Below are 144,179 nucleotides of genomic sequence, written 5' to 3' on the forward strand. Positions count from 1 at the left end.
TCTCAGGTGGGTCTGATTGTTCCCTAACTGATACAGGTGACTCACCATGCCTTAACTGTTTGTATAAACAATGTAGTTTAGGTTGAATACCTGCTTTCCTTCTGGGAGTCTGGAATTTTGGGTAGTGCTAGGCAGAGGGTGTCTACACGACCAGCCCCCAATAAAAACCTGGGACACAAGTCACTAATGGGCTTCACTGGGCAGAAACATGGCACACATATTGCTGCATGTTCATTGCTGGTGAAGCATGGGCTCTGTGTGACCGTTCGTGGGAGGGAGAGAGCAGAAGGAAGCCTGCGCAGGGATTGTTCCAGACTCTGTCTCTGTCTTTTCCTCTAACGACTCCGCTGTGTCTCCTTACTACATTGCTGCAATGTTTCTAGCCATGCGTACAACTAAATGCTGAGTGTCATGAGTCCTCCTAGCAAATCTCTGAACGTGGGGGGAACTTGGGGACCCCTGACCCAATTTCTAACAATGTATTGTTTAGTTTTGATGTACTGGAGCATTTATAAAAATGGTAGGATACCACACATAGCTTTGTGCAACTCATTATTCACTCACTGTTATGTTTCTAAGATTAATCTATGGCGATCATTTCTATTACTGCAATATTCCTTTGGGTGACAAAACCACAATGGATCTGTCCATTCTCCTGCTGATTACACATGGGCTATTTTCAGTTTTTACTACCACAAATATTGTATATGTGAACATTTTGATATATGACTCCTGGGGCACAAATGCAAGAGTTTCTCTAGGGAATTGATTCTCAACCTTGAATGGAATCATCTGGGGATATTTAATAACACTGAGGCCAGGGTGCCACCCTCAGAAATTCTGATTTAATTGGTCTGAGGTATGACTTGGGCAAAATTTTTAAAAAATTTTCCTGGAAGTGAATTTGCTGGGTCACCAGGTAATTTGTATTCAACTCCAAAACTGGCTGTGTCCATGTATCCTCACCAGCATTGGCTAACATTTCCTATTCCACCACATCCCTGCCATCACTTTTATCAATCTAGCCAGCTTATTCACCACTTACTGTGAAATGCATATTCATGTTTATTTTTTTCATTTTTCTGCTGGATTAATTGTCTCTTAATATGTAAGATTCCATGTGCATTTAGAGTATCTATTACATATTATGCACTGGTCAGTACATAAAATATGATATTGCAGTTATATTTGTCCTTAGAATATATTGCACGAAGGTTTACTGTCTTCGAAAGTTACATAAATTCTTTTTTTTGGCCTAATTACTAAATGGATACATCACTGCCTCATGTCTCATGCTTCTGATTTATGGACCCTTTTTGCTAGCCAATCTGAACTTTTTTTGCATCAACACAAGTGTGCCCTCCTCTCACAAGTCTAGGTCAGTTACTATTTACTCATTTATTCACACATCCATTCATTGTTCTTGGAATTACCACTACCTAACCCTGTGACTGGTACTGAGTAGGTTCTCTGAATGAATAAATGAAAACGATTTTAAAAGTGTGGCGTAGGAGATAACACATACCTGAAGAATGGACCAATACAAGGAACAAGGAACTGCAATCCAAGAGCAGTCCGTCCCCCCGCCCCCGGCAGCACGTGCGTAAATAAATACTAGTACTACGAGGCAAACATGTGCCTTCCTCTTGCCCTTCCTAAGTCTGGGAACCAGATTTAACGAATCAAGACTTTGTAGAATGAATCGGAGCAAAACCAAAGCAAAATAAAGGGCAAACAACCAACTTCCTCTAAAGAACTGAAAAGGTAATCAAGGCTCCCGCCAAGTCCCAAATCTAACCGGCTCAGCGCTAGCTCAATGGATGACCAGGTGTTCCCGGAAGCCCCGCCCTCAAGGAGGCGGGGCGTGCGCGGACGGGGCGGGGCCTGTCCTCCTCGACCACGCCCCCTACGGGCGGGGTGTGAGCAGGCGGGCTGCGCAGGAGCTTACGCACCCTCGCCGTCTCCTAGGAGATGAAACACACAAGACGCCGGAGCTTCACCCGGGAGCGAAGGAGGTAAGCGGCCGGCCCGGGCAGGTAATTCCGAGCGGGCTGCGGGGCCGCCACCCTGTGTCCACCCCAGCCCGAGCCTTTCCTACGAGGCCAGCCCGGCATGTCCACTCGGCGCCCTGTCCTACCAGGGCCAACCTCCGCCGAGAGAAGGGGCCTGGACACTGGTAGGGGGAGGAACGGGAGGGAGGAGATCCGAGGAGGGGCGGAGTGGGCGAGCGGGGGTCGGTGCTGCTGTGGTCGGTGCTCTCCGATCGCTCCTCGAGCACTTTCCTGCGTCCTACACGGTGGGGTCGGTCCCCGGAGGGAGGGGCATCCATCAATCTGAGGAACTCCGCCCCCCCCCCCGCCCCTCTCTCCATAGGGTCCTGAATCCTCCAACTCCTCCTCTGCTTCTTGGGCTGGAGCGGAAATTACTTTTAGGGGTGAGGGGCGGGATCAGGTCTCGGGAAGGCAGCGGAACTGAGTTCAGAACTGCTACAAAATAAAAAAAGAGGGAGGAGAAAGAGAAATTGAGTCCAAATCCAGTCCTCGTTAGTGCACCCCAAATGACTCCCAGGTAAAAACGGAATTCCGGCACAGGGTGGCCCTGGGGGGCGGCCCCCCGTGTCCCCGCCGAGCCGGCCGCGGGGAGCCGGGGGATCACCCGCCCGCGGTGGCCGGACACGCAGGGACCTGGGGACGACCCCTTCGAGCAAACCCGCCCCGGGACATCGGCCCCGGCAGTCTTTTAAGAGCCCTTGATTGAGGAAAAGGATCAGAGCGTCCGTGTAACGAAAACTATTTCTTTACCTCATATAAGACTTTTAATTTGCGGACGGGGTTGGAGGGTCGGGAAGCAACAAAACCAGTTTTTAGTGGTTTGTAATCTCAGTTCTAAACAGAAAGAGATGTATGTAATTGTGTTTAGATAATCTTTTTGAGCATTTTTCTAATGATAACGGAACTCTCATAGAGTCAAAGTTATCCGACTCATTTTAATCAGAAAACAACCCACTGAGTCAAAATAGTGGTGGAGGCAAAAGTTACTTTCCAGCCTCTGGTCTTCCTTTACCTCCCCCATCCTCTCGTTCGCCGCAGCGTGACGAGAAGGGAGAAAGTTCTCCTAAAGGCGGCTGCCTCCTGCCTCCAGGCTGCCAAAGCTGGCCTTGGTCAAGGAAGTTTGATCTCTTCGTTGGCGAGATTTTTTTGTTTAGTTTGGTTTTAAAATACCTAATTTGTGAATAAAGCGTAAAGCACTATGCCTTTATTTTTTTGCACAGAATCTTTGTTTTCCTATTGCAAAAGCTCGCCTTTTAATTTCTGTAAACATATTGGTTATTTTGAAATCTTTTTTCTGTTTTGCTTTTTAATCAACTTAGTGATTTTTAAGACGTTAATTCCTCTTTTTTTTTTTAACAAACCTTAATGCCATCCTTGGAGTGATATCCTTACAGTAGGTTCTACAAAGATGAAGTAAAGACGTCCGGAGTCATCTGTCCCGTGATTGGCAGACACCAGTTTTACCCTCCATTTGCCCTCTCTGTTAATCTTCCTTAATCCTCTCTAAATCCCTTATTAGCCAGCAGAAGCTGTGGAGAATAAAGCTCAAGTTTACAGTAATTGTGCACTTAAGCAGTAATTGTGCACTTAGATAAAAGTAAGAAAACTAGAATAGGAGAGAAATTATAAAAGTATTTATTTAATATAGGTCCATAATTGAGCCTCTAAATAAATGTCTTTTTCTTTAAATCAGAGTGTAAGGTTTGTTTAATGCATAAGAAAGTCAGTAAATATTGTAGCTTGATTGCAGAAAATTCCAAGTTCCTAATCATTCTTTTAAATTAATTGAGAATCATAGTTATATTACATTTACTTGTGTTTTACCTTGTTGGGCATACACACACACACACATATGGAAATATTCATGTACATAAGAAATCATGTTAATACATCCCTATTTGCAGAATTGGCTTTCCATAGGTCAACAGAGAAGAATATATGTAACTTGGAGAGAAATATTGTGTGTGAGCTGAGGACCTACAGGCAGTCTATGTTTCTTAAGCTGCATACACTACTTTTTGACTAGTAATCAGTTTGGTCCTTGCTCTGCTGCACTGGTAGAAGCAGTTGCTCATGTGCTATCAGTGAGTAAGTATGTGGGAACAATGATTAAACAAACCCTTTACCTTTCTATCTGCGCCTCTTTCCGTTAGGCTGTTGTCCTTGTATTTTCACGGGGATGTGGGAACAGCCGAAATGGTCAGCTTCTCACCCTGGAGAGCTATTTATTTTGTAATTAATATGACTCGAAAGAGGCTTTTCCCAAGTTTTTGTTTGGGAGCATAGTATGTAAACTTGTTTTATTGAAGCTTAGGTAGGGCTTACATTGGACAGATTCTCTCAGAGCCACAAATCTGACTTTTTAAAATCTATGTCGTATCCCTAATCTTTACCACTCCATCTCTCAAACGAAAGAAGCTGGGAAATGGCCCTGTCCCTTATTTATTCTTCCTTGAATATAAGTACACCCTATGTGATAGTCATTGTCACTTGAAACAAACTTTGTGTTTCCAGCGTTTATTTGGAAGTTGGTTGATTAGGCTTGGAATGAAATTTATACAATAGCCACTCCAAAAATGGTTGGGCTTCCAGGCCAGATGCAGAGAGTCATCAATGACCAAACAATCTTTTGCACTTGTAGTACTGGTGATAGTGATGGTTGACAGTCTGAAGAGTGGAAGAGAAAGAGGTGATTAATTCTTCTTTTGCAGGCTAAGTCACTGCAACGTAAAAGTTTGACTATTGTTTCTGACACCCTCTGACCTCTGAACTTCTGTTCCCTCCTGGACAGCTCCTTCTTTTGTTCCCTTCTCAAGCAATATGTCCTTTTCCAGACTTGCCTACCTTACTTTCTACCTCTCAGGCTCTCAATGCTTGTCCTCAGTTAAGTATTAACATGAAAATGATTTGTTGCATATGCAACAAACTTGCAAAGAAAAGATGATGCTATTATCCTATTAAATTTCTTAAATAATTTTCAGGATGGGGTAAAAAATCATAATAATTTTCCTGAGGGGAGCTCCAGGGAAACTCCCTTCTCCCTTGCTGACGCTCTCTTTCCCTTCACTGTTTCTGGCCTGTTATTGTCACACTGCCCTTCCAGGTATAGGATGAGCCAGATGTTGCCCTGGGGTTTAGTCAGACTAGGGAGCACCATGTGCATATTACAGTTTGTCAGTAGCATCCTAGCATCCTGGTGTTTTAAGGTGAAGAGTTGAGTTGGGAGACAGCTTTCATTGTGAGATAGATTCTGCTTGGTTTGGGAGCAAAGAAGGGTGGTTCCTTTAACTATATCAGTGATTATAACAGCTAGTAAGAATGGGTTGTTTAGAAGTTGAGGACTACACTAGAAAAACCAAACAGCTTCAAGCTAATGCAAGTATTAGACTGACTCCATCATTGATTCTCTGATTGATCACTGATAGGTCATTTAATCCTTCTGTGTATTTATTTATTTATTTATTTATTGTTTTTTGCTGAGGAAGATTTGCTTTGTTGCCAGTCTTCCTCTTTTTGTATGTGATCCACCACCACAGCATGGCCACTGGCAGACTAGTGGTGTGGTTCCAGACCTGGACACTGAACCCAGGCTGCCAAAACCAAGTGTGCCAAACTTAAACAGTAGGCCACTGGGGCTGGCCCTGTGTTTTTATTTTACAATTTTACTGATATGATGAACATCATGGCCTTTTGGACAAATATATTCTCTATATTGTTACTTAACCAGAAAGAGTCTGTAAACCTACGGGGAGCACATTTCCTTAAAAGAGACAGGTCTCTGTCACCTTAAATAGGGTAGCTAGGAAGGAATTCAAAGAATTTAACATGTTAATAATAAATTGCAAATACCGATTTAATAAAATTCTAAATGATCAGAAGAAATATACCTCAGCCCATGGTTTGTTTAATCATTGCATATAGTACAAAACAAACAACCCAAAAGATCTTTCAAAATTACATTTCTTTATACAGATAAAGGAAAAATTAAGCAAAGCAAATACATGTTTTGATCAGGAACCATGCAGAGGGATCCCCTTCTCTACATTAATGCCTTAATATTTAGAATCCGTGTCTTTGTATAATATAAAGATCACTTACAAAAACAACTTCATTTAAGGCAAATGGGGAACCATTTGTTAAGACCATTTACTCAGACTTAAGCTGAGAAAAATGAAGGAAGCCCTAAATAGAACTGGAGTCCACTATCGTGATCTCTTTTTCAAGATATTGGCCACAGAGGGAGTTAGGACAGCCTAAATTATTTTACATGTGCCTTGAAGGGGTTATTATCTGTATAAAGTAAAATATAATGATAAATTAATACACACTCTCTGATACTGAAAAGCCCCACAGGGTTCTTCCAAAGTTTCCTGTGGACAAATCCATTCCTGTTGGAAACATCACAGTTTTACCATCCTTCTCTGCAGGTTTGTTTCTTTCTCCAGAAAGCCTGATTTTGGAAGTCTTAGGTACTTTGACAGCTACAACATATGCTTGTCGGTCCTAAATTTCTGCATGTAATAGGCAGGCATCCCACATATAAAGCAGAGGAAGATGGGCATGGATGTTAGCTCAGGGCCAGTCTTCCTCAGCAAAAAGAAGAGGATTGGCAGAGTTAGCTCGGGGCTGATCTTCCTCAAAGAAAACAAAACATAGAGAAGCAATTTTTATGATTGTATTTTATTTTGTGGAAATGAAACAGTGCTACAGTGAAAGAAAAATAATCTTTGAATGAATCACCAAATTATAAAAGGCATTTTAAAACAAAGTATTTATTTTAATAGTGCCATTTTATTACCATCTGCAACTAAGCATAAAGACTTGTGACAACGATAGAGATCTTTAACAGCAAAGTGAGAATGGTAAATAGGTATGAATTGAGAAATAGTTCTTTCAAATGTGGAACTAAGACAGAACACTGGGAGGAAAGTATTGAATGTTGTAATGAGGTAGACAATAAGGCTAGTGCTTTGTTTTTCTTTAATCTTAGTAATAAAATCAGAACCTTTTGAAACCTGTATTGTTCTAAGATATACAGATCCACAGTCCCTTATCTGTAGTTTCAAAATTCACAAAGCTCTGAAAGATGAAGTTTTTAAAATAAATTTGTGCAAACTCATTTGCAACAAAACGTGACCTGAATGGCATGAGGCCATTTGTAGTCTTCATTTTTTTTACTTAGTATATTGTTCCTACATTTTTGTGCAGGTACATTAAGATAGTGCTTGGGAGGTGTCACATAACATATAGTATATGCACTATATTACTTTTCAAAAATATGAAAATTCCTGGGCTCCAAACATATCTAGCCCAGGAGTTTCACTTAAGGGATCATGGGCCAAATTTAATATGATGCAAAAATTGACTCAAAGAATGGATATAATATAGATGTCTGATTTTCCAAGGTCTGATTTAGAATAATATAAATTATATTCAATAAAAAGGGAATCAAACAGAGCCAGCCCTGATGGCCTAGTGGTTAAATTTCAGCGTGCTCTGCTTTGGTGGCCCAGGTTTGGTACCTGGGCACGGAGCCACACCACTTGTCTGTCAGTAGCCATGATGTGGTGGCAGCTCATATAGAAGAACCAGAAGAACTTACAACCATACACAACTATGTTTTTGGGGGGAAGAAAGAAGAAAAAAGGAGGAAGATTGACAACAGATGTTAGCTTAGGGTGACTCTTCCCCTGCAAAAAAAAAAAAAAAAGGAATCATACAAATCATTAAGCCAATATTTATTGAATATTCATGGAGTGAATAGCACAGTAGTATGTAAATGAAGCATTTACCAGATGAGTATTATCAGTCTATTATATGTGAACTTCATTCCATATAGCACAAATGATTTACTGACAAATTTTTAACACATCGGTACTTATATTTAATATAATTTTTCCCTGTGCTGTAGGTTACTAGTAAATTTTTTGAAGAGATTCTTTAATGAGGATTCCTTTTATTCTTGTTTCGTTTTTTTTATAGGGTGTTCATAAGAATGGAGGCACTGTTTCCTTGCCAGATTGCTTATTGCTGTATCTCATGAGCCTACGTAATCTTGGGGAAGAGCCTGTGATTAATGATGACAAACCTGTCACCAGTATAGCAACAACTGTCTGACGGCAAAAACAAATACCAATAAAGAAGCATTTAAACTTATATTCATCAAAGAAGTCATTTCAGCCAACAACTTCAGCTGCATTTTTTTTCCAAGATGAACCGATACACAACCATGAGACAGTTGGGGGACGGCACCTATGGGAGTGTGCTGATGGGCAAGAGTAACGAATCTGGGGAGCTGGTGGCCATCAAAAGGTACCGTGGGCAACCCTGCGACGCTGACCTTTGACACTCTGACCTTTCTTTTCCTTTGCTTGCTTGAGAATATATACAAGCACAGAGAGAGGTCTGGTTCAGACCTCATGCTTACATTCCTCCTGTAATGAGGAATGTCATTCTGGAAAAACATTGCCAAAAAAGAATTCTGCTGATCCCCACTTATATTACTTTAATTTTTTGATTTGTCTAGTTACATTGAGAAATCAAAAAATATACCTGCTTTCCTTTTTATGCATAATACATGTGAACTGAAACTCAAGGTAACGTTTGGAATATCTTTAGAATTTAAAGTTGAGTGCATAGTGGAGCTTATTATTTCTTTAAAACAATAGGCCTCAAAATCAGATGGTATTCATAATATCAAGTTGAGCTCTGAATGGCCTATGGTATTTTCCTAACCTTACCAATTAAATAGAATTAATTATTATTGATTTAATTATTTCTTTTTAATCTATTATATGTCAAAGATTACCCCAAAGCTTAGTGATTTAGAATAAGAACAAACATCTATTAATTCACACAGTTTCTCTGGCTGGGGAATCTGGCAGCAGCTCAGCTGGGTGGTCCTGGCTCCAGGTCTCTCAGGAGGTGGCAGTCAGCTATCAGCCAAGTTCGTGGTCGTCTGAAGCCTGGGCTGGGGCTGGAGGGTCCACTTCTAAGGTGCCTCTGTGTGGTCTGCTAGGGCTGCTATAATGAACTGTTGCAGACTGAGGGCCTTAACCAACAGATTGACTTCCTCACAGTTCTGGAGGCTGGAGTCTGAGATCAAGCTGAGGGTAGGGTTGGTTTCTTCAGAGGCCTCTCCCCTGGGCTTGTACATGACTGTCCTCTGTGTTTTCACATGATCTTCACTGTGTGTGTCTGTGTCCTAATCCCCTCTTCTTATGAGGACACCAGTAAGACCGGATTAGGACTCACCCTAAAAACCTCATTTAACCTTAATTACCTCATTAAGGTCTATGTCCAAATACAGTCACACTCTGAGGTCCTAGGGGTTGGGACTTCAATGCATGGACTTGGGGGGAGGAGAGGGGACACGATTTGGTCTGTAACAGGCTGCTATAACAGTCGGTCGCTTAAACAACTGAGACTTACTGAGTTTCAGTTCCGGAGGCGAGAAGGAATCAGTGTGTGAGCAGGGTTGGCTCCTCCCGAGGCTGAGGAAAGGCTCTGTGCTAGGCCTCGCTCCTTGGCTCGTAGACGGCATTCTCTCCCTATGTTTCTTCCACATTGTCTTCCCTCTCTGCGTGTCTCTGTGTCCAAATTTCCACGTTTTATAAGGACACCAGTCACATTGGATTAGGGCCATCCCATTGACTTCATTTTAACTTGATTACCTCTGTAAAGGCCCTATCTCCAAATAAGGTCACATCCTGAGGTACTGGGGGGTTAGGACTTCAACATATGAATTTTTTGGGGGGAGACACAATTCAGCCTGTAACACTCACTCACATGGTTGGCAAAAGGCCTCAGTTCCTCTTCACACGGGCCTCTGCAGAGAGCTGCTTGCGTGTCCTCGTGACATGGCAGTTGGCTTCCGCCAGAATGAGTCTTGGAAACTGAGGACCACATCAACCAAGTGATGACAAACTAAAATGTAAATGCTTTGACAAATGTTTATCAAATGTTAAAAACTTTAAAATGTCATGATCTAAAACATTACACGTACAGGGAAATAATTTTATGAAATATTGTCAATAGCCCTTATTATCAAATAAATGTACAATGTACAATAACTGAAATAAAAAATTTACTGAATGGGCTTAATAACATTAAATACCTATTTATGACTGGAAAAAAACCCCAACTCTTAACAAATAGGAATAAAAAGAAACTTCCCTGACCTGATAAGACTTATGTAATTCGTCATCTTTGGTGAAATATTAGAACTGCCAGTAAAGTTGGTTTTAAGACCAGAGCGCCTGCCACATCCGCCACTGATCAGGATTGCAATGGAGATCCTCACTAACGCAATGAGAGAAAGGAAAAGGAAGTGAGGTCTGAGTGTTAGCCAAAACGAGATTAAATCATCCTTATTTATAGATTAAATGATTGTATGAATTCACATAAATAAATACTTAATTATATAAATTTATATATAAAAATAATTTTAAAGGACTGGAAAGGCACACAGACAATTCGTGAGAGCTGTGGCTTCTGGGGACGGGGGAAGAAAATGAGAATAAGTTGGGTCTGGTGGTATTACAGAAGCTTATTACCACTGTTCTGTTTTATATAACAAAACATTCATTTTTTCTTATAGGTGGCAAAATCATGTGTTTGTTTTATTCTTCAGTTTCATGAAATGGGGGATGGGGCCTCACCTGCGGAGACCTAGGTAAAGCCTTGAGAGAACTGGGGCGTCAAACACTGTAAGCAGTTAAGTGGCTCGAGGGCTGAGAAAAGGCCTTAAGTGTATGAGTTAGGCATGCTTTGCTGTATGAAATCAAAAACCTATCCCAAGTAACTTAAATCAGGCTCTCTCTTCCTCACATAATAAAAAGTCTTGAGGTAGGCGGCCCAAGGCTAGCACTTTGTCTCAATGCTGTTATCACAGACCCAGTTTCTTCTGTCTTCAAAAAATAGCTGCTGCAGCTTCAGGCCTTGAGTATGAGTTCTGAGCAAGAGGAAATGGGGAAGAGCGGAGGCAGTCAGTTACTGCACTTTTTTTAAATTAGGGAAGCAAAAGCTTTCCCACACCCCTATCCAGAAGACTTCTAGTTACTTCTCATTGGCCCTAAGTGTGTCACATGGCACATTTAGCTATAAGGGAGGGTGGGAAACTGAGTAATTAGCTGGGCATTTTGTATCCCTCTGTAAAAGCTGAGCTATGTTAGTAAAGAGGAAGAAAAGAGAGGTTTTTGGATAGTCAACTCACAGTGTCTGTCACATTTAGTATCCACTATGTGCCAGAAAGTTTTCCTAACTTAAATATGGAAAGAGCAAAAATGAAAGAGAAGAAGAGTCACATGAAAGGCTTGAGGAAAATTTAAATATTCACATCCTACTACACTTGGTGCTCAGGACAAAATGGGAATGAGATAGATGAGTTACAATGTAGAGAGGAAGACCTACAAATGAAACAAGTTGCAACATGAAATATATAAGTCCTACGATGGGGGAATATCGGGTCCTATGGGACCAGAGAGAAGTGATGCTGGGGAAGTATCTTCCCACAGAAGGTTTCCCATAGAAAATGAGATCTCAACCACGAGAAAAAATTACCAAGAAAAAGAGGAGGGGGAAGAATGCTCCAAGCAGTAAGCATAATACGTACGAAGGCCTGCAGGAGAGTGAGTGTGAAGGCTTGACTGGGGCTGAGGAACTGAAAGAAATGTGGGTGGCTGGAGTGTAGAAGGTCGATGAAGGATTTTTAAGCAGGAGAGTTGAGGTGATCAAATATTGTTTTAGAACAGTCCCTTTAGGGGAGACTTGATCAAAGAGGTCAAGACTGGACACAAGGGGACCAGTCAGGAGATAGGTGCAGTCATCTTGGTTATAGGTGGTGGTGGCCTGACCTGGGAAAATAGCATTGGGTGGGGACATAAGTGGAAGCATTCAAGGGACATTTAGGAGACAGGCTCTGTAGGAACTCGTGACTGGGCATGGAGGGAAGGCATAAAGAATGGAGAAGAGTCCAGGCTAACTCTTGGGGTTCTGGCCTAAATGAGTAGTGGTGGTGCCATTCGCCATGACCGGGAGGGGGAAATCACAGGCTTAGGGGTAAAGCTGAGGTCAGTTTTAGACATAATGACTTTAAGATGCCAACGGGCAATTGAATATTTGGATTTAAAGCTCAAAATGGAGGTCTGAGCTGACGATTTGGGAATTGATAGCCTACAGATGGTAACTGAAGGTATACAGAGGGAGAAGAAAAGAGGTCTTCACATAGATCACTGAGGAACCTCAGCATATGAAGGATGGGCCCTGGAATAGGGTCTCACAGAGAAGACTGAGAAAGAGTCAGCAGAGAAGCAGGGAGAAAACCAGGAGAGGGTAGAAAATATATGGACCCACAAAAAAGATCTAAATAAGAAGTGCTCAACTGGAAGATGAGTAATAACTAATGAGTGAAAAGCATCTGGGTTAGTTGGGAATGCTTCTTGCTGCAAGTAACAAATCCATAAATTAATATCAAGTCACAGAACCAATGGCTTAAGTAAGTAGTTTATTTTTCTTACGAATCAAGAAATCTGGAGTTTGATGATTCCAGGGCTCTTTGAAGGGCTCAGCTGTGCACTGAATCCAGGCCTCTTCTATCTTCTTCTTCATACTGAGCTGATAGCATCAGTTTGTCTTCACTTAATGGCCACATTATGACTACTTTACTTCTAGGCGTTACATCTGTGTTCAAGGTGGGAAGAAAGGAGAATAATACCAGCAAACCCTTCTCTCAAATTTTAGCAGGAAGTAAAATTTATTTCCCAGAAGCCCCCAAGTGACTTCCTCTTACATCTTAATGGCTAGAACTGGATCACATAGTCCCCCTTATGTCCAAGAGAGGCTGTGAAGTGAGTATCTACTCTTCCAGTCTCTATACCAGGAGGCAAAAGGTAGGAGGCTAGGAACGGCCTTCTGGTATCCAAATAATATTTCTGCCATGGTGTTCCTTGGATTTAGGGAATATGACATAGTTAGTGACTGTGGTGAGAGTTGTTCCAGTGGATAGAGGAGAAGATAAGCCAGATTGCAGTAGGGCAAAGAGTAGTAAGAAGTAGGGTAGTAGAGGCCTTGAGCTTTGAATAGTCATGGAGCATGTGTTACTCAGTTGCTAAGAAAGTCGTAGAAGGATTGCCAAGTATCAGTAAGAGTGCACCTGAGAGGGGCTTGCCCCGTGGCCGAGTGGTTAAGTTCGCGCGCTCCGCTGCTGGTGGCCCAGTGTTTCGTTAGTTCGAATCCTGGGCGCGGACATGGCACTGCTCGTCAAACCACGCTGAGGCAGCGTCCCACATGCCACAACTAGAAGAACCCACAACGAAGAATACACAACTATGTACCGGGGGGCTTTGGGGAGAAAAAGGAAAAAATAAAAAAAATCTTTAAAAAAAAAAAAAAGAGTGCACCTGAGATTACGTGAGACGAATACTAAAATGGAGCTACTGGGGGCATTTACATGACTTTTTTTTCTACCTTCACCAATCTGTACAGAGAGCAGAGACTGGAGGATGGCAAGGCAGGAGTGATGGGATGTTGGGAGAGGGAGACATTCAGAATATGTGTGTGCTCTTGAGGGGATAGTGGTGGAAGGGCTGATCGTGGGATCCAAGGTGGATGAGGAGGCGAGTAAAGCCAAGCATTGAACAAGTGGATGTATACGGCAATTCCAATGACAATGGCGGTAAAAGGATAGGAGGTTATGGGCAGAGTCTGCAGTTTTAAAGGTTGAGACAGAGAGTAGAACCATTCCTCATGATACCAAGGTGTTTCTGAGTGACTATGGTAGCATGGAGGTGAAAATCTTTGGAGTTAAGGAACTGTGAAGCCGGAATTTCAATATGAATGTTTACTCTGGCCATTACTCCTTAAGGTTCTTGTCAAGACAGAATCCTAGGATAGGTTTTTATCTTATGTCACCTACAAGAGTCATACAGAAGGCTATGCCATTTCTCTTAAGCCTGATGCAAAGAAATAAGCTTTACCTGAAAGTTACAGATATTAGACACATTATTCTCCCTTCTCAAATTATCCCTATTTGTTACCCAAACAACTCAGAGTCCATAATATCTTGTCAGAACCATCGTCTTGTGCTTTGTGGTATAAAATTTTGGGCACTGCAAATTTAGGCCACAAATATTCTAGGTGTAACACTTTAAATCCATGCATGTTGGATTAAAAATTAAAAATAAATTCCACGTCAAATGCATTTTGTGTAGCACATGAAGAGCTGCCTATCTGTAATCTTCAAAGTGAGTAATGAACATGTCGCCTTGAAGGGAAATTGATTTCGTTCTGAAAGCCTTTTAAGCAGAAGAACCGGGGGTCAGGTGTTGGGGAGTGACTATTAGAACTAGATGCTCAGCTAAAAATGATGTTAAGGAGTGAAGTGGAGGAGAGGCTGGGCACCAGCACAGTATGGAGACGGCTGTGAAAAATGAGGGTGTGGCATGGCGCCTGGCAGATGATAGCCAGGGTGGTATAATCTGAGAATGTGAACAAGTGGAAGAAAGTTTGTACTTAACTCAGTAAGCCGTGGGGAAGGCTTTTGAGCAGTCTAGAAATGCAGTGAAAACTGGCTAGGATGAGTAATTAGAAATTAGGAGAACACTGTAAAGAACAAGATGAAAGGTACTTTTTTGAAAATTTCCTTTGGGAAATTTTAATTTAGATCAGTGTTAAGAAACTTTGTGTTATCTGGTGCCATTTTATAAAAGCTATAACAGTTCATTCTAGGGGATGGTAGTCAGATCCCCTTACCTCATTAAGTTAAATGTTTGTTAAGCTCTCTGCCCTTTAAGGACTTGCAAGGCACTTCCACTTCTGAGGGTCTCCTGTTTGCAGGACAGCTCCTCATGGGCCCATCTGTGGGGATAGAAATTCACCCAGTCATTTAGTAAATAGTTATTGAGCACTTGCAATGTGCCAGAAACTGACCTAGGCACGTAGGGGTGTCCTCCAGGAGCTTACACTTGAGGAGAAGGGAGGAGTAAACGTAATAAATCAGTATACTCTGCGGTGTGTTAGAAGGTACTGAGTGCTGTGGAGAAAGAGCAGAGCAGGAAAGGTGACCTAGTAATGGTAGTGTCATTTTCTTTTTTCTTTTTTTTGATTCTTCTCCCCAAAGCTCCCAGTACATAGTTGTAGATTCTAGTTGTGAGTGCCTCTGGTTGTGCTGTCATTTTCTTAAGATGGCCAGCAGGAATAGCCATGACAATGTCATGGCTCAGGGCATTAAAGAAATAAGAATCAGCCTGAAATGGGCTTTCATTTCCATTAACCAACTGGGTCTTTCTAGCTGTTTCTGTCTGGCTGAAACTTCTTTTTTTCAGTCTTCACATGCTGGCACCTTCCATCTTTCAGGTTTAGCTGAAATACTGCCTTATCAAAAAGGGCTGGCAATGAAATTTTTAAAAAATTTATCTTATCTCATGGTCCTTATAACTAATCTGAACATCTGTTTGTGTTAACTGGTCTAAAGTCTATTTCCTGTTGGATGGGAGGCACAATGGTAAGCATCTCTGATTCGTTCATTGCCCTGGCACGTAGTAGGTGTTGGATGAAGGAATAAATGAAAGAGAAGATGGCAGGGAATCTAAAAGGAATTGCCTTTGCTTACCTATTCTAACAAATTGGTTTAATTTCTTAAAATTAAATTAATTTCTTTAAATTGGTCTAAGATATTAGGATAATTGTTTTGTAAGGAAACTTCTGTAATTGTTGCATATAGATACATGCATTGCCTTAGGACTGTATTGATAAATAGTAATTGCTGGAAAGAAAGTACCATATTAATATATGTGGTACAGCTGGTACAGATTTTCAAGTAGAAGTTTTAATTTGTACTAAATTATGAAGAGGAACTTGAATATATTATATAGCTTCTAAAAATTGGATTTAAAAAAAATTCTGTCATTACTTTTTAGGAATCATGGCAGATTATATGTACCACTTTGGATGGGTTTGATCATTGTATTAAACTACTTTTCTTTTATAGCCATATTTAAATTGACTTTTCTTTTAAATTGATCATTGTGCTAGATTTACCTTTTTCATTTTAGTGAGGCATTTATAAATCGATAGCACTGAAAAGTGTCTTTTGGTAAATCAGTAAGCCCTCAATTTCTTCAAGCTCCCTCATAAATTTCTAGTACCTGAATGAGTATCAGTGAAATTCAGATTCACTGAGGATATTGTAGAAATAGTAGCAGTGATGCCCTTCATGTCTTCCTGTAGCTGATCACAGATATTGGTAAAAGAAGAACATCTAGGATTTATTAAGTGCTGACCTACGCAGTTTACAATAAGCTCTTCTTACGCGGTAGTTTCTACTTACAGCTATGGAATTTGAGGCACAGAGAGGTCATTAGATAATTTGTCCGAGGTCATACAACCAGTGAGCCACTGAGCAAGAATTTGGATCCAGGCACTGCAGTTCCACAATCCACATTCTTTTTTTTTTTTTTAATTGAAGCATAGTTGACATACAATGTTGTATTAATTTCTGGTGTACAACATAGTGATTCGACATTTATATACATTATGAAGTGATCACTCTGATAAGACTAGTTACCATCTGTCACCATACAAAGTTATTGAAATATTACTGACCATATTCCTTATGCTGTACATTACATCCTGATGATTTATTATTTTATAACTGGAAGTTTGTACCTCTTTATCCCCTCACCTATTTCTCCCTTCCCTCCCAACCCTCTCCCCTCTGGCAACCACCAGTTTGTTCTCTGTATCCATTCTATTTCTGTTTCGTTTGTTCATTTGTTTTATTTTTTTTAGATTCCACATATAAGTGAAATTATACAGTATTCTTTCTCTGACTTATTTCACTTAGCATAATACCCTGTAGGTCCATCCACGTTGTCACAAATGTCAGGATTTCATTCTTTTTATGCCTGAGTAATATTCCATTGTATTTATACATATGCCATGTCTTCTTTATCCATTTATCCATTGATGGACACCTATGTTCCTTCCATATCTTGCCTGTTGTGCTATGATGAACGTAAGACTGCATATATATTTTCAAATTAGTGTTTTCATTTTCTTTGGGTAAATACCCAGAAGTGGAATTGCTGGATCATATGGTAGTTCTATTTTTAATTTTTTGAGGAAACTCCATACTGTTTTCCTTAGTGGTTGCACCAACTGACATTCCAACTAACAGTGCATGAGGTTCCCTTTTCTCCACATCCTCGCCAACACTTGTTATTTATTGTCTTTTTGATAATAGCCATTCTGGCAGGTGTGAGGTTTTGATATTCATTTCCCTGATGATTAGTGATGTTGAGCATCTTTTCATGTATCTGTTGGCCGTCTGTGTCTTCTTTGAAAAAATATCTATTCAGGTCTTCTGCCCATTTTTTAATCAGATTGGTTTTTTGGATGTTGAGTTATGAGTTTTTCATATATTTTGGATATTAACCCCTTATGGGATATATCATTTCCAAATATATTCTCCTCTTCAGTAGGCTGCCTTTTTGTTTTGTTGATGGTTTCCATCACTGTGCAAAACCTTTTTAGTTTGATGTAGTTCCATTTGTTTGTTTTTGCTTTTGTCGCCCTTGCCTGTGGAGATATCCAAAAAAATATTGCTAAGACCAATGTCAAAGAGTTTACTACTTCTGTTTTCTTCTAAGAGTTTTATGGTTTCAGATCTTACATTTAAATCTTTAATCCACTTTGAGTTTATTTTTGTATATAGTGTAAGAAAGTGGTCCAGTTTCATTCTCTGCATGTATCTGCCCAGTTTTCCCAACACCATTTATTGAAGAGAGTGTCTTTTCTCCATTGTATATTCTCCTTTGTCATAAAGTAATTGATCTTGTAAGTGTGGGTTTATTTCAGGGCTCTCTATTCAGTTCCATTAATCTATGTGTCTGTTTTTATGCCAACACCATACTGTTTTGATTACTACAGCTTTGTAAAATAGTTTGAAATCATGGAGCGTGATATCTCCAGCTTTGTTCTTCTTTCTCAAGATTGCTTTGGCCATTCAGTGTCTTTTGTGGTTCCATACAAATTTCAAAATTATTTGTCCTAGTTCTGTGGAAAATGCCATTGGTATTTTAATAGAGGTTGCATTGAATCTGTAGATTGCTTTGGGTAGTATGGACATTTTAACAATATTAATTCTTCAATCCATGAGCATGGTATATCTTTCCATTTATTTGTGTCATCTTCAATTTCTTTCACCAGTGTCTTATAATTTTGATTATACAGGTCTTTCACCTTCATGGTTAAGTTTGTCCCTAGGTATTTTATTCTGTTTGATGTAATTGTAAATGGGATTGTTTTCTTAATTTCTCTTTCTGATAGTTCCTTGTTACTGTATAGAAATGAAACTGATTTCTGTATATTTATTTTGTATCCTGCAACTTTACTGAATTCATTTATTGGTTCTAATAGTTTTTTGGTGGAATCTTTAGAGTTTTCTATATATAGTATCTTGTCATCTGCAAATAGTGACAGTTTTACTTCTTCCTTTCCAATTTGGATGGCTTTTACTTCTTTTTCTTCTCTGATTGCTGAAGCTATGACTTCCAACACTATGTTGAATAAATGTGGCAAGAGAGTGGGTATCCTTCTCTTGTTCCTGATCTTAGAGGAAAAGCTTTCAGCTTTTCACCATTGAGTATGATGTTAGTTGTTGGTTTGTTATATATGGCCTTTATTATGTTGATGTATGTTCCCTCTATACCCATTTTTTGAGAGTTTTTATAAAAAATGTGTGCTAAATCTTATCAAATGCTGTCTCTGCGTCTATTGAGATGATCATATGATTTTTATCCTTCGTTTTGTTAATGTGGTATATCATGTTGTTTGATTTGCATGTATGGAACCATCCTTGTATCTCTGGAATAAATACCACTTGATCATGGTGTATGATACTTTTAATGTGTTGTTGAATTCCATTTGCTAATATTTTGTTGAGGATTTTTGCATCTAGGTTCATTAGGAATATTGTCCTCTAATTCATTTTTTGTTATGTCTTTGTCTAGTTTTCATATCAGGGTGTGCTAACCTTATAGAATGAGTTTGGGAGTAATCTTTCCTCTTCAATTTTTGGACTAGTTTGAGAAGGATAGGTATTAACTCTTCTTTAAATGTTTGGTAGAATTCAACTGTGAAGCCAGCTGGTCCTGGACTTTTTTGTTTGTTAGAAGTTTTTTGATTATTGATTAAATTTCATTACTAGTAATGGTCTGTTCAGATTTTCTATTTCTTCCTGATTCAGTCTTGGAAGATTGTATGTTTCTGGGAGTTTATCCGTTTCTTCTAGGTTGTCGAATTTGTTGACATATAATTGTTCATAGTAATCTCTTATGATCCTCTGTATTTCGGTGGTGTTGGTTGTAACTTCTCTTTCATTTCTGATTTTATTTATTTGAGCCTTCTCTCTTTTTTCTTGATGAGTCTGGCTAAAGGTTTATCAATTTTATTTTTCTTTTTAAAGAACCAGCTCTTAGTTTCATTGATCTTTTCTTTTTCTTTCTCTCTCTTTTTTTTGTCTCTATTTCATTTGTCTCCACTCTGTTCTTTATCATTTTCTTCCTCCTACTAACTTTGGCTTTAATTGTTCTTCTTTTTGTAGTTCCTTTAGGTGTAAAAGTTAGATTGTTTATTTGAGATTTTTCTTGTTTCTTGAGATAGGCCTTTATCACTATAAACTTCCCTCTTAGAACTGATTTTGCTGTGTCCCATAGATTTTGGACCCTTGTGTTTCCATTTTCATTTGTCTCAAGGTATTTTTTTATTTCCCCTTTGACTTCTTCACTGAACCATTGGTTGTTTAATAGCATGTTGTTTAGCCTCCTTGTGTTTGTATTTTTTCCAGTTTTCTTCTTGTAATTGATTTCTAGTTTCATACCATTGTGGTCAGAAAAGATGCTTGATGTGATTTCAGTCTTCTTAAATTTACTGAGATTTGTTTTATGGTCTAACGTGATCTCAAATGTTCTATGTGCATTTGAAAAGAATATGTATTCTGCTGTTTCTGGATGGAATGTTCTGTATATATCTATTAAGTCCATCTCCTCTAATGTATTGTTTAAGGCCAGTGTTTCCTTATTGATTTTCTGTCTGAATGATCTACCCATTGATCTAAGTGGGATGTTAAAGTCCCCTACTGTTATTTTATTACTGTCAGTTTCTCCTTTTATGTTGGTTAATATTTGCTTTACGTATTTAGGTGCTCCTATGCTGGGTGCATAGATATTTGTAAGTGTCATATCCTCTTCCTGGATTGTTCCCTTTATCATTATGTAATGCTCTTCTCTGCTCTTGTGACAGTTTTTAAGTCTATTTTGTCTGCCCAGCTTTTTTTTGTTTCCATTTGCATGAAATATCTTTTTCCATCCCTTCACTTTCAGTCTGTGAGTGTCTTTACATCTGAAGTGTCTCTTGTAGGCAGCATATATATGGGTCTTGTTTTTTTACCCATTCAGCCACCCTGTGTCTTGAGATAGGAACATTTAGTCCATTTAAATTTAAAGTAATTATTGATAAGTATGTACTTATTGCCATTTTGTTAATTTTTTTTGATTTTTTGGTAGTTTTTCTTCTTCTGTTGCTCTCTTCCCTTGTGACTTGATGACTTTCTTTAGTGTTATTTTTGGACTCCTTTTTATTTTTCGTGTATCTATTATAGGTTTTTGGTTTGTGGTTACCATGAGGTTCATATATAACAACCTATGTATATAGCAGTCTATTTTAAGCTGATGTTCTCCTAAGTTTGAGTGCATTCTAAAAGCCCTAAATTTTTATTCCCTCCTCCCACATTTTATGTTTTTGACGTCATATTTTACCTTTTTTAATTTTGAGTATCCCTTAACTTCTTGTTGCAGATGTAGATGATTTTACTGCTTTTGTCTCTTAACCTTCATACTAGCTTTAAGTAGTTGATCCATTACCTTTATTATATATTTGCCTTCACCAGTGAAATTTTTCTTCCATAATTTTCTTATTTCTATTTGTGGCCTCTTCTTTTCTACTTAAATAAGTCCCTTTAGCATTTCTTATAAGGCTGGTTTGGTGGTGATGAACTCTTAGTTTTTCCTTGTCTACAAAACTCGTTATCTCACCTTCCATTTTGAATGATAACTTCACTGGGTAGAGTATTCTTGGTTATAGGTTTTTTTCCTTCCAGCACGTTGAGTATGTTGTGCTACTCCCTTCTAGCCTGCAAAGTTTCTGCTGAAAGTCAGCTGGTAGTCTTATGGGACGTCCCTTATACATAACGTGTCACTTTTCTCTTGCTACATATAAGAGTCTCTCTTTATCTTTAATTCTTGGCATTTGAATTATAACATGTCTTGGTACAGATCTCTTTGGGTTCGTCTTGTTTGGTACACTGTGTGCTTCCTGGACCTGGATGTCTGTTTCCTTCCTCAGGTTAAGGAAGTTTTTAGCTATTATTTCTTCAGATAAGTTCTCTGCCCCTTTCTCTCTCTCTTCCCTTTCTAAGACCCATATAATGCAAATGTTAGATAGCTTGATGTCATCCCAGAAGTTCCTTAAACTATCCTCATTTTCCTTTTTCCTTATTTTTGTTCAGTTTGGGGAAGTCCTCTGCTCTGTCATCCAGATTGCTAATCCATTCTTCTGCATCATCTAATCTGCTGTTGATTCCCTCTAGTGAATTTTTCATTTCAGTTATATTCTTCAGTTCCTATTGGTTCTTTTTTATATTTTCTAACTCTCTGTTAAAGTTTTCACTGTGTTCATCCATTCTTCTTCCAAGTTCGGTGAGCATCCTTATGACCATTACTTTGAACTCTTTATCAGGTAGACTGCTTATCTCTGTTTTGTTTAGTTCTTTTTCTGAATATTTGTCTTGTTCTTTAATTTGAAACACATTCCTTTGTCTCCTCATTTTGCCCAACTCTCTGTGCTTTTTTCTACATATTAGTTAGATCAGCTACATCTCCCGATCTTGGAGAAGTGGCCTTATGTAGAGAGAGATGCTCCAGGGATGTCCCCTGTGTGGGCTGTGTGTGTCCTTCTGTTGTGGCAGGGCCATGAGTGCTATGGGTATACTGGTAGGTGGGGTTGGCCCATGGGCCAGCTGGCTACTAGGCCCCACAGCATGTGGCCACTGTGGGTGCATTGGGGGGATGGGGCAGACACCCAGTGCAGTTGGCTGTGAGGCCCAGTGACATACAACTGCTAGGGGTGTAGCAAGGGGTGTGCAAGGCCCTGCAGTATGCAACTGTTGCAGGCGTGCTTGTGGGCAAGACAGACCCCTGGTGTGGCTGGTTATGAGACCCAGTGCTGCAAAGACTGTTGTGAGTGCACTGGTGGGTGAGGCGGATGCCCAGTGTGGCTGTTTACGAGACCTGGCTGTGGACAACTGTAGCTGGTGTGCTGGTTGTGGGGGAGGGGGGATAGGCCCCATGCTAACAAGCTCCAGGAAAGATTCCAAAATACTGACAGCTAGTGCTGTTATCAGCATGTCTGAATGAGGTGACAAATATGGCTGCTGCCAGTGTCTGGGTCCTTGGGAGGCGTCCCAGCTGCCTCCTGCCTCTCCAGGAGGCACTCCAAGCTTAGTAAGTGGGTTTCCTGGATGGTCTACTTTTCTATCTGATATTTTTGCACTGGTTTCCTTGTCAAGTGAGTCTGTGTGGCGGCCTTATAAGAATGGTTTTCCTTTCCCTGTAGTTCTGTAGTTTTCCTGGATGTAGTCCCTGTTGATTTTCAAAGACAGTTGTTTTGGGCACTCATCTCTTCTGGTTTGGATCTAAGGCCAGGGTGCCTAATGTGGAGCTCAATTCCCGCGCTCCTCCAGGACAACCTCCGCACCTTTGATATTGTTCCCGATTGTGAGTGCTGTGGCTAGGGTATGGTTTTCTCCCTCAGTGCACTGCATCTCTGCCTCTTCCAGCCCTCTTGGTGTTGTCCCTTGTTGTAGAGGCTCTGTTCGTCCAGTTTCCAGATCTCCCTCAGAGGAAATTGTTCCACCTGTAGTTGTAGATTTTTTGTGTCTGTGGAAGGAGGCAAGCTCAAGATCCTCCTGTGCTGCCATCTTCCAAACTCCCTCTCCTACAGTCCACATTCTTGACTACCATGGTGTGCTGTCATTCCTTCACTCATGTCTTTACCTCTGTGTGTTACACTCTTATAGAGGAATTAATTTATAAAGATAACTTTAAGCTTCCTGAGATCTTCTAGAACATCTCAATAGATTACAATACTAAGTGAAAGCAGTTGGGCATATAGGGTTTTTATTTTTCATAATCCAGCCTTGTAATTCCTATACTTGAAAAAACATTTTTTAGAACATGTTTTTTCTTGTTTCTCATTTTGTGTGGTGGCCAAAAATCCATTCATCTAAAAACACAACCTCTATCTATGATGTATGTAATGGAATTACTTTATTACCCTAAATTCACTTTTGGTATATTTATCTCTAATGGTAGCCATCATTGGGATGAAAGAGGGGAAGTAAAGAACAAAATTCAAGAAAGCTATTTGTAAAGTTTGGTTGCTTCTGAATTTTTGCTAACTTAAATCACTTAACTTTGTGGACCTCTTGTTTAGAGCTGAGGTGATGACATGGAAGTTGTCAGATCAAATCAGTTCACTGAAATAATTTCATTTGCTACCAAAATTTGTGATTTCTTTCCCCACTCCATCTAAATATAGTATTTCATATTTATCTCTTAAGTTGTAGAAAGAGAGGAAATTTGGAAGGGGCTCTTTTAGAAAAGCACAATAAAACTGATTAAAGAAATGTAAGAACTCACCCAGAAAGGAAGCTTAATGGTGATTCTTTCACCTTTGTGTTAAAGCAGAATTTCAGATATGACACAGTTATGAACCTGTACCAAGTAGCCTTGAGATCTACAGAAGGGAGGAGATGTCTTTTTAAGGAGGGAAGAGAGAGAGCATAGCTTGCCCCAAGTGAACTAATGGTGGAGTAAGAAAGCCAATGGTGAAATTTGTGTTCTCAACTCCTCAGTCCCTGTACACCAAACTTTTCTTTTTTCTTCAGGATGAAGAGAAAGTTCTATTCCTGGGATGAATGTATGAACTTGAGAGAAGTTAAGGTAAAATCCTAGAGATGAAGAGAACCCGGGAAGGCCTTAACTACCTCACTTAACTACCTCTATCTCATTCCTGAGGACTGGGGCCAAGGAGATGATTCTTTCTCTGTGGGAAGCAGTCCAAAGATAATTGTATTCTCATGTTTTTCCTTTAGCTTCCTAAAATAAATTAATTTCTCATTTTTCTTAGAATGTCAGTGGAGAACAGAAAATAACTATACCCTCAGATTTGAAAGTACTCTGACTTTTAAAAGAGCATTTTGGGGCTGGCCCGGTGGCCGAGTTGTTAAGCTCGCATGCTTTGGTGGCCTAGGGGTTCGTTGGTTCAGATCCTGGGTGCAGACCTGGCACCACTCATCAGGCCCTGCTAAGGTGGCATCCCACATGCCACAACCAGAAGGACCCACAACTAAAATATATGACTATGTACTGGGGGGCTTTGGGGAGGAAAAGGAAAAAAAGAAGAAGATTGACAACAGGTGTTAGCTCAAGTGCCAATCTTAAAAAAAAAGAGAAAACTTCTTAATGAGAGCATTTTAATTCATATTATCAATGGAACGACAACTTTTTAAATTACTATGTACCATTTCTTTATATTTTATGCTGCATGACTAGGATAAATTTTTGGAGACTTTTGCATTGAACTTCACATGGTAAAGTCAGAAAAAAGTTAGACCCATTTAACAGACTGAGGGAAAAAAGGAGACATTGAAACGTTTGGTAGCTATCGTGGACTTGGTTTATTTTTGTACTTACATTCATTTCTTGAAACAATTCCTGCTTACTTTAACTAAGTATTCGAAGATGTTTTTAGACATGTAAAATATTACAGATATTAAAACTGAATTCATTGATGAATTCATAGGAAATGGGAAATGACTTACCTAGCATTGACGATATTTTGCAACCTTCTCTAACTTTGCTATAAGAATTTTAATGCTGCTTTGCTTTGTTGCAGTCTCTGAAGAAACTTAATCATGCCAATGTGATTAAACTGAAAGAAGTTATCAGAGAAAATGACCATCTTTATTTTATATTTGAATATATGAAAGAAAACCTCTATCAATTAATGAAAGACAGGTATATCTTTATTTTATGAAACGGTAATTTTTTCCCTTACCATCTCCTCCATGAGTTCCTTGGATCCCCTCAGATTGTCACCCTTTACAATATACAGATTTATAACTCCAAGCAGTGGATTTAAATTGATTAGTTCTTTTTATCAAAGGATAACATGTAACAGTGAAGAACAACCAGCTATGACACATACACTGTTTTTCTGTCGTAATCTCTTAAAAGTCAAGATAAATATTTCATATAAACACATACTATCTATCTATACTTTTTGAAACAAAATCTATCTGTAAACACATACTATCTATCTATACTTTTTGAAACAAAATCTATCTGTAGTTTAATATTCAGTAATAAAGCTGGCCTTGGGCAAAATTGAGAAAATGATCTTTGTTGCTCTCCCAAGCATCTTATAAAAGGTTAATGAAAGAATGGAGGAAGAAGTGAAGTAGCTTTCAAGAAAGGATCTAATAAGCTCATTCATTAGGATGCTTAAGTGAATGATAAAATTTAATGTGTTATAAACCCCGGGGAAATTCTCATGTTGATTTTTAAACCTATGAACAGAATCTCTAATGAGGGAGAGCTTCAGGCATCTGCTGTGAGCTTGGATATGATAATATTTTGGTGGTAACTTCTGTTCACATCTGGGAGATTAATGTCCATTTTGCCTGTTTTTAAAGCCAATATTTTTTAACAAAAGATCCTAAAATACTTGGGAAGTAAATTTCTCAGTGGAATGATGTTGATTTCTCTCTCTGAATTTCTTTTATAGACACACACATATTCAACGTCTAAGGATGTTGAGTGAATTTTTCCTTAATTGTATTTTTCCTTCTTTCAAAAAATACTTATTGACTACCTGTGTTCCAGGCTGATATCATTATAACATTAATAACAGTTAAAATAAAAGTGAAGAAAATTTCTACCCCTCAGAGTGGTGTTTATTTTTCTAGAGTTCTTTCTAGCCCGTGTATACAGGCATGCATGCTTTTTACATAGTTGTAATTTTAGTGGTGATAATTTTTTTTATTTCATTCATTCACTTACAAGCATTTTTTTATGCTAATGCATAATCTTCATAGTTACCATAGTTAGTATGTTCTGTTAAATAATGATACCAAGCTTCACTTATTTATTTGAACTATTTAAAAGAAATAACTATCAATGGGAGAATAGGTTGGTAATTATAGTGTGTAATATTGATGGAGTTATTTTGTAGCCATTAAAAATAATAATTATATTGGGGCCAGCCCTGTGGCTGAGTGATTAAGTTCACACACTCTGCTTCGGTGGCCCAGGGTTTTGCTGGTTCGGATCCTGGGCTTGGACCTAGCACACTCATGAAGCCATGCTGAGGCAGCATCCCACATAGCATGACCAGAAGGACCTACAACTAGAATACACAACTATGCACTAGGGGGGCTTTGGGGAGAAGAAGAAAATGAAGAAGAAAAAAAAAGATTGGCAACAGATGTTAGCTCAGGTGCCAAACTTAAAATAATAATAGTAATTGTACAGATTATGAAAATGCTTACAAGTGCTTATAAAAAAACAGAAACCAAAATTGTATTTATGTAACATTGATATCTAATATAAAAGTTTTACATGCAAATGGATTAGAACTGGGTTAGAATACTGAAAAATCAAGATATAGGCATACCTCAGAGATACGGTGAGTTTGGTTCTAGACCACTGCAATAAAGTGAATATCAAAATAAAACAAGTCACATGGCTGTTTTGGTTTCCCAGTGCATATAAAAGTTATGTTTACACTATACTGTAGTTTATTAAGTGTTCAATAGCATTATGTGTAAAAAAAAAACTATGTACCTTAATTAAAAAATACTTTATTGCTAAAAAATGCTAACCATCATCTGAGCCTTCAGTGAGTTGTGATCTCTTTGCTGGTGGAGCATCTTGTAAAAAAAACACAGTATCTGCAAAGCACGATAAAGCGAAGTGCAATAAAACTAGGTATGCCTGTAATTTCTTAATCAAGTGGTAAGATTATGGATAATCTTAACTTTTTGGCTTCTAATACTAATTTATGCTCTTTAAATTGCATGAAATGATAAACATATGCATGGTATATTGAGATACAGTTATGAAGAAAAAGAAATTAAGTACAATTATGCGTCCTTAACGATAGGAATACGTTCTAAGAAATGCGTTGCTAGGCAATTTTGTCATTGCGCAAACACCATAGAATGTAATTACACATATTTAAATGGTGTAGCCTACTACACACCAGGGCCATATGGTACTTATGGAACCACCATCATATATACGGTCCGCTGTTGACTGAAATGTCATTATGTGGCACATGACTATATGTATAAATAGATAAAATATTATACTTTCAGTTGACTTTGACAACAATATATATAAACCTGTCGTTGTAAGTGGTTAATGCAATAGCAAATGAACACTAAAGAGTCAACTTTGGAATTTCATGATTCATTTTTGGATTACTAAATTAAATGGAAGGAAAGTTATATTGTTAAGAATATTATCAATGTGAAAGGTATAAATTTAACTGTTAACAATTGTATATGGTAAAAGGCTGTTTGAGGTTAAGTGATATTTTTACGCTTTGTTTTTGGTAGCTTAACTTCCTGAAACATTGTTTTGAGGCTCAAGATTAATGTAAAGGCCTTTTTTGTTCAAGTACAGTCATGCGCCACATAGTGATGTATATAATGCTGGTCCCGTAAGATTAGTACCATACAGCCTAGGTGTGTAGTAGGCTATACCATCCAGGTGTGTGTGAGTGCACTCTATGATGTATGCACGGTGACGAAATTGCCTAATGACGCATTTCTCAGAACGTATTCTCATCATTAAGCAATGCATGTAAACTTCTTTTCCATTTCAATTGAAGACCAATATACATAATCCTTTGTTCTGATACCATAACCGTACCTTCAGCATATAGCATTCTTTTTACAAATTTAAATTGTTGGCAAGGCTAAAAATATTGTTTCTTTTAAAATTTATTTTATAGTTTACAAAAGTTAGTTTTAAAAATATTTCAATAACATATGATCAGTACTATTTTCAAATTTGATATAAGACCAGTGTTTATCTTTCCCTGTCTGTTGTGTGTTTCTAGCCCATTTGGTGGGACATTTTAGAACATTACATAAGCATATAATATAATTAATAATGTTGAAAAATAGTCCATTTTCCATATGTTGAGAACATTTTGAATGAACACTCTAATTAATCATGCTGAAATAAAAATGTTAGAAAATGTTGAAATTATGATAAAGTTTAAAAGCTTAAAATGATTACTTCCAAAACATGGATGTCTTCAGTGTCAAAGAGGAATTAATTCAGGGTCAAAGAATTACTGTGTTGATCGTATTAATTTGTGGCATTAATATTTTTCAGCCTTAATTTAGACCTTACTAGGATCTTACTTTAGGTTTTATGTAAATACCATATAAAACTGCACTGTACAATATGGTAGCTACTAGTCACACGTGCCTATTGAATTCTTGAAATGCAGCTAGTCTGGATTGAGCAGTGCTGTTGTAAATGTAAAATAAATTACACACCAGATTTTGAAGACTTGGTGCAAAAAAAAAAGTAAATTCATTAATAATTTTCTATATTGATTACACATTGAAATAACATTTGCTATATATTGGGTTAAATAAAATATACTGCTAAAAATTAATTTCACCTGTTTCATTTGCTTTTTTAATGTGGTTACAAAAAAAATTTTAAATACATAAGTGGTTCTTATTTGTGGCTCTTATTATATTTCTATTGGACAGTACCAATATACAGTACAGAACTGAAGCAGTTATGCCCATAAAACTCTTAAAGCCTACATACTACAGATTTGCACACTTGGCTTATCTGACAGTTATTAGTTTTCCAATTTACTTTGCTCCTCTTGGGACACTTTAGAATTTAGCTATTGAATATTTGTGCAATACATTCAGTATTGGGTTTGAGTTTTCGCCAAACATCAAAAAAATTCTAATTTTCACATTTTAAATATATGACCTTTAACACTATAAAGCTATAAACCATACCTTTAGCCAGTATCCTGGAGGCCAGCGGGCTGCAAGGGAGAAGGAACATCCACCTTCTTGTTTGTTTTGCTCGGTTGGTTAACAGAATTACGTGACTGTTTATTTGTTCATTTCTTTACAGAAACAAGTTGTTCCCTGAGTCAGTCATCAGAAATATTATGTATCAAATATTGCAAGGGCTGGCATTTATCCATAAACATGGTAGGTTTCTTTTAAGTTTCATTTCCCTGCCTCTTTAGATTAGCCTCAGGGTCATGCACAGGAATTGTATATAAACTTAAATAATGTTATATTGGATAAGTACAAGTTTGGAGTATGTGCCTATATACACTGACATTTTTATTTTAAAAATTTAGAATTTCTATAATTCTATATAAAATAGAATTTCTATAATCTATAACTATCTTCCTCTGTGCCAGAATTTTTTAACAATATCATCGTCAGCCTTTAGTCTCAGACATCATAAACCCATCCTGCAAGCTCATCCCCCTAATTTTACCATGGAAATGAAAAAATATATATGATAAGGCCCCTCTTTTGGAAAAGATTGGAATGCTTTGATCTACCATAACCAATTATTAACATTTAAATAGTTTAAAGCAGCCATGCTATGGTATTTTATAGTTTCCTTTTGTATTTACATTTAGTTGTTTCTATTCCTTGAGTGAAATTAAAGCAAGTGCTTGTCCTTATTTTTATGAATTTCTTATTTATGTAATCCTAATTCATATAGTTTTTTGCATATAAAATAAAAATAATTAGTCCAAAAAGTTAATATGATTATTATGAAAATGTTCAGTAACCATTTGTGTAGAATCGCTAGATGTTTAGGTACGAAATTGGAAAAGTCAGTGCCGTACCATTGCAGCATTCTGAACATGGGCATTCAAAAATCACCGTCATTAATCTCCTTTCGTGTTTCATCCGATATTTTATGTTTTCTTTTCTCATTTCTCTGCTATAGAAAATAATTTATTTTCTAAAAATGCTATGCAGAATTCCACATAGGCACTGTAAGAACATTCCTGAATCCCCAGTTTTTTGTTTTATATAAACTATTAAGGTCTTTAAAAGTCTAAAACCCATGATAATATGTTACAATCCATTGGTAAAAGTCATTTATTGTTAATTCCGTGGAAGTAATACGTGCTATTTTACTTGTTCATAATGGCTTCCTGATCTTCAGCCCATTTTTAAAGTCTAGGCAGCATGGTAGCTCTTGATATTCACCTGCGTTAATTTATGCTAATGAAGCAAGAGTGACGTGGGAAATCAAGTGCCTCAGGAATTCTTTGATTTTTGGAAAGAGCTTTGTGTTTCACTGATATTTTTTTAGGCTAGTAATAAAATTGGTTTAGATTCCTGGGATGTATATCAACTATCAGCAACTTCAGCGCATAAGGGATTAAGGAGGAAGTTAGCTTGGAATTTAAAAATTGTTGCTGAAAGTAAATAACATATGAATAATATAGGATTGGCTTTATAATTGACTATGTAGTGATTTGGGAAACCAGACCCCAAGAACAATAGACATTTTTATAAAAACTAAATTTTCTTTGCTATAGTTGATAAGCATCTCAGACGCAATACTTTGAGAAAATAGAGATTTTTAAAATAGTGGCTGTCAAAATATGAGACTAATATTTTACTTAAAATAGGGCCAAGTTACCAATATATTTATATTAGTGAGGATGGGGAAGACCTCCACTGTACAAATATGTAATTGGCTTAATTCTCTAAGATTTTATGGATTAAGTCACTTTACCATCACGTGTTCCCACTCTCTTTTCATATTATAAAAGTGTAATGTATTTCCCTCAGAAGTTAGTGAGTCGGATCTTAACAGCTATTTTGAGTAAGAAATACCAGGTAAACTGAGTACAAAACAGTTGTAGGTGACATAAGTGTAGAGCCCACGCTGGCTTTGAAGGGTTTAAGAAAGTTTAGACTTAGGAAGTCTTCGTAACCCAAAGCTACATGAAATCCGTCTCATGAGCATCACCCGTACCCCTTACCAGGCCTGTTCTTTGCAAGATCATTGGACCTCAAGCCATCTGTGTGCAAATGAGTGTCCTTCAGATCTCCCGTAGGAATCCGCAAGGAAGCTTTCACGTATTTCTTCTTCCTGGCTTTTCTGCCCATTTTGTCTGGGCTGCCCTTTAGCTTCTGTAACTAACCATTTATTTTATATATTGAATTGGTAATATAAGCATTATAATTATTGGGGTTTTCAAGAAGGCAGCAGCCAGGGCGAACTGAGCTGTTAAGTAAAATAATTTTAACTGAAAAGATTAGTTAAAATATGTGGAGTTCCATTTTTGCTTAGTGGACTTTTCAAACAAGCGATTATACTCGAGGAATCCCCGGTAAACCACAATGGGAGGGAGCAGCAGTAAGACCAGCGGCATTGACGTGAGCCGGATTATGAAGTCCTCCTCAGGTTTAATTCAGCCCTTCTCTCTGGCCTCCACCTCCTCATCTCTTACACAACAGTGATCATAATATCTCCCTAAGGTTGTTGTGCCAGTTACTGGAGATAATCATAATATGGCAGTATTTAGCCCAGCGCCTGAACTTACTGGATTCACAGATCAAAATACATGTTAAGTGGACAGTTATTTTTAATGATCTTATATACTGAGTGAACTTTCTTGTCAAATTATTTTAAAAGCAGGGTCCCCAGATCCCATCACTTTTTAGACAATAGATATGGTTTATTTTCTTCCTCAACTTCCCATTTCTAATCACAAGAGACAGGCTCAGCTATATTTTGTTTATAAATCAAATATGTTTAAACATGGTGATTTATTATTGTTTTTCCTCTCTGTATTATCAAGGTTTTTTTCATAGGGATATGAAACCAGAAAACTTGCTTTGCATGGGTCCAGAACTTGTGAAAATTGCTGATTTTGGACTTGCGAGAGAATTAAGGTCACAGCCACCATACACCGATTATGTATCTACCAGATGGTGAGTAGTTTCGTGCAGCTCTCCAGAGGTATATATCTGTGTTGAAGTCTTCCCATGATGGACTGTTACATATCCTTCTGGAGGTTCCGTATCCAGCATTTAAAACAAAGTATGGAATTGAATTTTGTATTCTTTGGAGAAAGAGAATGATTGGTCATAACTATACTGATTAATGATATAAGAGAAGGAAAAAGGATTTCATTCATTCATTCAACAAATATTTATTGAACACCTACTTTGTGCTGGATCCTATCTTAGGCTCTAGGGATGAACTAAACAGAAAAAAAATTCTCTGCTTCATGCTGCTTACATGACAACCAATACACAATAAACAAGTTAAAAATATCATGTCACTGGGGCTGGCCCCATGGCCGAGTGGTTAAGTTTGCGCGCTCCGCTGCAGGCGGCCCAGTGTTTCGTTAGTTCGAATCCTGGGCGCGGACATGGCACTGCTTGTCAGACCACGCTGAGGCAGCGTCCCACATGCCACAACTAGAAGAACCCACAACGAAGAATACACAACTATGTACCGGGGGGCTTTGGGGATAAAAAGGAAAAAATAAAATCTTAAAAAAAAAAAAAAAAATCATGTCACCAACAGAAAGACATACACATGTTCATCAAAAGACAAGTAATAGTCCCAAACTGCAGACTACCCAAATGTCCATCCCCAGTGGCATCATATATTCACCCAGTGGAATGCTTTACAGAAATGGAATGAAAGGTCTACAACTACCTGCACAATCTGGATGAATCTCACATATGTTCAGAGCAAGAGACCAAGCAGAAAAAGAGCACAAATTGTATGATTCTAGTTATATAAAGTGCAGAAATAACTAATGTATGCTGGTAAGTCAGGATGGATGGCGGTTACATGGTGGGGGGTGGGTGCAGGGTAGGTGGGGACTGGAAGAGTGCAGGAGAGGACCTTCTGGAATTCTGATTACACACAGTTTCTTGATCTGGGTCCATGGGTGTGTTCTGTTTGTGAAAATTCATCAAGCTGTACTCTTATGATAGGTACATTTTTCTGTATGTACATTATACTCCAATAAAAACAAGTTAAGAATATGTATATCAGATGGTGACACATTATTATTGAGAAAAATAGAATATGGAAAGGGACAGGGAGTTGGGGGAGAGAGAGGAAGGTTTATGGGATGGCCAGATTTCATAGGTCATTGTGAGGGCTGTGGTGGCTTTTTAACCTGAGTGAACTGGGGAGCGCCTGGAGGGTTTTGAGAAGAGCTGTGATGTCACCTGACATGTTTTAAAAGTATCACTCCGGCTGCTGTATTGAAAATAGCTTTAGGGGCCGGCTCCGTGGCCTAGTGGTTAAGTTCGCGTGCTCCGCTGCGGCGGCCCAGGATTCGGATCCTGGGTGCGGACATGGCACCGCTCGTCAGGCCACGTTGAGGTGGCGTCCCACATCCCACAACTAGAAGGACCTGCAACTAAGATGTACAACTATGTACCGGGGGGTTTGGGAAATAAAGCAGAAAAAAAAAGAAAATAGCTTTAGAGGAGCAAGGGCAGGGCAGGGAGACCAGCTGGCAGGCTGTTACAATAATTCGGGCAGGAAGTGGTGGTGACTGGAATCTGTTGGCCGTGGAGGTGGTGAGAGGTGTAGGATGCTCGGTATGTTTTTAAAGTAGAGCGAACTTGATTTCCTGATGAATCAGATGTGGGGTATAAGATAAAGGAGCCAGACTCTAAGGTTTTTCCTGAGCAACCAGAAGGATGGAGCTGGCACTAATTGAGCTGGGGCTGCTGTGGAGCTCTGGGAGGAAGGCACAGTTCCGTTTGAGGGTGAGATAACCAAGGGGATTCGTTCAAGTCAGTGGCTGTGTCTGTGATCTGGAGTGCAGGGGAAAGGGCTGAGCTGAAGGCATACATTTAAGGAGACCTCAGTGTCAAAAATCACAAGATTGGATGAGGTCCTTAAGGGAGCGAGTGTAGTTGGAAAAGAGAAGAGGTCTGAGGACTGAGCCTAGACAGAGGGACCATATGTCCTACTTTGCCCAGGACAGCCTCAGCTGATGCCTGTTATCAACAGTTTCATTAAAATGAGCCCGGATGGGTCTGATAGACCAACACTTTGTGCCTCCTGCTTCCTCCGAGGTCTTATCTGGTAATGTGAGAGACGCATGAACAGTGAACCAAGTTTGCACTTTAAAACGTGGCTAATTCGGAGATTTCCCATCTCTTTATCTGACCCTTTCCTGGAGCGATGTAACAAAATGCACTTAGGCAGGAGTGGTTGTCAGCTAACTCGTTTGTCCTGGGTGCTGATGGAGTAGTATTTGATACGGCTTCCCCTGCCAGGCACATACATCCCAGCCACTTGTACAACATCCTTTGCCATAACCTTTGAGATGCCATTGGTGGGGTCATGGGAAACAGAAAGTTACAGGTTAGGTGTACAGGAAATATGTGTGGGAGACAAACACTCAGGAGTGTACCTGTGGGGCATATAGAAAGTAGTGATCTGAGTGTTCTTTTTTACAGTGATTATTACATAGTGTAAAATCTACAACTATTTTGCTGTTTGGTGGTATGGTTTGAATTGTGTCCCTAAAAAGATACATTGAAGTCCTAGCCCTTGGGGCCTGTGAATGTGACCTTTTTTGGAAATAGAATCTTTGCAGATGTAGTCAAATTAGGATGAGGTCTTTAGGGTGGGCCCTAATCCATTATGACTAGCGTCCTTATAAGAAAAGAGACACACAAGGGGTAGTCATGTGAAGAGACAGAGAGAAAGACATGTGATGATGGAAACAGAGATTGGAATGATGCATCTATAAGCCAAAGAATGCCAAGGATTTCTGGCAACACCAGAAGCTAAGACAAAAATGCACAGAACAGATTTTTCCCCTAGAGCCTTCAGAGAGAGCGTGGCCCTACTGACCCCTTGCTCTCAGACCTCCAGCCTCCAAAACTGTGAGAGATTGCGTTTCTGTTGGGTTAAACCATCCAGTTTATGGGACTTTGTTACAGCAGCCCTTGGAAACTCATACATTTGGTAATGCTTTTTTAAAAAATTATTTTGCAATGAACTCTTTTATCAGCAATGACCTCCAAAAAACAGAAGTGCATATTTAGAGAAAAATTCAGTATTTTTCTGTTTCTCAAGAGAAGTTGCTGATGAATTTACATAAAATGTTCATTGGTATTGGCCGTCCACCACAGGGGCCATAGTCACAGACCTGGTGAAAACCAGAACACACTCATCTGCCGAAGCAGCAGCAGCATCTGTTTCAAAAGTTGACAGCTATCTTAAGAAGTCTATGCCAAAGGCAGCTGTTAGCAAGTGCAGCTTCACAAGATGAGTTTACACATTACCATGTGAGGCACTGCTTTTCATTTAGATGAGATGAATATTCTAACTTAATTTCACTCTTTTTTAATTCCAAGTTTTCTTAAGCAAGTATGAAAAGTTAAAGCAATTGGCTGTGAATTTATAGGCTTCTTTAGCAGAGAAAGAACTTCACAATTAAATGATGCCACTTTTAAATGAGAGTCATCAAACTCTTCAAAGAGAAAAATCATTTACCTTATTTCTAATCATGGTTTGATTTTTTTCATCACAATTCATAGAAACAAAGTAAAGCTTTTGAAAGTTCCTTCTGTGTAGGTGAAATGTCTAACATTGCCACAAATGCTACTGTAATTCCAGTTAAAAAGTTCAACATTTAAGATAAAATTATTGTTTTTGCGGTGATAATACAAATGCAGATTTCAGTGGGGCACAGCATCATAAATCACCGTTTTTTGATGCTTTCCTGACTAAATTAAGAAAACTAGAAAGCAGAAATGTATTTGGATTGGTTAAGATGTATATCTATTTTGTAACTGCATCAAAATAAGCAGTTAATTTGTATTCTTATCAATCAAAATACAAGTTGTAGTTGTCAGACTTTACAAATTACACATATAGACATACAGAAAGCAACTGGAATACAACATTTTTATGATGACAAAAATCGATGATATCAGTTTGATGACATCATCAAAAATTGATGCTGTTGACTGCAAAAAATACTTCGGTGTGGCAGTGTGTGGTTCTCTCTTTGCTGTCTGTCATTGGAATTTTAGAATGGTTTGAGCCTCTGAAGAACTACTTTGTAAATCAATTTAAGTGATTTACAGTGGTATCTAGCTTCTTTGTAAAAAAGTCCTTTATATTGTGGCTGCATTTTGATCCGAATCACTTGGAAATCTTCAATCAGGATTTTCAATAAATGCAGTGGCCAAAAAGCCAAAGCTTTCAAAGCTCATAGCTAATTGTAATTATTGAAAACAAAGTTTGCAAACAGGAAGACAATGATATTTATCCCCACAAAAGCAGGAACCGCACAAATTACACGATAAGAGCTGAAACAGTGTACTAATTTTACTTTTTAAAGGTATAATTAGATTTGGAAAGTCTCCTCTTGCAGGAAGAATCTTTTGAGGGAGCTTCTGTTTTCAATTGGGTAAATTTAGATTTGACGCTGAAATTGAGAAGACTTGTTTTCAGCATCTAAATTTGGCAAAACATTCAAAACAACCTTGTCTCATAAAAATATTTGTCAAAACAGATAACAAGTGTTGACAAGGATGTGGAGAAACTGGAACCCTCATACATTGCTAGTGGGCATGTAAAATGGTCCAAAATAATCTGGCAGTTCCTTGATGGTTAAACATATAGTTACCCTGTGATCCAGCAATTCCACACCTACGTATATATCCATGGGATATTAAAACACGTGTCTACACAAAAACTTGTACATGAATATTCATAACAGCATTATTTACAATAGCCAAAAAGTGGAAACGACCCAAATGTCCATCAAGTGACGAATGGATAAACAGAATGTGTAGATCCATACAATGGAATATTATTCAGCAATAAAAAGAATAAATACTGATACATACTACAGCATGGATGAACCTTAAAGACATGCTAAGTGAAAGAAGCCAGTCACAAAGGACCAGATAGTATATGGTTCCCTTGATATGAAATGTCCAAACAGGCAAATCTATAGAGACAGAAAGTCGATTAGTGCTGGGGGCATAGGGATGTTGGAGAGGTGTGGGTTTCTTTTTGGGGTAATGAAAATGTTCTAAAATTGTGATGATGGGTGCCAACTCTGTGAATATACTTAAAGCCATTGAATCATACTTTTAAATGGATGAACTGTATATGATGTGCATTATATCTCAATAAAGCTGTCGAAGAAAGGTACTATGAATGGAAGCAAAAAGATAATACCTTGAAACTTTTGAGCTGAAATATTTACACATTTCAATGTGAAAAAAAGAGAATTGAGAATATCCTCTACCAGGTACCTTTGCTCTTCTAAAGAGAGTACTTTTCTCAATTAAAAATACTGTCTATTGAGGGAATCAGCACTTTCAAACTGATAAGCAAAAAGAAGGGAAAAAATATATACTATTCAGGAATAATCTCTGTTAATCTTTTGTTTTCTGTTGTAAATATGGATATAATCTGTAAATATGGATATAACGCTTTGTAACATTATACAGCGGTTCCCATTCAGAATAAATCTGCTTCCATTCAGAGTCCCCTCCTTTTTCTTAATACATCATATAGCATTTATTTGCATATCTGTTCATTTGAGTTCCTATCTTAGGCTACTTGGACATTTCATTTATACAGTCATGTGTCACTTAATGATGGGGATATGTTCTGAGAAATGCTTCCTTATGTGATTTTCTCGTTGTGCAAACATCATAGAATATACTGAAGGGGACCAAAATTTGCCACCCCACAATGTGCCTCTTTAACATGAGGATTATTTTAGGCTGATTATTTTTAAGGAACAAAAGACTCAGAAAATTTTTCTTGTTACCTCCCCCTTAACTGCCTAAAAGAATTCAGATTAAAAAACCTGTCTCAGGAAGTGAGCGATCATCTTAGCATCACGTGAATTAATGGTAGACAGGAAGGAACCTAGAAAAGCCTGTTTGTTGGGCTCCCCTCTGTTCTTCTGTTTCTGTGTGGCCAAACACTTGTTTTCCACAACGTTTGCTCCTTTCCACCTACCCGTGAATTGCCTTCCTTCTCTTTGAAGTCCTTGACTCTTCCCAGCCCCTACATTTTCTTTTGTTTTTAGCTGAGGATGGTATTTAAGGTGAGGGCTTCGGCCATTTTGGTGAGTTTTCATGGGTTTCTCTCATGTGTACAAGTTATTAAACTTTTGTCCTATTAATCTATCTCATGTCAATTGAATTCTTAGGCCAGCCAGAAGAACCTAGAAGGGGAGAGGAAAATTTCTTCCTCCCCTACAGTACTTACACAAACCTAGATGGTATAGTCTACTACACACCTAGGCTATATGGTACTAATCTTATGGGACCACCATCTTATATGCAGTTTGTCATTGACCAAAATATGGTTATGCAGCACATGACTTTGTTTCCAGCCCCACTAATTGTTTGTGGTCCGGGAAGATGTCTTATGTCCAGTTTAAACCCAGAACATTGTGCAAAATGCCTGATGCACAGAAGGCACTTAATACCTGTTCTTTGACTGAAATTCATGACCAAACAGAATAGAATTCTACTGCCACTCTATCTTGGAAACTACAATCAAAATTGCCTGTTTTGGTTTTCATTTTCATAGGTACCGTGCTCCTGAAGTTTTATTAAGATCTTCAGTTTATAGCTCTCCCATTGATGTGTGGGCTGTTGGGAGTATAATGGCTGAACTGTATACATTAAGACCACTTTTCCCAGGGACAAGTGAGGTTGATGAAATCTTTAAGATTTGCCAAGTTTTAGGGACTCCCAAAAAAGTAAGTACTCTTGTCTTACGTTGTTATAACTTTTGATTATTTATGACTTTTGCCTAGCTATCTGATATTTTCATTTTCAAGTAGGCGTATGATTTAATGGTTAATTTTCTTATATTCCTTCATTTTTTTAATTGGGGTGGGATGAGGATTACAAGAAGTCAGAATCCCACCAGATGGAAGGAAAAAGGTGCTTGCCTTTCTTTAAGAAGCTAAGGAAAAATACTGTATTTTTATATCGTATATCGTATTTACGTTTGGGTTGATGACCAGCTGCTGACTGCATAGACATCCTTGCTTAGACTTTTCCTGCTTGCCCTGTGAATGTCCTTTGGCATTAACTCATTAACCGCAGGTGTCCTGGACCTTATTTTCTCTTAACCTTTTCTTGTTTCCTTTTATATACCTTTGCCATGGATATACGACTTCTTGAACTGAGTACTTTTCAATTAACTATTGCATTCAGCTAGACCTCACTTTCTGAGGTATACTTGATAATTTAACTATATATAATTATATCCTAATTAAATTAGTATGTGCCTTATAGTTAACATTAGACAAGTAAACATAACTATTAAAGCTTTAACATAATAGTCATTTCCAAGCTACGTGTGGTTTTTAAATTGCATGCAATGTATAACATATAATGGGGATCTTTGTAATAATCAGCCTCTTTCTAAGATGCTTGTCCTTATTTGTTCAGAGTCACCTGGGTATCATCATCAACATCAAGATCCAAATACTAGACAAGACTTTAATATTTCTAACTTTATAAAAATGCTTTCTCGTTTTTCCCTAACCCTCAGTTCAATGTTTTCTATACTGTTTGTAGCGCTGAATTGTATACGTGGTCTGGTATTTCATTCTCACATTTATTTATATGAATCAACATTAAAATTCTCACACAAGTGGTTTTTATATTATTACTATGTTTTTCAATTGATTACTAAAAACAATTTTCATTTTGCTCTCCACCCTACCCCTCAACTTACATCTCCCTCAAACAGAGTGACTGGCCAGAAGGCTACCAGCTTGCATCCTCGATGAACTTCCGCTTTCCCCAGTGTGTTCCTATAAACTTAAAAACTCTTATTCCCAATGCCAGTAGTGAAGCTATTCAGCTTATGACTGAAATGTTGAATTGGGACCCAAAGAAACGCCCAACAGCAAGCCAGGTAAAATGAATCTCCTCAGTATACTTTTTTTAAATTTTGAGATTTTACAGTATCAGGGATATTTTCATTTACAATGACAAGTATATTCTCAACCAGGTTTTACCACGAGAATTAAGCTCTAAAGCCCTAAGGCATCCAGTGTATGTAATGAATTAATTCTAGGCATGTAAGATCCTTGGGAGAATTGCAAAAATAGCAATCCAGTGATTTTCTATGTTTTGTGTTTCAAATGAGCAACCCTATGAAGGTGAAGCTGAAAGGAATACATCTCTAATGATAAAAATTCAGGCAATGTGACAGGCTAGTTAGGAACAAACTTGTCCTGGGTGGTAAAAATGCATCTCTTCAATTATACAATATGGTAGACCTTCTGAAGCTTTCCTTATGGTTTGGGATGATTCTTGTTCACTCTCGGGCTCCCGCAAGAGGGCAGCATGTGGTACCCATGCTTGGCTCCTTTGTGACCACACCTTACAATGTGTCTCGAGTCTCATGGTCTTTAAAACACAAGGGTTTTAAATTAAAACCATGGGCTTAAATTAAAAAGGGCTTAATTGAAAAAGTCATAATAAGCTTTAGTGTATTGTTATTATTTAAATATAAATTCAGTGTTAAAATTACCAAAAAATTATTTGACTTTTTAAAAATTTACCTTGAGAGGGGCTGGCCCGGTGGCATAGTGGTTAAGGTAAGAAACAGATGAGTATAAAAGTAATAGAAGAAACCACACAGGAAAATTCAGAAGATTTGATCAAATAAAAATTAATTTTTTTCCTGTATGAAAATCTTAAAATTGAGAAACAAACAGTGGGAATTATTTTTAACAAATGTGACAGCTATTTTCTAATGTTTCTAAACAATTATTACGTTTGTAATAAAAATATAACACAAGTCTTTAAAATTTACCTAAAAAAGAAAAGTGGTCATGAGACATGAAAAAAGAAATCACATAAAAATTACTAAAAATGTTTTTTAAATGTTCAACCCTGTTCACTATCATAAAATGCAAGTAAAAATAGTTTAAAGGCTACTTCTCTAACTAATGGAAGGCAATTTTGCAATGTATATAAAGAAGCTTAAAAGCAATCAGAAAGTTGGATAAACATATATGCCCAGGGGCCAGCGTGGTGGCTTAGTGGTTAGTTTCTCGCACTCTGCTTTGGCGGCCTGGGGTTCACAGGTTCTGATCCCAGGCATGGACCTACACACCACTGTGACAGCATCCCACATACAAAATAGAGGAAGATTGGCACAGGTGTTAGCTCAGCAACAATCTTCCTCAAGAAAAAAAAAGGATACATGCCCAAAGATATTCAAAGCTAATTAAAAACTGTGCTTTGGAAGTATAAACCTAAATGATTCCAAGGAGACATTTAAGTATACATCCTTAATATGGACTGTTTTGCTGCCATTCAAAATGTAATTTTTAAAAATAAACCATTTCAGAGATTTCTCAAGCTCAAATGCTAAATTTAAAAATAGGCTATAACATTATACCTATACCATGATTTTACTAAAAATATATACACATGTTATAGGACTAGAAAGAAATACTGAAAAGGAAAACATCAAAATGTGCGCAGTTGGTGTAGGCATTAGAGATAATTTAATTTCTTCCTGAGAACTTTCTATACCTTCTTTATCCTCTGCAGTGATCAAATATTCCCTTAATAAACAGGAAAAAAGTTATTTTTTAAGATTCTCCTTGAAGGATGGTGGCTGGTATCTTAAAGGGGAAAAGTTGTTGCAGATGAAGCTTTGAAATTACAAAACACATTCAAAAATCTGCTAGCTCCAAAATATGCATTATTAGGATTATTGACATACTGACTAATCAACGTGACAATTCAGAATTTAACTGCCTTCTTTGCATCAGGTACTGATGTATTTAAATCATCTATACTGTTCAAGTTCCTCTTAGCAATATTTATGTAATTAGCACATACTTCAGTTGTGGTAGAGGACTTTTTAGAGTAAAAACTCTTTCCACCTCTGCCAAAATTTAGCTTGCTGCCCTTACCCTCTTTTTTTCCCCACTTTTTAGTGGAAGCGGGAGACCCTAGTTAGGGGGAGGTTAAGCTGAAGGATACAGGGACAATGTACAGAGCTTCCTCTGTCCCTCTAGAAACTGCCCTGACACAGCTGAGAAGAAGTTAACTGGCTCAGGGCTCTGCTCACATGGGTGGCCATTGGTTCAGAGCAGGTGGTGCAGGGGAACAGGGCTTGGCTGTCTTAAGGAGCCTCCCTTCTCCACCTCCCTGCAAAAAACAGCAGAACTGGGAACTTCCCTCCTCCATCCAGGCATACGATCCTGAGAAGGGGGTCAGTATCCACAGCTGAGCTGCACAGAGGGCTTCAGACATTCTCTAGACCAGGTTTCATTAACCTCGGCACTATTGATATTTTTGACCAGATAATTCTTTGTTGTGGGGGGCTGTCTTGTGCATTGCAAGAAGTTTAGCAGTATTTCTAGCAGCATGCCTAGATGCCAGTAGCACCCCCCATCCCCCAAGTTGTCATAATAAATAATGTCTCCAGACATTGTTAAATGTCTCCCGAGGGGCAAAATCACCCCCAGTTGAGAACCACTGCTCCAGACTATGTCACCCAGACAATCATCAGGGGCCCCTCCCATGCAACAGCAGCCATTGGATGACCAATCTAGTTACAACTCAAACAGTGATCATTTTTATAAGTATTTTTATATTGTCTTCCCATAAGTATCATCTTCTCTTTGCTGGTATACTGATCCAATAAGCTTTAACACATGTGTTTGCAAGCTCCTTTCTTAGAATTGTTTATGCTAGTAGGTATGTAGTGATACTACGCTGAGAGTAGCCCTGAATTTCACATAATGTTGTAGTTAATTATTTTAAATAGACTACGTAGAAGGGTTTCCTAATTCATTTCTTAATGCCTTTCATGGACTCTAAACCATTATCAGTATCTAGCATTTCAGTTTGAATTAATCACATCAAATTTAGCCAATGTTTATAAACTAGATTTTGTTTTCATATAAAATCTTTAAATAAACAGAGCAGTTGCTTTGCCTGGATGTTAAAATTACAGGCAAGTTTTACATTCTTCCTACTAACTTGTACTTTCTGATTTTTTTGAATTAAATTTATTTCTCAAATCATTTTTTGGGGGGCCGGCCCCATGGCTGAGTGGTTAAGTCCGTGCACTCTGCTTCGGCGGCCCAGGGTTTGGATCCTGGGCACAGACATGGCACCGCTTATTAGGCCATGTTGAGGCAGCGTCCCACATGCCACAACTAGAAGGACCCACAAATAAAATATACAACTATGTACTGGGGGGATTTGGGAAGAAAAAAAAAGCAGGGGAAAAAAAAGAGAAGATTGCCAACAGTTGTTAGCTCAGGTGTCAATCTTTAAAAAAAAACATTTTTTTCTGGTTATGTTTTCAGAGTCACACATAGGGGGAAAACTGCATGCTTTCTAAATCTTTGCAGCTTATCTAGGCTAGTGATATAGGCCCTGCCCAGTGCCTGACTGTAGTCCATGTACAATAAATTTAGGTGAAATCATTTTCCATTTGTTATTTCCATGCTTTCATAGGCATTGAAACACCCATATTTTCAAGTTGGTCAGGTATTAGGCCCTTCCTCGCATCATCTGGAATCGAAACAGGCTTTAAATAAGCAGGTGCAACCACTAGAGTCGAAGCCATCCTTAGCTGATCTGGAACCTAAGCCTCTGCCAGACATAAGTGACCAGACTGTCGGACAATCCCAGCCGAAAAACAGCCACCAGCCGCTGCAGCCCATCCAGCCGCCACAGAACGTGAGCGTCCCGCAGGCGCCAAAGCCACAGAGTCAGCAGAAACAGCCACAAACACTGTTTCCAAGTATCATCAAAAACCCGCCAGCCGTAAGTAGCCACAGTCACCCGTCAGAGCAAATAGTTCAATTGTTCAACTAGGATTTCATTTCTAGGCATGTCTAAAGGTGTTGGGAAGATATGGAAGATTATTCTTTGCTAAAGCCCCTGCTTCCTCTGGCAGGAGCTTGGCATGAGATAAATTACAATTCTAATACCATTTATAAATAGAAAAACTTTTACAATGCGAGTAATAAACTTTGCGTGCCACAGACTTTCTTTAACAGTTTCTTAGATGCAAAGGAATTCAAAGAAAGAATTGAAAAGAATCCAGTACTTAGAAGAAAACTGATCCTAAATCTTAAGGATTTTAACAGTGATTTTACACTGGTTTTAAATGCTAACAAACAGGAACAGAATGGGTTTTTTAAGTGTCACGAATAGTATAAAACTTCCTCTTCCCACTTTCTTTGTTCAGTTCAGGGACCTCGTCAAGCGCCGTATTATTTTAGCGTCTCCTCAAGATGTGTCCTCCCAAATGTATGTGCACTATGGGCATTTTAGGACTGAAAGAAACCTTAAAGGACACTGTGTCTAGTTCCTTAACCAATCCTGCCGCCTTGATATCAGTTAGCCCTGCCCGCAGTGGCACTAATCACATTCAAACATATATTAATTCGTTGTTTCTTATGTGTATTGTTTATCATCTGGTTCTTCCTACTGGAATGTAAGCTCCATGAGGTCAGGAATATTTGTCTGTTTTGTTTATCAATGCAAACCCAGAACCCAGAACAGTGTCTGGAACATAGTAAATTCTCAATAAATATCTGTTGAATGAATGAAAAATGGTGCCCTATATGATCTCCCACTTTTTTTCCCTTAGTTCTCAAAAGCTTTCCCTTTAATAAGTGGTTTTAGAATATTTTCTCTCATCTTATACCAAACATATTAATGTGGAGCTTGCAAAAATCCACTTTTTATTTTATAAAAATTATTTATATTTGCCTCTTTCCAGTCTCCTCGGACATACAAGACTGCTTGATATTACTGACATCGTTCAGCGGCATACACCATCAGCGCCCTAAATACAATTCAACTGAAATAAAAGTCCTGAACTCAGCTCAGTATATAATGTTTGATTAACTTGTCTCATCTAAAACTTTAGATCTTTTTTTCTCCTTAGTCTGGAGCTCATTCTCCCTGACCAAGAAAGCAACAGTATAATAGAAGTTGGCAATTACCACTTTTTGTCATCATCCATCACTATGATGCCATCAGCTGCTAGCAATAGCATACCCATTCTTTAAGCATCTTCTTGCTCCAAACATAGCTGTATTTGCTAGCCTTGCTTCCAGTTTTCCCTAATTTTTCAAGTGCCTTTTGGATTTTTCGGTTTACATGCCCAGAAACCACCCCACGTAAACTTGTATAAAACCATCTCATTGTCTGCCCCAAGCCAGGTCTTCCTTATTCTTTATTTCTGTTGATAGAGCCACCATTCTGAGACAATCAGGCTCAAACTTTTAAAGTCATCCCTGCCGTTCTTTCTCCGTGTCTGTTAGGATTACATTCAGTGACTTATCACAGAAACCTGACCACTGTGGCTTAAATAATAGGGATTGTTTTTCTCACCTAACAAGAAGTCAGATGGTGGGCAAGCCAGGGCTGGTGCAGCTTGTAAAAGGAACCAGATTGCCTGTCTTCCTGTCCCACCACCCTTAGCAGGCAGGTTTCATTCCTATGGCCACAAGATGGCAGCTGTTCCTTTGGGGTTGCACCTGCATTCTAGAAGGGGCAAGACGGACAGACAACTGGCACATACCAGCAGAGTCTAAAAATAGCTCTCCTGGAAGCCCCTCCCAATAGACTTACACTGACAGCTCCCTGGTTAGACTGGGTCACATGGCTACAAAGAGCTGCAAGGGAGGCTGGGATTTCAGGTACTTTAACTGGGCATATTGCTGCACGGAACAAAATCTGTTAGTAAGGAAGAAGGGGAGAGGCTACTGAGTGGGCACCTAGCAATGTCTGCCACGCTCTCTTTTGACATCTCTTCAGATAGACACAAAGTCCAGGCCTTTTATTCCTTGTTAACAGCAAATGTATTCTTTCCTGAGCATTCCAACCACTATGAATCTGTTGCCCTTGTCACTGCCCGAGACTATAACTGCGAAGGCCTCCTATCTGTAGAGCCTGACCTTTCTAGAATGCTGCCCTTAGCTCATCACTTTTTCGCTCAGAAACATCCAGTGTTCTCCATTGCCCATAGGGTAGCTGCAGCTCCTTAGGCAGACATTGAAGGCCCTTTATGCCCTAGCATCAGTCTGTCTTTGCAACCCCATCCTCCACTACTTCTGGCACAAACCATCTGCTTTGATAAATTTAGTCTACCCTTTCTTCCTAGAATATACTCTAGCACTTTCATGTTAAAAAGCCATACTTATACATTTCCTCTTCCAAACTCTAGAATAATAATAATAACAATACTACCTAACATTTAGTAACTCTTATTATGTGCTGGGCCCCATCCTAAGGACTTTCAATGTATTTTACTATTAAATTTAGAAACACACAGTTAAATAAATACTCTTTAGATAAATACTGAATATCCCCATTTCAGGAGGAGGAAACTAAGGCTTTGAGAAATTAAATCACTTGCCCAAAGAGACAGTGTCACACATGGCAGTTTTCTAAATTACACATCAGTGAAGAGTCAGTTGTGATCCTAAGTGTTCATCTCCCCCAACCCAAGTTCACAGAGCTCTCTCCCGCTGCACTCCTATCGTATTTTTAGCATGTGCCCGCTAATTTTGTTAATACTATTAAATGTGTATATATGTTGGGGCTGGCCCCATGGCCGAGTGGTTAAGTTCACCCGCTCCACTGCAGGCAGCCCAGTGTTTCGTCAGTTGGAATCCTGGGCGCAGACATGGCACTGCTCATCAAACCACGCTGAGGCGGCGTCCCACAGGCCACAACTAGAAGGACCCACAATGAAGAATATACAACTATGTACCGGGGGGGCTTTAGGGAGGAAAAGGAAAAAAACAAAATCTTTAAATGTGTATTCATGTTATCTTCTTAACTATATGGAAGGCTCCGTAAGAATGGAGACTCTTGGTATCAAATATAATAGCTTGTGCCTTAAAGGCATTCAGCAGATGATTAAAGATGGTGATGACTGGTTTTCCACCACAGAAGGCAAATGGCGCACTGGGTCATAAAAGTGGTCGGAGGCGCTGGGGTCAGACCGTGTTCAAGTCTGGAGAAGGTTGGGAAGAGTTTGAGGACTGTGACTTTGGAGCCTCCCATTCCAAGAAGCCAAGCATGGGTGTTTTCAAAGAAAAGAGGAAAAAAGATTCTCCATTTCGGTGAGATTTCACATTCCTCGGGAAAATATATTTTTATCATGCATCAACTGTATTTTACTCATTAAATATCAATGAATGTAGATATTAAAAGACAATAAGTAACTTAATATTGTGTTCTTGCAAAAAACCCAAATCTCTATGCATACCTCTGAAAAGGTAAGAATCTTTCTCACAGGAGTGATGCTCAGTGCTAATGGCTGAGTGTTGCATGTGTGTGGACGAAGGGTTCTTGTTAAATTTTTAGTGTGCCCTGTTGAATTATGATTACCACTATTCTCATTCGAAATTCACATGCCTATTTGTAGAAAGCAAAGCACAAAAGTGATGGTTTCCTCTGATGGTGTTCAGATTCAATTGTTTGCCTGCTATTTAAACTTTTTTTGATAGTCTCCTGAACTTTTTCTGGAAGTTTACTATCGCTAGCAGTATCTTTTCTTTTTATAAGTTGAATCATCATTAGTGCATTATTCAACTTTGAAGTGAGGATGAGTGAATATTTTGTGAACATTTTGAAAAAGTATTTTCAGGTTTTTTTCCTCTTTGGAACAGAAGATGAATAGGGAGAAAACATGTGGCCTGAGTGAGGGAAATGTGTCTAATAGCTCTTGGACACTGTATGGTGCAGAAGTCTTCACCTTGGGGTACACACACTTCTCAAGGTCCATGAAGACTCTCTAAGGGGTACACGTGCTTGGATAATTCTTAGTCAATCAATTTCCAGATCCTCAAGTTCCACAGTACTCTGCCCTTTAGGCAGAGTTCAAGTATGAACTTGAGAACAAACCTGATTAATCCCCCTCCCACTTCAGGCTAGAAAGTCACAGCTCTCAGCCATTTCAAATCTTGCATGGCATGAAGGTGTAACACTCTTTGAGGTGTTAAACAAATGCAGAAATCAGAAGACTGGCACCTTCAACTCAAAGGCTTTCTGTTCTTCCTTGTCCTATACATATTTCTCTTAAGGAGAAAACCCTGCATTAGAACTAGGATATTTTAGCCTGTATTGGAAGGCATGGAGATTCAGAACCACTGAGGCACCTCAGCCTAGAGATACTTATTCTTTTAAATGTACTAGAATGTTCTATAAAACCATCTGATTTTTCAAAAACTATGGATATAATTGTACATGATTCTTTGGAGATTCAGAATGTTTTATAGAATAAGGTAGTTACAGCTTACTTTATCAAGTCATACATGAAATACTCCAATTACAGTCAATCCTCATGATATTTCATCTTATAAAATATTTAGTTTTCTATCTGCTATTAACAAGAAACAAGAAGTAGAATTATTTAATTTATGATGAAAACTGATAGGTCTCAACTTAAATATGTACAGAGAGCTACATAGTTGTGTTTTTTTAAAAACAACTCTTTGCATCTGGGAGCAAGAGTTTGAAGACCATTGGTGTAATATGTTGAGTATGTTGAGTATTCCAGCTGAACTTTACCATATGTTTTTAGGTGGGTAGAAGAGGTTTGAATCAAAACCTATAGTTAAGATCAAATTTGTAGTCTATATATTTGGTTCTGGCAGGGGAACCATTGGTAAACCTCCTTGACATCAATTATTCCTTTTCTCTTGAAATTTCTTTAGAAAGATTGTATGGCAATGAATTTTTAATGTATGTATTTCTTCTATTTTTCTTTTTTGGTATCATTAAATGGCCTTATACAATATAGACACATAATAATTATTATTAATATTCTACCACTTATTAAGCACCTACCTAAATTTTATTTGTAATCTTCACACTCTGGTAAAAGTAGCTGCAGAATAGGCCACTGAGACTCAGCTTGACTAAATAGGTTGCCCAAGGTCAGAGGAGGCTTAATTGAAATCCAGCGCTCTCGCTTCCACATGACACTACCTCTTAAACAAGAGGAGCTCAGATACTTGGTGAACTGAATGGACTCTGCTCTTCTCTGCTCAGTTTCTCAGGCAGCCTGGGCTTCCCCATAAAGAATACAAAGTGCCAAATAATAAAGTGTAAAACTTTTACTTAACATTGTCTTTTTTTAATTGAACAAAAGCTGGATTTATACTTACTTTTATACTTGTATTCATACTCAGTAGTCATTTACTAAACACCTAGTTGGTATTAAGCAAAGGTACAAACATGATATAGTCTGTCTTGAACCCATCAACTGTCCAGCAGCATGAAGATGACTTCAAGTGCCTATAACACAGGACAGAGCATGTATGAAGCACCACTAACAAAGGAGCTGCCAGGAGCTCTATGAATTTTGTCTGTGGGCAGGCCACTTTGAGGAGGACAAGAAATTCCTTTTAGAGTGACAAGTTTTGAAAATGGGTAGAATTTTCCACAATTGGTATAACTACAATGGGCTGAGGGGAAGGGAAAGAAACCAGAAATGAGTGGGGCTGTTTCTAATGAAGGGGACCTACCCCCAAAGCGGGTTGGGGTAGCCAGCAGTTCAAAGGGCCACCCAAGTCAGTGTGTCTCCACGGGGCTCCCGAACAGCCTTCCTGGTTATCCATTGCTTTAGTAGGCAGGCAAAGAAGCTATGATCGTCTTCCCTTTCAACTTGCCATCTTCCATGTTATAAACCCACAACTGTGGCAGTTGTAGGAAAGATAAAAACATACGCAGGCAATTTGCTGCTCAGTTGTAAAGCTGTCTGTCACATAATGTCTAAATTAGAAATGATGCTATACACTGCCTAATATCTACGGGGGGGAGGGGGAAGCTGTCATTTAGTGTTCCTATCAGCCAAAGGACTCTGATGGAAACCAGTGAAGGGAAGTTACCTTGACGGATTTGAAAAGATGTGCAGAGAGTAAGTGAGAACACAGTAGTGTCATCTTCTCAAGCTTCACATGGTAACACTACCTTATCTTGACTTTCAAGTCTTCCAGAGTCACTCCCCTCAGGCTCCACCCACTCACCAGAGGAAAACAAGAGCGTACCTGCTGCTATCTCCCTAAAATCTGATTCTGAATTGTCAACTGCTTCAACAGCTAAACAGTACTACCTGAAACAATCAAGGTACCTTCCAGGTAAGTTGAGAAAATAAAATGTTTACTGCTAACTAGAATAGAGATAGCCAGGCTCAAGTGTCTTGGAATCTTTGCAGAAGCGGCACCAGTGAAATAAAAAGGATGATCACAGTGCTCTTTGCTGGATCAGCCTAGTCAGTACTTGTCACCAAGTGCTTTTCTGAACCTCCTGCCTCTGTGAAGTCTGCAGCCCAAAATCACGATGAAGAACATGCTTCAAAGAATACCACCTTCCCCAGCCAAAGCTATGCCTTTAGTAAATGCTAAATTTTATTAAAACAAGTCTGCACCCCCAGTACAACTTTTTATAAAATGTAGAACTTTATACTGTTTCCTAAATGATCTGATTTATGTTTTTGAAAGATCATTCTGGCTTCTGGGTACAGCATGCTAGGGGCTCGAGAGGGACAAGGAGACTGGTCAAGAGGCTATTGCATATGTCCAGATGGAGAGGGGAAAGGCTTGTTCCAGAGTGGTGAAAGTGGAGATGGAAGTGGGTGAAATCTAGATGTTTCTGCTAGTGGAGCTGATAAGACTGCCGCTAGATTAGCATGGGTGATGATAAAGACAGAAGGAATTAGCTTCAGCTTCTGGGTTTTTGACTTGGCAACCGAGTGGATGGTGGTGACTTTAATTAAGAAAAGAAAGATTAGGAGAGGACAGGAGTGTGGAAGCAGAGAACGAGGAGTTGAGGTTGGGATGCCTGTGAGACATCTGAGTTGATCTATCTAATGGACAATTGGATATATGAATCTGGAACTTACAAGAAAGATCCAGAGAGATGGTGGGGAGTTTATGTCGTGCCTGCAAGTAGCATTTTCTCCTCAAAATCCACTTTAAAAAGAAAAGTTTAAAATTCAATTTAGTCTAAAAGGGGATCAATTTTTAAGTCACTCTGTATCTATACAGATACATCTCTAGCCCAACAAGAGGAGGAAATTTTCTCTTTTGTGCTTTTGTGGGCATGGTCATTTACAGCTTTCTGCACGTAGGAAGCAGGCCACTGTGTTCATCTGAGGAAGATTTGCTTTTCACATCTGACTCCCCAGAAATAAGCCATAGTCTTCATTTCCCGAGGAGGGGCAAGGAAGACAAGAGAAAAGGTTGAGACTGGATTGTTAGCAAGAGATTGATGCATCACATATTTTTCCATATACCATTTAGGCAACCGTATAAATTTCAGTTCTAGGAATCCAATAGGGATCCACTCCTGTTGCCAGTAACTGAGGAGAGAACAAAATGAAACTGAGGAAAGGGCTTAGAAATGGATGAGACAGACAACAGAAGACACAGTGGGTGTAGAGGTCTAACCACAGATGTTGACTAAGTTGAAATAAACTTATGGAGCACAAATCAAGGCTTTAGAACTGCACTTCTCTGCTGATTAGAAAGGAGGACGACACTATCCTATCTCAGAGAAGTTGAAGAGATTGGCACGAAGTATCAAGGGCAGGGCTAAAACTATAACCCTGGGTATTTGGAGATCTAAGTGGGTTAAATGTTTGTTTTGTTTAAAGCCTTCATAGAGGAAGTGAGTCAGCTGGTCCTTAATGGATGAGCAGCACTTCTCCATGAAGAAGGGGGAAAACATTCTAGGACACATGGGTAGCGTGAGCATTCATTCATTGATTCTGTTGATTCATTCATTTCTTTATTCATTCACTCAGTGATCTATATTACCTAATATGTGCCAAGTACTTACTGTTCTAGGCCGTGATATATATATATAGCATTGAACCAGACAGACGAGGTACCTGCTATCCAGAAGCTTACATTCTCGTGGCGAGAAAAAAAAGAAAATTGGCAGGTAGTGATAAGTGCTATTGTGAAAACAGGGAGAGGAACTAGAGTATGACTGCTTGGGGGTGGGGGCCTCCTTGACTGCCTAACATTTGAGCTGATACCAGAAAGATGAGAAGGAGGCAGTCATGTGAAGAGCTGAGAAAAGATGTTTCAGGCAGAGGTGGGAAAGCCACTGGCTTATTTGAGAAATAGAACAAAAGGCTGCATATTTGGAGTTTAATGGGCTCCGAGGAGAGTGGTGTGTGGTGAGGTGGGGAAAGCCAGCAGCGTTCCGATGATACAGCACCTTGAGGGCAAGGAAGGCACTGGGTTTTATTCTGGGTCCAGTGGAGGCCTTGGGGAGGACTTCAGGGGGTGAGTGACATGTGACTTACGTGTTAAAAAGACTGTATCAAGAAGAGATTACATGAAGGCAAGACTAGGCTGGTTGGGAAGCTACTGCAGTCCTCCAGGGAAAAGATAATGTTGATTTAGAGGGAGATGGGCTCTTGATATATTTTGGAAATGGACTTGCTGATGGATGTTGGTGGAAAAGAAGGGAAAAGTGAGTTTGGGGCTTGACTCCTGGGTGGATGGTGGTGCCGTGTTCTGAGATGGGGAAGACTTGGGAAGAGGATTGGGTGGAGACGAGGCAGTTGGTCCTGTTTGGGGGCTGTTACATTTGAGATGCTTATGAAAGATTCCAGTGTGGAGAAGCCAAGCAGGCAGTCAGAGGGAAGAACCAGGAAAGCTGAGGAGGGACCTGGGCCAAGATAACAGATTTGAGAGTCCCCAGCTGACTCTCAGATAGTATTCAAATCCATGGATTGAATAGGATCACCTACGGAGAGATTGTGAGGGAAGAGTAGCAGGGGTAGAGGAGGAGGAGCTAAGGGGAGAGGAAGCAGCCAGACAGATGAGGAGGAAACCAGGAGAGGTGCTTTCCAGAGACTGAGAAGGGAGAGTTTACCTGAAAGAGTTGTTTGCTGCTGAGCAGTTGGATAAGAGAGGACAGAAATGTCTGATTAAATTCAACAGTGGAGCAGTCTCTGATGACCCTGATGAGCGGTTTTAGCCTGGAACGGTGAGGGAGGCCTAGGTTGGAGTGCGTTGGAAGGTGATGAGAAGTGAGAAATTGGCGACCGAAAATGTAGACAACTCTTTGGAGGCATTTTGCTGTGAAGGGAGCTTAGGAATCGAGCCATACTGGAATGGGGTTCAGGGGGCACCTCAACAGTGGGGAGACTCTGGGACTTTGGAGCAGGTTTGCGTGTGGATGGGAATGACTGCTTACAGAGGGCGGGATTGATCATGCAGGAGAGGAGGGCAATTGATGAGGGATTGAAGTCCTTCGCAAGGTGAGGAGAGTTGGAATTAAGTCCGTAAGAGATGGGGTGCACTTTTGAAAGGAGCAAAGATACTAGAGTTATAATCTCTATCTAGATACCTAGATAGTAGGTTTGTAAATGTTAGTGTTGAAACCATGAGGGAGTTCTATCTGACTGCAAAGGCAGGTATGTAAGAAAGTTTCCAAAACACAGATTCATGGGGGACACTCTTCCCTGTTTAAGACAAAAAAGAAAGAGAAACCAATACATTTCATTGACTGAAATGTAGCAAACCAGTATTTTCTCTTACTTACAGAAGTGAGCCCTCTGGTGGTGGAAAAGGCCACTGGAAATTTTTGTCAGGATAAATGGATCCAAAGCACCCCATTTTCATAGTTCTGATCCCTAATATGGTTTTCAGGAACATATTTCTGGGTATTTGAGACACATATGATCATTTCCTTTTTAACCAGAAAGATCTAACGAATTCTGCAAATCACTTTGGATTAGTGCATGGCTGTAATGGAGACTTAAGAAATAGATTCAAAATTAGAAAGAATGGTTTGAAATCTAAACTTGAGCCTTCATGTTACTCTATTGGCACTTGTTGTCTTGAAGATGACCCCTTTAGAGCTGGGTGAGATTTGAAACTAGAACTGAGCTCAGTTCAGTCACTTGGACAAACATTTATTGAGCACCTATCATGAGCCAGTGAATGCAGAGGACAGAAAACCAAATAAGAAGTGATCCTTGACATTTGTGATCCAAAGTTATTCTTATGATGGAAGACCTTTAGGAATAAAGTAAGGATAATATCTTTGGGGGCCCTCTTTTATACCATAAAACCAAGCATAAAAGGTCTTATTAAGCATCGACCTTTAGGATCGTGGGAGCTCTAGAAATGTACCATATAATTTCAGGGCAGCATGACATTATACTACAAGGATTGGCAGATCTGTGACACTGGCCTTCAGGGAGACAGACACAAGAGTCACAGTTGTTGACCTGCTACTGCCCAGCTGTATACTGGAGCAAGACTTTGAGATTCTGTTTTCTGTTACTTACAATGGAACTGCAGTCATCTGTCAGCTAACTCTGTAAGCCTTAGGTACTTAATTATTGCAAGGTAGTTGCAAACAGAGTATGCAATGAGCGCTAACGACCTCTCAGTGGTGCCCTCTGGTCTCCCTCCCTGCTCCCAGAACCACGGGAGCATGAACTGATGCACCAGGCTGGCAGGAAGAGCGGCTCTTTCCACAGCACCTTTGAAACCTGATCTGTGGATCCTTCTCGAGTCCAATTTATCACTACTGTCCTGCCTTCCATCTGTATATTCAATGCTTGTGTCATTTCTATACATGCCTGTCCTACTGCATTTTAAATTTCTTAACATGACTCACAAATTCCTATGTGATCTGACCCCTAGCCCCCTCTCCAGCCTCATTGTGTACCATGCCTTGTTCTTGCTCCATCCATGCTGAATGTCTTGGAGTTCCTTCCCGTCTCAGGAATGCTTCCGGCACTGTTGCATCTCCCAGGAATGCACCTCCCCACCCCCTATTGAGTCCTAATCATGAGTCACATTGTAGCTTAAAATTGCATTTTTTAAAGAAAGACTGGCTTAGTTGCTTCTGTCATTTACTCCCTTGGCACCAAATTCTTCTAAAGAAATTGCACACGGCTAACTACTTACCTAATTATTTATAATCACTAAAGTCTCTCTTATCATTAGAGTGGACTATAAAGCCAAAAGGGTAGAAACTGGTCTGTTTTGTTCACCGCTTTTTCTCCAGTGCCACACACACTGCCTGGCATGTGGGCAGGTGCTCAACAAATCTTTGCTTACTGACGTTTTAATCTCCTTTGAGGCAAGGAATGAAAGTATATTAATTTCTGTTTCTATCTAACACAGTGTTTGGTATATGGAAAGTGTCCAATAAAAGCTTGTAAACTAATATGTAAATGATTTAAAATTCTAGATTGTGTCTATTTCCAAGAAAATTAGAATCTTTAAAAAGACAAAGAATTAAAGCAATTACCTTCAACAGTGTATGTAATTACTTAAAAAAAACACTAGGGGGCCGGCCCCGTGGCCTAGTGGTTAAGTTCTGTGCACTCTGCTTCAGCAGCCCAGGTTCGGTTCCCAGGCTCAGACCTCCACCACCCATTGGTGGCCATGCTATGGCAGCAGCTCACATACAAAATAGAAGAAGATTGGCACAGATGTTGGCTCAGGGTGAATCTTCTTCAGCAAAAAAAAGCACGCACACACACACTAGGGATGTCACAAGGCTAACTGGATTAACAAAATAATTTAAGTATTCAGGGTCCCTTCTTTGTTGAACTATATTTATGAAAACAGTTCATTTAAAGAGATTTTTAATTTTTTCCCTACCTTGCACTTCCTCTTTGCATAAAATGTTTTTGTAAAGATGTTTTTAATATGAGTAATTGCTACCTAGTGCATCTTCTTTATTGTCAGGTCATTGCTTACTATAGTTCTATTTGTAGGTGTTTTATTAGAAACTAAAATCCATAAGGAGCTATATCCTCTAAGAAGGGGAAACTATTTACCTGATAGTGTTTCCTTCAAGAACTGAGGACAGGTGACCTTGAGGTTTGGTACAGAAAAACGAGGCTCGTTTCTGGCTTCAAAACAAGGGATATTATTATATGTCTCATAAATATGGAACCTTGCTAAGGAGTCCACTTTGTGAAAAGCAAAAGCTAGTAGTGCCTGGAAACAGCTGCTAACTTCCTATGGAAACAGTGGTCCTCAGTGGGGATCTTTCCTCTTCTAGCACAGAAAACACTACGTGTGTGACCCAGAGGCCTCGACCGTGTGATGTCTCTAGTGTCTCATAAGTTGAATCCCATTTAATTATCAGTAAAAAGAAAGCAACTTCAGGAAGTTTTCAAATTTCTTAAAAAATTTCTCGGTCACATGTCCATTTCCCTGGCTACACAAGTGTTCCTCAAGGTATGGCACAGAGACATACTCAGCATAGGTGAATGATGTGGAAATACCTTTCTGAAGAAAATTTTTGTGCCTCCTCAATTTCTACAAGACATTTGGCAACAAATGTCTAATGTTTATTATTACTTGCATTATAGAAAGTATCTTATGTTTATAAAATATACTGTGAGGTTTCCAGGTTATTGTGCTTAGGGCTTAGGATCATACTAGGTTTATCAAAAAGCAAGTATTTGCTACACTGTAACCTAAATTTATTTCCATTCTCCTCTCCCAAGTTATTTCTGGTCTTGGTTTGAATGCATAATATATGTTTCCTTCAAGTTCATGATCACACTCTCACGTCTGAAATGACTGTTTTGTTCTTCAAAGGTGTCAATCCCAAGCATGTGTCCCTGGTAGCCAGTGGAAAGGATATAAGTCCATATACGTGGAGTAATCAGTTATTTCCTAAGTCACTGGGACCCATTGGGGCAGAACTTGCCTTCAAAAGGAGTAATGCAGGTAAAGCAAGAATACATTTAAAGTATGCATTTACACTGTCTTCCTTCTGCAGATTTCTACTTTTAAATATATCGCAGCTGCCTTCTTCCGGTCGAGATACCTTTAGGGGTCACAAAGATTTTCCAAATGGTCCTTGAGCAGAGAGAGTTTTAAGGGAGTCATTTGCCAGATCTCAACTTCCATATGGATTCTTTCCTAAAATGGATCTGCCTGAGCAAGGTGTCTCTATTCTCCTGCTTTACCAGAGAAAAGACGACTTCTCACTGTTTACTATGGTGTGTTTCCTATCCCCAAAGTGTACAAGGATCTGGGGTGCCAGGCAAAGGGATCGTTTGATATGTTGTGTCAGTGTTGAGGGAGTAACTCAGATGAGTGGGAAACAAATCCTTTTTAAGTTAAGTGGTTTCCACTTCTTAACTTTCAGAAAATTGAAGGAGAACCTAATTGAGTTATTAGCTAACAGATAATTAAAAATTATTTTTTATGAGATCACTATATGATTTTTGGTCTATAACTTTGAATACAGTTCCAAGACTATAGTGGCAGAGCTGTAGCAAAATATCTTTCATTACCAACTGTGTCTTTACGTTAACGAGGTTTCCCAATGTTTCCATCTCCAAAAATGAAAAAATAAAAAAGAATTGATGCTGAATCCTGTCTGATTTTAGCAGTAAGTAATATTCATTTGTGGATACATGAACTACTTGAAAACAATCCCATCTTTCTCATTAAGAGATGCATTTCCAAAACACCTGGCTTTTCATGTTTAGTAACCAAAATGATCATAGTCATCTTTTTTGATTAATTATGTACAATGAGTCATTGTAATTATAACTAAATTAATCCAGAAAAAATTATTTTAATATACTTATGGTTACAAGAAATTTTTTTCCAGGTTTCAATTTATACACATTTTTGAGTGATCAATTTAAAGACTTTTAAGCCTAGAATTTTATTTGGATAAAATTTGGGAGCTGAGATATGAATGAAAATAAAATTTTAGAGAGAAAAAAGATCAATTTGAAATTTCCAACTGTTAAAAAGGAACTTCTTCATGTATATCTTAAGTCAATATTGGTGGGAATAAAATCACTATGGTATTTAGATTCCATTGGTTATATTTAAAGGAGAGACGTAACAGCTTTATTTTTAAATGTCTGTATTTACAATATGCCAGAAATTACATCTTTTGGATCTGTAAAACATATGAAAAATATTAGATAACAGCTTAAAGCATGTAAAGTGGTAAAGAGTTCTCTTTTTTTAAGAGATGTAGGTGGTATTGCATCAAAAAAGTTTGAGGATCCTTCTGTAGCAATTGACTAGTCTCTTGCCGTTTTCTGATGTGATATCAACACACTTTGGGCATTTTACAAGTTTTCCAGACACTTTGAAGACTCAACTTATCCATATAATAGTGCTGGGTTGTCAAACACTGCAGCACTGTAATTTACTTATTTATTCTGTTATTTTAAAATAATATTCACTGAACCAACCAGTTCAAGGCAGTTTAAATGACAGCACTCCAGCCGCATCCCAGGGGAATATATGATCAGCACCAAATGAAAGCTGTGACCACACATGAGAACACTGTCTCATTTTAAGGGTTCTATCTGGGTCTTTTCATTAATCAGCTCATCCATTTTCCTCTGCTTTTCCTAAAACATTCTCCATATTATTCATTCTTTCTTTCCATCTGCCTTCTCTTTAGAAGAAAGCATAATTAAACCAATTGAAAAACTATCATGCAGTGAAAGTTTTCCAGAAAAATTAGAGGACCCACAAGGTAATTTCTGGGCATTATCAATGAGTACAACTTGTTCTTTGAATCTCTTGTCCGATTTTCTTCTCAACATTTACCCCAAATCTTGTCATAAAAAGCTACCATGAAGGCCAAGGTCACCTGATTTTAGGAGTCAGAACAGGACTAAGAGAAAGAAAAGTGTTCCACATCATCGAGAACCTCTTTCTTCAGTAGTTGGGATTCTAAGACTAATTTCCTCTCAAAAAGCTCTACGCTCGTCTTCTTAAATTAATTATGACAATTCATAGAAACCAAGCAAATCTACTGAAGATAATTAAAAGAATATGCTCTAATTTTGTCATCAGTATTCCTGGAAACCTTTTTAAAAAGTCTTGAAACTCATTTCTTAAGCATTAACAATCATTTAAAAGAAGTTGACCAGGTTCATAGAGATGGTGGATTTCCTAGAGGTTCGCTGTCGCTGGTTTAAACAGTGCCAACTATTGGCTCCAACCTAACAATTTGCAGCTCACAAGGTACTTCAAATGATAAGCCAAAATAATTTAAGAAGACAATTTTCTGTTCATTTTTCCTTAGCAACTTCTTCTTCCAATAGGAAGAAGCATCCTGTAACTGTTCAGCACATGGCTTTTAGAGTCTGACATAGCCCCACTCTCTCACTTACTAGCCTTGTGATTTTGGACAGATCACTTAGGCTCCCTACATGAGTTTCTCTATCTATAAAATGGAGGAAATAATATTTACCTAGATATTATTATATAACCACACCTAGGATTTTTGCCACACAGTAAGCATGTAATAAGTGTTTGCTCTGATGATAAGGATGAGAGCAAGAGAGATGTTCTGAAGCCGCTACTGAATGTGATCACTGCCCTGAACTTCTTCCAAAGTCTTTTGAAGTAAAGGGCTGATTCCTGATTTAGAATGAGTACTCGAGGTGGAAGGAAAGGCCAAATTAGGCAAAATTCAGTAGTGTTAAAAGTTGTATAAACTGATAACATGTGTTTACTCTGTCAAATCTTTCAGGGTCTGATAAATAGTATTTCCATTGGACATTTGTTGGTTCAGGAGCAAACACTTAGAGCCTACTGTGCACAGTACTGTGACAGACATCAGGGACCCAGGAGCTCAGAGTCCAGACTTGTGACAAGTAACACCATGTGAAAAATGCTTCAGTTGTAGCTGCCAAATGAACAGTTCTTTGAAACCACCAGGTTGACCAGAGCCCTGTTACACCTTCTCACTGACAGACTTGTCTCCGTTCTGGCATCCTTGAAAGAGAAGTTGTATTCATTTTTCCTTATTTCCAGTTTGCTTCTCAATTCACTGTAGGTTGTCCTCTGCTTGCCTCAGGCCACTGAAACAGCTCCTGCTAGGTCCTGGCGTTGTCCTGGTGGCCAAGTCCAGTGGGCATTGCTCATCCCACCAGACCTGTCTGCCTCATTTGTTGTTCCTTCTTTCTTCGCATGCTGTATTCTCTTGCATTTTCAGACCCTGCTCTTCATACCATCTACCTCTCTATTCTCTCTCCTCCATAGAGTCCTTTCCTTTCCTTTCCCCTCATGCTGGTGTTCCCTGGGGTTCTAGTCTGGGTCTTTGTACATCCCCGCGATCCCTGTGAGCTGGCTCCTCCACGCCCATAGCTCCGTACCCGCCACATCCTGATAATTCTCAATCTCCAGGCCTGCTCGACCTCCACAACTCGAACATCCCATGGGCACCATGTCTTTCCCCCCAAACCAAATTCTCCTCCTCTATTGCTGTTCTTAGTCACCTAAGCTACAAACTCAGGGGGTTATATTCCTCTTTCCCTACCCCGCCCCCGCACATCCACTCAGTTCCTTTTTTCTCCATCCCCTCTGTGAATGCTTTAGTTCAGACCCTCATAATCTCCCATTTCAGCCATAGCAGTGACCTCCTGATGGGTCTCCTGCCCTTGGATTCCCCCCTTCAACCCACCCCTGTACTGCCCCAGATTGATCATTCACTAATAGTGATGAGGAGGATGACAGCTGACTTTGCTGCACACCAGACTCCAGGCTCAGTTCTTTGCATATATCTCATTCAATCCCTAAAACAACCCTGTGAGGTACACTTACTATAGAGATTTCACAAAATGAAGCAGAGCACAGAGAGCCCACGGGGATGGGGTTTCCTGGCAAGAAATACACTCTCACATTAAGAACTGGAGTCATAGAAAACCTGGTGTGTTCCGGGTGAACTTGGCCTCAGGTTCAGATTCTAGCTTGGTCACTGACTGTGAGAACTTGGGCAAGTTCTAAGAGCCACGAGGTGTGGATAATCATATGCATGCAAGAGGGTTGTTATATGGACTGAATAGGTATATCTGCAGAACTGGAGTGCCCTGCCTGAAATATAGTAGATGCTCAAAAAATAGACTTCAGAATTAGTAGGGGTCGTATTCAAAGTTACTCTCTGGTGCTTTAAAGTATTCACCTTCTGACTATGAAACTTTGTGATACGTCACCAGGGAATCTTGGAAGTTATGCTACTTACAATCAGTCAGGATATATTCCTTCCTTTCTCAAAAAAGAAGTGGGGTCAGCCGGCCAGAGGATACACTTAGCACCTCTTGGTGCAACAGCTTCAGGTAAGAACAACTTTAGACACAGTTTCTGAGAATTCTGATCAGAAAGGAGCTTTCTTACGTTTATAGTCACTTTTCCCAAGCGAAGACTTTTAAATTAGTCTCAGCTTATTAACAACAATTCTAATTGTTTTTGGCAAAATGTCCTGTCCTTCTTAGAAAGATGAGGTTTGAGAGTCTAATAATTCTAAGAAGAGCTCCCTCTAATTAAGAGGTTACTCTTGCCACACACACGCATTGGGCCGTTTAAACCTCACAACGACCTGGTGAGGTCGATCTCTCTTCTACAGCTGAGGGAACTGACATTAAGTAATTTCCCGAAGGTCACACGGCTAGTACATTGGAGCTGGGATAGAAACGCGGTCTAATGCCACAGTGAGCTGTGCCACACAATGAGCTGTGAGGAGATGCATTTTTCAGAGCTTCCCGCCCAGTTCCTGGCACAGAGTGAAACCTTAATCAACGCTGAGACACCGTTATCTATCAGTTCACAGGCGGTTCCTCTCTGCTTCCATTTTAGAGGATAGAACTAACTATGGCAGAAGTTTCACTGGCTTTTGCTTTGCAATAGTTTCAGGTGGGGAAAGGGTTTATTCCTCCACCCTCCAATGTTATGACTAATTAGGTCGCCTGTTCTGCAGTGACATGGCATAAGACAGCCAGACTGACGGTCTTGAAATGGAGGGTGATGATTCTGTACTCGAGCTGACCAGTTGTGAATATGAATGTTCTCTAAATTATTTTAATCTGATATCCTTATCAAAACACATAAAATAAACATTAAGGCAGATAATCAGAAGTTTGATAAGATACCCAGTTCTAGTTTAATCTAAAAGTTGACTCCGAAAGTATTCTCACAGGCTATCCTACCAGGATCTTATATTAAAACTCCTGATTAGAGTTGCCAGGCTTTGAAGTTCACACTGTTCGAGCTAAAATTGTAAAAAGCACTGGCCTCCAGTCATTTTTTATTTCTTACCACAGTAAAACTGCTTAAACAGTACTCAATTTAAGTACTCAGTACTCAAACTGAGTTACCTATCTGTGAAAAGAATTCCTTTATCTCTCTGCTGAAACAAAATATGTTAATAAACATTTTATATACAGCAATCATTTTTATGAAGCCTCAAATATTTTAAGCCAGCCTTACAATGACTGATTAGCCATGGCTTAGTAGCAATTTTTAACATAAAAGCAGAAAATCATGTTTCAAATTATTTTATCTGAGTACCTGCTCTTAGAAAGTGAAAGTGGGTATTTTTAAACATATTTTTGTAAGTTATTGAAGGCCTTTATATAGTAATTATTCTGTCAGATTATGCATATTCCTGTTTTCATTTTCTTAAGTAAATGCTTTTTCATAACTTTTCGTCTCTCCATTTACTCTGCTTATCAGATTTTCCTACAGGTGGAGCTAGGAGAAAAGGTAAAAAAAAAAGAAGTACACATTAATCATTCTCAAGTGGCCACTGCCAATCCTTAGGAAAACACTGTTCTGTAAGAGATGTGTCCTCCAGTCCTCCCAGTTGTGTGACAGTTTCCCACAAGAAAATAAAACCAGGTCATTACCGTATTTACTCAACTCTTTCCCCTTCTCTCATAGTCTCCCTCTCTGCTCTTCTTCCTCATCCTCAAGTTTTGAGAAGAAAAATCAGATTAACTTTCCTCCCCATGTAATCCCTCATCCCCAGACTTCCCAGTGCCTCCTCATCCCCTGCTTGGACAGTAACAAGGACTCTGCGGAGTGACTTCTTCCCACACAGCTGCTCTTGAGAAATCCAGGGCCCTGGTCTAGGAGCTCTGCATACATTCACTCACATAATCCTTCCAATGGCTCTATGACAGAAGGTACTATTATGATCTCCATTTTACAGACGTTTTGTGTCTTGCTAAAAATTATGTAGTGGTGGCAGTGATTAAATTCTTAACTACAGGCAAACACCTTTCCTTTAGCAAACACTTTCTACAAAAAGTTAAATGCCCTCGACAGGACACATGCAGTTTTTAAAATAAATGCACAGCAAGCATTACAGGGCTGATGGCTCTGCTCTCGCGAGTGGTAAGGCGGGGTCATGGTCCGGCTAAGGAACAAAAGCATTTCTTGCCCTGCCATGAGATCTCAGCTCCTTTGTCAGCTACTAAGTTCTTCGTGAAGGGTGCCTGAGTCCTAAAACTGTGTTATTTCTCAGAAAGGAATCCTAAAAGTCAACACTACTGCCTTCTTGGGAAAATGATTCCCTCTTCAAAGAAGGCTTGACAAATATTGGCCTGGACACAGTTTCCTTCAAATGCTTTTAGGACTTGACTTAGGCTGTGTCATGACCTGGAAAAAAAGCTTCTCTGTTTGTTCCTCGCCAAACTCCTCACTTCTCACCCAAAAGCCTCACCTGTTGTTAGTTTTAAGACTGTGTTTCCTCTGCCCTTCTCTGAATCACCAGGGCCTACTGCCTCTTCCGCCCTGCTCCCTCCACTCCCATCCCCTCACATGCTCTCTCCTCTGTCCATGATGCCATTTTGACCTGTGGACCTCATGTGTGAGCTCGCTAATTTAACACACTGAGGCCTGTCTGTATTCCAATAGGTTATAACTAAAGGCCATTCCTGGAGAACGGTGGTTAACTGTTTAACTCATTTTTCCTTAACTGTTCCTTAACAGTTAGGGGTTAACTGGCCCTTCGAGACACTTTATCCCTGCCTTTGTTAGGTAGCTTTTTATTGGCTTTGCCTTTGAGAATTTTATGACCTGTCAAACCACCAAGGGGGAGAGCTCTAGGCCTCTCTGCCGCAGCCAAACTACGTAGCAGTGGGGGTGACTGTCACCAGGCGGTTCCTCCCTTCATGCTTTGTTTCCCTTTACGCTGAAGGTAGCAGCACATCTGGACCCACATGCTCCCAGTAATTTCCCCCTACACTCCCAGTTTTACAGTGAAAGTGTAAGAAAAAAACAAGAAAACTCATGCAAGTAAATATGGTCTAGCTAGTGTTAAGTGTGCAAAATGGTCAGACTCATTTCAAAATTGACACATAGTTTAATCCAAGAATGACAGCTACCACTCAGTGTGAAAAGATATTTAAACACCAAATGGAAAGATCAAACATCCCTCCTCAGAGAGAATACCTGCAATACTTAGCTGTCAATCTGAAGTGAGGAGGGGGTGAAGGAAGGATTGAAGAAGATAACGTTCTCTCTAAAATGATTTACCGCTTTGTCATTTGAGATGTTTAAGCAATTTTAGCTTATAATTTGTTCAGACAAGACCAAATGTTTAACAAATTAAAATTTTCACAAATATTTAACCAGCCAAATGTATGAATAAAAACAACCCTTGTGATGAAAGGTTTGGGATCCTGGGAATGGGTCACCTTTTAAAGAGATTCTGTTATCACCCATCATTTTCCCAATAAAAAGTGGAGCTTCTTGACTCTAAAAACCACATTTCCACGTTTAAAATGAATCTATAATGGGACCCCATCTGTGTAGCTCCAAGAAGCCAGAGCTTTAGAGGATTCACAGTTCTGAATAAATTGTCTATAGCGATACTCTGAATACTGTTTAGATGTAACCACAGTGTGATTTCAGTCACTAACACTGTGGGTTTTGCCCATGGAACTTGAACTGAGAATATTCATAGTCATCCTAGTTGCTGTTGCCTATCCAAATGTGATAGGCATTTCAGTGAACCCAAAGAAGAAACAGCAGCAGTGTCAGAACTATAAACCAGCAATGCTGGCTCTTAAGCTACTAATTAGAAAATTCTAATTAGTGTCAACATGATACACTAGAATTTTTGGTTTTAAGATTAAAAAAAAAAACCCTTAGAGACCACTGAGTTAATCTTTTAAAGACAAATTCAAAAGTTCCCCATAAAATGAGAGGATGGATCGCTTTATTTTGAATTTGTTAATCAACTTATTAAAATTCTAATTTCTGATTTTGATTTCTTTCAGAATACACATGGAACACAAAAGCTGGTCGGGGGCAGTTTTCAGGACCTACTTACAATCCTACAGCCAAGAATCTAAATATTATGAACCGCGCACAGCCCATTCACTCAGTGCATGGGAGGACAGACTGGGTAGCCAAGTACGGAGGCCACCGGTAGGAGTCCGGTGTGAAGCCCCACAGCATTGCTCCACAGAGCCCCTGCAAGTCCCCTGACCCTGGGAAATGTCTACAGATGTCTATTTCTACTGAGTTCTGGAAGAAATATGTGATAGTGGGTACTCTGAAGAGCAAAAATCATCTCCTATTTTATTTCTCTCCTAGAAATGAAATGCATTCTCTTAGCATCGTTGCCCACAGTGCTGATATATGGGTAGGACTTTATAAAGTATTGAATAAACTATTTGCCAAAGTATCAAGTATTTGATCTACAAATTAATAAATACTTAGTATGATAAGCTTTTGAAGAAATGCCCCCAGAAAGTAAGTGTTTAGAGTGCTTTAGTTTTCATTTGTTGTATATTTGCCTAAACTATTTAATATTTCATTGATTGGCCTCAGGGTTGTTTTGGTTTTTTATTGCAATTAGGTAGACCTCTGTGGGCTGTCAGTTACGGTTCTTATTTGGCTAAGGCTCTACTCTACCACTTTGGCAATGGCAGAAGGATGGTAATTTATCATTTTTCTACTTTGTAATTATGAAAACAGTGGTAATTCCAATCTTGAGCAGGATATCTTTCTTGGAAATAAATTTGTCTGTAACGTAGAGATTTCAAAATTATGCCATCTGATTTTAGTGGAGAAAGAGTCTGTTGTTTGATTTTGACCAATACAACTGCTAAGAATTCATGGTGACTATCAAACCCAATGGCTTGATGACTCTCAGGGTTCTCTCATCTTCACACCATTAAGGAAGTTCTTGAAACTGTGATGTGTGTTCACCAGGCTTTCAAGATACGCTGTTCCTTATTCCTACCAGACATAAAGATGAGGTATGCCAGCTGGTTCCCCAAAGCAAACTGTTGCTGCTGCAGGCCACTGACTCAGCTCTGACCTTCACATTTACTCAGAAGAGTAAATGTACTTAGTTGCTATAGCAATGACTTCACTTACTACTTTTTTTTTCTTATTTTTATTTCTAAATTGGTATTTAAAATAGACATTTTGAACTTAGGACTATTCTATTTAAACCTGCCATTTTATAGACCAGACATTAGTACTGTATATTCTTATTAAAGAATAATAATGTTATCAACTGCAGATATTTTTATGTGTTTTATGACTTTGTAACAAATGCTAATGTAATTGGTATCATCTTGTGGACATTATCCAAAGGCACATTATAAAATAATAATAATATGGTATTTTTGTACAGAAATTCAGCTCACCGTGTTGAAAAATGTTAAAATGTAAAGAGTAATTTATGTTGGTAATGGTGATATGTATTTGTACAGTTTTAATTAATGTCTCAAAGCTAAAAAATTCTTTTGTGTTGCCAGCAAACTTTTCAACTCTGAATAGACATTAAAATTTATCTGGTTAACTAGTGTGTTTTCTTTACATTTTAAACTTTATACTTATAATCTGAGGTCTGTTTGTTGTTTTCATTAGTCATTTTTTGTGGTCTTAAGTTTACGGGAAAATTGATTGGAAAGTACAGAGTTTCCATACACTCCCTCATCTCCTCCACCTGAATTTCCCTATTATTAACATCTTGCATTAGTGCGGGACATTTGTTCTAACTGATGAGCCAATATTGATACATTATTATTAGCTAAAGTCCATAGTTTACATTAGGGTTCACTCTCTGTTGTACATTATAGGTTTTGACAAAATGTCTAATGACATGTATCCACCATTACAGTATCATACAGAACAGTTTCACTGCCCTAAAAGTCCCCTGTGCTCTACCCCTTTAACCCCCCCCCCCCCCACCAAATCCTCTGGCAACCACTGATCTTTTCATTGTCTCCATAGTTTCTCCTTTTCCAGAATGTCATAGAGTTGGAATCATGCAGTATGTAGCCTTTTCAGCTTGGCTTCTTTCACTTAGCATTTAACGTTCCTCCGTGTCTTTTCTTGGCTTGATATCTCATTTCTGTTTATCACTGAATAATATTCCACTGTCTACATGTACCACAGTTTATTTATCCATTCACTCATTGAAGAACATCTTCATTGTTTCCAAGTTTGGGCAATTCTGAATAAAGCTGCTATAAACATTCATGTGCATGTTTTTGTGTGGACATCAGTTTTCACCTCATTTGGGTCAATTCCAAGGAGCATAATCACTGGATCATATGGTAGGAGTGTTTCATTTTGTTAGAAAGCGCCAAACTGTCTTCTAAAAGACAGTTGCATTCCCACCAGCAATGAATTAGAGTTCCCGTTGCTCCACATCCAGGCCAGCATTCGGTGTTGTCAGTGTTTTGGATTTTGGCCATTCTAGTGTGTGTAGTGGTATCTTGTTTTAATTTACAGTTCCCTAATGACATATGATGTGGAGCATCTTTTCATATGCTTATTTTCCATTTGTATGTATCTTTTGGTGAACTGTTCAGATCTTTTGCCCATTTTTAAATTAGATTGTTCATTTTCTTATTGTTGTTTTAAGTTCTTTGTATATTCTGGATAACAGATTTTTCTCAGATATGTCTTTTGCAAGTATTTCCTCCCAGTCTGTGACTTGTCTTTTCATTCTCTTAACAGTGTCTTTCACAGAGCAAAAGTTTTTAATTTTAATGAAGTCCAACTTATCAATTTTTCTCTAACAGATCATATTCTTGGTATTGTATCTAAAAAGTCATCACCAAACCCAAGGTCACTTATGATTTTCTCCTGTTATCTTCTAGTTGTTTTATAGTTTTGCATTTTACATTTAGATCTATGATCCATTTTGAGCTAATTTTTGTGAAAGTTGTACGGTTTGTATCTAGATTCATTTCTCTTTATTTTTTCATGTTTATGTTGTTCCAGCATCATCTGTTGAAAAGACTCTCCTTTCACCATTGAATTTCCTTTGCTACTCTGTCAAAGATCAGTTGACTATATTTGTGTGGGTCTATTTCTGGACTCTCTATTCTGTTCCATTGATCTGTGTGTCTGTTTTTTCACCAACACCACAATGTCTTGATTACTATAGCTTTATAAACGTTTTGAAGTCAGGTAATGCCAGTCGTCCAACTTTGTTTCTCTCTTTTAATACTGTTTGCTATTTTGGGTCTTTTACCTCTCCATATAAACTCCAGAATAAATTTGCAAATATTCACAAAGTAACTTACTGGGATTTTGATTGGGATTATGTTGAATCTAGATCAAGTTTGGAAGAACTGATTCTTGACAATACTGACTCTTCCTATCCAGGAACATGGACTCTCTCCATTTAATTACATCATCTTTAACTTATTTTATCATTGTTTTGTAGTTTTCTCCAGATAGATCTCAGGCATTTTTTGTTAGATTTATACCTATTTCTCCTTTCTTAGTGCTAAAGTAAATGGTATTTTTAATTTCAAATTTCAATTGTTCATTGCTCATATATAAGAAAGCAAATGACTTACTTTGTATCCTAATACCTGTTATGACTTATTAAATACAGGAGTTTGTTGATTCTTTGAAATATTCTACATAAACAATCATGTCACCTGCATACAAAAACAGTTTTATTTCTTCCTTCCTAATCAGTATACCTTTTTTCCTTTTCTTGAATTATTGCACTAGCTAGGACTTTCAGTACAATGTTGAATAGAAGTGGTGAGAATGAACATCCTTGTTTCGTTCCTGATCTTAGCAGGAAAACATCTAGTTTCTCCCCATTATTTATCATGTTAGCTGTAGGTTATCTGTAGATATTCTTTATCAAGCTAAGGAAGTTCCTTTCTATTCCTAATTTGCTGAAAGTTTTTATTATGAATGTTAGATTTTGTCAAATGCTTTTTCTGTATCTATTGTTATAATCATTGATCATATGATTTTTGTTCTTTAGCCTATTGATGTAATGGGTTACATTGATTTTCAAATGCTGAACTAGCTTTGTATACCTGGAATAAATTCCACTTGGTCGAGGTATAATTCTTTTCATGTATTGTTAGATTTGATTTGATAATATCTTGTGGAGGATTTTTACATCTATGTTCACGTGTGTGTGTGTGTGTGTGTGTGTGTGTGTGTGTGAGAATATGGGGGGGTAGGGAGAGTGCGTAATGTTAACAATTGGTGAAACTAAGTATTACTGAACCTTTTCTGTAGATTTGAAAATTTTTAAAATAAAATGTTAAAACAACATAAATATATGAAGCAAAGACATAAATACAAGAAGAAACTGATATGACCACAGAATGCAAGGTTTTTCTCAGAAAACAGATCTAGGGGCGAAAAATAAGTAACTGAGTATACGAATACCACAGTAAACAAAGTTTATCTAATGTATATACCATATAGAACTTTGACCAGTAAGGAAAAATACACATTCTTCTCAAATACATGTAACATGCACAAAAATTGACCTTATATTAGGCCAGAAAGAAAACCTCAAATTTTCAAATGTAGAAATATGTAAGCAACTTCTTTGCAGTGTAATAAAAGTAGAATATAACAATAAAAAAGTATGCCTGCAAAACCTATCCACTTAAAAAATTTAAAATATTGTTCTAAACACTTAAGTCAAAAAGGAAAAATAAAAACAAAGAAATATACACTTTTAGAAATGGAGAATGATAGACTGCTGTATTAAAACCTGTAAAACTCAGAAAAAACAGATCTCAGAGAAAAAATTATACCCAAAGTATTTATGAAAAAAACAAGCACTGAAAATATGCTGAATTTGAGCATTTAGCTTAAGAAACTAAAAAAAAGACTAACAACTTAAAAAGTAAAAAGGAATTAAAGATAAAAGAATATCAATACAGTGAAATAAAATATGAAAATAATGAAATAAAAGATTTCACCCCACTAGCAACAAGCATTACCTAGTACCCACATCTTGGCTTCTAATACCACCATCCAATAAAAGGAAACAGGGCTCCTTGGAGAAATGGCTGATTCCAGTATTGGGACATGAAATATACAAGATGAGCGTGGAGCATCTTACAGTGCCAGAAAGTAAGGAAGTTCTAAAAAAAAAAACCAAAAAACTAGGAAGCAAAAAAGCCTACATGAGCTATGCCAAAGGGTCACAGGAACCAACTGAAAGAACTCCCACTGGCCAAAACGGCAACAATTTGAGCATGAAAATTAATACAGAAATACTGGATTATAACCCAAAGTAGAAAATACACGAGTCCACAGTGATATGAATAAATGAATGAATGAGGAAGAAGAGAGAAACCTCTCATGCAGCAGAACTCCAAATTAATTTATGTAGACACTCTGCCCTCAAGGAGGTAGAGGACAACTCCCCATTCCTGCAGTGTGAAATGTGCATAGCGACTTCCTTCCAGAGAGCACAGTATGGGAAGGGGGAAAAAGGAGTAACTTCACAGTGGAGAAGCCTGACGAACACTACCTCATCTAGATGATCAAGGTCAACATCAACAGTGATATCAGGTTCATATATGTAACTAGAATGATGTGATGAAAATGGCACTTCACCTCTGTAGTTTTCCTCCCCAAAACCTGTAACCCTAGTCTAATCATGAGAAAAAACCTAGACAAATTCCAATAGAAGTACATTATACAAAATACCAGATCAGTACTCCTCAAAACTGTCAGTCATCAATAGCAAGGAAAGTCTAAGAAACAGTCACAGCCAAGAGGAGCCTAAGGAGACATAAGTAAATGTAATGTGGTGTCCTAGATGAGATCCTGGAGCACCAAAGGCTATTAGTTAAAAACTAAGGAAATCTGAATAAAGTATGGACTTTAGCTAATGATAATGTATCAATATTGGTTCACTAGTTGTAACAAATGTTTCATGCTAATGTAGGACATTACTAATAAGGGATGCTGGGTGTGGGGTATGTGGAACTCTATACTCTCTTCTCAAAACAGTTCTAAAAAATAAAGTCTATTTTTAAAAAGTAGATTTGATCAATCTATGTATTCCCCAAATACTAAGTGCCTACTATGTACTAAGTATAGTTTACATGGTAGTAACAAAAGACTAATTTTTCCCTGACCTCATAGTACATACATTCTGGAGGCAGACTTTAAATGTAAACACACAAAAAATTGTATATTTGCAAATTATGATGGGTGCTATTAAGAACAGGATGTTACAGGGACTGGCCCAGTGGCATAGTGGTTAAGTTCATGTGCTCCACTTTGGTGGCCCAAGGTTCATGGGTTCGAATCCTGGCATGGACCAAGGCACCGTTCATCAAACCATGCTGTGTGGCGTCCCACGTGCAAAATAGAGGAAGAAAGGCACAGATGTTAGCTCACGGCCAGTCTTCCTCAGCAAAAAGAGGATTGGCAACAGATGTTACCTCAGGGCCAATCTTCCTCACAAAAAAAACCCAAAAAACCAGGATGTTACAGAGACTAATGGAGATGTAAATACAATGAGAGATGACTGAAGGGTCTTAAGTGCAGGAGTCTCTACTTGAAATATGTCTCTGCCTGTTAGGTAGAGAATGAACTGTTGGGCCAAAGCATGAAACAAGGAGTCCTATTAGAAGCTTAAAAGATGGTAAGGCTTGGACTTGGGTAATATTAGCAATGGTATGGAAGAGAACTGATAGGAAGCTATTGGTTTTTGGTATTGATCTGGTTTCTTGCTGGTTTATAGAACTTTCTCATTAGTGTTAATAGGTTTTCAGTTGCTTGTCTTGGATTTTCTAGAGTTATCTATACAAAATGTTTAATTTCTTGTTCACTATTAATTTACACTTGATTTATTTCTCCTTTTTATTGCTTTGTTTAGCGTCTCTAGAACAATGTTGAATCTTGTCAGTGATAGCAAATATCCTATTATTTCTACCTTTAATATAAAGCCATGGGTCTAGATAAAGGTAGCTGACAAAAACCTAAGGCAAGTAATATGCTTGAGTGAGCAGACAGAAGCATTTACATTAATGTCAGAAATTAATTTTGATCAGACTGATACCTAAGCAGAAAATGTATATGAAAAGTTCCCATTCATAACATAAATATAGAATATCCTGCAATAATCTTAATAGAAATACAAAGAACTAAATAAAGCTTTAAAATATCATTTTAAGACATTTTAAAAAACTGAATTAAACAAAGGGACATACAATGTTCCTGGATTGAAGAGTAGGTATTTTAAAACTTTCAATTCCTCCCAAATTTATCTACAATTCATGCAATCATAATCAAAATCCCAAATAAATTTTAAAATTGAAAAGCTAATTCTAGATTTATCTGGAAAAGTAAATGTCAAGAAAAATTTGAACAATGACAGACTTGCCCTACCAAATATCATAATATAGGACAAATCTATGGTAATTAATACAATTTGGCACTGAGATAGAAGTAGATCTAAGGAAGGGACTAGAAAACCCAAAATCAGTCCCAAATATGGAAATTCAGTACATGGTAAAGATGGCATTTCAAAGCAATGAGGACAGGATTATGTGACAAAGGATTATCATGACAATCATAAACGACTAGCTTAGAACCAAAAATGAGTCTGATTTTTTTTTTTTTTTTAAGGAAGATTAGCCCTGAGCTAACTACCGCCAATCCTCCTCTTTTTGCTGAGGAAGCCCGGCCCTGAGCTAACATCCATGCCCACCTTCCTCTACTTTATATGTGGGACGCCTTCCACAGCATGGCTTTTGCCAAGCGGTGCCATGTCCGCACCAGGGATCTGAACCAGCGAACCCTGGGCTGCCAAGAAGCAGAACATGCGAACTTAACTGCTGTGCCACCAGGCCAGCCCCGGGTCTGTTTTAATATAGGATTAGTAATGCTTTTTTGTTTAGAACAATCTTTTTCTGTGCCTCTGCCCTTATAATTCATGATTCAAACTTCTGGGGAACAAGTCATAACTGATGCTCACTTCTACTTGGCCCTCACATAGTAGCAGGGTTTGGGAAACAAGCATAAAGCTGAAGGTTAGCTCTGTAAACGTATATAATACACAGACAGCTCTTCAACGTGCAAGAGAACATCCAGGCCACCTGTGGGTGTCTGAACCTTTGTAAACTCTCTAACTACAACTAATGTTTCTTTTTCCCACATTCCCATAAAAATAAAATTTTTAAATATCAAAAAGATAATGAAATGTTCTGCCTACTTGATTTTGTCCATTTTCCTTTAGACTGTACAAGACTTCTGTTTAGAAGATCATGATAATCCAATTCTCCAGGGCATGAAATGATACTATGTACAAATGAGCTGTTTGTAAATATATTTGTCTTTATTATTTAAATCATGAATTTGGGATAACTGCTATGATAAAAGGTAATCATTGACTACGCCAGGAATTATGGAACAATTTTTTTTTTTTCTGCTTTATCTCCCCAAATTCCCCCAGTACACAGTTGTATACCCTAGTTGCAGGTCCTTCTAGTTGTGACATGGAACAATTTTTTAGTTGAAGTATTTGCAAGTATGTGATATCAAGTACCAACCCTCTTACTTTCTGTAAGTAGTTACTATTAGTAGCAGTATGTGAGGAAAAAAGACCTGAGGTCCTAGTAGACCAAAAGCTTAATGAGTCATTGCTGTGATGGGGCTGTTCAAAAATCTTTATTTTGACCCTGGCTGCAGAATTAAAAGAAATGCATGGTCTAGAATATAGTACCCTTGTCATACCCCTTGTGTAGGGCTCTGAGCATTATGCTTTAAGAACGGCCCCGTCAGACACGTCAAAACTGTGTCATATAAAACAAGGATGAGAAAACTAGGACTCCTTTCAAGGAGCTTAAGCAAACACATAAAATTAACTAGTTAAGTGCCTAAATTATACTCTAAATTTAACCAATACCAGTTAGAGTGGGGGTAAGGAGCAAATACCCCTTCCTTTTCAAAGAGGGGAAAATTAAAGGAGTACCAGAATGAGTCAATTCTCAGTGCTTAGAAAAGCAACAAAATGAAGTGAAAATGTGTCAGTATCCTGTTAATGTGTCCAATGTAGACACCACCCAGGGTAATTCAAGTTCCAGGCAGATCTTTTAGTTTCACATTTACAGATTAACTAGTTAGCCAAAATTTCATTTTTTCTTTTGGCTACACAGTCGTAATCTTAGAAATCCTCACTACAGATCATTATTTAAAACAAGCTTCAACGCAATGTATAATCAAATAATAATTTTCCTTGGTCCTTATTCGAAATGGGTAATTCCTAAATAAAATATTAACAGAACATTTTTGTGTTCCTATATCTTTCTGCTATTTCACATCTCATTCTACGTTCTAGACAGCTCTGGCAACGAAGACACCATGGAAAATATTATTTATAGTAAACTTTATTCTCACTGATATTTCATTTAACATTATCTCAGAGTAGGGCTGTACTCTAAGATGAGCAAAAGAACAGATATGCTAAATCTCATCAGATTTTTTTCACACTGTTCCTCTGAGTAGGGTATGGGGTTTCAGGACCCCCAACATTGATACCTAATGTTTTACCCCTTGAGATTTTACATACAGACACAGAAAGAAGAGATAATATCAACAAACAAGAATCAAAATGTATGAGGGTATTAGAATAATAAGCTCTTGTGTTATATACTACCCACCTCTTTAAGACTGTAATGATAATGATTAATTATTTTTCCCTGCAAAGTTCAGGGCCTTCTTTTTTTTTAAGTAAGATGTCATAATAAATGAAAATGTTGCACTTATTTCTCTTAATACACTAGGAATACTGGACGTTTTAAAATTCTTCAAGTCCAAGCTGGGACATGACTATGATTGATGGGGTCTACTGAACACACTAATTCCAAGTTTGGCGACCATCAGCAAACTGTTCAAAAAAAACACATAAACAAAAAGCGTCAGGTAAAGTACAGAACAGGCACTTGACTATTGTTGTAAGGGACTAGGACTCTGCAGGTCCCTCACTGCATGGGGAGGAGGTGCCAAGGCAGGGCAGGAAGAGATGGAACTTCCATCCCCAGAGGCACCAAACAAAAACCACACCAAGGGGCAGTCTTGCATTGAGGCCTTAAAACAGTACACGTGAGCTGGAACTCCTACTCTAACTGGCAATAATTCAGAGATGAGAAAACTGAAGGCTGGAGAGACCAAGGCCTCCTCACGGTCACAGAGCTACTGAACGGTAGGTCAGCAGCCTCCCGGTTTACTGTTCTTGACCTTGGTCGACATGAATATAAAACATTATGCTTGATAGCATCATAACTATGGTCAAAGTTGGGTAAGTAATCTTCTTCCAAAACAGATTTTTTTAAATTCCCCTATCTTCAGAGTCTCTTTATTATACTTAGGGACTACATTTTTTATAACAATCCAGTTTGTGTTTTATAATCCAAGTTAATTAGAAAACAGGATTCAATCCTAATTCCCTTCTAGCAAAATTTTCAATAATAAAGGACACCCACGCAACTAAACAATATGGTGCCCACACTGACGGTCACACAGACTGCTGTCACGCCTCTGCACCAAAGCTTCCTGCACGGCAGGAAGGAGCCAGGATGGACTGGCGTGCAAATGTGAGAGCACACGGCTTCCTCAGTAGATGAATACACTATGTCACTGCGACATGAACTCTGCTACTGCTTTTACAGCCTTCTCTATTTGTATATAAATTAAATCATTTCAGTTGATGGCCAACATCAGGTATACTAAAACAAGTAAATATCTGCATGTACAAAGTATTTAGGGCATTAAACTAACTCCATACTGGAGAAGAACAGCAACCAAATGGAAGGTACCTGGCACCCGCAATTAAGCCTGCAGGCATAAATTTTCCAGAGTGGTAGAATCTCATTCCCATAATGCCAGCCAAGGTTCCAGACGTAGCTGATGGGAAAGATGAAAAGAGTCAAAGATCATTATATCTTACACTCAGGAGAACTAAAAGAAGTGACCACAGTCCTACCCATCTTTCCAGGGCCAGAGGCCACCTTTCCCAAGTGGGAGGAGCTTCACTGCCACCCACATCCTATGGGATTCAGTACAAATACTGGAATATAAGGTCCTCATAGACAGGGCCCAGCCTGCCTTTCCAGCCTCACCTCCTACCACTCTTCAGACATCAATTTCTTAATTTTCTCCAAAATTGCTGTAGGTTTTTTTTTTTCTATTCCTTGCCAACTCTATTTACCCTGTCTGCTCTTCCCACTCAAGATCTGTTAAAATACCTACTATATGCCATACGCTGCACTAGAAGCTGGAGAACATAACTGTCATCAACAAAGGTCTCTGCCCGAACACTGTTTCAAGTCTGATGGGACAGACAGACTTGAAAGAATCACATGAAAACAGAAAAGTATAATTTCTGTTACAGGTACAATTAATGCAATACCAATAACATAATAAATAGGGGATCCAGCCTACTGAGAGAGATCACGAAAGGATTCGCCGAGGAAGGGGAGACTGAAGCGACATCTGAAGAGCAGCAGTTAACCAGCTGAGGGGGAGGAAAGCACATTCCAAGCAGAAGGAAGAATATCTGCGGGGCCCTGTGATGAAAGGCCAGCATGGCACGGAAACCAAGACAAGGCTACTAAGGAAGAAGGGCCAGACCCTCCAGAGCCTTGCAGGCCAGATTAGGGATTGTGGCCTTCATCCTAAGAGCAATGAGAAGCCACTAAAGGATATTAAGCAGAGGGATACGTAAACAGAGTTGCATTCTGAAAATCTAATTCTACTGGTACCATGGAGAACTGCAAGGAAACCAGAGGGCATGTACGGATACCAATTAAGAAACTTCCTCAGGAATGCAGGCAAGAGAGAGTGCTGACTGGGATGAGGATGGTGGCTGTGCAGAAAGAGAAGGGGATAATTTAGGACATGTGCTGCAGGCAGTGCTGATGGGACTTAAATGAATTAAACAGAAAGATGGAGGGGAAGAGAGCAATGGGGACACAAATGGATGGAGAATACCACAAAAATGAATGGGTATGATGACATGAAGTGAGGTTTGGGCAGATGCCTTGAGACACCTAAAAGATTTCAAGTAGACATCTGCACGTATAAGACCAAAGCTTGGAGGCGAAGTAAATTTGTGTCATTTGTGTATCAGTGGCAATTTAAGGCCTGGGCTTCAATGACACTGTCAACAAGAGAGTATAAAAAAGATCAAGAATCAGGCCTTAAGAACCTCAGTACAGTCACGCATCACTTAACGACAGGGATGCGTTCTGAGAAATGCATCGTTAGGTGATTTCGTTGTGTGAACATCAGAGTGTACTCACACAAACCTAGGTGGTACAGCCACTACACACCCAGACTGTATGGTCCTAATCTTATGGGAAGGCTGTCCTATGTGCAGTCTCTCATTGACTGAGACATCGTCATGCGGCGCCTGACTGCATTTAATGGCTAAAAGGGAAGACTGGTTGAAAAAAGAGAATGAGAGAATAAAAAAGCAAACAAGGAGAGTGGAAAATGGATCAGTGTACTGTGCTGAGAACAGCTAACACACCAAATAAAATGAGGACTAAAAAATGTACAGTGGATCTTGAAAAATACAGGTCACTGGCAGCCTCAGGAAGAGCTATTTCCTTAGAAAAGGACAAAGACAAAGAGAAAAGAAATGGAGACTGAAGTGGGCTGACAGCTGAGGAAATGAAGATGGAGTATAACAGACTTTTTTCGAGAAGTTTCTGAAGGGGAAGAAGGGCAGCAACTGGAGAAGGAAGTGGGATCCTGAGGTCCTTTTTTTTTAAATGGGTGAGAGATGAGCACACTCGAATATGCCTCCATCTAAAAGATGGCATACAAGTAAGAGACGGGCTCACTGACACTGTAAAGCTGAGAAGGTAGGGGAGACGAGACCCAAAGCCTGGGTGGAGGGACTGGCCTTGGAGAGGCGAGAAACAGGAGAAGGGAAGGGCTGGAGGTTGCCAGCATGAAGGGAGTCCCACGGGATGGCTGCTGTTTTTCCTTTAAGTAGGCAGTAAGGTCATTTATTAGAGTGGAGGAGTGGGATCAGAAACGGGAAAGAAGAGGTCTGAAAGTCATTCCGGAGCTGGAGGGAGGGAGCTGTTAGGCAGGGCGGAGAGTTGGGCCCTCCTTGCTCAGCAAACCCCAAATCAGCCACCCCTCCCCAGCTCAAGCTGACTTGTACAAACCACTCCGTTAACATGCCTGTTCTCCCCATCACACTTGGAAGGGTCAGAACTGCATGTTTTCTCCTACTCTGGTTCTGTAGAGACAGTGAGAGGCCCACACTCCTAGCAGATGTCTGACGCAAGGGTGGAGCTCAATAAAAACGCACCCAAAGCCACCCTGATAAGAAGTAATCTTCCTTTCCCCGAGCTCCTCACAGGGTACTTCTCCACAGTCCCAGAGAGCCACTTTTTATGTTCCCAATTACGGTGAAGTCTCCTTGAAGGCAAGACTTACATCTTCTACATTTAGCTTATAAATGCTAAAGAGCTAACAAATGATTTTCAAATGGGAAAAATGCAACACTGACGCAAACCTGACCAAGACAGGTGATGTTTCAGTGATGCTCAAGCACACAGTCCTCAGAGGGCAGCCACAATGGCTAACAGCCATGTACCTGCCTTGGTCAAGTTTAATACTAATTTCACCAGGTAAATCTAAATTCATGAGGTATGAAAACCTTTCCATATCCTGTACATAAAAGATAAACAGGAACCAGCACAAATGCCCCCCATTTTAAAACTTCCCTAGGATTTGGCAGAAGCAGTGAAACTGTCTTAATGTGAAGAACCCGCAAAATGTGAAGAACCCGCCACCTCCCACCAAACCAGAGACTTTTGGTAGAGTATTCTGGATACATAATTGCACTAGGGAGACAGTGAAGTTGACATACCCAGGAAAACCCAAATGTTCCTCGGATCCTGAGACAGCTGATAAGCACCCAGGCCTGCTAACCCACCGAAGAGGAGCCCAGCGGCCAGGGACGGGACACTACCTAGAGGGAAGCAAACACATCCAGTACAGTAATGTCAGACACTCATCTCATTAGCAGAATCCACCAGACTTCCCTTATCTACAGAGGAAAACAGCAAAGAGAACTTCTCTCAGCACAGTTCAGAACCAAGGAGTTCTCAAGCAGGAAAATGTTTTGGGGCGTTTGCTATGTGACCAGAGAAGTCAGGGTCACACCACATTCCCCTCTCCTAACCAGGCCTGATTAACCCGCCAAGGGGCAGAACTGTCCATGGGCAGGACCTTGGGCAAATCCCAAAAGGAGAGGGAAATGGTCAGGGAGTAAAAGAAAGATGCAGAGAATAAGAATTCTGGTGTGTGTTTTGGGGTGGGGATGCAGGCAAGGAAGGGGGTAGAAATGAGCATGTCCACTAACACACCCATGCCTAGTTCAACGAGGAGACTTCAAAACATGACTATGCAAGACTAGAAGTGTCCTCCTTTTTGACGAGCACAGACATGGATGGCACTCTAGGGTGGAGGCTGATGTACGGCAGTCAATGATAATAACAATCTACTACCGCCCCTGCCCAGAGTCTTTAGATAAAGAGGCAAAACAAGCAATTTGATAAAAAGCCTGGCTCAGCTCAGCCAGATAACCAAAAGGCAGGTGCAGGAGGAGCTGGGACTGACAATCAGCCTGCACTCAAGCTAGAGGGCCTAAAGCAAACTTGACTCAAAACAAGATTGCACTTGGTGCCCTGGAGACCCACTCTTCACCAAGAACAGCACGAAGCTCTTAAGAGGTTAAGTAACCACAACCATACCTGCTTTTGCATAGCCAATGATCCCACCAGAAGCAATCAGGGCTGCATAGCCAAAGCCAATCCAGTGCAAAGGCACTCTGAAAACAAGAGAGTAAGAAATCAGTGCCAATCATGTTACAAAAAAACACACACACAATCATAGGATGGGACTAAAGGATGACCACTCCAGAACAATCCTATCACTGTACAAATGAAAATAAATGCCAGAGGTTAGATGACTCGCTTAGAGTCAGTGGCAGAGCGGGGACTCAAACCCAGGTCCCTGGCCTCCATGTGCATTCTACACTCCATGCAGCCCACAGTCTACTCTCAGAGCCCATTTCAGATGAGAAAAGAAACTCTGGTTTTAAGCAGTTCCTGGCTATTCCACTCTCATTCACTGTGCACTCACAGCGGGCCGGAGTCCTTCTGCATTGTTCTCTCTCACTCTGGGCAGACAGAAGACTACACCAGGCCTGCACCTGCGGGCGAGGGGTTGGATCAGAGGTGGTTGACAGCACCGCTCTCCAGGAGTCAGAGAGAAGCACGTCCAAGTTTCAGCTCCAAAGCAATGGGCAAGTGACCCAACCTCCCCAAGCCTCGGTCTCCCTCACTGTACCACGAGGATAACACCGGTGCAAATTTCCTAGGGTTGCTGTGGGCAATAAATGGAGTAACATGTAAAAGTGCTTGGCACAAAGTAAATGCTGAACAGACACCAACCATTTTGGTAATAACCTCAATTCTACTAACCTATGCCCACAGGAAACTGAGCAAAATTCACTGACCAGCTCTGTATAGGTAATGAGTTAACCTTTATTACCAGCGAGTCAAGTTATTACCACATCGGAAAGTTATCTCCCGTGCCCTTTCAACTATCTTAACTGCGTCTTTTGCGGGGGAGGAGTGCTCCTTTCCACCCCGGCCCAAAGAATCGAATGATTTCAACACCAAACGTTTATAAAACTTGTAGACGCCATTTATTTTTGCATCCAACTCACACTTCTTGTTAGATTGGGGGCGGCGGATAAAATATAGGAAAGTCCGAGTCATAATTACGTGGGACACCACACCCTTAGCAAAGTGCAACCCCTGCTTTCTTAAAGAAATGCATTTAGTATCCAGTGAGGCTAAGCGTGGAGGCAATGCATACCTCTTTTGTTTTAAATTATTGTGTCCACAAAAAGTCGGGGTGTTGGAATCGTGCCAAAGTCATTAATTCGAAGTAGCTTTGAATTACCGAGATTTTGAAGGAAATAGAGCAACACCACCTCCAGAAAACTAAACAACACTATGCTACCTGGGTAAGCATTTGCCCCAAGCGTTCAAGGTGCCCGCAGGATTCAGATCGTATTTTAAGGAAAACAGTGCACGACTAGCAAAGCAACTCCGACGCAGCCTACAGCGCCCGCCCCGACCCGGGGGACGGAGAGCAGGCGGCTGCAAAGCCTCTTATACAATTCCAAAAAGTCAAAACCGGTATAAAATGACAATAACTTCCAAATACCCGAACCGCTTTCCCGAAGGCCTCCGCAAGTCGACCAGGGCGCGCCAGCCGCGGGTCACCGAGTCGCTGTCCCGCCGGAAATGTCGCAGCACACGCCCTGCGCTCCAGGGGCGGGGCTTACGGCGGCGAGGCGCGGCGCGCGCTCCGCGTCATGGAGGAGGGGCGGGGTATGGGGCGGGGCTTGTGGGGGAGCGTCGCGGTGGGCGCTCTGGGTTCTGGGAGAGGGGCGGGGTATGGGGCGGGGCTTGTGGGGGAGCGTCGCGGTGGGCGCTCTGGGTTCTGGGAGAGGGGCGGGGTATGGGGCGGGGCTTGCGGAGAGTCGCAGCGCGCTCTGCGCCCTGGGGGCGGCATGAGGGCCCGGCCGCAGCGGCGTGCGCCCTGAGGCCCCATGGCGGGGTATGGACTGGTGCGACCAGCTCCATTCCCAGCTCTAAGCCCGTTTGGCCAAAAGCCGAAAACCTAGAGTCTGAGTTGGGTCTTGCAAGAGGCGAAGTTGAAGGTCACCGAAGCGGGAGGAGGGCGTCTGAAGCTGGATTCTGAAGGACTATTAATGGAGGGATAGGTTACCAGGTGTAAACCACATGCAGGCCATCCTGGAGGACTCGAGTCTAGCCCGATCACGTTGTTTGCCCACCAAGGGAAGTCACTACTTTCTGCTGGTAAAGAACGTGGTGGCCACAGGCTAGACGGATGTGGCTCATTTCGGTGTTTGTTTTAGGGAGTGAGGCTACTCGAGAAGCATCTTGAAAGGGGACAGAGGGTAAGTTAAGTATAATCTCCAGCTATCTCTGTGATGCCCCTGTACCCACAGGACATTATCTGCACTCCCATCACTGCCTTTCCTGCGCCACCATTCACTCAATTGCTGTACACCAAAATTTGGGTGTCATCCTTGACGTCTCTTCTTCATCCCCTACAAGTATGAACATGGATAGATCTACGATCCTGAGTGAAAAGGAAACTGGAGTACATACACACTCTAAAAGAAAAACCTTCCACTTGCAGCAGCTCCTGCCTTCGAGATATCAAAACTGAAGCCCGTGTTTACCATAGCTGAGTCTAACCAGACAAAGCTGATAATGACTTCGGACTTTGAGCAATTCCAGTATGCCAGACTCCCACCAACTTAATGCAAGATTCCCCTGAACAACCAAAGCTGGGCCTTGTCTTAACCAGCTGGGAATGGATTTAGGGATTCATTCCTCCCTAGGCAGGTGCAAGCTTCAAACCTTAGTTGCATGCCCCTTAATCCTCCCCCTGCCCTTCAGACTTAAAGAAATTAACCACAGAGAATTAAGTAAGTTACCTGCAGTCCTAGTCCTTGGTAGAGCTGTTATTTGAAATAGGAGTGTCCTACACCCATCCCTCTACCTTATGTATCATTCCTCAACCAAAACACACAGCTCTTCTGTATGTGTGATCTATCGTAAAATAATCATAAAATAAATGGATGAAACTGGTTTCTGCTCTGTTTCAATTAGCTCCACACAATGATTTGTGTTTAGTAATGTTTCCAGTTGGCATTAACATATTTTAGGAGATAGCTTTTAACGAGGAACCCACTGAACAGTACTGAATCACAAACCTGTCAATGGGTATGACCAAGATTGTGGAAGGAAATGTTTTTGAGTCTGTAGTTACTGGGACCTATCAACAGTTTATTTTTGTTTTTTGCTTTTTTCACAGAGGTCTTCAGTCAGGACTGTGTCTGCTAGGCACAGATGTACACACACATAACCAGAGCAGTAAAGCCTGTCTGCCACAACAGAAGACCTTGTGAAGAAGGAAGGGTGCTTCCATTTGTTTTATCATTTTTGGAGCCTTGTATGTGGTGATTTTCCACTTTAACAGACCCTCAAACAAAAACATCAAAAACAAATGCCAGGTTGCAGTGTTTCAAGTCAATTAATGTCTACTGAGTATCCACAGTACCAATTTCTAGGTCTTTAGGAGTATTTTATAGCTTTGTTTGAAGAGTGACATAATCCATTCAATAAGCCTTTCTCCAAGAAATTAGTTTGTGAAATTATGGGAAAAAGTCTCCTATTTTCTCAACCTACCCTATCTGCCACATGTTTCTAGGACTTCATATGTTAGAGCCTTGCTAATATTAGCAAAAACATACAGAGTGCTTATTATATGCCAGACACTGAAGTGCTTTACATAAGTGACTCATTTAATCCTCATACCAACCCTATGCAGGAAAGACTATTATTATCTCCTGCTTTTACACACGGAGGACATTCAGGGAGAAAGGTTATCTAACGTATAAGATGACACAGTAAATGGCAAAGCTGCCCTAACTCCTGTTCGCAATACAGGAATGACCAGAACGCTCCTGTTACAAGTCTGATTGTGTCATTCCTCAGCTCACAACCTCCCAGTGGCCCCCTTATCTCCTGCAATGGCCTGCAAAGCCCTACACACCTGCGTCCTGGACCTCGGCTCCTTTGCCTCTCTCCCCTTTGCTCATGCTACTCCAGCCTCCTTGCTCCACCTCTGAGCACTTGCAGGTGCTGCCTCATCTGGCAGGAACTCTCTCCCCAGATAACCTCCTGGCTCACCCCCTCACCTCCTTTAAGTCTTTATTCAAATGTCACCTCAGCCAGGCCTTCCTGGATCATCTTATTTAAAACTGCAACTCATCTGCATTTCCCTCCACAGCTTATTTTTCTCCATGCCGTTTACCTCTTAACATGCTATATAACTCACTCATTGTATAGTCACCTTCCCACTCTCACATGTAAGTTCCTTGAGAGTGAGAATTTTTGTGCAGCACTTAGAACAGTGCCTGGCACATAATGGCTGCTCCATAAGCGTGCTAAATGGATGAGTGGAGGTGGAGTGAGAAGTGACAGGCTGGTCTGCAGGGAGAAGAACAAGACAGTATGCAGTGAGTCGGAGACATGAGGAAGAGGCTGCCCTGGCTGCGCCCTGCCCCTTCTAGTTCTGGTTCTCTTCCTGTCCCGCCTTCTGACACACCTGTGTCCTTGTCATAAATCCACCCCTTCTGTTCAGCCAAGTTGCTTGTTTCTTGCAGTCAGTCGGTCTTAACTGAGATAGCACCCTGTTCCCTCTGCCAGAAATGCCTTTTTATCCTTGTCCAAAAACTCAATCTCATCTTTTACTGGTCATCGGTCAAGCTGCCCCTGACCACCCCTGACTGTTGCATGCAATAAATTATTTACTGAATAATCCTACATCACACAATGTTCACGTGCCCCACCCCTCTCTGCAAGGCTAGCCTTCCTGCTGAGGGTGGTTTGAAGACCAGAGGTTTGAGCAAGGAGAGCTGCAGAGGTAAGGTGCCATAAGCCATGAGATGCACCTGTTCCAGCAAAGAGATGCAGGCACAGGTAAGCCTGGCCAGTAGCTGTACTATATCTGGTGGCCTGCAGAACAGCCATGGGTTTTATTGTGTTTCTTGGGCTAAGGACACATGGGGACAGAATGAGTGGCCTAATTAAGCCTTGTGACCATTGCATACTAGTGTGTATTTCGTTATTGTGACTATTTAGTGCCTCTTGTATACTTAGTGCTCAGATGTCGTATGTATATTTAGCGCCTGGGAATATTGGATATCCAGACCTTCTATTCCTTTCTATCTATGTTAACACAGGCTCTATTTACTAACTACTTATCTTAACCCATCTTATGAATTCCGCCTATGTTTAACAAACTCTTTGTTTACTAACTACTTATCCTTTCATCCTAAAAGCTTTCCCCTGTTTTACAAATGTATTAATCTTCTTTAGTAGAATTGAATATTCCCTTCCAATTGTTTTGTTTTTCAATGCCATAAAAAACCCTGCTAGGTTTGTTGAAGCCCAAGTTGGATGGTACAATCTGAGCCACTTAATGAGACCATCAAACACTCTTATTCAGCAGCAAAACAGAATTCCTAGCAAAGGCATTTAAATGAGAAGAGAGAAACAAATACACTCAGTGACTGAGCTTTGCACATTCTTGTGGCTTGCGGCAGAAGGTCAGGTGCTGTCATTGTTAGGTGTGATGCCGGGGAGGGCAACCTGGTCCTGCCCCTAATGCTGCTACTGTAAAAGGAGGGACAGGTTTCATTAGACTAACAATGTGCCACACAGCTGGAAGGTGAGAGAGGGGAAGGCAGTGACAATGGGCTATCTTTGGAGGGGAGTGTCAAAAAGAACCAAAACAGTTTATAAATAAGTTCCTTTAAAAACGTGATAGGGGAAAAACATTTGCAAATGATATATCTGATAAAAGGTTAATATCCAGAATATATAAAGAACTCCTACACTCAATAAAAAAAAAGACAGCACAGTTAAAATATGGTCAAAGGATTAAATAGACATTTCTCCGAAGATGATATACATATGGCCAATAAGCACATGAAAAGATGTTAACATCATTAGTCATTAGGGAAATGCAAATCAAAAGCACAGTGAGATACTACTTCACATCTGCTAGGATTGCTAGAATAATAATGAAAAAAGAAAAGAAGTTAGCAGGGCAGCCTGGTGGCGTGGTGGTTAAGTTCACGCACTCCACTTCAGCAGCCTGGGGTTCGTGGGTTTGGATCCCGGACATGGACCTACACACCACTCATCAAGCCATGCTGTGGCAGCATCCCACACACAAAACAAAGGAAGATGGGCACAGACATTAGCTCAGGGACAATATTCCTAACTAAAAAAAAAGAAAAGAAATTGCTGAGGGTGTGGAGAAATTGGAATCCTTATGCCTTGCTGATGGGAATATAAAATACTGCAGCTACTGTGGAAAACAGTTTGTTGGTTCCTCAAAAAGCTAAATATAGAATTACCATATGACCCAGCAATTCCACTCCTAGGTATAGGTCTAGAAGAAATGAAAGCAGAAACTCAGAGACTTCTATGCCAATGTTCATTGCAGCATTATTCACCGTAGCCAAACGGTGAAAACAATGCATGTGTCCATCAAGAGATGAAAGGATAAACAAAATATGCTATATACATACAATGGAATATTCCTCAGCCATAAGAAAGGATGAAGTTCTAATACATGCTACAATATGGATGAACTTTGAAGACATTATGCTAAATGAAATAAGCTAGTACAAAATAACAATATTGTATGGTTCCATTTATATGAAATGTTCACAATAGGCAAATCCACAGAAACAGAAAGTAGAAGTTATCAGAGACTGAAGGGAAAGGAGAATTGGGAGTTACTGCTTAATAGGTACAGAATTTCTATCTGGGGTGTTGAATAAATTTTCAAAATATGGGTGATGGTCACACAACACTGATAATTAATGCCACTGAACTGTATACTTAAAAATTGTTTAAATGGCAGATTTTCCATTATGTATAATTAACCACAATAAAAGAAAGAGAAAAATTGTCAAGGTCGTGTAAAACAAGGAAAGACTGAAAAAATGGAAGGAGATGGAAGGAGACTAAACAAACATGACAACGGAATGCAATGTAGCATCCTGGATTGGATCCTGGAACAGAAAAAGCACATTAATGGAACAACTGTAAAATGTGAAAGTTTAGTTAACAGTATTATAGCAATGTTAATGTCTTAGTTTTGACAAATATACCATGGTTATGTAAGATGTTAACATTAGAGGAGGCTTGGTGAAGGGTCTATGGGGACTTTCTGTGTGATCTTTGCAACTTGTCTGTAAATCTAAAATTACTCCAAAATAAAAAGTTAAGAAGAAAAAAAGGACAGGGCTAGACTGGGTGAATTTTAATGCCCCTGCCAACTCTGGCAGCCTATGATTCTGATCTTTAAAGCTATGCAGAGGTGCTGAGGTCTCTCAAAAAACAAAAGCTACAAGTCAAAGCTATGTGAGGAATGGGCAGGAAATAAGTGAAGTATTAAAAGGATTATTTCTCTCCCCCTCATGACTCCCCCCTCCCCTGCTTACTCTCCCCCCAACTTTCCTTTCTCCAACACTCAAATCAATGCCACTGGGATAGAAAGTGGAGAGGACACTTGTTCCTTAGACTTCAGCATCCTTCACTGAGCCTTGAACTACTATTTTTAGACCAATCTCATATACTTTTCTCACCAGCACCTCATTTCTAGGTAGACCACCCCTCTTTGCCACCATGGATGCGATGGAGGCTGACACCACCAAGATTGTGGAAACCTGGAACCAAAGGATCCCCTAAATAAACTGGCATCAGATGGAAGGTGTAACTCGCTTCGGTGCACCAGGAAGAGGTCAAGGCTCCAAGCTGCCGTGAAACCACGTCAAAGTTACCATCCTGAATTGCTACAAAAATTTTTGCACCACAGAGATTCCGATTTACATTGTATGTTAACATACCTAAAAATCCTCAAGTTTATATATAACCCCTCTCCAAGTCAGGCTCACCTTTTATAACAATACCAAACTCTATCATAGATTTTATCTCCTTTGGATTTCTACTTATACCCCCCCACCCCTTTGAAGCTCCCCTCCCTTCAATGTCTCAGACGTCAAGGTAAGTGACATCTGTTAACATATGCTGTCCAAATGACAAAATAAGCTCTTACTACTAAGATGATAATGGTAGTAATAGCTGGCATTTACTGAACACTGATAGTATGCCAAGCATTGTTTTAAAGACTTTAAATATGTTGACATATTTGGTCCTCACAACAATCCTGTGAGGCATGGAAAGACTGTTATATTCATACAGATGGGGAAACTGAGGCACACAGTAGCAAGTAGAAGATCCAAGGTGTGAACCCAGGCTACTAGCTCCAGGGCCCCTGCTCTTAATCACTAGGCAACTCTTCTTATATCCCGCGTCCTGTATCGGAAATTAGGCATGAGGATAGGAATTCCAAAGCCAGCAGCTCCCCAATTCTCAAAGGAAGTGTTTTCTAAATGAAAGAAAACAAATTAAAAAAACCAAATCTATAATATCCTGAAATCTCTAACCTATTTTGAAACTGTCAGATTTCTTAAAGTTCAGGGATTGGCAAAATAAATAAGTGAAACTTCAAAGCTTAAATGGACTTTACCATATAAATCAAGAAGCAAGTTAACATAGGCTGTTTAAATAGAATATATGAAAGTCCCTCACTCCATGGGAATAGATATTTTAATAAGTTTCATGGATGAACATCAACCTAAAGTGAGATGCTGCTGCACTGGCACTGGCATCTCTTAGTTTTGTTAACAACTTGCTAAGTTAAATGACTCGAATTTATGCATGGTGCTGGGAAGTACAAATGGTCAGAAAGGAGAAAGGGCTCAGGGTTATGGAGGGAGTTTGGTGAAAGAGTCAAGACTAAAACAGGTCTCCCAATGCCCCCTCCTAGGATTATTAAAAACTCTCCTTGGGGATGCTCAACACAGTCACCATTCTAGTTATATCCTCTAATCAAACATCTTCACTTTGGATGAGATGAGCTAAGTAAGGTAACTAGAATTACTCACAAGGATCCCATGTCCAGTGATGTTATGCAAAAGCAAAGAAAACAGTAGGATACTTTGAAAAGGCTTCAAGATATCACAATTTTTAAGAACGCAAACATACAATATACAACCTAAGTGTTTCAGGTCTTACCCTAAACTTAATGAGAACGAGTTGAAGAGGCTAAAAGGTCCAGTTTCATCCTTTCAGTTAAATGCTCCCACCAAGAATTTATAACAGATGATGGGAATGTTGTCATATGCATTATACTCAACCCTATTGTTATATACATTTCCTAGACAGTGGAATTAAATACATGGAAGCTTCAAGTAACTTCTTTGTAATTAGCTGATCCCACATCATTGATTCTGGGGATAATGGCAGAAGGGGAATTATTTGTATCCATTTTTGCTCAATCTAAAAACTATATTCATGGATGTCCCGTTCTGAGAAGATGGAATAGGCATAATTTCCCCTATCTTTTCTGAGTACACCCAGAAACCATGGAACTTATATATAGGTCACACATACGATTCTGAAAGGTAGAGAGAAGACAAACTAACTAGGGACTTCAGGACCAGAGGGACAACATGGTAGTGACTTCCCTAAGTTTCCCCCCCACCATCCATATATTCCAAATTCAGAGCTGAAGAAGCTGGTAGGTCAGAAATGCTAATGGTGCAGATTAAAAAAAGCCCCAACAAAATCCAGCTCTTTCTAGTAAAAGGACCAAGAAAGGGGCAGCCTTGCAAGATAGAAAATTTTTAGACAATAACCACTGTTCTCCAGCCAAACTCCACAGAAAAAAATTGTGGCCCCACTCCAATCTATGCCAGAAAGGCTTAGTGGAAGCCCCGACTTCCACCCTCATGAGGCTGTAATGAGGCGCCCAACACTCCTGCTGGGTAGTGTCAGAAAAGACCAGGTAGGGAGCCGGTTCTTTCATCGCTATTGGCTGATAACAAGTCCCCTCTCCACCACAATGTCAGTGGTGACCACACAGTGAGCCAGAGCTCCCACCCCCGCCTTGCAGAAGTGAGCTCTCCCAAACCTGTACAAGAATATTTATAGTGGTTTTATTCATAATATCTAAAAACCAGAAACCAGATGTCCTTCGATAGATGATTAAACTGTGGTACATCCATACCGGAATATATCACTCAGTGATAAAAACTTAGAGTATGCAACAACCTGGATCAATTCGCAGAAAGTTATGCTGAGTGAAAAAAGCCATCCCCCCAAAATGGATAACCCAATTTATTATAATTTTGTCAAAATTATAGAGATGAAGAAGAGATTAGTGGTTGCCAAGTGTTAAGGAGAGGGTGGGGTGTAGCTATAGCAGGGCAATGTGAGGGGTCCCTGTGGTGATAGAGATGTCCAGTGTCTTGGATTCTATCACTTTCTATATCCTGGTTATGATATTTTACTGTTATTTTCCAAGATGTTATCATTGGGGGAAACTTGGTAAAGCACACATGACATTTCTATGTATTATTTCTTATAAATGCATGTGAATCTACAATTATCTCAAAATAAAAAGTTGAATTAAAAAAAATAACAAAAAATCCACTACTCCTTTTCAAGGAGTCCTTGCTAATGCAAAAAGGCAAGGAAAGGAAATAAGATATACAGATTGGGAAGGAAGACATAAAACCATCTTTGTTTGTATTTAACATGATTGTCTACGTATAAAATATGAAAGAATTGACAAAAAGCCCTCCTAGAATTAAGAAGTGATTACAGCAAGTTTGCAGGATACAAGATTAATATGCAAAAGTCAGTTGTTTTCCTATATGCCAGCAATGAATAGGTGGAATTTGAAAGTAAAACCACAAGAACATTTGTTGGCCCCCCCCCCCCAAAATGAAATACTTAGGTATAAATCTAACAAAATATGTCAAGATCTATAGAGGAAAAGTACGAAACTCTGATAAACGAAATCAAAGAACTAAATAAATGGAGATATTCCGTGTTCATTAATAGGAACACTCAATATTATCAAGATGTCAGTTCTTCCCAACTTGATCGATAGAGTCAATACAATTGCAATTAAAATCCTGGCAAGTTATTTTGTGGATATAAAGTTTATACGGAGAGGCAAAAGACCCAGAATAACTAACATAATATCAAAGGAGAACAAAGTTGGAGGACTGATGCTATCTGACTTCAAGACTTACTATGCTACAGTAATCAAGACAGTGTGGTATTGGCAAAAAAAAAATAAAAAAGACAAATAGACTAATGGAACAGAATAGAAATAGACCACCATAAATATAATCAACTGATCTTTGACAAAGGAGCAAAGGCAATTCAACGAAGCAGGTTGACAAATGGTGCTGGAACAACTGGACATCCACCTGCCAAAAAAAATGTATCTAAACACAGAGCTTACACCTTTCACAAAAGTTAACTCAAAATGAATCACAGATCTAAATGTAAAGCATAAAACTATAAAACATAAGAGAAAACCCAGAAGACCTTGGGTATGGCAAAGGCTTTTTAGATACACCAAAGACATGATCTGTGAAAGAAATAATTGATAAACTGGATTTCATTAAAATTAAAAACTTCTGCTCTGCAAAACATCATATCAAGAGAATGAGAAGACATGCCACAGATGGGGAGAAAATACTTGCAAAAGACATCTCTGATAAAGGACTGTTATCCAAAATATACAAAGAACTCTTAAAACTCAATGATAAGAAAGCAATCAAAATAAAAAATGGGACAAATGCCTTAAGAGACACCTCACCAAAGATACATAGATGGCAAACAAGAATACGAAAAAATACTCTACATGTCATCAGGGAAATGCAAATTAAAACAATGAAATACCACTACACACCTATCAGACTGGCTAAAATCCGGAACATTGACACCACCTCACGCTGGTGAGGATGTGGAGCAACAGGCACTGATGCACTGCTGGCGGGAATGAAAAACGGTACAGGCACTTTGGAACAGTTTGACAGTTTCTGCCAATACTAAACATACTCTTACCATACAATCCAACAATTGTGCTTCAACCCAAAGGAGTTGAAAACTTACATCAGCCGAAAAACCTGCACATAAATGTTTACAGCAACTTTATTCACAATTGCTGAAACTCGGAGGCAACCAAGATGTCCTCCAGCAGGTGAATAGTAACTGTGTACAGACAGACAATGCAATTATTCAGCCCTAAAAGAAGTGAGCTATTAAGCCATGAAAAAACATGGAGGAACTAAATGCATTACTACATGAAAGAAGCCAGTCTGAAAAGGTTAAAATACTGTATGATTCTAACTATATGCCATTCTGGAGAAGGCAAAACTATGGAGACAATAAAAAGATCAGTGATGGTGGGGGTTGGGGAGAGATGAATAGGCAGAACACAGAATTGTTTTAGGGCAGTGAAAATACTCTGTATATTACAGTTGTGTTGCTTCAGGTTTCTTTCAGTTAGGAAAACCAAGTACTAAAGTAGGTCTTGTAAAAGTGAAGACGCGTATAGCAAACTTTCAGACAGTGAGGGAAACCTGTAGAGACATACCTCAGAGACATCGCAAGTTTGGTTCCAGACCATCACAATGAAGCGAGTCACATGAAATTTTTGATAAAAGTTATATTTACACTATATTGTATCTATTGTGTGCAACAGCATTGTCTAAAAAATCAAGGTACACACCTTAATTAAAAAATATTTTACTGATAAAAAATGCTGACCAATCATCCGAGCCTTCAGTGAGTCATAAAGAACACAATATATCCGCGAAGCTCAATAAAGGAAAACACGGTAGGACGAGGTGTGCCCGTGTATGTCATTGTACATTTGTCCAAACCCACAGAACGCACACCACAAAAAGTGATCCCTAAGCTAAACTAGGAACTTAGAGTGATTATGATGTGTCAGTGTAGGTTCATCTTTGGTAAAAAATGTACTGTTCTTGTGAGTGACGTCAATAACTGTGGCGCTTTGCAGGTGTGGAGGCAGGGGGTATATGATAAATCTCTGTATCTTCCTCTCAATTTTGATATAAACCTAAAACTGCTCTAAAAAAAATTCTTAGAACAAAAAAACCAAACCTGTATTTATCTTTGTTTATAGGCCTAAAGTTAACAAAGAGGTAGACTGAAACGTCACACAACCTGGTTCATTTCCTAGATAACTTCCTCCTACGAAACAAGAGGCAACTTGTGTCCAAGCTTTATTTTACCTAATCAAGAGGGATTCCCCTGGTGGCCTCAGGTATTTGACATCTGCTCAGCCTATGAATCCCCTATTAATGTGTCTTTTAGAAACACCGAGTAATCTATTGAAGAAGAGATGACAAGATTATAATCAAGGCTGAATTTAAGACTACCCTTGTTACATTAGCCAAGTGAATTTTATTAATTTTTTTGCAGACAAAGATTTGCCCTGAGCTAACATCGGTTGCCAATCTTCCTTTTCTTTACCCCTCCCCAAAGCCCCAGGGCATGGTTGTATTTCCTAGTTCTAAGTCATTCTACTTCTGTGTGAGCTGCTGCCACAGCATGGCAACTGACAAAATGGGTGGTGTGGTTCTGTGACTGGGAAACGAACCCCAGCCACCAAAGCAGTGAGAGTGCTGAACTTTAACCACTAGGCCATCAGGGATGGTATGCTAGGTGAATTTTTTTGATGGCCTGAATGGATGAAGAAAAGTTGGAAACGTCATTTTCCTGCCCTTAAATTATCTTGTCATCCACAGCTTGGAAGCAGAATAGTTTAATGAAGTTTGGCAATCTCTCTAATAACCTTCTTATGCACACAGCCCTAAACTTAAGCATATGCTTTATATGTATTTTGTATATCTACAATTTTTAAGTTTGTCCTAACATAACCTCCTGGTATGAAAATCTTTTTATACCTTTTGTTACCAAAATGAACACAATATGCATTAAAATTACTAGAACCATTTGAAGAAGCCAAAGTAAGGCAGTTTTCATCCTTTGTTTAGGAGAAAAATCATAAAAACACCACTTTTATCCACCTCTAGTAAAGAATGTGTTCAAGGGCCGGCCTGGTGGCGCAGCGGTTAAGTTCACACGTTCTGCTTCTTGGCAGCCCGGGGTTCGTTGGTTCGGATCCCGGGTGCGGACATGGCACTGCTTGGCACACCATGCTGTGGTAGGCGTCCCACGTATAAAGTAGAGGAAGATGGGCACCATGTTAGCTCAGGGCCAGGCTTCCTCAGCAAAAAGAGGAGGACTGGCAACAGTTAGCTCAGGGCTAATCTTCCTCAAAAAAAAAAAAAAAAAAAAAGAACATGTTCAAGATTTTCTATTCAACTACAATATTTTGAGAAAGATCTTTATTTGCTTTATACAACAGTAAAAATTATATATTACACATTAACACACTATATATCACCATGATATATAAAATGTTGCCTACCAAAACAGTTTTACTGTTAAAAAACACATACACACACATCCCTAAAAGTGATTTTTTAAGCTGTACATTTTCTCCAAAAGAAAAAATTCCTAGCTTTTACTGAGAAAAAGAAAAAAAATTCAGATACATTTGCAAAGAATGATTCCATCTAAAAATTTTTTCTCAAGAGAAATCTGGGAATCACTGCATCATTCATATTTTCTTCTTCTTTCTCTTCTTTTTTTCCAGCATTCCAGCCATTTTCCTCTTCTTGGCTGACACCAGGCTATCTGCTCCCGCTGGCTTCTCACCGTCACCACTTGAACCACGTTTCCTCGTGTTAGGTTCTGACTGCCTTTCTTCTTCCTGCACTCCATCACCAGATTCCTTTCTGTTGATTTTGGGCTGTTCTTCTTTACTTACTAAAACACAACAGACAGTGTATTTAAAGACTTTTTTCCCCCACAATGAAGTGAAGTTATCTGGGTCTCCTCCACTTCAACAATTCAAGAGATGACAGATTATTCGATTTTTTTAAATGATCGCTTTCATTTACCAGGAGAAGGCTGTGCAGCCGGAGGCAGGCTTTCCTTTACGTCTGTCGCTCTGTCTAGCCAGACACCAAGACACGTCAGCCTGGAGTTCGTGTTTATTTCACAGAGTAAAGACGGGGGAACTTTCTAAAACAGAAGAAAGAAAAATTCGTAACACTTTAACATAAGGGAATTTTACATAATTACTTTTCTTCTTCCATAACATACGTTAATTTAAAACTTAGTATATTTTCTTGAGGATAAAATATGCTGTTCAGAAGAAATCTATTACCTTGATTCATGATTGATTTGACTATGTCCTCTACAGAGCCAATTTCTGAGTAATAAGAAATCATAAACTCACTAAGGAAAGGGACTATGTCTTTCTCATTTCGAGGTTTTAACAAAGAACCTTGCACAAAGCAGATACTGGACAAACCATATTCACAGAATGTGCTTATGAGAGAACTAAGAATAACAAACCAAGCATCTGTGAGAGGGAGACTACCGAAGGGAATTTTACAATTATCTGGTTCAGAACTATTGCTAGTTTCACAATCAACCAGGAATTTCCAAATTTTTTTTAGTAACGGCAGTATTTTTTTTTTCTTAAAGATTGGCACCTGAGCTAACAAGTGTTGCCAATCTTCTTTTTTTTGTTTCATTCTTCTCCCCAAAGCCCCCCATTATATAACTGTATACTCTAGTTGTGGTCCTTCTGGTTGTGGCATGTGGGACGCTGCCTCAGCGTGGCCTGATGAGAGGTGCCATGTCTGCGCCCAGGATCCGTACCAGCGAAACCCTGGGCCACTGAAGCAGAGCACGTGAACTTAACCACTTGATCTAATAAAATCTTACAGAGAACATCAATATAAAAGAAAAGAAAGCACTTCTGATTGGAAAAACAGGAGTTTTGGAATCCTGCCAGCTCAGACTCACCAATCCAACCCAACCCCTTAGACAGCTCTGTGGAACCCTAACTTTACAACTATAAATTGATGAATCCCTGAAAGAGAATTAAAAAGTAAAAAGTTTATTTAAAGATCTCTGCCTTCTGATCCTTAAAAAACTTCCACCTATCTTATCTCAGAGCAATACTGATAATAAGACTTGCATTAGAGGGTATTTATATTGTGCTAAGTCACCGACCTTATCCTGTTGGAGCTTCCACATTTTGATGAAGCCATCACTCGATGCTGTAACAATAACATGATGTTCTGGAATTTCAAAACTGAACATGTCTTTTACCCTAGGAGAGAAACATTAACACCATAAAAGATCCTTTCTTCCAAACAGTACGATACTGTTATAAAACTTCTATGCACATGGTCTCCTGATTTTTCAACGTTTCAAGTGCCAAACTGCTCCATGAACGGTACTAAAATATAACTATACTTCACAATCCTGTGAGTTAGTGAGTCATTTTCAGGGTCTAAATTTCAAGACAAAATTCACTATTAACCATACCTTAAGAAAAAGTTGAAAAGCTGCTAACTATAAATAATTACGGTATCACAAAGGAAATAAAGACACTTAAGTCCCTCACCTCCAGAAGCTATGAGTGCAGTACAGAGAGAAAAGACAAGAGAGAAGAATCACGGCCTCCTCCTATGCATCCATTTCCCTGGTCTCTAGTGCCACCACCCCTAGTCTAAGCTATTGTAATTTTTCTTCTGGATTATGGAGTAGCCTAATTGGCCTCTCAGCTTCCTTTTGTCCCCTAACAACTTCTAAAAATGTAACTGAAATCATGTTACTCCCAGGCTTAGAATCCTACAAAAAGCTAAGATCTGCTTTAACGTAACACAAGAGAGAAGTGGCTAGGGATATAGATGAAGCAAGAATGCCCAAAAACTGACAACTGCTGAAGCTGGGTCTGTGGGGGTTGTGTGCTTAAACTGGTCTGTCAGCTTTACATTTTTCCATAATAAGAAATAAATAAACCAAAATCTACAAGGGTATTTAGCATAAATCCAGACTCTTCATCATGGCCCCCAAGGCCATGCACTGTTTGGCTCACTCTGATCTAGTCACATGGGTCTTCTATCTGTTCCTCAGATATGACCAGCTTTCTCCCCCCAGGGCCACTGTGCCTGCGGGTCTCTCCTCTTTTTCTATCCCTAAGGTCCCACACCCTCTCCCCTGATCATGCCATCTAAATAACTTGCCCTTGTTATTCTTACATCATAATACTCTTCTATGTCCTTCCTGCTTCCTTGTTTGGCATCTGTCTGTTGCCCCCTACAATATAAGAGGCCCCAGAATGCAAGCTCTTGTCTTTTTTGTTCATCTCAAATACCTAGTGAGGTACTTCTAATGGATGCTCAAGGAATACTTAGGAAGGAATGGCCAAATACCGGCCTTGAAGAACGTGCTCACTTCCCAGTGCAGGGAAAACTAGGGCCTGTATACCGATTTCAGTATTCTGAGTATTTATAAAAAAGAGATTTCTTAAGCTGACTATTATTTAGAAAATAAAAACTAAGGCTTATTTAACATGTAGAAGAAATGCAAGTGAAACACATTAAAGTACATTATCATCTTTTTCAAAATTATAAAGTGGAAAAACCAGGGGCAGAGCCAGACCTAACAGTCTGGGTTTGGATCCCAGCTCCATCACCTAACAGTGGCGTCATCTTGGCCAAGTCACTTAACCACTTACTCTTGAGACTCAGTGTCCACCCTAGAAGTACAGTGAGCAGTAAAAGGTAACAGAGACTGGAATGAAAGAGAAGTCAATAATGCCATTTATTTCTCCTGCAGGAAAGACAAACAGGGTAGAAAAGGGGAAGAAGTGGACAACGGGAATAAAGTAAAAGGGCAACAGTGGTCCAGGGCAAAGCTAAGACTGTTTCAATATTTTTTTCCCATTCAAATATGGTTGATTTCAGGCCCCAAGTCTAACAAAATTGTTGGAAAAATATGTTGTGCAAATCACTAGTTCTGATGACAACTTCATAACTTTTGCATTACTAAGGCCAAGAAGACAACATTTCCACCATTCTTTTAGACTCCAGAAATCATACATATGTAGAAACGTCTATCTCTGGAGTTGCTCATAATGCTTTATTAAAGCATTGCCTACCTAACATTTATTGAGACTCTACACACATACACAGAGATTGGCCAAAAAATACCTGTTTTCATGAGCTTTAAATTGACAGAGGCACGTTAGTGAATCACAGTCAAAAAACCTTACAACTTCTTCATCTCCAGCCACTGCAAGCACAGACTCCTAGAAGAGAGGAAAAGAATACCATCCAGAACGTCATCAACAATTCTGACCATCACCATATTCACTGGGCTTCCATCACTGAAGGACTACTTACTGAAAGAAATGTAACAGAAGATATTCTCTTTTCATTTGTGATGGTGCCACTAAGAGATGCAGTGTCAAGGTGATAGACATCTATTTTATTCAGTATGACAACTACATATTTCTCTCCTCTTGGGGACCACTCCACTATGTGAGCATCTGTAAGTTAAAAAAACAAAGCTTTTTTATTTCATAAATAAAAAATATAATGATCATAGTAGTCATAAAAATAGCAAATATTTACATTACCCATCTTTCACCTCCACTACCCTATTTAATCTTCACAACAAACTTACGATACATATTTTGTGAGTTAAAGTTTAGGCAATAAAGTGAGTTCAAAGAATCATTAAAGGTCATGCAGCTGGTAGGTCACAGAGCCACAAAAGAATCCTGATCTAAAATGGGAAAAGAAAGTAACCTAAAGAATTTGCTCTCAGAGGTAACCACCATCACGCAGGGAAATAAATGTGTATATGAATGCACATAAGAGTGTGTGTGTATATTCACATTCCATCAAGTTATAAAATACATTCCAAACAAAAATACTCACTTTGTTTTATATTTTTTATGAATGCTGATCTTCCTTCCACAAGATTCCACGTTCTGTAAGACAGGAAGCTCACTTATGGCACGATCACTAACTTTTACTAGGTGTCAAGGTGAGCATAATGAAGACTTACTCAAATGATAACTCACTAAATACATTGCTATTTAGAAGTGGCATCTTTCTTATAGCAATATCTGAAATATTTATTATCAAGCAAGATTACCTGGTTCCATTCCCACCACCCTTTACTATATTTAATGTATTTAATACATTTTCAAAAGGCTTCACCTCCTAAAACATTTCTTTTTAGGACCACTCTCCTCTTCACAGCTTACAATGACTGGAATGTGATGTGCATGCTTGAATACAGAGCTTGTCATTTTTTCCCTACCATTATGAAAAGGTTTACTAGCTTTCAACGTTTCCCTGTATCACAATATCTTTAAGTGGCTGACAGCGTGAAACAATACAGAAACAGCATCTAATTATTGTAGTAAAAGATACTCTAGTGGTGGGTTCTTGAACAAAGACCACAACTTAGTGAAGATGCTCTTTGGGCATTAATGACTTACCTTAACGTCTTATCTGTACCCACAGACAGGGCCAACTTGCCAGATGGGTGAATAGAAAGGAAGGTCACCTGTCCTCTAAAGGGAAACCAACAGTTAGCCCCCAACTTGACTGGCACGCAGAGACCACCAATGGGAAAGCGCAGGACTCACTTGTGAGCTTTAATCGACTTCAGGCATTCCCACTTCTTTGCATCCCAGACACAAATGAGTCCATCCTCTGCCCCGCTGATTAAGTGCCTGTTGCCATAGAATTTCAGGCAAGTGATTGTGCCTGTGGATAAACGAAGACAGGCAAAACTGATATTCATCTTGAATGCAAAGTCCATTTCTGGTCTGAAGGCTATGATGTGATAAGTAAAACATCCAATGTCTTAGTATAACTGAAATGTACCTTAAAGTCTTAAGTGAAGAATTACTTTTTTTCATAGTAAAACATAGTTTCAAGCCTATGCACATATTTTCAGCAGAGAGTTTCTCTAGCTGCAGATAAAGACAAACTGATCAGTTCACTTTCGTGCTCTGTGTTTCCATAATCACATATTTAGGAGATGGCTGGCTAGGACTGTTTGAGCAAAAGTCAAACAAACTAACTGGTTAACCAACTAACCTGGGGAACAAACCGACATGTACAGACACATGACTTCTACTTTCTAAACACTGAGTCAGCTACCCGATCATCCACGATCCAATCATTATCACTCCAGAGCTGTCTTTTTCCCAAAGTCTACACAGTTCTCACTCACTCACTGGTTCTCACTCACTGTCATAAGAATTTATTAGAACAATTTTATAAAATGTTACACTCTTCAACTATGCTCTCTGGAATCTCCTCCTCATGGTTAATAATTTCCCTACATCTTTTCACAAAGTTCACAAAACACTCCACTCCCCTCTGCCCAAAGTGAAGCCTGGATCTCCCATGAATTTCCCCTACAGCTCCTGAGACTGGGAGACACATTGTCCTCAAACATTAAAAGGCTGGAGTGAACAACTAGAAGGACCTGCAACTAAGATATACAACTATGTACAGAGGGGGTTTGGGGAGATAAGCAGAAAAAAAAAAAAAAAGGCTGGAGTGAGGTGAGGTGAGGTGAAGGAAGAACCCAGCGTTCTTCAAGCTCCCAAAAGCAGTCCATGCCATTACACATGTACCCTCAATAAAATTCCCTGTCCTCTGAAGCTTGTGTCACCCAGCTTAACTAGCCCATGGCTCAGGGGTTGACAAACTACCGTGTGCAGGTTAAATCAGGCTGGTGGCCTCTTTTTGTAGATGCAGTTTTACAGGAACACAGCCTCGCTCATTCAGTTACAAAATGTCTATGGCTGCTCTTGCGCTGCAACAGCAGAGCTGACTAATCGTAACAGAGACCGTATGGCCACAAAGCCATGCTATTTACTATTTTGTCCCTTACAGAGTAAGATTGTGAACCTCTGGGTCATTATTGTCGCCCTGCACGCTTCCTGGTCAGTCCTTTACTCTGCCCTTTATACTGAAAGAGCCAAAGATCTCTGATGAATACTTTTGCACCCCCTAAAAAAGCACTAATAATACGTGGGCTTATGTACCACCTTCTTCTCAAAGTGGGAGACTTTAGTCATTTTTGCCCACGTTTCCCTCTTTCCCTATTATTCTGTTTCTAACTTTGGAAATTTTGCTTCTCCACATCTTCCTACTCCTTCTGCCCATAACTCCATCTGCTCCCTGGAAAAGAGCTCATCTAAACTGACTGCTAGAAAAACAGGATTTATACAAGGAATGAAGGAAATCAGGAAGCCTGCTTCATTCATTCCCCATGCAAACTCCTGCTAAGGAAGTCCTCTTCTTGTGGAACACCTGTACCGAGGGATACGGACAGACCAGATTTGTTTACCTTATTTCCTCCACACCTAAGGGAGAGAGAAGCCTTCTCCGTGTGAACTAGGATTAGGAGACAGTGAGGGAAACGAATGTATGTTGAAATCACTCAAAGCCCAGCTTCTGTGGAAAAGTAAGACACTTGTCAAAGTAACTAAGAACCATTTAACAGAAGAAGGCCATTGACTACTCCCTATTTACTGCTAGAAACCAATGCTTGGTGTGGAACTTCTGAAATAGATGAAGATAGGGTAGGAAAAAGGGCACCTGTCTTATCTGCCTTTCATTGCAGGAAACCAACTTCCTTAGGTGAGTTTCCCAAACTAAGTACTAATCTAACTGATTCTACTATTTTAGGTTCTTTTTTTCCCTTTTCCTTCTTCTCCAACACACATTAAACCCCTTCTCTGTCCCCTGGGAGAATGCAATGAAAACAGCAGAAAATGTTCAATACTGAGGAAAAAATGACATGTTCAGTCTATCCCTTGATCCTGCCACTATCCTGGGCAAGGTCACCATCAGAAGGGGAAACACAGCCATGACTCCTTGACCTCAACTCTAGTGATCTTTGCCTCTTCTTTATTTCAGCTCCTCACACCTACAGCCTGGATACTGTTACACCCAGAGCTGCTCCACAATAGAACTCTCAACCTCTAAGAATCTATTCTCTGACAGCAACCTCCCATCTTTCCAGCCCTTTGATCACTCACACCCACCTGCTTTTTTATCTCAGATCTGTGGACCCTTGACATCCCATTTTCTCTAGGCTGACAACTTAAACTACCCTTTCACCCAAATCCTCAGTTCCCTTGCAAATCAATCCTTCTATTGCACACACCAAGTAATTTTCCTTTCTCTATAACTGACGTTATGCAATCCATAGCCTCCAGCTTCAATCAGGCAGGCTCTCATCAGTCCTTCTGCTTGTTCTCAGTCAGCACCTCTCCCACACCCAAACTGCCAGCACTTTCCTCAAGCCGGCACTGCTCCCTCCCATTCAATCCCTTACCTCCTCCTCCCTAGGAACACCAGGATCTGGCCCCACCTACTTCTCCAGCCACCCAACCTCCATTTTAACGTTCTCACAATATTAACCTGTTTACAGTTCCCCATGCACACCAGTGGTTAAAAACACAGGCTCTGGACCCAGGCTCAAGTGCTAGGTCCACTGTTTTGTGACATTGGGCAAGTCACGTATAACATCTTTTACCTAGGTTTTCTCTTCCATGAACTAAAGATGCAGTGTACCTTCTTGGCACAATGCTGGGTACATGATACTCCGTCAATAAAGTTAACTATCTGATGCTGCTACTCGTGCTCCTCATGCTGTCTGCTCTGCTGGGAATGCCCTTTCTGCCTCCTTGCAAAGTTCACCAGGATAAAAACTGACACTTCTCTTTTAAGATCATTCAGATGTCATTTTAAGGAAGTTTTCAGTGAAAACTCGCTTCCTCCCTCCTCCCCTTAGACTGACTTAAGTGTCTCCCTCCTGTCTCCCAATACAGACTGTGAACGTCTTAAGGACCAAAGAACCACATTTCTATATTTCGATGCACAGACTGTTACATAACAGACACTTAATGACTTGTTCAACTGAAGTCCAACAGTAAAGTAATAACACTTGAACATTATCATCTTAAAGGACGCCGTTTTCTTACCATTGTGATGTACTAGAGCCCCATGGTCTATCTTCTTTTTCATGTCATAAATGTGAATTGTTTCATCTTTGCTCCCAGTGACTACAAAACGACTATTTACAGCCACCGCTGACAAGGAGGCAGTGTGGGCGTGGTGAGTGAAGTCAGCCACAGGTGTCCATTTCTGCTGAAGAATAAAATATACGATCAATACCACAATCACATCATACTTCTCTAGAAACAGACAAATGCTCTCATGATGCATGAAAACTACCAATGGCTCCTACAAATGGAGAAAAGACTATGCAATGATATCTAGATTCAAACGAAGAACCTGAGAATTGAATAAGGAAGGTAAAGCAAGGAAACCCGAAGGCAACACTGAGGACCATGACTCCAAAACAATTATGAGAACTGGACTACAGGGACTTAAAAGTCCCACCCCAATCTTTAACTCCTTTATATATTTACTTATATGTGAGACTTCCATACCATTCATTCATTCAAATGTTGAAATTCTGATTTGAATTTATTCACTCAACTGCTGAATGACTACTATGTGTTTGGCACCATCTTAGACAGTTAATATATAGCAGTGAACAAAAGAAACAAGAGTCCTTATTCTAATGGAGCTGCCATTCCTGTGGGAGACAGACAATAAACAAATTAATATGATGTCACATAGCATAATGACAAGCTCTACAGAGAAAAATAAACAAGGTAAGAGAATGTTTCCATTAATACCAATACAAGCCCTAGAGAATGACCAGTGAGGAGGTGTCAAGAACACTATGCTTCCTGACATGGAACATTTGGATTCGATAACTGTGACAGGTTAAGTACAAAGGATGACAGCTGAATACATATACAGACAAACACATACACATAACTCAAATTGAATGAGATGCATCAAGAAGTATTAGAAAAACCAACAAACCAAGGGGGTAAAAAACCCACCAAACTTCTTTGAACACACTTAAGATGTGTTTTTGCAAATTAATTCCCAAATAACTACAGTAACAGGCTGTCCTTCTGTCAATCAGGATGGAGGGATCCTCTTCTGAGGAAAGGCACAACATTTCCGAGGGGCTACTATGGCCGTAAATCAAAGAATAACCTCTGCTTGTGCACATTGCAGAAGGAATGCTGGCTATCTGAGCTACTGTCTGTCCAGGGTTAGAAGCAGTATTGGACTGGACAATGGTTAAGAGCTTCGTGTTAGAGACACCTGGGGATTTGAGTCCCATGTCCACCAGTTATTAGCTGTGTGGCCTTGACCTATCTCAACTTCAGGTTCCCCATCTGCAAAACGGGGATAACTGTATCTGCCTCAGAGGGTCGCTGTGAGGACTACTATGTGTCTAGAACATAATAAGAAACATTATTACAAAAAGAACACAATCAGTAGCATCATCTTCAAGTATTCAAAACATGTCACCTTTCAGCCAAAGACAGATTAATAACCAGAGTAGAAAATACTAACCAGAGCAGAAAACAAAATAAACAAAAGCAGTTAGTCAAGTCATACACTTCCAATTTTCCGGCTAATTCAAGACTGACATCTTGACTTCTTCCTAAAGTACTCAATGAAATAGGTTTCTAGGAGATACCTAGGATTAGGGGAAAAACAATACTGGGCTATAAACTAGGAGACCTTATTCTTAGTCCTGGGTATGCCTTTACTTGTTCGACTACTGGCAATTTACTTTACCTTTTTATTCACACACCTACTAAGACACTTATTATATTTGGTTGTAATTTTTCTCCACGTATTGCCTCCTCCGTCCTCTCCCCGTTACATCGGGGAAGATCTCTAGTGCAGGATCCATACCTTTGGCTTCTTTGCACTTTCATTGCAAGTAATGGCCCCACGATAAGAGCCCAATAATTATGGATAGGTGTCACTTTATCGATGAGGGGTTTCTCCTGATCCAGCTCTAGTATTTTGTAAAATACCAGGACAGAAACTCAGTGAAAGATCAAACTGTCCTTTCATTAAATCTTGAACATCTAAATCGGCAGTCAACTTCTGGGAGATACCCTTCAATCCATAATCTATGACTCTCTTGCCGAAATACCAGCTTCCTTCGTGCACCGTGGTCAAAATGTGTAGTATAACAGAGAGACATCATCTCGTCTTATGAAATGCCTACTCCATGTTTTAAAAGGCAAACTTATACTTCAGTCTCCTGAGTTTTAATTCATCAATTAATCCCTAAGATCCCAGACAGTGTGTTCACCTCTGGTGATATGTTTACCTGGGCCGGGTGGGACCAGACCTGACCTTCCGGGGCTCCCCTTAGGTAGTCCCTCCGCGCGCCGGCTCTTACCTCGTGGTCTTCACTCGCCTTGGGTTCTGGGTGTACAGCGAACCCAAAAAGGACCTGCTCGTAGCAACCGGCTACCAGCTCCATTCAGCAGCGCACGTGCCTCTTCCGCGAGCCCGGCCAAACGCAGAAAAATGACGAAAGCGGATGCAAGAGGAAGGTTGGGGTGGGGGGGCCTTCCTACGCCGGCGCTCAAATTTACGTCAAGACCGCAGGGCTGCCTCTTAGGCGCCTGCATCTGTGGAAAGGGTGTCAGCGCTCGCAGATCACGCGGAACTTCCATGAAGAGAATAAGGAAGAACCCCACATGAGAAGGTTCTCATTGCAAGGAAGAAAAGAATGGGGGTCTCGCAAGCATATTCTAGGAAGCTGTGAGCTCGGCGCTTCTGAGGGGAGTGGGGCGGGACATCCTCTGCGGAAGCCCCCCGTTTCCGTGGCGTCCAAAGAAGGGGCGGGCCTGTTTCCGGCCTGGGCGGGAGTCGGTGAGGCTGACCGTGGCGATGCTTTGCGGGGAAAAAGTGGTACCGCCCATTTATTGTGAGCTGTGATGCTGGGGACAGGAGTTAGGTTTCCTTTTTGTGCAGGAAGCAGTGGAATGAGGCTTTCTCTCTCACCTTCTCTCCTAACAGGGCAAGGAGGGGTGGCACTTGTGGTCCCGGTTACGGGGACGGTGGCGAAGTCGGGTCCCTCGAAGTCCGCTTCCCGGGTGACTGCCTGCCCGGGGCCGGAGAATCCCGCCCTGCACCCCTTTCCTTCCAGCTTGGTTCGGTTGTCTAACTGTGGGGTCAAGTTAGGCAGCGTTATGGCACACCCAGGCGGGGGAGGAGGACTCTGGCTTGAGGGATGTAAAGACAGTATCTGAGGAAGAAACGCTCATCCTTGGCTTGCCTTTACTTGTTCGACTACTGGCAATTTACTTTACCTTTTTTTTTACTCATCCTTGGGGAGCGTTCCGGAAGGAAAACTCACTTTTTTTTTTTCGTTTCACCACCTCGCCAGCTTAAGTGCGAAGTCAAACGTTAATAAAAGTAAAGATAGCCTTAATTTGTTATTGAGGTTTTGTTTTGTTTGGGGGGGCGCGAAATTATGCTCAGAGACTGAGATTGTATTTGCCAGTTTTTAACACAAGTTCGCTGTGGGATTTATAGTCGTTTCACAAACCAGTAGCATGCAGATTAAGATGTCTCTTAATAAGCCAATAAAAATAATAGCATAACATAACGTACTCCAGTGATAGATGAATCATGTTATTGTTCCAGGCAAGGGGAGATGACAGAAATAAGTGCGGCTGAGGTGTACCTTTTTATACGGTAGGCGCTCAAGAGAGATGGCTTGGCTAACCGAGAGCTGGCGTCCTGCTGCCGCCTCAAAAGGAAAGTGAAAAGGCCTCTGTTGCTGGAGCCGCTTGCTAGGGGACTACCGCTCGGATGTTGGCAGCACAAGATTTTCTCGAGGGCTTTTGCCACTGCTGCTTAGAGTGGCCTTTACCATGGCAGGAGCTCATGCCCCAGGGGTTTCGGAGAGCTGGCAGTCACACATTGCTTCCGCTTACTTAACAGGGGTAAGTCCTCAGAAATGCGTTGTTAGGTGATTTTGTTGTGCAAACAGTATAGAGTGCACTTACACAAACTTATATGGTACAGCCTACTACACACCTAGGCTATATGGGACTAATTTTATGTGGCCACCGTTGTATTTGTGGTCCGTGGGTTGACCAACACCTCAATACGTGGCACACGACTGTTTAGGTCAGCAAGGAGTCACCTTGCCCCGACGCAAACTGAGTAGTCCTCACAAACTTTTATTTATAGTCTAAACGTCCATTTGCCGTAATTCCTTCTCCACATGTTCTTATTGATATTCGGCCCCCCCCACCCCCAGTGTTTGTCATCAGCTCAGCTACTGGGTATTATCAGTGACGACAGATGAGATGATATGCTGATACAGCTTACATCACTCGTGTCAAAAACAACTTTGCTTCTAAGAACAACTTTTATTTGTCCTTAACAAGTGGATTTGAAGTCATGAAATACAAATTTTTGTAAGATATGGAGATTCGGAGATGTGTTAGAAGTGACAGCTTTGTACAACCTTCCAACAGAGTAAATCCTGAAGCATGTAATTAGTCTCATAAATGCCATAGTAGGTCAGTTTGACAAGCAGGAGGTTAATGCATACGTTGATGTGCGTCCTTCAACCCCCATTTGAGCTATAATAGAATCCTGTAGCACTTAAAGACCCATTTATTTCTGGGCACATTTGTTCTCTGGTGTTCTGAATTGTCAGTACCTGTTTAATTCAGGTTTGTTTTAATTGATGTTGGTTTGGGTCTTGTAGAAATGATTATATTTTGGATGCTCAGGTTGTCATTGCAGCACAAGGAAGGCCTTGTCTCGTGTGTACCTTACTTTGGCGACCGCACGTGTAAGCACTCCCGGGGCAGTGAAACGCTGAAGTCAAACTAATCCTCAGTCTCCTGGAAACCCATGTAGTTCTTCACTGTTTTATGGTAATTCCTTCCTTTTGTGGTAGTTATCTTCCTTATTGTGTGAAAAGTCACAAGTTATTATACTATTTAAATTATTTTCCTATTTACTGCTTCTTAACTATTTCCACCAGAGAACCACTCAGGTCAAAGGAGTGAGAATTGCTGGAGTGGGTGTCCCCTGGGCATGGGACAAAGAATGAGTAAGCAGGACATTTTTTTGAACTGTCATATTTTATCTTAAAAAAAATAGGACTTTTTGAAGTTTACTCCATGACGTATCTGTGTATTTTAATGTGAAGGTAATATTCTCTCATCCAAAGAGAAAAAAAAACTTTGAATAAAACTGCTTTCCTAAATCACATGCTTTATGCATTCTTTTGCTTCCAGAATGTCCCTGGTGCCCTGAGTCTTTATCCCAAGGAAGGCTCTCCTGCTGTTTGAGAAGAATCAGTACTCTTGTAATTGTGTTTTGAAGTGAATTTTAACTTAACACTATAAAAGGATAATTACTATATTCAGCACATACTACCAGATTGTCACACTTTTATCTGCTTACGTATCTGCCACATTTTAAAGGAGAACCTGTGGCTTGAAAAGTCTCTTGCTCCAATCAGGAATCTTTTACAATATAGTTGATTTTAGAATGAAAACCATAGTGTAAGTGGTTTACTTTTTTTTTGTTTTTTGGGGTTTTTTTTTTTTACTGTTAGAAATTTGTGGAACCAATCTTAGAGCCCAGAAGAGTTTAGAGAGCATCTGGTCCAGATGTTCCTAATCTGGGGGAGTTCATGGATGTCTGGGGGACTTTGAATACCCTGAAATTATATGCAAAATTGGGTATGTACGTTTTTGGAGGAGAGCATTGATAAAATTTCATTACATTTTCAAAAAAATTAGTGCCTCATTAAATTTAAAATACACTAATCCAGTCTGAGGTTATAAATGCTGAAATAGATCCAGAAAAGGAACTCTTTCAAAACCATACAGCTAAGTAACAGACCCAGTGCTGCTACTGCTTTTTGTGTTTCCTTGGGCTCAAACATTCTCTTTAACAAAGAAGAAAAGTGGTTTCTCCTTGTCTAAAGAAAAACACACAATACAAAGTAATATACCTGTTCAACTGGATTCAAACTGAGCCTACTTCCTGCAAAACCTCCTGTTCTGTTTCCAAACACAGGATGTAAAAAGCCATTTAATCTCATTCTTGTGAAAACTGCAGTTGCCAAGAAACAACCAACTGTTCAGAGTTCATTAACACAACAGCACAACAGGATTTTTAGTTTTGCTTTTGAATTATTGAGAAGCTTTTCATGCGTGAGCCATGCATTGATTTATTCATTCATTCAACAAATATTTATTGAGTGCCTGGCTTTGTTTGGTTTGCTAAAGAAAAAACAGCTAGGCTTTTTTTTGTGTTTGCGGGGGGGAGGGTGGTGGTAAGGTGGATATACTGGGCTAAGAGCAGGATACAGTGGAGAGAAATCAGCCCTGTTAGAAATGTCGTGTGAGTCTACTATTCCTGCTCAATTTCCCTCCTTTCTCAATGTGACCGGTAGCAAGTCCATTAAATTTTAGGACTACGGAAGTTGCATGTGCTTGTATTTCCAGAGGATTTGGTCTCCTTTGCACGTAGGGCTAAGGGAGGCAGAGAGGGCAGGCTCCTTCCCCTGGACACTGGCCAAGATTCTGCCCTGATAGAAATTTGCTTCACCTGCTTCATGGGAATAATCCAGGTGAAATGAGAAGTTAGCATTTGATGTTTTTACAGAGCAAAGCAATATTGGGGAAAGCTTCTTTGTCACTGTCATCTATAAAGCACCTGAATGTCCCTCTTTATCTCTGGAGCCTTGCCCCTGGTCTTCTGTGCCCAGTTCCTGCCTTTTTCCTGGGTGGTTTCATTGGCCTCTGCCTCCCTCAGCCTCCTTAGCACTGAAGGCCTTCAGAACAGGCTTCCCCAGGATGTGATACTTTGGCACATAAAATATTTTGAGCTAATAGCAATCAAGACCCTGCAGGCTTAAGAAACTTTTACCTCTCCTTTCAAGAATTTAAATTGGGGCTTTGCCCAAATTAAGAGTTATTACCAGAAGTAAATTTTTATGACCTATTTGTATGGCAGGGCAAACCTCTAATTACTAAACATCTGCTCCTCTTACCATCCTGTGAATTACCCTTCTCGCCTCAGAAGCCTCAGGCCCCTATCCCATTCCTTAGGTCAAGATGGCATATATGCCTCATTTTACCTTTTTGTCTCAACCTCTCATGTATGTGGGGGTCTCTCACCCTTTTGTGTATGTGGGCTTCCTGTATGTATGCAGTTAAATTTGATTTTCTCCTATTAATTTGTCTCAGTTTAATTCTTAGACCAGCCAGAAGAACCTAGGAAGTAAAGGAAAATTCCTTCCTTCCACACAGTTGGAGTGGTCAGCAGGATAAAGTTCTCTGGATGGACTCTGCTGCCTCTGAGGCTGCTGTAGCTGAGAGATCTTGGGACATCTGGCAAGCACTGGCAGGCTCCTGGATCTCTGCCTGCTCCAGGGTCTTTTGGAAGTAACAGTGGTAATAGTCTTTTTTTTCTCTTTCCTAAATTTACATTAGGAGAAAATATTTGTAAAAGTGGTTTCTTGAACTTAAGCAACTCTGGTAAATTTGGTAGAGTATTCTTGATCCATTTCCTCCCAGAGATGGTCACTGCTTTTCTATTGTGTCATTTGTCCTTAGAAGGAAATTCCATAGGCAAAGTCAGCTCACGGCTTTTGCTGTCTGGAAGGGTTTCCCTGTTTGAACCGGCTCACAGTATGAGGTTTTCTTTCCTCGTTATATGTCCCGAGAGGTTGGCTTTTTGACCAGTGAGAAAATTCTCTCTGGTCTCTGCCAATCCAGAAGGTGCATTTACCAGGGTGCACTGGTAGCCAATCAAATAGATTGGGGTTCTGAGTCTCTTTGTCCAAGTGTGCCAGCTCTCAAGGGAGTTTGTCATAAGAGGTCCTTCTGTCTTAAGACTATCTTTGGGAGTAAACTTCTTGGATCTTGGGAGGGCTTCATCCTTCCCAGTCTCCTTTGGGGACACCTCTTGCATCCATAGTTAAGCCATAAAAAGGCTTATTGGGTTGAGTTGCTATTAAGAACTTACTTGTCAATGGCCAGCTGATGGATCCTTTGCATTGGAAAAACTTCTAAACTGGAAAAAATTTTTAGAGAGCTCACATGTTGGTATAACGGCTAGCCATTAAGACTCCCTTAATAAGATGAAAAAACAGAAATTAGAACAAAGTCCACTCAGACCCCTTCTTATTTGCCTTCAGACATTTACAGATATTATAAAAATCAGGACATTGAAGTACAATTGTTTAGCACTTAAGAAGAAAAAGAAAAAAACTGTATATATAACAGCTAGACTTAGGGTCTACCTAACAAGATGAAAGAATAAAAATTTAGACCTAAAACAAAATCCAGTGTAAAACCCCCTTCTTAAAATCTGGCCCCATCTGCCTGTTTCCCTTTTCCTCTAAGATTTACAGAGAGCACTCCAGTCTAGTCTCAAGGAGTATGCAGATTATTCATATAAATGCTGAAAGCCAGAAAATGAATTTAGCAGAAGCACCTGGGACAGGCAGTAGTGCTCACTATGCTGGACTCTGTACTCAGGCTCTGCCACCTTCAGCCCTTCCTATGCAAGGTCTTTTGCAGACGTCCTAGATGTCCACCCAAGGAATCTGAGACAACAACAGATCTTTTGAATAATAAAGCTTTTTTTACCTCCACTTTAGAAGATCCTACCAAATGTAGAAAAGAATTAGAAAGATCAATGGCCATTCTATAGTTCCTAATCAAGAGACGAAAATGCAGTTTTCACATTGCCCCTTCCTTTCCAAATCCAGACCCGCTGGTTATTGTCCCTTTCTCTCCCAGGGATAGCTGTTGCCTTCATGCTTGTCTTGTTTTGTGTCCTAAGGGCTTGGCTGGGCTTTCTGTCTGCCTGTGATGTGCAGGCTTTTGGTTCTGTCTTTTGGCTGTCTTTGGGAGTGATTCTGGATCTTGGGAAGGTAGTAACCTTTGAGGATGCCTCTTGAGTCCATAGAATTGTTTAATACTGTGAGAAATACTTACTATGTCCCCCAGCTGAAAACTGGCAAGATATTTAGAGGGATTTTTTATTGTTAGTAGCCCTATCGTGAAAAACGGCCAAATTTAAAGCTGATATTCAGAGCCTGATAGGATTTTTTTTTAAAGGCCTTCTTCCCAAAGTTAAAATAAAACTATGTACCCAGAAGGAAAGAAGCAAATTAGTGCTGATGTAATTGGGTGGGTAGATCAACCTATGATGTTGTTTGAGTTACAACCCAATTTCTAAGGAATTGAGAGCAGCTGTCCTTATCTTACAAATCTTTGCAAAACTGGAAATGCAGCTGTAGAGGCACTTCAGATTCCCCCCGTTTCCTTTCATCAATCCCCCAAACCTCCCCTATTTATTTCAGAAGGCTTGTCACCTCTCTGGGCTGGACCATCCCCAATTCCTAATACTGAAGGAAAAAAAGAAAAAGAAAAAAGAGGCAAACAGCTATAGAAACACCCTTGCCTCAAATCTAGCATTTGAAATGTCTTCTCCACAAATGTTAGTAGAAAAAAGCGTTAACCATGTCAACAGATAAACTTAATTTATTCCATATGCCAGAAACACAATTTGAATATAACTATTCTTCCATAACTAGTGAGCTTTGTATTATTGTAGCTGATTCATGGCAGTAATTTTAGAACGATAGCTATAGGGTCTCTATGTATGTGTATCTATATATATGCATGTTGTAAATATGTGATTTTTTCTACCTCTAAATGGCATTATCAAATTTAATTTATGAGAGCTCTGTTCACTTGGCTTAAAAAAGAAAAACAAGTGCTATATAAATTGAGTATACTCTCAAGAATATTAGAAATTAACCCAAATGAATTTGAAGATCATGTGACCTAGGAAAATATTTGGTATTAAAGCTAATTTAAGTCTATTAGTTTACTTAAAGTAGGTATATCTTTAGAATTATCAGCATTAAATATAAAACTTTTGTTCTACCTAGATTTACTAAAGTGAAACAAATTCGTGTGATCTCTGTTATAAAATTTAGCAGCAAAAAATTGATGGCTGACTTTGTCGAATGTCTCATGAAGTTCTGGTAGGTAACGTAAATTATTTGGAACAATTAAACCAAATAGATGTAAGTAAAATAAAAAGAGTTTTAAGTGAACTTTTTAAAAATAATTGTGTTATGGTATATGCACTTAAAAATAGCTTCCAAGATCTTTTTAGTAACTTGAAACTTTAGAGTTTTTCTAAGTTAAATCATGAGAATTCACTGAATGTCTAGATCATTTCCAAATAAGATAAAATACTGAAATGTTAATTGCTAAACAAGTCTAAGTTTACTGACTTTTGATCTGTTATTACAGAGAAACTAAAAGGTAAATTTGGATCTGTTAGTAAACATGTCTTGTGCTTTACTGGGAGATTATACTATGAGGAAGCATATGCTTTTAGAAATTATGAAATCATAAATTTGCTGACCTAAAGAATACTGGTATGGCAAATAGTTCACAGTTGCTAACTTCTTAGTTTTTATTGGAAATTAAAGTTTCTGAGGGTTAAAAATTTCTAATTAATATATAATTAAAACTACTAAAATAATAAGAGAAAGATCTTAGTATAAAAATGTGTGTTTTTAGTTAAAAAAAAAGAAAAAAGTTTACCCTGCGTGATCAAGTTAGCTAAAATTAAATTTTTATTTTAATAATTTTAAAAATAATATCAATAGTGTATTTATATAAAACTGGAACTTAATTTTCTTTTCATCTCTTAAAAGAACAAAGTATTCTTGGAATATTGGTCTGCTCCTGATAAGAGATTATGAAAGGTTTTTCCTTACCTTTTTGTGTTTTATCAGAACTGTTTTCTGTGCTTTATGTTAAAAGCTGAATCTTTTTTATTAAAAGAGCTAAAGTTTTGCAACTATGTAACCTTTTATATTTGTCTTTGAAATCTTTTTGTCACTTTGGTTAAACAGATAATTAAATATTAAGTTTGATAATCTGTGATCCCATTTAGGTGAGTGTTTTAAAACCTCTTTGATATTTTTGACAAACTTCCAAAAATCCTAATATGTCCTGGTGTAAAATGCTGTCTGTCATCAAAATCGAGGCTCACATTAAATAGCAGGAAAGCACCTTAGCTGACTTTCAAGCAAAGGCAGCAACAGTAGAATTCATAAAGGTTATGACATATATGGATGAAGTCTATTCTGCTTCTGCAAAAAAAAAAAAAAAATGACCCTCATCGCCAGACTTTTGCTATCCTAATGTTCTTGTAACATGGCAACAGTCTGCTCCTGAATCAGAAAAATTAAGATAGGTAAACAATAGCTGTAAATTAAACAAATAGTCAGGGCTATGGGAAACCCAAGATGGCTGGTTAGTTCTTCCTGACTCCCTGGCAAACCTCACTTTTCAGGTTTTACATTCCTTCACCTGTTATAGCAAAAACTATTTTTGTCCCCAGAGGCTTCAGAACTCCTCCCTCTGGGTCCTTTGAGCACCTGCAGCTGGACTTCATTCAACTACCACTTAGTATAAGTTATCAATATGTTCTTGTTATTGTAGGTGTGTTTTCCAAAGGGTTAAACCCGCCCTTCCCCCTACCCCCTTCCCGCTTGCCGCAAGGCTGATGCCCTCACACTGGCAAAGAAAACTGTTACAAAATGTGTTTCCCACTTGGGATACACTTCACAATCTCCAGTAATCAAGGCACCCACTTCACTGGGTAAATCTATGAGCCTTAGTGAAAACCTTGTAACTTCTTGGAATTATCACTGTTCTATCACCCTCCATCATCAGACAAAGTTGAGAGGACTAGTGGAAGAGCTAGATTCTAGCTGAACAAGAATTAATTTCACAGGACTGAATGAACTGATAAATATGATTATAATTTTTATGACTTTTTCTCTAAAATATTACTGTTTTTTTTAATCCTTTGTTTTCCAGATATAAGGAAATTATTTTTCCTCCTAAGACAAGTATGATTACAGCAGTTGGTAAGTTATACCTTTGTAAGCAGAATTGAAACACTTTTCTTTTTCTCCTTATCTGGTCCCTCCAGAATTCATAAATTTAGTGAGTATTCTTATTTTCATGGAAAAGTTATTTGCATAAGTTTGATAAGAATCTGTTCTCCTTGTAGCAGGACACAACTGGAAACTGGTTATATTATCAAGACTTTGACTGGAATGTCATATTTGAGAGAGAATGTGCTTGGACTCAGATATGACCAGATAGCTTTAAGGAACCAAGATGGACTTTATGAAGCCAATAAAGTGCCTTGAAAATATCAGCCTAGTACCTTCTTAGGTGGTTCCCAGCAGCCTTACAAGATGAGTAAGAAAGGTCACTTCCTTGCAGGTGTAGGAATCTCAGGGTATCTTGGGGACCTCAAGAAGAGAGGAATTCACACAAACCTGTAGGTATTGCAGGCAAGTCTAATGCCAAGTTCTTGGCTTGGTTTCTTGGCCTTGAGAGATCTTGAAAGTTCAGTCTGGAGATTCCTTGTGCAAGGTTTCAGCAAAGCAGATTTAAAAGAGCCTATATGATCAATTGCTATTCTTGCTGCACTTATGAAAATAGCAAGCCAAATTTCTTGAAACTAGACTTAATTTTACAAACAAATTAGTTTCACTGTGATTGTCTTTGATAAAAATGGGGGTGATTTTAGAGAGAAAAATTATGTTTCAATAGAAACTATAATACACCTTTGTGGATATTAGATTCTAGTGCTGTTCATTGTCTTTTAAGGTTTTATTTACTACCTGTAAACTGGACTGGATCCTGAATTCTTCTAGTTTCCTCCAGTACCTGGCTACAACCCTCCAAATTAACATATCCAGTTTTCTCCCACCTTTTGGCTTGGAATCACTGAGAGCTAAAACTACCCTTTTTCCTGAAGCCCTGCAAACTGAAGCTGAACAACTTGATATAAATTTCAGAGAAATCATCACAATGGCTTATCTATGGAGAATCTTTATACCTGTTGCTGTATGGGCCATTCAGACAGATCATCAGACATTCAAACTGAAAACTAGGAAAATCTGTTGGATTGCCCCTGCTGGCCCTCACTCTATCTGAAAATGCCTTGAGGCAGACATCTAGAAATATCTTTGACTGACTGCCTTCAGAACTCAGAAACTGGGATTATAGTCTGCTCCAGTCATTAACCATTGTTTTCCTTTTCTTTCCATAGAAATGCCTCTTATTAAAGACCTGATTGCTTGTACCATAGGCCTAATGTTGGGAGCCCACCTGCCTCAATACCTCCTGAAATTGGACACTATTGTTTAGTTGGACTGACCTGTTGTCTAAACTGAGAGTCTGGTTCAATGCGATGGAGCAATCTACCAATCCAACTTCTGGAATGGGAAGCTTCTCATGAAGTTTCAAAGGCAGGACTGAAGAGGTTCAGAACAGGCTTTCCCAGGATGTGCCACTTTGGCATGTAAAATATTTTGACCTAATGGCAATCAAGACCCTGCAGGCTCAAGAAACTTTTACCTCTCCTTTCAAGAATTTAAATTGGGGCTTTGCCCAAATTAAGAGTTATTACCAGAAATAACTTTTTATGACCTATTTGTATGGCAGGGCAAACCTCTAATTACTGAACATCTGCTCTTCTTATCCTCCTGTGAATTACCCTTCTCGCCTCAGAAGCCTCAGGCCCCTATCCCATTCCTTAGGTCAAGATGGCATATATGCCTCATTTTACCTTTTTGTCTCAACCTCTCATGTATGTGGGGTTCCCATGCATATGCAATTAAACTTGACTTTGTCCCATTAATTTGTCTCAATTTAATTCTTAGGCCAGCCAGAAGAACCTAGGCCAGAGGAAAACTTCTTCCTCCCCCACACCACCTTATTATCAATGTTAAACTCCTACATTTCTTCCCACTTACAACTTCATCTCTCACCCATTCATAGCCAAAATTCTGATTTTCTTTTTACAAAAAAAGAGAAGAAAAAAATCCCCATATTAAAGTTTTTACAAAAAGAGAGTCCTTAACTGATAGGTTTTATTTGATGTCTAAGCTGCTGTAGTAGTTAAAAATTGTGTTTAACTTCATATAACTTAAAACAACAGTGACTTCAACAAGACATTTATTTCTTAAGTGAAAGAATTCCAGAGGTTGGCCAATCTAGTGCTGGTGTGAGGAGTCTACAGTCCTCGGGGACCCAGACCTGTTCTCTCTTTCAGATCCTGTATTTGTGTGCGTGACTTCCTCCTTGCTGTCACCTCACAGGTCAACACAGGTGCAGAGTCTTTTTGGCTCTAGCCGTCTATCTGTAATGTCAGCACTAGGCCTGGGGAAAGGCTAGAGGACAAAAATACCTCCCTCTAGCTAAGCAAACTCTCTTTGCCCACACAGCTTTCCTCAATCCCCTTATAATAGTTCTATATACATCTTTTAGCCAGACTTTGACCACCTGGCCACATCTCCCTACAAGGGGGGAGCTGGGAAATGTCTCTTAGTGAGGCCTATTGCTGCCCCTAAATAAAATCAGCATTCTGTTATTAAGGAAGAAAAGGGAACTGGATATGGGGTGGCATCCAGCAATGTGTGCCACAGCTGCTAATCAATAGCATCTCCCTTGAAGATGTGGGGGGATCCACTGGAGTAGAAGCTCCACCGTATCCCCAACACCGTCACCCTGCCTGTAGGTGGTAGGACCTCAGTAAATGGTGGGTGAACAATGGAATTGATAGGACTTTGTGATGATAAATTCATCATGATTATTTCTCACCTGACAGGTAAATGGAGAATACATGATGCACTTGAATTGTGGAATAGTTAATGAATAGTGGAATAGTTAGTTATTAACAAGCTGCAGGGAAATGGCCAAACCCTAAGTGTTCCTATTTAGACTCCGAAGTTGTCCTAAATTTTGACACTTCCTGTAGCCTTGCTCACTTTGCTCACTCTGTGTACATGAGAGCTGGCTAGAAAGGCAGAATGCAGGCTCCAGTCCAAATCTATTGAATCAGAACCTACATTTTAAACAACAGGCCTGGGTAATTCCAATGTGCACTGGAGTTTGGGAAGCACTGCTTTATCGTGCTTTTTAAAAAAATACTACAAGAAACTACAGAACTAAAGAAATACTTCTGTAAATTGTTTTCCAGTACTCGCATTAAGGGGCGTGTGTGTGTGTGTGTGTGTGTGAGAGAGATACCACTTCTTGTTTTCCAGTACTCGCATTAAGGTGTGTGTGTGTGATACCACTTCTTGTTTTCCAGTACTCGCATTAAGGTGTGTGTGTGTGTGTGTGTGAGAGAGATACCACTTCTTCCCACCAGTTGGTTGGGATAATGATTTCAGCCTACAGGGAATATTAAAAAACAAAGTCTACTAGGTGATGCTTCCAATAGTTATTCTTTGCAGACAACTGAACTGAGGAGGGAAACGTCAAATTGTGGTATTTGTCTTAAGGTTTTAATTACTAAAAGTAACTCTTACATGGTATTGTAGGGGTGGGGTGGAGACTTCTGTGTCCTTCACAGTGGCCCAATATATACTCTCCCTGTCCACCCTGGGTTCTAGCTGGCTTCCCCAGACCTGATGGGTGAAAGACTGGCAGCTAAAAACTGGCAGAATAGTTTGCAGGCGTTCCCTCAGGTGATCCCAATGTACTCTTTGCCCCCACCAACCGCTTAACCCCATTGTCGTGGAAGTCAAGCAATTAATTGCCTAGCAGGAATTGCCACTAAATGCAATCACTCTCTCTGACTCAGTTGTGAGTGTTATTTATCAGGTTGAGAGGTTTCAGCCCACAAGCTGGAACTTTTGATGCAGGAATAAAAACTGGATTCTGGGTCTCATTTTATCAAGTCTCTGGATAAATGGCGGGACAGGAGCGTTTTGCACATTTTGGCATAGCTCAACAAAATAATTACTACTGGTACTGGCAAAGGTGAGCTGTTTTTTCCTACTCTGAATGAAAATGAAGGCCCTTTGTGTTCCATTTGTTACGTATTTTTTGGCAATTTACAAATGATTGCTTTGAAAATAACTGTTCTTAAACTGTTAAAGCAGAAATCATCCTTACTTGTAACTTCTGGGAAAGAAGAAAGAGTCCTGGGGTTTTGAATAATTCTGCCTTGTCGGTGATTTTGTCATTCCCGTCGTCTCTCCTCTGCTGTTAGGGTGAAGCCCGAGTTCCAGCCCTCCCAGGGTTACCCTTTTGGCCACTGGTCTGAGCACCAGCACAGCTGTTGCTCCCTTCCTGACTACAGCAGTGGCTGTGCAGTGGTTGGAAGCGGACACAGCTGCCTCTCTGTGTGTGCGACCTCTGGACACCCAGCTGAAACTCTGGTCACCCAAGAGGTATTCTTTGCTGAAATGACTACTATGTGGTTCGTGTGCCCAAATGGAAACATCTTTTTCCTATTTTCACACCTGCAGATCCTCTCATTCAAATTCCCGCAGCCGTGGCTTTCGCTATTTTATTACCAGAGAGTAAAAGCGGATGACCTAAGAGTTTGACTTGCAAATGGTTTAAGTCCTCACTGTCTTCCAAAAATAAATAGGCTGGTGAAGTCTGTGCCTAAATTCTTGCTACTAAATTTTAGATGATCATCATTTGATAGATTCTATTCTTAAAGACTTAAAATATGACAAGAGGTAGTTTTTTGTTTTGCTATAGCAGTGAGCTTTACCTCACTTTGAAAAGACGTTTTAATATTTTGATTGTTAAAGTAACCCATTTCTGAAACCACACAAGGTGTATTGGAGTAAGGGAAAGCCTCGCTCACCCCCTCCCTTTCCCCGTTGCCTCCCCACTTAGACGAAAGCCCGTTCAGGTGGATCTCTGTCCTCTAGAGGTTTCCCTTGTCCTCTCCCTAAACCAGCGTGGTTGGGCTTCGTCTGTTTGAGGAGTTGGGAGCGCCTTGGGCAAGGAGGGCCCATGTAGTCCGTGCTGGTTTGCTCCGGGCTTGCTTCTGCTTGCAGGTTGAATCAGGAGAGCTTTCTTTAGAAGTTGCCCATTTGGATGTGCTGTGATTTTAGCTCATCCCTCATCGACTGACATTTTAAATGTTCGTTGCTTTAACATACTTGCTGTTACCTATCCTCGAGTATTTGAGTAAAATTTTCTGGAAGTGGAAGTTCTGGATTAAAGGATATAACATTTACAATTTTAAACAGCAAATTAGTCACCAAAAAGTCTTCTTGAGTTTACGCTTTCTATTGATGTTATGGCTTGCTTCTCTACATTTTTTTTGGTGTGATTAGCCAATCTGACAGGTGAGAAAGGCATTTATCTATTACTGAGGGCGAATACCTTTTCAAATATTTATTGGTATCTGTTGTGTGACTTTGTCCTTTGTCTACCTTTTTCCTGTTGTGTTGTATCCCCGTATCCCTTTTATTTGACTCTGTAAGATGTTTACATATTAGGGAAATTAGCACTTTGCAGTCAAAGCGTTACAGATTTTTCTCCCTGGTTTGTTTCCTGATGTGCACAGTGACACTCTGTGTGATGGCCTTAATATCAGCATTGGATTTGATATCTAAACCCTCAATTTTGAAAACTTGTATTTGCTTGCTAGTTTTTTGCCCAAACTTTCATTTTCAATTTTTCAAGTCTATGTTAGGTGAGCCTCTTACATAAAATATCTTGTCTGATTTCTTGGCTCTTCTTTTTCTTTTTAAACCCAGTCTGGGTTTTCCTCTCTTAGATCTTTGATACTGCATCACTTAAAAAAAATCTTTTGCTATATTACCTGACATTGTAGCATATGTTTTTCTTTCACCCTTTCCTTTTTTTGCTTTTCTGGAAGATAGTCTATTTTCTAGTAGTCACTTCTGTATCTTTAAATAGAGAAGTATTGGTTTGAGTATATTGTCAACTTCAGAAATAAAAGTATCTTTTCTCTCCACTCATGAGAAAACTAAGAAATTAACAGCCTTTTTTCCCTGCCTGCCACCCCTTCCCCCCTTCTCATTTTTGTTGGCATATTCTGGGTTTTTTTAATCCCACTGTCTAGTCAAATTATTACTATAACATGCAGTTTTTCATTCAAGAACTATAAATATATTCTCTTTGCTGCTGTGGTTGCCACACTGGTGCCACCTGCCTGCTGCAGTGGTGGGCCTTCCCGGTTATGAAGCTGTAGGGGAGGAAGATATTTCCTCTTCCCAAATGTGGGTTCGTCTGGCCAGAGAACGAATTAAATTCACATGAGACAGAATAGCAAGAGAAAATTAAACAAAGCTTTATGAGGAACCATGGCCCGGGGCCTTTCTTCCCGAAGGAAGAAAGGGCACCGAAGAAGTGGGGTGCACATAGTGGTTATATACCCCCAAACAGGGTGTTTCACATGTGATTGAAATGTCCCTTTTACAATAGTCACGAGGCTGCTCTGTCAGCACAGAACTGGATGGAAACGACAGATAGGTCTGCTGTCCCAGTGAACGCCGCGGGGTGGCAGGTGTGTTGCCTCGGGCTGGGGGGGCTCACAGATGAGCACCGCAATCGCAGTCGGTTCCCAGCCTAAAGAAAGATGCTTAATCTTTAAGGAGATGCCAACGTTGGGAGGGGGAGGGAAGTCAGTTACAGGAGGTTACCAGAGAAGCACAGTAAAGTGCAGATTTTGTGTCCTTGCCTTTGGTATTGATTAAGAGTATTTAGAGAGAGAAGGTCATCTCCTTTCTTCTTCCTGGTACAGAGAGGAAGGCACCTTTTACAGATAGAGATTTACCTTACAAATGTAAATGTGTCCTAACAAAGGGCGAGTTCCATTCCTCAGAGCCTCCTTCCCTGTCCCAGTTTATCAAAAGCGATCAGCCTCAAATAATCCTCATGCCAAAGAGACATATCTTGGGGTGGCCAATTCCAGGTCCCCACAAAGCTGAGCAGCAATATTGGAGATGGTAAGGATCTGCAGTGGGTCTCTTTCCCTTATACTTCCTGCCTTTAGTCTTCCCTAATAAAGTGGGTCCTCCATGAAATGTCATAGTTTTATTGGCTGCTTCCCCCAGTGTGGTATACCTGTGGCCACAGCCCTTAACTCCCCATCAAGGGACTTAGCCCCCTGAGAGCCCTCTCCATTTTGACATTGTGTCTTGCTTAAGGTGAGAGGAAGGGGAGGTCTTAAAAAGGATTCTGAGGTCTTTGGGGCCCATCACCACAACTTTCACAAACTAACTCTAGCAGAGGAAGATTGTCTATAGATGTGCCCTTCTTTAAGGACAGCTGGCAGCATATCCTGTGCAGAATCTCAGACCGGCGTGAATGCTCTGTCTCTAGATAGCTTCTGCTCCTCGCACCCTGGTAAATTTAGGATCTATGTTTACCAGAGCACACATTGGAAAGGAGGATGTGTGAGGTTACTTGGACTCTGTATTATAAGAAAGGCCTCATTTAAGCACAGATTCTGGCTGTCTTAGTCATTTGTAAATAGAAAAAAATCTACCAATGGTGTAATTAAATTTATGGTAACCATTTAGTTTATTTTCCAAACCAAGACCTATTTCAGTGTGAAAGGGAGGCATACTTTCAGATAGATTGGGCAGAATAGGTAGTGGATCTTTGGCTTTCAATATAATCTCGTTCATTTTAGCAAGGGAGGCTTACTTGAGTTCATTAGTGCTAGGAGCTACCTTGGCCCTTTCTGGGTGGGGTGGTTCCTTGGAACAGCTGTACGTCCTTACGAAAGATAGGTTCCCAGCAGGTACCTATTGAGAGAAGTCATAAAAACTTATGCTGCCCCAGTAAAGTCAACAGAGTCTGGATTAACAATACCGAGATTTATTTTGGGACTGCTTTTGGAATTTACTTCTTTCATTATGTAAAAAGAGGATTGATTAGTTTGCTTTTCTGTAGCCTCTACATTTCCGTAAGCTCCTACTATCCTGGTCTTAGCTGAGTCATGGGGTTGGAGATGTGATTAGAAGGCCAAGAGGGGGATGTGCTCATGGAGACTGCAGAGTGTCATCCGGAAGGAAGGGCAGAGCTCCAGGTAGAGAGTTGGGCATCTAGTACAGGGACTATAGAGTCTGGATGCTAGGGTCCCAGGTGTCGGGTTCCTAGCCCAGGCCCTAAGATGCCAGTTAGTTCCCAGAAGCTTCAGAGGGGCCAGCGGCCTTTGTAGGGCTTGCTCCTCCTTCATGACCCTTCCTCTGTTAACTAAGTTCACCCCTTTCATAATTGTAGTATTATATCATTTAAAGATTCTTCTGATCAAAATTAAAAACAAATTTGATCTAAGGGGAGTTTAGTGTTTTAGAAATTATTTTTGAGAGCTAGATTTTTCCAAGAAAGCATGTTGTTAGTAAACCTTTAAATGAAATTATTTTTTCTTAACATACTGGTTTTCATTATAGGAAACCACATCTCTGGCTGAAAACCGAGATGAAGACCCAATAGCAGGTAACTTCAACCTGGTGTTGCAGTGGCTGAAAACAAAACTAACCCCATTTATAGGTTCCTCATTCACTCAACTGGTTAAACACTGAGAGAGCCTACTGGAAAATTCCAACGTAGGTTGCCTAAGCCATTCTCTTCAGCAGTTAGTCCAGTTTTTGGAAATTGCTTCTGTGGGAACAGCTTGAGCTCAGCCGCCTCTCTGGGTTTTTATGGACGGGGAAATGGGGACATTTCCGCACAATAAGAAGATGATAAGTTGTTTTTAAGATCCATTTCCTCCATAAATTTAGACTTGGGGATTAATTATGCTTTAATTTTTATTTTTAAGGGGAAAAGCATGAGGCGATCGCTGTGGCCTTGGCTTCCTAGCTTCCCTCAGGGTTATTGGTTCCTGGGGGACCTAACAGGCCTCCTCTGTAGTGTCAGGTGGGGCTGCCTGTAGCTCTTGATCTGTTTTGAAAGGAACAAAGTGTATCTGCTCAGAGAAGAACCCTGTTTCTGAATACGTCTTATTTGAGAAAGGGAAGAAAATGTTTGGCTTCTTTTGTTTAAGTTATAGGAAAGAGAAATAGAAGAGAAATGCAGAGAACACCTTTGCCTGTTTCTTATCACATGTCTGTCTTATCACGTGTCCATCTGGTCTCTTCCTCCACCCCCATCCCCACCCGTACCAAACGCACCCACTGCCTCTGTGATTTTATCAGAGAAAGGAGCATCTGTCTCTGTAGTCTCGGTGACTAATACAAAGTCTGCATGTTAACAGGCGCTCAGTGCTTAAATGAAATGAAATTGATGTTTAAAAGCAATCTTATTTAAATGCTATGGGACATTCTAGACTTTAGTACTTTGATTGAAATATGAATAAAAGATGCTTGTTCCAGCTCTCAGGGGGATTTCATTCTGGTTAAAGTGTGAGTCTATTTCCCTGGTTTCTTAAGTTCTGCAGATAGTCTCTAAAAATAACAGAGGAAGACATAGAGTGTGCTTTCTGGATGCTGATTGCCAGGGTTCATATCTCACTCACTCGCTCTGTAATTTCAGACAAATTAATCTTCAGTGAATTGGCATCTGCATCTGTAAAATGGGATGCTAAAACCTACCTTGTAGGAAGTATGAGGACAGTATCTCTAAAGTGCTTTTAAATATTTTAATAGCATCTGGCACATGATAACAAAATAACAAAATATTATTTCAACATGTAATTGTTACTGCCCAAGGTGGGGTCCCCTGCCCCGGCAAGACAGTTATGAGAGAGAGAGTGCTCATAAGTGTGTGGTCCTGACACCACCAGGAACACGCAGAGTCAGGAGCCGTTCTGCAAACAACTGCCCATAACAGTGAAGGAAAGAACCATGGGGCATGACTTTACGAAAGCAAATTTCGAAAATTTCAGGAAAAACATAGAAACGTTAAATTTTCTGATCACAAGCTCTCAAAGGAAAGATGGTTCAAAAGGAATGGGAAGCTCTAAAGAACAAGATTCAGACAACATAGTCACAAATGACTCTGGTGAAGAAAATACGTAGCTTATGAAACTTATATGATATGTGAGGCCTATTTGATGATCTTGATTCTAAAATGATAAATACAGAAAGACATTGTGTCAGCCAGCTTGGGCTGCCATAACAAAATACCACTGACTCAGTGGCTTGAACAACAGAAATTTATTTCTTGTAGTTCTGGAGGCTGGAAGTCCAAGATCAAGCTACCAGCTGATTTGGTTTCTCGTGAGGGCTTTCTTCCTGATTTGCTGATGGCCACCTTCTCATTATATCCTCACAGGATGGGGATAGAGAGCATGCAAGCTCTAGTGTCCTTTTTAATAAGGACACTAATCCCATGGGACTAGGGTCCCACTCTCATGACCTCATCTAATCCTAATTATCTCCCAAAGGCGCTATCTCCAAATACCATCTCATTGGGTGTTGTTAGACTTTCAACATATGAATTTTGAGAGGACACAAACATTTAGTCCACTACAGGCACACAAATACAGATGAATAGCGTGAACCCATGTGAATATCAGGAAGCAAATTGTGGTCCTGAGTGAGCTAAGGCTTGCAGAAGTTACAAAGGAAAACAGAAAGGGCTTCTGTAGTTATACTCAGTACAAGGAGAGAAAAAAATGGACTACATTTAAAAAGTCAATGACCTTGGAAACCTGGCACCTTGGAATGAAAATCTGTCTGATTCTTTCATGATAACATAACACCACCTCCTCATCACAGGATTCCAGGTTTCAGAGAAGGAAGGCCAGGACCCCTCTGTTTCTGAATTAGTTGCTATAGACAGTGGTTCACTTATCAATCTGACTAAGCAGATAAAGCAGCATGCTTAGTTTTTCAAAGCCCTGTCACAGGGACTGGGTCCTGGCTCACTGTCTGGCACCGTAGCCACCCAGGTGTTCATGCCAGAAACTCAGGACTCATCCTTGACCCTCCCTTTCTCTTTTACCTCCAATTGAATCCATCTCCAAATACTGTCCATTTATCTCCAAAACGTGTCTCAATTCCGTCCATTTTCTCCAGCTCTTCCACCATCTAAATGCTCATCGAGTCTGGTAACACTACTTCTTTTTTAAGCTTCAATTTCGATTTTCAAGGTTTGGTTTTTTTTTGAGGAAGATTGGCCCTGAACTAACATCTACCGCCAATCTTCCCCCTTTTGTTGAGGAAGATTGGCCCTGAGCTAACATCTGTGCTCATCTTCCTCTATTTTTTGTGTGACATCTGCCACAGCATGGCTTGATGAATGGTGCGTAGGTCCACGCCCAGGATCTGAACCAGCAAACCCCGGACTGCCAAAGTAGAGGGCATGAACTTAACCACTATGCCACCGGGCCGGCCGCTCTATTTTCAAGTTTTATTGAAAGGAAACACACAATTTAAAAATTTTAACATTAAATGTCTGCAATATTTCCTGCTAATGTTTTTTTAAAAACTCTAATTGTAAGCCATTTCTAAACTGTATCTTGTAAAACTATTTTTTTATATGCATTATTGGCTTCTACAGATCCAAATCTTCATTTGAATATTGAGGAATTAAAGAGTTTATGATGAAAAGTGAAGAACTCTACGACTCTCTCATGAATTGCCACTGGCAGCCTTCAGATACAGTTCACTCTAAAATCCCAGATGAGTCCTCAAAGAAGCAAGATGTTGGTTAAGCTACCCAACTATCATATTAATTGTATCCTGTTTTGTTTCTGTTTTTGCAAAAAAAAATTCTCCCAGGAATATACTGGATTCTGTATGTAAATACAAATTTCTAGGACTTAAATGTGGTTGATGTGATAGAAGGTAATGTAAATAAACTTTGCCAGCACATCCATTTCTGGAAGTGTGTTATATTAACTAAGTGTCAGAAGGGGTCACATAACCATCATGGCAGAACAAGGTACACTGTAAGACATTTGAAAATAAGTTTAATGTCAGATGGGCCCGACCTGAAGTGATGTGGCCTTAGCTACTCTGATAGGATTTGCTAATGTTAAACTCTCATGGAGAGAAATCCTATCCACAGATAATGCAAGGTTTCTTGTCTGCATCTTGTATAGAAAATGTAGATTAGAACTGGTTGTTTGATCTCCATTTCTTGACCATCAGCGAATCTTGTGAGAGAGCTAGACATAGAATACAGTGGAGACTCACTCGTCTCAACTGAACAGAAAGATTACTAAGCATTACTAAGAAAAAGTTTGCTTGATCACAACAGCGTATCAGCCTTCTAAGATGGAGAAATTGGGTCCCCATAGAAACCAGTTGAGAAACTTCAATGCATTCTATTGACTGTGCCCTTATAAAAGATGTCCTTTTTTTTTTTTTTCTGTCCTAAAGATGAACAACTGTCATGTTTATTGCTTTGCCTGGAGGATACTTAAATGAGACCCGTGGGCCTGAGCTGAGTGATTTGAGGCCTGAAGACTTGTTGCTTAGAGTTGATTAGACTCTCTTCTGCTCTGAGGGTACTTAAGAGATGCTAATCCTTGTCCCAACTAGGCTGAAAGAGCTGAATCCAACATGGAGAGCCAGGTGGACTGCAGTCTCTGTGAAGGAGCTTGCTCTGCCTCTAGCGTAGGACAGGGTGTCTCTACCTTGGCACTGTGGACACTTTGGGCCAGACACTTCTGTGTTGTGGGAACTGTCTGTGCATTGTTCTGACCTCTACCACTGCATGCCAGTAGCAACAACCAAAATATCTCCAGAAAGTGCCAAATGTCCTATGGGGGTAAAATTGCCTCCGATTGAGAACCACTGGAATAGGGCAATGGCTGTCAAACTTCAGGGTGCATCAGAATTGCCTGGAAGGCTTGTTAAATCAGTAGGTCTGGGACCTGAAGATTTTTAATTCTAAAAGTTCCTAGGTAAGGCAGATGCTGGTGGTGCAGATACCACACTCTGAGAACCCCTGGCATCAGGAAATTCCCAATTGGTACCTAAAACAGGGTGAGGTTCTCCTTTCATGTTCCCCACCCCAACACAAAGTATGCAAGTGCTAACTTTCCTGCAGAGCCCTGACCTGTTCAGGTATCCACCCTCCTCCTACAGCTCTTTGTTTTGGGGACCAGCACCATGTCTGGCTCCAGGGAATGGCTCTTGTGTGATCTGAGCCACATGTAGTGGTCCCATTCCCCTTGCTAGTGAATGGTTTAGATAAAGACATATGATAAAATTCAAATTAACAAGATGAGAGGAGAAGTTTTCCTCACTTTTAAAAGGAGAAACAGAGAAAGCTTCCTTCCCTTTCTCTCACCATTAAATTTAGAGATGTTGCCTGGCACTGTTGCTGCCGTATTGTGACCATTAGGGCAACAGCCTGAAGGCAGTGCTGATCTACTGGGAATGACAGTGAAAGAAGATGGAAAGAACCATGCTAATGGCATTGGGCTGTTGAATTAGCCAACCCTGGAGTCTCTCGACATCTGGACTGTAATGCATGATAGTGTATTTTCTTATTCTTTAATCCATCCTGAATTTTTATTATTTGTAGCAAAAGCATCATAACAGAAGCGACTAGCATGTGCAAAGAGCTTTGTGTCCTTGAATCAAAAAGAGACCAGTCAGTGTGTCTAAAGCTGTGCAATCTAATACAGTAGCCCCCTGCCACACGTGGCTATTGAAATTGAAATTTTAATTAATAAAAATTAAAAATTCATTTCCTCTATTGTGCTAGTCACATTTCAAGTGATCTCAGGTGAGAACAGCAGAGGAGCCACCCCGTGGAACCCAGCTCATTGTGTTGATCCTATTTGACATACGTTCAAAAACATTACACATTTATTTGGCAGTGAAATGAAAAGGGCACAGATACAAATCAGCAGGACAAAAATTTGAATTTATCGAAGTAAATATTTGTTGTTAGAGAAATGACCACAAATCCATGTTTTCTTGCATATTTGTTGTAAAGAAATAATTTATTTCATTACATCAATCTTGTGTAAATAAAAAGGAAAATATGATTTAAAAATACATATCCAAATAAAGCTAGAACAGAGGTCTGTCAGATAATAAATATTTTTGGCTTTGCCGGCCACACTGTCTTTGTCCCAGCTGGTCAACTCTGCCATTGTAGTGCAAAGCAGCCATAGCCTATAGGTAACCAAATGAGCCTGGCTGTGTTCCAATCAAACTTTGTCTACAAGAACAGGTGGCAGACCAGATGTCGCCCTTGGGCTATAGTTTGCCAACCTTATTCTAGAAGAACCCCTTTAAAAGGTTCTAAGTAAAAATTTTGAGCAATAAGAAAGCACTGTCATAGTTTAATTAACAACGTTTGTATTTCTTAGTGATACAAAAAATTATGGGTCTTATAATCAATGATATTTTCAATTCAATAAACTACAGTGTACAGGTGTATATAAATGTGTAAGGAATATGATATCACGTAATCTGGCTTGATGGGAATGAATAGCCAGAAGTTAGCAAGTGAGTGATCATGCTTTAAAGTTTTGGGTGGCATTATAATTGAAACTCAGTTTGGTGGGACAATATGTGACATGACATACAGACCTTGATGAAATCTAATTAAGGTCTGGATTTAGAGTAAGATAAAATAAGAACTCATTGAGGATAAAATGAAAGCATTAGCATAAATTCATATGTTTCAAAGCCTCCTGCTCTGTTTCTGGAATAGCCCATACCTTCTGATATTCTGCTTATCACTGTTAGTTTTATGAAATGATAAACATTCAGCTTAAGCATGAAGATTGTCTTTACATTCTCCGTTACCAAGTGGGATGAGGGTAGCTTGGAAGGTAGCAAATGCTGGATTGTGGAGCAGAGAAAGCAAGAATGGCCTGATATCTCTGTTACAGAATGATGATTCTTTCAGAATTTACAGATTAGCAATGATGGGGATAAACAGTCTAGTGTGAGCAGAGAGGCTTCCTCTCATGGCAGTGACCAGACAGTGGCAAACAGTATGAAAAGCAATGATTACTGCCAACTGGAACAAATTACAGCTGCTAAAAGGGCCAGGTGCTCTAAATTCTAAAAAAGAGAGAGATTAACAAAACTACAGATGTTTACATAATGTTAGTCTTGTTTATACATATCAAGGGTTGGTGTAGATAGGGAGATGCTGTTCTGGGTGGCAGAGATTTTATCAGTCACTGATTGTTGTGGCCCTACCAAGTCCTTAGACCTGTTCAAGTCCTTCTGTTGAGAGTTAACAGTAAGTGCCCTGACTGACTGTGATAAACCCCCATTAGGTCTATCTTGTGGAGCAGTGTGGGTCGTAAATAGTCAACAGTCGACTTTGTAGTTCTGTTTGTGATTATCTTGTCTGTGGAGATGAGCTCCCCTAGAGCAAGGGCAGGCAATATTTCTGTGCTGCAAATAGAGAGATAAGAAAGCAAGAGGAACATTGTACTCGTCACTGATTGATGACCACTGCTTGGAAAAATGTCTTAATTTGTGGTGCTGCTACTGTTTGCTTTATTGAGAAAGAGAAAACCATTGGGCCAATGAGCTAGAATCCCCAGTGTCTGATGAGGCAACTTTAGGATTGTGTGGACCAATCGTCAATAGACCCTTGCTTCTGATTGAGTAACCTTCATAGAGATGGGGACTGGGAGGATTAGGCTCTTCCTTGTGATGAAAGAGGGAGGAAATGCTGAGGGCCACCCGCCCTGGGTGGGCCTGTGGTGGTGTACAGTGATTGTTGTAGGATGCTCTGAGACATAATGGTATGCTTCAGCTTCCCTTGAGTGAACTGCAACTGGGATTCCAGCAGCAGACTCCACAGGCTATCCGGAGTCCTATAGTTATTGGGATATGAGCTGTCTTAAAAACAAGGAGAGGCAACTAGAGGGAGATGGGATGTGAGGCTGGCGTCATTACTTCTTTTATCCACTGTACCTTTAATAAACAGGCTTCAGCCTCAAGACTCTGAATGTTGTATAGTGGGCACTTGGTTTGTCTGCCCAGCCTGTCTTTTCCGGAGAATGCTTTTCTGAGTCAAATCTTGAGATTCTGGTGAGGCCTTCCGTAGCCTTACTGACCACAGCTGATGACTGGTCTAGCAGTGGGCTTCAACCCAGCCTAAGCTATAGTGTCTGCCTCAGTTGATTTGTAGGAGTGATCTCATGACCTAAGTTGAACTCATCACTTTTTCCCTGGAGTTTTGAAGAAACTCAGTCCTTCTCTGGTGATGAAGCTGGGAGAGATGGGGCCCAGGAGCTGCTGTAGCAATGTTTCCTGCTATGGAATAAAGTTAACTTATGGAGAGAAGCAGATAGTCATGCTAGAGGGAGAGAGTCATGCAATGTTTTATTCTCTAGTTTTTCATTTTCTGCACCCCTGCTCTTTTCATAAATCACAAAGCTTCCAATACAATTCCCTTATTGGTTCAATTTCCCTCCTTGGAACTCAGAATGTCCTAATTTAATCAAGTTCTTGATTTGGCCATCCCATGTGGGCAGGTTAGAAAAACTTGGGTGATGCTCTCCATTTTCATTCCTCTAGTTAACTCCCTCCTAGGCTGCATGTTCTTCTATCTCTACATTTTTCTCAGGGTAAGCTCATCCATTCTCATTCCGTTCTACTCTATTTGTTCTGTGCAAGAAGCCCACATTAAGTTTTGCAGCATGGGACTTATCTTTTGAGCTGCACATTAGGTGTGTCTTACTACTTACTTTATTACTCACCTTGGCTGCCAAATAGGCATTCCCAGTCACCATGTTTGTAATGGATTGTTCTTAGTTTTACCTGTGTTAATAAACGTCACATTCTCTCAAGCAGTGGTAAGTACTTGGGGCTCCCCGTTCTCTTAACATGGAGGGATTTGGAACCAGGAGAGGGAAGATGGACAACTTTATGAATTTACTGCTGTTACTGGAGGGTAAGTTTTGAGCTGCTGACTCTAGAGAAAGGTGGAAATTGGGGCTGCAGGGTGTTGAAGTACCCATCCACTTTAGTGAAGATCTGCCCCGGGCGGGTCGTGGAAGCTGACCTCTCTGCCGTGGCTGCCCTCACAGGTGCTGGGGCAGAACACTTTTGCAGCAGGGTTAAAAAAAAAATTTTTTGTAGTAAAATACACCTAACATGAAATTTACTATCTTAACCACTTTTAAGTGTACAGTTCAGTGGTATGAGTACATTCACATTGGTGTGTACCTGTCACCACCATGCATCTCCAGAACTCTCTTCATCTTGTGAAACTGACACTCTGTACCCAATAAACTATAACTGTCCGTTTCCTACTCCTTCCAGCTCCTGGCAACCACCACGCTACTTTCTGTCTCTATGGATTTGCCTATTCTGGATATGTCATGTAGAAGGCATCATACAATATGTGACCTTTTGTGTCTGGCTTCTTTCACTTAGCATAATGTTTTCGAGATTGATCCATCTGTAGCACATGTCAGAATTTCCTTCCTTTTTAAGGCTGAAGAATATTCCACTGTATGTACATGCCACATTTTGTTTATCTATTCATCCATTGATGGACACTTGAGTTGCTTCCATCTTTCAGCTGTTGTGAATAATGCTGCTATGAAAGCAGCAGGTTTTGAAAGCAAAGCAGTCTCTGAGAGTTCCATTCTGTTACTAGGGCATCTTGGAGAAACAGGCCTGAGCTCCAAGTAATGGGACCCTTAGCCATCAGTGTTCTCAACTCACAAGCACACTCCCCAAGTTGCCAACTGCTCATGGGAGAAGTCAGACCATTGCCACTTCAGAAGCCAGTTTCCCTGTCTCCTTTCTTCCTGGTGACCAATTCTGCTGAGAAGTGAGATTGATTTTCACAAAGCTCTCAGAGTTCAAGGGGTTTGTTTAAACGTTTCTCCTAGGATAACAAGGCTCTTGGCCTATGTGAATGTTCAACCATTTAGTGACTTTTGGCACAACAAGAAGGATCTGCTTTGCTTTCAGGTGACTTTCTTTCTTTACTTATGTATGAAATAGTTGGATTCCCCTCTCACGAAGGAAGATGGGGGAAAGAGCCTAATTTTATCTCTGGAGGGGCATTCCTTTATTTTAGGGCATCCCACAAAACATGTCTTCGGTTAAATGAGTTAGGCTTTGGCTGATTTTAAATGAGTGGTTAAATGAGTTTGATTAAATGGATTAGATTAGGAGTTAAGCACTATGAAAGAGCCACCTGTGAGTAAGGTGCCACTTGCAGAAGACTGAACTTTGTTCTAATATCATCTGCCTTCAGAGTGACCTGAGGCTATTCTTACTGCAAGTTCACAGGCTGGCCACAGGTCTGCAGCGTGTCCTAGGCAGGATCTATGACGAAAGTAGGGCACATATTCCAAAATGAAAGTTACTGGTTTTCTTATTGTTATTTTGTAGCATTTTCTTTAAAAGCTTGTAATTTGGGAGCAAATACCAATCTGGTTCCACTGGGACCGCAATATGAATTAGGACTCTCTCTTGAATCCTCAGTTATAGGCGTTTCACAGTAAGTGGATATGACCCCAACTGCAACTTGTTAGAAAATGTGCTGGAAGATTTATAGAGCCACTCTAAGTCACCAGGTCCATGGACACCACTATTACCAATAGTGACCGCAAATGAACAAGACATCGAGAAAACACAAAGTAAAACAATAACCCAAACAAAAACATCTTACGTTCCTGAGAAAGAAGGCTTTTTGGATTCTTTGGACTCTCTAAAATTAGTGCTTATTATGTAAGTTATGTGTTTTCTTCACTTTTCAATGTAAAAGTCATTATTGCAAGTGAATTTATCTATTCCCCTGCCCTATTCTTTGGCGCTCAGGCCTGTTTCTCCAAGATGCCCTGGTAACAGAATGGAACTCTCAGAGACTGCTTTGCTTTCAAAACCTGCTTCTTTCATAGGAGCATTATTCACAACAGCTGAAAGATGGAAGCAACTTAAGTGTCCATCAATGGATGAATGGTTAAACAAAGTGTGGTATGTACATACAATGGAATAGAATAATTTCTGGGAGAATGAAGTTTCAAGCTGAGCAGCTGCAGAAATTTATAGCACTACTTCATTTAATAACAAATATTATTAGACATGACACTTCTGATCTGCAAGGTGAATCAGGCATCTGATCACACCTGCAGAGGCTCATAAGCTAAGGGAAGAGAGAACCTCCCAAACTACTGAAAAACAAGATGAAATATAATATGTGCCCCCGAGACATGCAGAGTGTGGTGGAAGTTATAATGAGATCAAGGTGTAGAAATAAATCTCCATGTGAGGTAGTATATTTTATTTTATATTGTCTCAAATTGTACCTTAGTTTCACTTAACCATCTTTGATATAGCCAATAAGTGAGAATTTGGATGACTAGTGCACATTATGAGGGGATTTCCTTCAAAGTCATCAGTGGTCACTTCCTGATGAAATTTCATATATTCAAAGTCAAAGAGAAAGGTCCTAAAAGATTCTATACAGAGAACAAGAGGGAAGAGATTACCTATAAAGGAAAAAGATCTCACTGGTAACAGATTTCTCATTAGTGACACGACGCTAAAAGTTATCAAAGCAAAGTTCCAAGGGAAGTTATTTAAAGATTTTATTTTTTCCTTTTTCTCCCCAAAGACCCCTGGTACATAGTTGTATATTCTTCGTTGTGAGTCCTTCTAGTTGTGGCATGTGGGACGCTGCCTCAGCGTGGTTTGATGAGCAGTGCCATGTCCGCACTCAGGATTCAAACCAACGAAACACTGGGCTGCCTGCAGTGGAGCGCACGAACTTATCCACTCGGCCATGGGGCCAGCCCCCAAGGGAAGTTATTTTAAATTCAGAATTTTCTGCCTAACTAATCTGTCATTCAAGAGTGAAATCAAATACGAGACCTCAAACAGTTTACACCATTTTCAGAATATTTATTAAGTAATTGCTCAAGGATATACCCCAACTCAATAAAATACGAATGTAAGAAAGAAATAGAATACGAGGGAAAAACAGCAAACAAAGAAGTTAAACTATTAGTTAAGTCTAAGTAGTTGTTGATGACATTGCTTTGATAACCATGGTTATTGTGAAGAAAACTTCCCTAAAAAGTAGATATAGACGTTGGATAAATATTGTGTATCTTCCCCTCCTGGCTTAATTCCTACGTATGACAGAAAAAAAATTTTCTCTCTTAGAAAAGTTGTATATTTTTAGATATTATTAGTCATTGACAACATTGGAAAACAAAAGTAATATCAGAAGGTTCTTTGGAAGACGGAGAGCAGATGGGGCATGATTAAGAGAGTAAATCAAAGTTCAAAGCTTATGGCAGGTATGTGTTCTGGTTAGAACAGAAAGAGTCCCAGGATCTCATCAGGCTCAGAAGCAGAAGGAAGGCTCAGAAGGAAGAAGGTTGGGCCCTGGGGCAAATGTCAGAATAATTGATTGGAAAACTAAATTATGAGAAACGTGGTAAGTCAATGCTGTCTTTCATCTTCCACTTATGTTAAGCAAGAGGAAGGAGAGGCATTTGTCCTAAGTTGGAGCAACGAGTCTAGAGTCAGAGCAAGGGGACAAATCAGCCTGTGACCTATTTTATATTGCCCACAAGCTAACTATGGTTTTTACATTTCACATTTTTTAATTTAAAGTGTTAAAAAAAAATAAAGCAAAGAATTCATGACAGAGACCATATGTGGCCTGCGAAACCTAAAATGTTTACTATCAGCCCTTTACAGAAAAAGTTTCCTGGCCCTTGGTGTAAAAGGCTGGGAAGGAGAAACTATATAATATCTGAATGGCTAGTGCCACTCAGGAGGAATGAGAACAAAGACATAATGAAAGGGCACAATGTCCTCTAGTTAAAGGCGTGTCCTGCCCTTTTCCCATTATCACAGGCTATGATGAACATAACTAGTGTCCACCGACAGGTGGGCAAGGAATCTTAAAAATAAGGAAGAAGACATACCAAGAAATACCAAAAACAATTGTTGAAAACTAAAACATGAAAGAGAAACTCCAAATTCAATAAACAGAAGTACTAATACCTAAGAAAACAGTTAATAAACAAAAGACAACTGAAGCAGAAGCATAGAGACATCTAGTTTTGGTCCCTATAATTTGTAAATTAGTAGTGGGATCAGTTTGTAAAGTTCTGTTAATAAGCCTGTTGTGATTTTTATTGGAACTGCATGAAGTTTATAAATTAATTTGGGAGAATTGCCATCCTTAAAATGTTGAGTCTTTCAATCCATGAAAATGGTATAGCACTCCATTTTTAAGTCTTTTATAAAATTTATAAATTTATCTGTTAAGGTCTTGTACATCTTTTGTTAGATTTATCCTTAGTGACTTCTGGTTTCTTATTGCTTAAAATATTCTCTGCTGGTATATATGAACACCATTCACTTAAATATAATCTTATATTGAGCAACTTACTGATGTTATTTATTGATTCTAGTAGCTTTCCTGGAGACTCTTAGCTTATTTTCGATTTAGACAATCACACTGTCTGAAAATAATGGCAAATTAATTTCTTTTCTGATTGTTATACCTTATTTCTTTTTCTTACCTTATTCAACTGGCTACAATTTCCTTTAAAATGTTAAATATAAGAATGGTAGTGGGCATCCTTATTGCAGACTTTAAAGAAAATTCGTCTGAGACTCCACCTTCCACTAATGTGTTTGTGGTAGGTTTTTGATAGGTAGTTGTAAATTCAGCTTATCTGTGAGTTTTCTCATTTAGCTTCATCTCCTTTGCATCTTTGGAACCAAACCAGGTCCATAGGCATTCGTACTGCTGGTCCAGGCACCCTTATCTCATTAGCGTAAAAAATGGGAGGGTTTTTGGTTTTATACCTCTGAGAGTGTCTCCTCCCCTTGGAAAAATCTGCTTTGCTAGCTCTTTCTGAGATTTGTAGAAATAAACATCCCCTCTCTGCTTCTCACGTGCACCACCATTTTATCTTCACTGCTTTGGAAGCCCTTCCACATACGTCATTATTTAGAGTTTCAATTTCTTCTGGTTTCATTGAAGTTAGAGTTTCTAGTTCTCATTCTCCTTGTGGCTTTTGGATATTATCCATGAAAGGGGATTACTAACATTTAATTGACATCCAATAAAAACCACAGCAGAATTGTTATCAGAACTTTATAAGCTGATCCTAGTACTAATTTGCAAGTGTAAGGACCAAAAATAGCCAAGAAAATTTTGAGCATAACTAAAATTATTGTACTGCTATTAGAAAAATAGACCAGTGGAAAATAATAGCTTAGAAACTGGCCCAGGAACTTAGAATAGAAAGTAAATAGCACTAGAAATAAGCACTGTGCAAAAAATGGTATGGGAAACATTGGCTACCCAAATAGATAAAGATAATGTTAGATTTATTACTTATACCTTCCAAATAATTTCCAATATATTAAAGTGGTAAATGTGAAGATCAAAAACAGCAAAACTGTTAATAGAAAATATGGGAGAATGTCTTTATGATCTTGGAGTAGGTAAGGATTTCTTAAAGAAGGCTTAAAATGTACAGACCAGTATGGTACGAGTTTGGCTAGAGTAGGGAAAAGAGTGGGTGAGAAGCACAAAGTGAGGAGAGAGGGGCAGGGGTTGGGCAGATACTATGGCAACCTGCAGGCATTAACTTGAGTGAAAGACTTTTTGGCAAAGTGTTAAAAGTACTTCAAGCAGGAAAGTTTACTCATCGGATTAGTGTTTTCAGATACAGTTGGCCCTCTGTTTCCACAGGTTCCGCATCCTTGCATTCACCCAACCACAAATCAAAAGGTCTACAATAGCTGTAACTGTACTGAACATGTACAGACTTTTTTTTTCCTTGTCATTATTCCCTGAACAATGCAGTATAATGACTATATACATAGCATTTACATTGTGTTAGGTATTATAAGTAATCTAGAGATGATTTAAAGTATATGGGAGGATGTGCACAGGTTATATGCAAATACCACGCCTTTTTATATAAGGGACTTGAGCATCTGTGGATTTTGGTATCCTGGGGGGTCCTAGAACCAATCCCCTGCAGATATCGAGGGATGATGTTATTACCCTGGCTGCTACATGGATCACAGGGGGTCAGGAAGAGATATTAGGAGACCATTTAGGAAGCAGTTGCAGTGGAGCAAACAATGAAGGTGGCTTGGATTAGAATGGCTGCAGAGTGAATGGTGAGAAGAGGATGATTTCAAGAAATAAGTAGGCTATAGAACCAGCAAGACCTCGTGCTTGATTGGATTTGTGGGGTGAGGGAGGAATCGGGGTTATCTTAGGATGTGTTGATTTTGAGGTACCATTGAGACATCCAAGAGGAGATGTGGGGTAACCAGTTGGATGTGTATGTTTGGAGCTTTGAAAATATATTTGGGCTGCAGATTTAAATTTGGGAGTTATTGTGCATAGGTGGTAATTAAAGCCACAAGGGTGGAGAAAATCACTGAGTGCAGGGCACACACTGTGGCCCTGGGCCAACCATCTGTTTTGTACAGGCCACCAGCTAAGAATCATTTTTACATGTTTAAATGATTAGGGAAAAATTCAAAAGAAGAATATTATTTCCTGACGTGAAGATTATGTGAAATTCAAATTTTATGTCTATAAATAAAGCTTTATTGAAACATGGCCACACTCTCTCATTTGGTACCTTTCAGGCTATGATGGCAGAATTTAGTTATTGTGATGAAGACACAGAGACTGTGTGGTCAGCAAAGCCTAAAATATTTACTCTATGGTCCTTTACAGAAAGTTTGCTGACCTCTGACTTGGACAAAGACTATAGAATTAGAAGTAAAGAGGGCCTCAGGCCACCTTGTGTTAAACGTTCAAATCAGTGGTTTATTAAAAGACAATGAACTGACAAAGGAAACTAAGAAGTTGCCAGAGAGGACAGCCAGAGAGTGTGGTAGCACTTGGCTGGAGGGTGACCACTTGATTTATCATTAATGTCCTTAGGAAATCAGTTTGAAAGAAAAAGTGAAGGGAGGATTAGTGGCAGGATCCAGATGAGGTAGGTTGAGGGGAGTGGCATGAGAGGAATTGGAGATGGCAACTGTTGACAGCTCTTCCAACAACTTCAGCTGGATGGGAGAAATGGGATGGCTGTATCAGGAGTGGCAAGAAGGCTTGGACAAGCTCTTATTTATTTTTTATTTTCTTCATTTTTGTTTGTCTTAAGGTGGAAGAGACTTGAGTATATTTAAATGTGAAATGAAAGAAGCCATTAAAATGTGGTAAGCCTTAGATTTAGTAAAGATCATCATTAGCACAGATTTCCTGAGAAAGAAGTTTCCTTGAACATGTGTAGCTTTTGCCTGTCTTAAAATATGTGCATCCAGATTCTTTTCTCTCAGCCTACGAGTTTTTTTAACCGACCTCCACCTCACCCTTGTTTCTTCTGGTCCAACCTCCCATTTATTCTTCAGATCTCTTTTTGTCATTTCCTTAATGAGGCCTTTTTTTGACTCACCCTGCCCCCACACAATCTAAGTTAGACCCTAGCTGTCTGAATGGGTGAAGAGATCCAGCGCATAGATAGAGGAAATGACCATGGAAGGGAAGGATTCTTCACTGTTGTAGGAAAAAAAGAATGTGTGCAAACTCAGACAGGAAGCTGAAAGAGTTTCCATCTGATTGCCTTTATTTACTCTGGGAATTTGGAGGCGAGACTATTTGCAGAAAGTAAGGTTGTCCAGGGAGGGTAGAGGTTTGAGAAGAGTGGAGAAAGTTTGAAATAGTCATTGCATGTAGTGGAAATGTGCTGACACAGCCACCAGCAAAACAACCAGTTAAGGAATTACCCCATCCCCACCCATGAAGTTCCCTCTTTCAGGAAGCCCCGGAAAACCTAAATAACTGACCTTTTGAGTGACCCTGCGTCTCCCTTCCTGACCCTCGTTCCTGCTCTTCTGCTTTAAATTAGCCAATAAAGAGTGAACCCATGAAACCTTAGACTTCTCCCACTTGGATCCTGATCAAGGCAGAGCCCGAGGTCCGCACTCTGTCTCTCTACCTGAGAACATTCTGTGTGCCCTTGGGGCGTGCCATGTACCCTCCAGAACTTGTGAGTAATAAATCTTGTTCCTTAAGCTTCCCTGATGGTTTTTGCTGAAGTGTGTCCTGCAATTATAATAAGAATCACTGGGGCCAGTCCAGCCACAACATCAGCCCCTGTGTGTGATACAGTTGAGTGAGTGCCTTAGGCATTGCTAGCTGATAGTGTCACTATCAATAGTCTGGGACTGACACCACAATAGCACTTACTACAAACATGGCCCCAAAGCCTCCTGAGCATCATTGCTCTAGTCTGTGAAATATTAGATTATAAGTTCTTTCTTATATCTCACATCAGATTAGTATTATTAGCACAGAACTGAATTTAATGTTTTAAACATTTAAATATAATTTCATAACTAATAAAGAAAAACTAGAAACGATTCTACTTCTTCATAGTTTATTCACATGTTTACTATTGCTTTTAAGAGAAACACTCATTCAACAGTAAACATTTAATTTAACTATATATAAGGAATTTAGGGCATTGAATAAAGTTTAGTCTCTTCTAAAAGGATTCCCAACCTGGATATGGAGAGAAATAGATATTAAATATATAATGTGATAAATCCAATTATAGAGGAATAACAAAAGTGAAATGGAAATAGAAGGGAAGGAGTGATTATTCTGCCTGGGAGAGTCAGAGAAATGATATCCTTAGATAGTTCTGTTTATTTTAATCCTGCTCAAATACCTCTGTTATGGAACCTTTTCTGGCTAAGGCAGTGTAGTGTGAATGGAGAGGAAAGATCTGATATGAGAAATGTTCCTTGGGGCTGCCCTGGTGGCTAGTGGTTAGATTTGCATACTCTGCTTTGGTGCCCTGGGGTTCTCGGGTTCAGATCCCAGGGGCCAATCTACACACAGCTCCTCAAGCCAGGCTGTGGCAGCATCCCACATATGAAAAATAGACAAAGATGGGCACAGATGTTGGCTCAGTGGCAATCTTCGTCACCAAAAAAAAAAGAAAGAAAGAAATGATCCTTGTTTAGAAAATTGTGAGAATCAATGGAAAGGGAAGAAGAATGCAGGATGTCTCAGAACATTCTGCCTTGAACAAAGACAGATGAATGAAAGAGGAAGTGTAGTTTGGGAGTATGTGGGTAGATTCTCCTGGGGATATGTTCAGGGACAGTTAAAAGAAGTGAATCTGTCTGAAGTCAGTTATGAATTTTAGTATCCTAAAAGGGAAAAAACCAGACATTATATGTCTCCTGATTCATGCAAGAGCTTCCTCTTGCCCTCATAGCCAATTGAACCTTAATTTAATCAAACTTTTAGATCTGATTTCTAGTCTACAGGAAATGTGTGAAATAGAGAAGCAAGTTAAAACAAGAAAGCAATCAGCCAAATCTAGAATGTGGGATGTTCTGCCTGACAAAGGAGCTGATGTAGAAGAAAAGAAACCTAAAAGAGATTCAAGAGACATCGTAAACAAATTCAATGGATGAAATCTGTTCAGGTCCTCATTTCAACAAACCAACCAACTGTATGAATTTTTTTAGGCAATTAGTTTGAATTTGAACCGTGCATTCAATTATATTAAAGGACTATTGCTATTTTGTTACATGTGGTAGCAGCATTATGTTGAATGAGAAAGTTGTATATTTTTTTTCTTTTGATGTGCATGCTGAAGTTTTTAGGGGTGAGAAGACAATAGCTCAGGATTTGCTTTAAAATACTGAAGTTAGGGGCTGGCCCTGTGGCCTAGTGGTTAAGTTTGCACGCTCTGCTGCAGGCGGCCCAGTGTTTCGTTGGTTCAGATCCTGGGCGCAGACATGGCACTGCTCATCAAGCCACGCTGAGGCAGCGTCCCACATGCCACAACTAGAAGGACCACAATGAAGAATATACAACTATGTGCCCGGGGGCTTTGGGGAGAAAAAGGAAAAAATAAAATCTTTAAAAAAAATATTGAAGTTAAAGGAAATATGAAGGGCAATAATGCAATCAAGTAAAGCATTTTATGGATGATTGTTAAAGTTGATTGATAGGATTATGGGGGTTCATCATAGTCTATTTTTAAAGTACATTCAAAAGTTTTTACATTAAAACATTAAAAATAAATTGCACCAGGAAAAAACCTGGCCATGGAGCTGAGGAGAGAGGTGGGACTAATGATAGAAATACAGATTTGAAAGCTGTCTTGGGGCAGGGTTCTTGGTGTACATGGTATGTTTGCACCATTTAAAGTGAACAGCTGCAGATTTATAGCATGAATCAAGGGTGACCCTGAAGGACTGTGGTGAAAGAACATCCTCCAATAGGCAGAACTTTGAGTACATTTGGTAGTCCACTCTTTCTGCAGGGAGAGATGGCCAAAGTGTGGATCTACACTCAGTACACAGGCAGTTGTATAGTTGGGCTGGGTGTTAGGGACTTGAAAGATAGGATTGGGAGATTGGTGACAAGGAAGTTTGGGGGAGAGGTATATAGATAGATCTTTCAGAATGGGCATAGACTATGATATTTGGGTCCCATGTGAATGCTCATCAAATGGCATACACTGCAGAGAAGGCTTTTAATTATCAGGTGAAGCAAATGACACATTCTGTATATATCAGCCTGTCACTCTCCCCAGTCACCCCATCGTTTCCTCAATGAGCCAATGAACAAACTATGGTGAAAAGAATGGAAGCTATGCATGGCCTCAACAATATGAACTTTCCATTGCCAAGGCTGACCTGGCCAATGCTACTGCCGAATGCCTAATCTGCTAACAGCTGAGAACAATGCTGAGCCTTGCAATGGTGCTATTCTCTGATGGAACCAGCCAGCCACCTGGTGTCAGACTGAGTACCCTGGACCCCTTTCATCACTGAATGAGTAGAGATTTGCCCTCACTGGAATAAATACACATTCTGAATATGGAATATGGATTTGCCTTCCCTGCCCGTTAGGCTTCTGCTAGAACCACAATCTATGGACTCACCAGATGACTTATTCATCATCACGCCACTTTTTACAAAGATTGAGGAACTCATTCTTATCTTTCTGATCAAGGAACTCATTTCATAACAAAGGAAGTTTAACAGCTAGCTCATGTCCATAGAATTAACTGGTCTTGCCACATATATCATCAAGCAGAAGGGGCTGACCTGGCTGAAATTTGTAATGGCTTCCTGAAGGCTCAGCTCCAGCTGCAGTTGAGAGACAACACCCCAAAAGAATGGAGTTTTCTTGTACAGGAAACTCCTGTATATACTTTGAATCAGAGATCAATATATGATGCTGTCTTCTCCATAGCCAGAATACATGGGTCTGGGAATCAAGGATTGATTCCCACAGAATTTTTACTTTCCATCCTGACAACTTTGAATTCTGCGGGTTTGGAGGTCTTTGTTTCCAAGGGGGAATGCTCTCTCAATGGACAATGGTGCCACTGAATTCAAAGATGAGATTTCCACTTGGCCGTTATGGTCCCCTTATGCCACAGAACCAACAGAGAGAAAAAATGTCACTCTGAAAAAAGTGTCATTTTATTGGCTGGAGTGATTGCAATTCTCCAGAAAATTGCATTGCTCTACCCAGTGAACTCTATCTGGAACCCAGAGAATTCTTTGGGGGCATCACTTAGTATCTCCATGCTCGATAGTAAAGGTTAATGGAAAACTATAGCAACCGAAAAGAGGCAAGACATTTAAGGATTTATATCATTCACGAATGAAGATTTGGATCACCCCACCAGGTAAAGAACCCTGACCAGCTGAAGTTCTGGCTGAGAGCAAGGGAAATATGGAATGGGTCGTGGAACTGTGAATGAATTTGAGAAATAACTGATATAGCCAGTGATAGATGCAATAATGTTTATACTCTCTGTCTCCTCATTTGGAGGAAGCATGAGGTCTTCTTACTTATACAAAGTGTAGCTATATCTTGTTGGATGGAAACATAGAGTTGTTTCATTGTTATATGGGAGTGTGTGCAGAGAGTGCACGTGGAAACTGAATAGCCAAAGGGGTGGACTGTGCCAGATATCAATATCCTGGCTCTCAGCTTCAAAGGCATCCTTTATGATACTAGAACTGGACCCTGTAAACATTTTTCCTTTGTCAGCTCATGCAACACCAAGTTTTGTCAGTAAAGGGCACTAGAAGGGCCCTGCAAGAGGAAAGGCTTTCTCTTTCTTGTTCTGATGGCCTTTTTCCCTGATTTTGTGGTATGTAGGACACCCAGTAGTGCTCACTGTCCAGCAAATTTCATAGGCAACCCAATGCTAGGCTTCCCAGACAATTCTGATAGTACCCCAGAGGTAGGTTCCTAGTGCATTTCAGTGGCACCCCAGTGGGTAATATCCCAGTGAGTTTCAGCAGCACCTCAGGGAGACTGAAGGACACCAACAGTGCTTACATTTTAGTGAATATCACGGGCATCCCAACAAGCGGCTTCCTAGAGAATTTTGCCAGCATCCTAGTGGATGGCTTCACAGCAAGTGTCAGTGGCACCATGGGACTTCCCATCAATTTACAGTGGGAGCCTAGCATATGGCCTCCCAGTAAATTTCGCTGGTATCCTAGCCAGTGACTTCCCAGTGAGTCTTGCTAGCACCCCAGTTGATGTTTTCTTGCTTGCCAGCCCAGTCTGTGGCTCTGTAGCAAACTTCTTGGCCATTCAGTGGGCCTCAGCCACATCATCTTCAAGAAGTTCTGAATCTCCTTTTTCCAAGTTTGGGGAAAGACTTTTTCCAAG

The 144,179-nt window shown here is 39.8% G+C and overlaps 4 protein-coding genes and 2 long non-coding RNA genes across 17 annotated transcripts in view; 3 read left to right on the forward strand and 3 right to left on the reverse strand.

Annotated features, from left to right (window-relative positions):
- The first annotated feature begins 1,953 nt into the window (after positions 1–1,953).
- Positions 1,954–66,849, forward strand: MAK (male germ cell associated kinase). Of its 9 annotated transcripts, none has more exons than XM_046641312.1 (16): positions 1,954–2,015; positions 8,034–8,363; positions 10,651–10,725; positions 24,055–24,109; positions 25,065–25,186; positions 29,351–29,430; positions 32,067–32,199; positions 38,828–38,999; positions 40,004–40,171; positions 43,750–44,061; positions 47,209–47,381; positions 50,254–50,402; positions 56,859–56,990; positions 61,247–61,366; positions 62,760–62,789; positions 65,312–66,849. In XM_046641312.1, the coding sequence occupies exons 2-16, from the start codon at positions 8,263–8,265 to the stop codon at positions 65,464–65,466; spliced, it is 1,977 nt and encodes a 658-aa protein (XP_046497268.1). In that variant the 5' UTR covers positions 1,954–2,015; positions 8,034–8,262; the 3' UTR covers positions 65,467–66,849. The 9 variants fall into 9 exon arrangements, with proteins under 9 accessions (XP_046497268.1, XP_046497272.1, XP_046497273.1 ...); XM_046641314.1 differs by lacking the exon at positions 1,954–2,015 and adding an exon at positions 2,060–2,176; XM_046641313.1 differs by lacking the exon at positions 1,954–2,015 and adding an exon at positions 2,572–2,773.
- Positions 66,850–74,662: 7,813 nt separating this feature from the next.
- LOC124227018 (transmembrane protein 14C) lies at positions 74,663–81,654 on the reverse strand. Of its 3 annotated transcripts, none has more exons than XM_046640919.1 (6): positions 81,555–81,654; positions 80,460–80,529; positions 80,069–80,145; positions 79,183–79,284; positions 76,109–76,196; positions 74,663–75,180 (listed from the first exon to the last, which is right to left on the reverse strand). In XM_046640919.1, the coding sequence occupies exons 2-6, from the start codon at positions 80,480–80,482 to the stop codon at positions 75,123–75,125; spliced, it is 348 nt and encodes a 115-aa protein (XP_046496875.1). In that variant the 5' UTR covers positions 80,483–80,529; positions 81,555–81,654; the 3' UTR covers positions 74,663–75,122. The 3 variants fall into 3 exon arrangements, with proteins under 3 accessions (XP_046496875.1, XP_046496878.1, XP_046496876.1); XM_046640922.1 differs by having other exon boundaries at positions 81,561–81,612; XM_046640920.1 differs by having other exon boundaries at positions 81,545–81,600.
- Positions 81,655–94,213: 12,559 nt separating this feature from the next.
- Positions 94,214–105,342, reverse strand: PAK1IP1 (PAK1 interacting protein 1). 2 transcript variants are annotated; one of them, XM_046640566.1, is made up of 10 exons: positions 105,107–105,342; positions 102,798–102,963; positions 99,435–99,555; positions 99,285–99,359; positions 98,716–98,768; positions 98,176–98,321; positions 97,984–98,081; positions 95,996–96,095; positions 94,870–94,993; positions 94,214–94,735 (listed from the first exon to the last, which is right to left on the reverse strand). In XM_046640566.1, exons 1-10 carry the CDS (start codon positions 105,188–105,190, stop codon positions 94,527–94,529), a joined length of 1,176 nt encoding a protein of 391 aa, XP_046496522.1. In that variant the 5' UTR covers positions 105,191–105,342; the 3' UTR covers positions 94,214–94,526. The 2 variants fall into 2 exon arrangements, with proteins under 2 accessions (XP_046496522.1, XP_046496523.1); XM_046640567.1 differs by having other exon boundaries at positions 94,215–94,735; positions 102,798–102,960; positions 105,107–105,293.
- Positions 105,343–109,245: 3,903 nt separating this feature from the next.
- LOC124226827 (uncharacterized) lies at positions 109,246–116,471 on the reverse strand. The gene is made up of 2 exons (XR_006885367.1): positions 116,400–116,471; positions 109,246–109,848 (listed from the first exon to the last, which is right to left on the reverse strand). It is a non-coding gene; the product is annotated as an uncharacterized LOC124226827 (long non-coding RNA).
- A 2,044-nt stretch (positions 116,472–118,515) lies between these two features.
- C15H6orf52 (chromosome 15 C6orf52 homolog) lies at positions 118,516–126,371 on the forward strand. Its single transcript, XM_046640568.1, is given in 5 exon segments — positions 118,516–118,585; positions 118,800–118,999; positions 122,999–123,044; positions 126,054–126,080; positions 126,083–126,371. Coding segments are annotated over 5 exon segments (468 nt in total). The 3' UTR covers positions 126,208–126,371.
- An 11,477-nt stretch (positions 126,372–137,848) lies between these two features.
- LOC124226825 (uncharacterized) overlaps positions 137,849–144,179 on the forward strand; it is a 45,262-nt gene continuing 38,931 nt past the window's right edge. The window contains exon 1 of the long non-coding RNA XR_006885365.1: positions 137,849–138,670. This is a non-coding gene — a long non-coding RNA (uncharacterized LOC124226825). The remainder of the gene's footprint in view (positions 138,671–144,179) is intronic.

The sequence above is a fragment of the Equus quagga genome, chromosome 15 (assembly GCF_021613505.1).
Source record: "Equus quagga isolate Etosha38 chromosome 15, UCLA_HA_Equagga_1.0, whole genome shotgun sequence".
Classification (NCBI taxonomy): domain Eukaryota; kingdom Metazoa; phylum Chordata; class Mammalia; order Perissodactyla; family Equidae; genus Equus; species Equus quagga.

Excerpts from the sequence above, each read along its gene's own strand:
- LOC124227018 (XM_046640919.1), bottom strand. The coding sequence starts at position 80,482 with ATGCAGAAGGACTCCGGCCCGCT. Across the intron at positions 80,146-80,459 it reads CAGAAGGACTCCGGCCCGCT|AGTGCCTTTGCACTGGATTG; the intron begins GTGAGTGCACAG and ends TCTTGTTTTCAG. Across the intron at positions 79,285-80,068 it reads CATTGGCTATGCAAAAGCAG|GTAGTGTCCCGTCCCTGGCC; the intron begins GTATGGTTGTGG and ends GCTTCCCTCTAG.
- MAK (XM_046641312.1), top strand. The coding sequence starts at position 8,263 with ATGAACCGATACACAACCATGAGACAGTTGGGGGACGGCACCTATGGG. Across the intron at positions 8,364-10,650 it reads GAGCTGGTGGCCATCAAAAG|GTGGCAAAATCATGTGTTTG; the intron begins GTACCGTGGGCA and ends TTTTTCTTATAG. Across the intron at positions 62,790-65,311 it reads AGGTGGAGCTAGGAGAAAAG|AATACACATGGAACACAAAA; the intron begins GTAAAAAAAAAA and ends GATTTCTTTCAG.
- PAK1IP1 (XM_046640566.1), bottom strand. The coding sequence starts at position 105,190 with ATGGAGCTGGTAGCCGGTTGCTACGAGCAGGTCCTTTTTGGGTTCGCT. Across the intron at positions 98,769-99,284 it reads GGTACAGATAAGACGTTAAG|AACGTGGAATCTTGTGGAAG; the intron begins GTAAGTCATTAA and ends CCTGTCTTACAG. Across the intron at positions 98,082-98,175 it reads CTTCTGTTACATTTCTTTCA|GAGTCTGTGCTTGCAGTGGC; the intron begins GTAAGTAGTCCT and ends CCTCTCTTCTAG.